Source organism: Phyllobates terribilis, unplaced genomic scaffold (assembly GCF_046119375.1).
Source record: "Phyllobates terribilis strain yellow unplaced genomic scaffold, ASM4611937v1 Scaffold_140__1_contigs__length_4765195, whole genome shotgun sequence".
NCBI lineage: Eukaryota > Metazoa > Chordata > Amphibia > Anura > Dendrobatidae > Phyllobates > Phyllobates terribilis.
Window position 1 is genome coordinate 2,306,369 of NW_027362900.1, and position 144,179 is coordinate 2,450,547.

General features: G+C 45.1%; 2 protein-coding genes and 1 pseudogene across 2 annotated transcripts in view; 1 reads left to right on the top strand and 2 right to left on the bottom strand.

Annotated features, from left to right (window-relative positions):
* Positions 1-504: 504 nt before the first annotated feature.
* On the bottom strand, positions 505-61,481 carry LOC141205535 (oocyte zinc finger protein XlCOF8.4-like). Its single transcript, XM_073664103.1, has 8 exons — positions 61,260-61,481; positions 61,053-61,176; positions 60,876-60,973; positions 60,587-60,677; positions 19,186-19,345; positions 18,845-18,926; positions 2,618-2,716; positions 505-567 (listed from the first exon to the last, which is right to left on the bottom strand). The coding sequence occupies exons 1-8, from the start codon at positions 61,479-61,481 to the stop codon at positions 505-507; spliced, it is 939 nt and encodes a 312-aa protein (XP_073520204.1).
* A 22,269-nt stretch (positions 61,482-83,750) lies between these two features.
* Positions 83,751-113,432, top strand: LOC141205561 (uncharacterized; annotated as a pseudogene).
* Positions 113,433-133,714: 20,282 nt separating this feature from the next.
* The window catches only part of LOC141205536 (uncharacterized), a 20,444-nt gene continuing 9,979 nt past the window's right edge, over positions 133,715-144,179 (bottom strand). Inside the window, exons 2-7 of the mRNA XM_073664104.1 lie at positions 139,446-139,565; positions 139,137-139,316; positions 138,932-139,055; positions 138,751-138,848; positions 138,462-138,552; positions 133,715-135,392 (exon numbers count right to left, since the gene is read on the bottom strand). Of these exons, the coding sequence (XP_073520205.1) occupies positions 134,386-135,392; positions 138,462-138,552; positions 138,751-138,848; positions 138,932-139,055; positions 139,137-139,316; positions 139,446-139,523 (1,578 nt within the window). The 5' untranslated portion in view covers positions 139,524-139,565 and the 3' untranslated portion in view covers positions 133,715-134,385. The remainder of the gene's footprint in view (positions 135,393-138,461; positions 138,553-138,750; positions 138,849-138,931; positions 139,056-139,136; positions 139,317-139,445; positions 139,566-144,179) is intronic.

Sequence of the window (144,179 nt, forward strand, 5' to 3'; positions counted from 1 at the left end):
CCAGACGATTAGATTTGTTAATCCAAGACAAATACATTATTGTGTTTTATTAGAGATTGCTGGCTGTGTTTTACTAATGTTCTGCTTGCTCGTCCATTTATGTACACTAATTTAACTTGTAAAGTGTCCAGCATTCCACTAATCTCATTAGTATCTCAGGAGCCTCTAACCATTGTTCAAGAAATTGTCTAGGCCCATTGTGTAAGTGTTGAAAGGAGAATCCGGCAGAGCCTTCACCACAGGGAGTCTCACATGTAGACCCAGGTGATGAGGTCACCTGAGAAAGATACCTCCACTAATACACACTTAGCTTTGGGGGAGGAGGGTGAGAGCAGTTCTGCCATTCAGGGGGCTGAGCCCAGAGAAGCAGAAGGGACATGTGTTTCTGTAGCAGTCACACTTGAAACAGAGATTGGAGAAAGACTTTACAAAGAGAATGAGAGACATCCTTCAGGACAGCAGATGGATTGCATGGCATTATCCAAAGAGGCACAGATTTCTATTCTAAATGATTCTATTGTAAGGGTATCGGCCCTGACTGGAAAGATACAGATCTTCTTCATTTGACTATCAGAGAGACCATGGATACATTTTGGGGAGACCAAGAGAGGACAAAGAAGTCACCTGGCCCCATGGATATATTGTTTGGGGATGGCAGGAGGGACCCACCAGTCCCCTCCAACCCACGGAGACATTCGGAGAAGCCAGATTGGGACCCGCCAGTCATCTGGCCCCATGGAAACTCTTGGAAAGGCCAGGTTGGGACCCTCGGGTCTCGTGGTCTTGTACCTCGATGGACTGCTAGCTTCCTAAGCTTGCCGCTACCTCCTCTTTGTGGGGCCCTGCCAGAAGCGGGGAGCCACTGGTTGTGGTAGTCGGGCCTGGAAGTTTCCAAAGTCGCAGTTGTTCTATCCCAGGCAGGTGGAGAAGGATGGGTGAGACTGTGTAATGTTGTACCATCTTTGGTATTTGCTAGGACTGTTTTGTGTGTTTATTGTCCTATTTTGTGGTTTAATAATGTATTGCCACGCTGTTTTACCATCACCCTGTGTTGTCTGAGTAGTATTATGCCCACGGAAGACCCAGTGTCTTCGCAATTTTTTTTTAGTCTCCCATGATGCTGATCTCAGAGAGAGGATTTTTGTGAGATGGAATGCAATCCAATACCATATGTGCTCCGGCGTGGAACGCAGACATCCGGCCATACGCAATCGCAGACAATGATCCTAGATATGTTCTGGCGTAGAACGCATAACTATGGGAATGTTCAGTCATGGGTACCAGTGGGGCGGTCTCAATCAGTTTATTTGGTGTTTCAGTGTAAAGCACGTCACTTCCGGACATGCACACTATGGTATGGAAATTATCGAACTGCTAGTGCATGAGAATTCGCGCAGGTTCAGTACATTATTGTAGACAGACTCCATTCTATATATCCTATGACAATTCACATCTAGGAATGGGAATGGGTCTCCTAGTCTGAGGAGGGGTTTTGGATGAAGTGGGATATTTAAACATGGACACCTGGCTATTAGACACACTATGCTGAACATCATGAATTATCATCCCTGTATCAAGCCTCCTGATGAAGCTGTTGGGGAAACGCGTTGAGGCGGATTATTGAAACATTCTGAGTACCATACCCTTTCCTTTATATATACCTTGATACGTATCTGGTTCTATTTAATGTATCAGTGTATTATATACAGTTGAAACCACAAGTTTACATACACTATATAAAAAGACACACTGGAATGTTTTTCTCAATATCTGACATGAAATCAGAAAAAACCTTTCCCGTTTTAGGTCAATTAGGATTATCATAATTTTTAATATTTGCCAAATGCCAGAATAATGAGAGAGCGAATGTTTTAAGGCATTTTTATTACTTACTGCAAAGTCAAAAGTCAAAGTCGCGGAGATCGCATTAAATCTCCGGTGCCATCTTACTTCAGGGTAGATGGCGCCGCCTTCCCCCACACCCACGATCGCTGTGATTGGCTGTTCAATTCTGAACAGCCAGTCACAGCATTTCTCACTGTTTCTGGCAATCAGATTGCCGGAAACAGTGATGTGCAGCCTGGGATCGGTGCTCATAAGAGCATCGATCCTAGGCTGTTGCTAAGAGACCCAAGCCCTCACCCCAACCCGCTATGATCGGTGTGATTGCCAATCACATCGATCTCACCGATCATAGCGCGACCGCGCGGTGACTGGGCAGTCATGGGGCAGTGACCGACTGGTGACCTACCTGTCACCGCCCCATGACTCCTTGTGATGTCAGCAGAGGCCCCAGACAGCTCTGATTGGAGCGATCGATGATGACATCGGTCACTCCAATCAGAGTACCTGAACACCTCCCTGTGACCCTCTGTGATGCTGCCCAGGCCCCAGCCATCTCTGATTGGTGCGATCGATGATGACAATAAGAGTGCCTGACCGGGAGGTGACCAGCCTGTGACCTACCTGTCACCACCCTATCACCCCCCCCTGTGACCGCCCTGCAGATCCTCACACTTGGTGAGGATATCTATAGAGCGGTCATATTTGATCACCTCTGTGCTGGGCCTTGTGTTGCCACAGAAGCACCTGTGACACCACAACACCTTCTTCTCACGTGCTCCAGTCGCTGCTGCTCCGGCGTCCTGCGGTCTCCTGGATCCTGGGTCTCCTGCTCCGTGTCTTGCTGCTGCAGGTCTTGCTCCTGAACCTGCTGCTGAAAGAAGAACAGATAAGACTTTGGTAAGTCCATCCCTTTTCTCCCCTCATCCACCCCAACCCCCTCCTTTTTACCCACCCTGCCCCCAGTTTTTTTTTTTTTTTTTGTGCGTCCTGCAGCGGCCGAGGGCTGACCAGTGACTACGTCGCTGATCAACGTCCAAGCTCGCTGCTTTTCAGGACTTTTTTTCATCATCTCTGTCAATTATTTCTCCCCTCCCCCGCCCCCCCCCCACTTTGCACCACCTCCGTGCGTGCATCCAGCAGCCGCCGAGAATTGATTGGTGACGCAAATCACCGATCAGCACTCGTGCTCGCTACTTTACCTTTTTTTTCAACTAACCTTTTTTCTTTTCTAGAGGGCAGTCACGCTGTCCGATTGTGCGCCTTGCTGGGCCACAGAAGCCTGTGACACCACAATCGCAGCTCCTGCTCCAGAAGACATCTTACAGATGACATCTGAAAGACAACAACTGTAAGTAGGATTTTTTGATCCCTCCTCATCCACCCCAATCCCCCTCTCACCCTTCCCATCCCCCTTTCTGCCACCAAGTGCTGATCATCACATCATCGCTCGACTGTTGTCCTTTTCTTTTTTTTTTTGTGCTTCCTGCAGCGGCCGAGCGCTGATCAGTGACCACAGATCTTATTCCTATCGCATACCTTTTTGCAGTCCAGTGAGCGTCAGTAACAAATAGCCAGGGATCGCTAATCAGCAGGTGCTCTGCCCAAAGAAAGATTTTTCCTTCGAAATCCTGTTAACAGATAGAAGGTGGCACTCCAGCAAGCGATTGAATATGAAGATCCTTTATTCTTTACACACAATTTTAAAACATACAGCCGGGAAAGCGGGAGTCCTTCAAGTGCTACTAAACCGCCACTCAGACGCCCCAGGAGAAAAGATGAATCAGCGCCCCCCCCACTACTGACCCCGTGTGGACCTCGCCCCCCCAAAAATTATTACCACTGATTCCTGATTTTGTGGCGGAATCAGGAATCAAGTTTGACACCACCGGCCTCACAGAACTAGACTTTTTCAAAGTCTTTTTCTCTGAGGATCTTGTAAACCTCATGGTGGGCCAAACTAATTTATACGCTCATCAATTTTTGGAACAAAACCCCTCTTCATCATTTTCTAACTGGTCTCCTGTAGACGCAGTAGAAATAATGAAGTTTTGGGGCCTGGTCCTTCATATGGGAACCTGAAGAAGCCAGAACTTTGGCAATATTGGAGTGTTGACATTTTGTATAACACTCCAGTGTTCCAAATGGTCATGACCCGGAAACGTTTTCAGGCCATCCACAAGTTCTTGCATTACAACGATAATGCAAGGTGTCCTGCACGCGATGACCCGAACTTTGATCATCTTTTCAAAGTTCGGCTGGTCATCGACCACTTCAACAACAAGTTTGCTGAAGTGTTCGTGCCCCAAAGGGACATCTGCGTGGATGAGTCCTTAATGGCTTTTATGGAGCGGCTTGGATTCCGGAAGTACCTGCCCATTAAGAAGGCCAGGTACGGAATCAAGCTGTATAAACTTTGTGAGAGTACCTCAGGGTACACTCACAAGTTTAGAGTTTATGAAGGGAAGGACTCCCCGATTGAATGCCCCCCTGTTCTGGGAGTGAGTGGGAAAATTGTGAAACTTGATGCACCCACTGCTGGATAAAGGTTATCACTTGCATGTGGATAACTTTTATACCAGTGTCTCTCTCTTCAAGTCCCTCTCTGTGCGACGTACCGCAGCCTGCGATACTGTCCGCAAAAATACAGAGGCCTCCCAAAGACGCTAATTGGGCAGCTGCTCAGAAGGGGTGAGAGCAGAGCCCAATGTAGCGACCACCTTCTGGTGGTCAAGTACAAGGACAAGAGGGATGTCCTTTTCTTGACCACCATACAAGGTGATGGCAGCACCCTCAGCACTGTACAAGGTTCCACTACACAGGTCGTCAAACCAGACTTTGTAGTGGGGTACAACAAGTACATGGGGGGAGTTGATCTCTCTGATGAAGTTCTCCAGCCTTACAGTGCTTTGAGAAAGGCCAAGGTGTGGTACAAGAAGTTGGCCGTGCACATTGTACAGATGGCAATGCACAACGACGCTTTACTTCTGTCACAATGTGCAGGCTAGACTTCTACGTTGTACCTTCAGTTCCAGGAGGTAGTTATCAAGGCCCTGATATTTTGCAGTGGTGACTGAGCGGGCCCCAGTACTTCCAGAACTGAAGGTCCTTGAATTGTACCAGACCAGCATTTCCCAAGGCAAATGCCTCACAGCGAAAAAAAAGGTAAGTCACAAAAGAAGTGCCGAGTTTGTTTGATAAATGGTGTCCTTGCGTATTCACCTTTTATAATGTGACACCTGCCCCGACAAACCTGGACTGTGCATGAAAGAATGCTTCAAAAGATACCATACTTCCATGGACTACTAAATTAATTTCTGACGTATGACAACCTGACGGAACACTACACAACTGACGTAGTGTTCGTCAGGTTGTCATACGTCAGTTGTGTAATATTCGACAGGTTATCCTACACAACTGACGTATGACACTACATTATAAGATTCACAAATCGGGTATCCGTTCCAAAAAGGGGGCACTTATTGGCCATTTCCACTGTTTAGGCACATCAGGGGCTCTGAGAACGTGACATGACGCCCGCAGACCATTCCATCAAAGTCTGCATTCTAAAACGTCACTCCTTCCCTTCCGAGCCCTGACGTGCGCCCAAACAGTAGTTTTCTCCAACACATGGGGTATCGGCGTACTCAGGAGGAATTGGACAACAGATTTTGAGGTCCACTTTCTCCTGGTACCCTCGTGAAAATAAAAACATTTAGGCTAAAAGATCCTTTTTGTGGAAAGAAAAAAGATTTTTTTTCATGACTCTACGTCATAAACTTTTGCGAAACACTTGGGGGTAAAAAGTGCTCACCACACTTCTAAATAAGTTTCTTAAGGGTCTAGTTTCCAAAATGGGGTTACTTGTGGGGGGTTTCCACTGTTTAGGCACATGGGGTCCGCTGTCAATTCCAGCGAATTTTGCATTGAAAACCTCAAATGGCGCTCCTTCCCTTCCAAGCCCTGCCGTGCGCCCAAACAATGGCTTTTCCCCACATATGTGGTATCAGCATACTCAGGAGAAATTGCACAACAACTTTTGGTTTCCAATTTCTCCTGGTACGCTTGTGAAAATAAAAAAAATTGGGGGTTAAAGTAAAATTTTAGTGAAAAAAAAGTTAAATGTTCATTTTTTCCTTTCACGTTCTATTAATTGCTGTGAAAGGTTAATAAACTTATTGAATGTGGTTTTGAGCACCTTGAGGGGTGCAGTTTTTAGAATGGTGTCACTTTTGGATATTTTCTGTCACAAAGACCCCTCAAAGTGACTTCAAATGTGACGGCGACCCCAAAGAAATGGTTTTGTAAATTTTGTTGTAAAAATGAGAAATCTCTGGTCAACTTTTAACCCTTATAGCTCCCTAAAAAAAAAAAAAAAATGTTTTCCAAAATTGTGCTGATGTAGAGTACTCATATGGGAAATGTTATTTATTAACTATTTTGTGTGACATATCTCTCTGATGTAAGGGCATGAAAATTCAAAGTTTGAAAATTGTGAAATTTTCAAAACTTTCCCCAAATTTCCATTTTTTTTCACAAACGCAAGTGATATCAAAGAAATTTTACCACTATCATGAAGTACAATATGTCCCGAATAAACAGTCTCGGAATCAGGGGGATCCTTTGAAGCGTTCCAGAGTTCTTACCTCATAAAGTGACAGTGGTCAGAATTGTAAAAATTGGCCTGGTCATTAACGTGCAAACCACCCTGGGGGGTAAAGGGGTTAAGCTGAATGATTTGGGTCAAGCATTTGGGATATCCTTCCACAAGCTTCTCACAATAGTTTGGTCGGAATTTGGGCCCATTCCTCCTGACAAAACTGTTGTAACTGACCCAGGTTTGTAGGTCACCTTGCTCGCACCTGCCTTTTCATCTTTGCCCATAAATTTTCAATAGGATTGAGAACAGGGCTTTGTGATGGCTACTCCAAAACATTGACTTTGTTATCCCTAAGCCACTTTGTTACTATTTTGGCTGTATGCTTCAGATCATTGTCCATTTGAAAGACCCTTTTTCGTTCAAGCTTTAACTTCCTCGCTAATGTCTTGAGATGTTGCATCAGTATTGCCAAATAATATTCTTTTCTCTTGATGCCATCTATTTTGTGAAGTGCATAAGTCCCTCCTGCAGCAAAACAACTCCACAACATGATGCTGTTACCCCCATGTTTCACAGTTGGGATGATGTTCTTAGGCTTCCAAGCTTCTCCCTTTTTCCTCCAAATGTAACAATTGTAATTATGCCCAAAATTTTAGTTTAATCAAACCACAGGACATGCCTCCAAAAATTAAGGTCTTTGTTCCTGTGTGCATTTGCCAACATTAATCTGGCTTTTTTATGTTTCTTTTGGAGTAATATCTTCTTCCTGGCAGAGTGGCCTTTCAGCCCATGTTGATACAGCACTCATTTCACTGTGGATATTGACACAGTCTTACCAGCTTCCGCCATCATCTTCACATGGTCTCTTGCTTTTGTCCTTGGGTTGATATGCACGTCGGATCAAAAGCACGTTCATCTCTGGGACACAACTCGCCTACTTCCTGAGCGGTATGATGGCTGGACATTCCCATCTTGTTTGTACTTGCGTATAATTGTTTGTACAGATGAATGAGGCACCTTCAGGTATCTTGAAATTGTACGGAAGGATGAGCTGGACTTGTGCAAGTCCACAATTCTCTTCCTGATATCTTGGCTGATTTCTTTAGACTTTCTCATGATGCTACACAAAGAAGCAGTGTGTTTCAGGTGTGCATTAAAATACATCCACAGGTGTGTCTCTAAATAACTAAGATGTTGCCAAAAAACTATCGGAAGCTTCCAAACACATATGTGTAGTGTCGGCCCCCACTACTTCCTCTGGTCTCACCGCAGCATCTTCCCAGGGTGCGTGCACAGATCCCCGGGCACTGTACTCTTAAAGAGGCCGCGCGCGCCGTCCTAAAAAGTCCCCGGCCAGCCCCTATTTAAAGCACCTCCTCCAAAATGGAGGTGCCTGTGCAAAGTTGTGGTTTGTGTTCTAAACACTCTCTCCAGCCCTCAGGTCCCAGTGCTGCCTGTCTATCAGCTGTGTCCACCTGTCAGTCTGCCAGCCAAGCCTGCCTGTTTACCTGCATTGTCTATCAGCCGTGCTCATCTATCGTGCCTGTTTGCTTTGGCCATCAGTCCTGTGGGAGTCGTCTGCTCTCACTAGAGGTCGGTCCCGGTGTGGCACCTGGTCCACCTTCCCGGTCCCTCCTTGGTTCACGGAGTCGATTAAGCCCCCGTGTTAGGCACTTAGTTACGCCCCTCTGGTCCCTCCTCGTATCTCAGCACAGAGGTTCCACCACCCGGACCCGTAACAATATGATCATATGCGCAGTCCTCAATTGTTTAAAGGCATAGTAATCTTAGTGTATGTAAACTTTTGACTTTGCAGTAAGTAATAAATATGCCTTAAAACATTCTCTCACTCTCATTATTCTGGCATTTGACAAATATTAAAAACTATGGTCATCCTAATTGACTTAAAACAGAATAAACCTTTCCAGATTTCATTTCAGATATTGAGAAAAACATGCATACAGTGAAGGAAATAATTATTTGATCCCGTGCTGTTTTTGTAAGTTTGCCCACTGACAAAGACATGAACAGTCTGTAATTTTAAGGGTAGGTTAATTTTAACATTGAGAGATAGAATAGATAGAAAAAAATCAAGAAAATCACATTGTATAAATTAGATAAATTTATTTTCATTTTGCAGTGACAAATACGTATTTGATTCTTCTGGCAAACAACACTTAATGGCTTGGTGGCAAAACCCTTGTTGGCAAGCACAGCAGTCAGACGTTTCTTGTAGTTGATGATGAGGTTTGCGCACATATCAGGAGGAATTTTGGTCCACTCATCTTTGCAGATTATCTCTAAATCATTCAGATTTTGAGGCTGTCGCTTGGCAACTCGGAGCTTCAACTCCCTCCATAAGTTCTCTATGAGATTAACATCTGGAGACTGGATGTGCCACTCCATGACCTTAATGTGCTTGTTTTTGAGCCACTCCTTTGTTGCCTTGGCTGTATGTTTTGGGTCATTGTCTTGATGGAAGACCCAGCCACGACCCATTTTTAATGTCCTTGCAGAGGGAAAGAGGTTGTCACTCAGGATTTTATGACACATGGCTCCATAATTCTCCCATTGATGTGGTGAAGTAGTCCTGTGCCCTTAGCAGAGAAACACCACCAAAACATGTTTCCACCTCCATGCTTGACAGTGGGGATGGTGTTCTTTGGGTCATAGGCAGCATTTCTCTTCCTCCAAACACAGCGAGTTGAGTTAATGCCAAAGAGCTCAATTTTTGTCTCATCTGACCACAGCACCTTCTCCCAATAACTCACAGAATCATCCAGGTGTTCATTGTGCAGGCCCGTCTGAAGTTTGCCATGTGCCTTCTTGAGCAGGGGGACCTTACGGGCACTGCTGGATTTTAAACCTTTAAGGCATAATGTGTTACCAATGGTTTTCTTGGTGACTTTGGTCCCAGCTGCCTTGAGATCATTAACAAGTTCCCCTGTGTAGTTTTAGGCTGATCTCTCACCTTCCTCATGATCAAGGATACCCCACGAGGTGAGATTTTGAATGGTGCCCCAGATAGATGTCGATTGACAGTCATTTTGTATTTCTTCCATTTTCTTACTATTGCACCAACAGTTGTCTCCTTCTTACCCAGAGTCTTACTTATGGTTTTGTAGCCCATTCCAGCTTTGTGCAGGTCTATGATCTTGTCCCTGACATCCTTAGAAAGCTTGTTGGTCTTGCCCATGTTGTAGAGGTTAGAGTCTGACTGATTAATTGAGTCTGTGGAAAGGAGTATTTTATACAGGTGACTATGTAAGACAGCTGTCTTTAATGCAGGTAACGAGTTGATTAGGAGCGTCTAACTGGTCTGTAGGAGCCAGAACTCATAATGGTTTGTAGGGGATCAAATACTTATTTCTTACTGCAAAATGCAAATAAATTTATTTAATTTATACAATGTGATTTTCTTGACTTTTTTTTTTGGGGGGGGGGGATATTCTATCTCTCAATGTTAACATTAACCTACCCTTAAAATTATAGACTGTTCATGTCTTTGTCAGTGGGCAAACTTACAAAGACAGCAAGGGATCACAATGGGGGGCACCATTGTAGAGGGTGCCAACCTCGTCGGCTAGGCAGTATCAGCTTTGTTTAGGTACAGGATAGGGTAAGGTAGTGACTGTATCAATTATTCAGCAGCATCATTGTTTACATCTGTTTATATACATCCACAACAAGCCATTCAGCTTGTAATTTTGCTAGTTTTAAGAACATATGTGTTGTTAGTCCAGTTTTTAATGCATATATTTAATAAATGTTTAAGATTTTACTTTAGGGAGGTTTTCCCACAGTACTGCCCCCTACACCGACAATATGGTTTCATCCACTCCACCGACTACCCCAGTGCTGATTCATAAATACTCACTTAGCCCCATTCTTGGTGCAGATACTAATGAATCCAGAACCTATGAGATTTTTACCACATCATAGTTGGATAGTTAGGGGTGTATCATCCATAGCAGCAGCCCACCCGGCCACTATTGTGCCCATGAGAAAAACAAGAATTTGAGCTTGGTTTAAATTGGTATACATGCAGCACATAAATGCATGTTTACAATGGCCATTAATCAGAAAAAAACTACAAGAAGAAAACTGATCATAAACCCTGCTGTAAATAAATAAATAAAAACCAAAAGTGATTTTAAATAAAATAGAGTTCTTAGTAACACTGTTCTTGATCAAAAATAGCATGAAAGCTATCCCACCATGGCAAGATGAACGTATTCAGGATAGTCCTACTCTGTCTAATATTAAAAACTTTACAATGTGTCAAAGCCTCAAACTTCTGTGTGTTAATCAGACATGAGATCTAACGTGATACAAGATTACAGTTCAGGGAATACGGGAAACATTCATATAGACGGCCAGTGGTGATGTAGTCAGTGACGGACTCTGGCCAAATATGTTTCTAGAGCCGTAGTAGAAGATGAAGATGTCGTCCTCATGATGAAGTAGTTATTCCTCATGTTACGTGTAATGAATATCTCCTGCAGTACTGATAATGTCCATTCCAGTGTTGGTAAATGAGATGAGAATTAGCAATAAGGAAGATGAGTCTTTGAAAAACGTGTTCAGCTGCTGACTCCAAGGAAGAAACTGCTTGTTGTCTGTGGCCTAAAATATATAGGTTTTATTAGTAGATGTAGAGAAGAAAACTAAATACCGTATGTTTCGGACTATAAGACCACTTTTTTCCTCAAATTTTGGAGGAAAATGGGTGTGCGTCTTATAGTCCGAATGTTGGGGGATGGGGGTGTATATATATGATGTGTGGGGGGAGCGGTAGCGGCGGAGGAGCGGGGCACAGGAGGCAGCCGCCGCCTGCTGCAGCCTACACTGTCCCCGCTGCTAAAGAAAATGAATATTCACTGCTCCCCACGCCCATGGACATACCAGGACAGGGATGTAGGGTGCCATGCATACCAGGACAGGGATGTAGGGTGCCATGCATACCAGGACAAGGATGTAGGGTGCCATGCATACCAGGACAAGGATGTAGGGTGCCATGCATACCAGACAGGGATGAGGGGTGCCATGCATACCAGGACAGGGATTGGGGGTGCCATGCATACCAGTATAGGTATGAGGAGTGTCATGCAGGATAAGCATGAGGGGTGCCATTCATACCAGGATGGAGGGATGCCAGGCATACCAGGACAGGGATGGGGGCCACGTATAAAAGGAAGGGGGGGGGCACATATACCAGGTTGGGGGATATTGTCAGAATTGGGGGACATTACCCCTATGCCAGTGTCAGCAATGTCAACACATTTTTTGCTTACATTTTTTTTTTCTATTTTCCTCCTCTAAAACCTAGGTGCATCTTATAGTCCGAAAAATACGGTACTGTAAAATAATATATCTCCTCATATGTTTCTGTGGCATCCCGGTACCCGTTCTACTGCTGCTAAATGAGACAGTTGTAGTGTGATAGTAGACTTGTTCCAGTGTGGGCACTGTGAGTTAGGAGATATAATACATTGCATTGTAAATTGGACTTTCCTGCCATCTACTGGCCGATGTGTGTATATGAAAGGTAAGTGATTCTCCTCACAATAAGCTGCCATAGAAATGGCTGTGAGGAGTCTCCCAGCTCAGGGCTCGCACACTGACTGAGCACTGGTACAAATCAGTAGTGGGGGGTTCAGCCTAATGAAGATATAGGAGACAGACACTATTTCTCACAGAAGAGTTTCCATGCCAGTCCACGCTGGGGGGACATTTTTCTCCACATAATCTCCTTCACAAAAGACAAGCCTCTTCCAGTCAGGAGAGATAACGCTGTTTGTGTGCTCTCTCTCCTGCACGCTGGTTATCCTGTTTGCTTCTAGCCAGACCAGATCCACGTGGCTGCCACACCACCGACTTTTTGTTTAAACCTACCCCCTGCGAAAGGGAACGGTGGGCTAAAAACTGTGAGCACACCCACACTTTAGTGTGTTTCCACGGAGAGCTAATCTGTGAAGGTCCCTCCATCAGTGTAATATTTCTTGGACTACACATAGCATTTCCTCTACTAGCAAGTGAAGAGAACTCTGCTCCAGCCGCCCTGAGAGGCCATAACCTCGCTTGTCTCATGAGGAGAGAACCATTACTTTCATATGCACAAAATACTGTAAACTTTGCCTTCAAGAGAGACTGTACCCCGTTACCTCCTTCAGTAAAATTGTTATGTTTACAAGTTCACCTGCGTGTCTGGCTGCTTGTGATTGCACAAACACCACGGGCACTCCAAACTTGCACCCAGACACCACAACTACAGGAGTGCCCCCCGCCCGGGAGGTCCTATACCATCCACAAGTGCCACCTTCCGCTTTTGACAATTGTTGTGGACACTAGGGAAGTGTTTAGGGGTCCAGCGACCCACTTCAACTACTGTGACATCATTATCTGCTGCCTTTGAGACTACATACCCCAGCTGGCCCTTCTGCAACATCTGACGCCTCCCCAGTGGCCCACCACATTTCCCCTTATTATCTCCAGTAATTGTATTATTACACAGGATATTTATGATGCTACATCGGCTCATCATCTTCTCATTCAGGTCCCTACAATATCCGATCCTCTGAGTGAAGATCTTCTATATAAGAGAATTATCCTTATTGACCCATCAAAGATGGATATGGACAGAAACAAGATGGTGGAGAGGATATTACACCTCACCGTAGATATCCTCTTCCAGCTTACTGGAGAGGTGAGAGATTCTGATGACATCACATTACATCATTCTTATCTATGGGAATAACAGATGGACAGAACTGGAGAGGTGAGGACTCTGGAAATGTCTGTAGTGAGATTTATTAATGTGTCTCTCCATAACCAGGATTATACAGTAGCGAAGAAGACCTCTAGTGAGCGCTGTCAGGACCCTGTGTCTGAGGGATGGGGAAGACCCCTGAGCCCTCCACCTCACCCCCTGATACATGAGGACATCAATGACCAGAAGATCCTAGAACTCGCCTACAAGATGATTGAGCTGCTGACTGGAGAGGTGACACTGCTGGGAATGCTGGGACATTATATAGTAACACTATGAAGGGATCGGAGGAATGACTGTATAATTTTATGTGTCAGGTTGCTATAAGATGTCAGGATGTCGCTGTCTATTTCTCCATGGAGGAGTGGGAGTATTTAGAAGGACATAAAGATCTGTACAAGGACGTCATGATGGAGGTTCCCCAGCCCCTCATATCACCAGGTAACAGACAGGACTAAATACACACGGCCTATAATTATCTGTATGTAAAGAATGAATCCAGTCCCTGTATGTGTTTTCTCCAGATCTATCCAGTAAGAAGACAACACCAGAGAGATGTCCCCGTCCTCTTCTTCTACAGGGCTGTAAACAAGAAGATCCCAGTGTTCCTCAGGATCATCAGGTAGATGGAGAGAAGGTGTCATGAGATCTATAATGTGTAGACAGCTGTGAAGGTCTTGTGCTCAGTCTTGTTTTATCCACCAGTATTATATGTTTTATTCTAGCTATTGAACCCATTCTACGCCCAGGTGGCGAGCATTTTTATTGGTATATGGTCTCCCATGCTGGTATGTGCTGCCCCCCTCCTGGTATTTGTGCTGCCCCCATCCTGTCCCCACCCTCAAATCCTGGTATGCATGGCACCCCTCACCCCCAATCCTGGGGTGCATGTCACCCCTCACCCCCACATCCTGGTATGCATGGCACCCCTCACCCCCAAACCTGGTATGCATGGTACCCCCTCAACCCCCAATCCTGGTATGCGTGGTACCCCTCACCCCCCAATCCTGGTATGCATGGTCCCCTCACCCCGCAATCCTGGTATGTGTGGTACCCCTCATCCTGGTATGCATGATCCCCTCATCCCACAATCCTGGTATGCATGGTCCCCTCACCCCCCAATCATGGTATGTGTGGCCCCCTCATTCCTTTCACACTGTACACACATACAAAAAAAAAAAAACAGTTATACTCACCTTTCTTCTCTGTGCTCCAGCGCTTCTGCACCCTGTTCTGCCGGAGGCCAGGGGAGGAATGTGTCGCCGGAGCACTGCGCTGTCCGGCGCCATTTTGCTGAACACACACTGTAAATGTGTCTTCAGTAAAATGGCGCTGGATAGCGCTATGCGCATGCGCCGATCCGACGCCTCACTCCTGCCCCATCTCCGACGAAGAGAGGTGCCGCGGCAACGCTCCTCCCGATCAGGTAAGTATGACGCCGGAGATTGCGGTATGCGTTCAGTACCTACGCATACAGCGATCTCCGGAGCCATACACACCCCTCTTACCTGTAATGGCTGGATGCCTGATTCTTTCTGGAGCCAGACTGCGCATCGCGCATGCGCAGTCTATCGAGGCTTCAGACAGAGACACGCATACCCGGTTATATTATAGACTATTGTAATGAGAACGGTGGAGATGGCAGGATTAGAGCTGATCATAGATGGGACTTCTCCATCTGTCTGTGACTTTTACAATATTTGTTTCAGGGTGAAGATCTGACCCATATTAATACTACAGAGACATATGTGAGGGGTGATGAGCGGTGTAATGAGGAGATTCCTACATATGACTACCCAGGTGAGTAGTAACCACTAAATGCAGAGAAGTCACAGATTCTTCTGTCACCGGCTGTGGCTGCTTTATCGGTGGTGTAGTCCGGCCATATCACAATCGTGTGATCACCATTTTGCCTCTAGACCAAAATATTCTCCTCCATCCAAAACTGTTCAAACGATTTTGGGCATTGAAAGCCCTTTTCTATAGAACTTACAACCTGCAGGATCCACCTACCCCCTGTTGTCTTCCTAGATCCCTGATATCTTATTGGATGAATCTACCTTCTCTCCCTTCTGTGCTGCTGAATGTGCTCATATGGTCCCTACAAGACCAGGTCCAGTCTTTCTGGCCAAACTTCACTTTTATGATTGACAACATTAAATGTGCAGTGAGGGCCAAGTGTGAATTTCTGTATAATAACAGCAGAGTTTCCCTTTATCCTGACTTTTCAATTTCTTCTAAAACCGACTAACTTCAAACCAGATTGTGATAAACTAAACAGAAAACATTACACCTGTGCCATGATATATCTCTAAGCTGTGCGTGGCTGATGGCTGTAATATACATTCACGCCTGCAGGAGATGTGTTGGCTCCAGCCCTGGTTTCATGGATTCACGCCACGTCAAAAATTCCATTATGTTTTCAATCCTAAGGAATTCAGATTACTGCACAATCTCTCCTGAAATGGGGGCGCTAATACTTTCTCTACTCTTCTGGTCAGGACTCATAGTAGCTCCAATGGTCCACAACAAATGAGTGCAACTCCTATTTAGTTTGTAGTTCTCCTCTCATACATACATTGTTGTTGAGGATGTAACATAGAATAAAAAAATAAGTTATTTTTTCCAGGTTCATTCTGTATGATAGTTTGATTTTGTTTGGATCGGCCGGCCTCACTTATGTCAGTCTGTAACTCCCTGGTAGTCTTTAAAAAAAAGGTCTCCATTGACTCTCCCAGATGCCCGAGATCTAAAATTAAGACATTTTCAGCTCTGCACTATTATAAATAGTTCTCTTTAATAAAAGTATATTTTTTCTTGAATCTCATGTGATAGAAAATATTTATTAGACCTTACAATAATTTAGATGGCCAAGAGCCACCAAGCCGTATACTATAATTACCCCAGAGATGTTTCACCACTAGTTACTCACAACTTACTGATGGAGACTGTTGAGTTTGATCATTTCAGGGGATGTGTTATTGTCTATAGTCACCGTTTTGCTCATCATCCTTTAACCCCCTCTACATGGATCTGGACTTACACAGAGACCTCTAGGCTAGGGCCACTGTGTTACCTGCTGTTCTGTGGAGTGAGATGGGAAGAAGAATAGTCAGGTAGCCAGGTCAGAACCAGGAGGGCAGAGAAAATACAAAATCAGAAGACGCAAGAGTAGTCCGTAAATGGGCCGAGGTCACAACAGGACACAAATACACAAGCCGGGAGCTGAGTACATAGGACTGACCCAGAGGAGAACAAGGCTGTATCTGGCAGCTTCTGGCAATACGCTTCCAGCTTTAGTAGGGTACGGTGCTTTCCAGTTGGCTGAAGCTGGGAGCAGATTACTCCAGCTGGACAGCACACACACCCATACTGCCAGACTGGATGGTACTACTGGTCCCAGCAACCCTAATCTTAGTGGCTGGACAGAGCCTGCGCCGCCCAGAGCTTCTGGTCCTGACGTCTCCTCCATCACCAGCGCCGCCTGCAGGATGAATAAGGCGGCTCCTGGTGACTGAAGCAGACGTTGCAGGAGCAGATCCCAGAGGAGATGGGACACACCATTTGCAGAAGCCTTAATATGACAAAATGTCAGAAAACCAGAGCAGTAATAATTTTTATTTTCTTTATATATATATATATATATATATATATATATATAGCTAGCGCCAACATATTCCTCAGCGCTTTACATACATTATCATCGCTGTCCCCATTGGGGCTCACAATCTAAATTCCCTATCAGTAGTATGTCTTTGAAGTGTGGGAGGAAACCAGAGAAACACGGGGAGAACATACAAACTCCTTGCAGATGTTGTCCTTGGTGGGATTTGAGCCCAGGACCCCAGCGCTGCAAGGCTGCAGTACGAACCACTAAGCTATCGTGCTGCCCTAAGCAGGGCAGCACGGTGAAATCCACATAAAGTGACTCCATTGCTCCATTGTGTAATTTTTAACCCTCAGGGAATTAATCTAAAGGGGTAGTGACTATTTTGATTCTAGCTGCACTTTCCGGATATTCGCATTCAGTTGATGTTGGAGAGTGAAAATTGCAATTATTCCATTTTATTGCCCAACACATAGTGCCCAGATTGTGCTCCAGGAGACACACACCGTAAATTAAGTGGGTTCTTGTCGCTATATTAATGTCAAATACATAGATGCTAAATGTGGTTTGGGAACACTGCAAGGCTCAGAAGCTGAGGGGAGATTTGGCTTTGGGAGATCGGATATTGCTGGATTGGGTTATGGAAGCCATGTTGCTTTTCAAGAGCCTTTATGGAAACCTCTGTTTTTTTCCCTTCTTCCATGACAGCACCACCTGAGAGAGGGTATCCGCTCACCATGGGTACACGCGGGAGTGCAGTGGTATTATGCACCCCGTGGCTAAGCGCGCTGGCAAGTGGGACTTCCGGGGCTGTGCACATGCAGGGCACGTGTCAAGAGCTTGCGATGCACCCTGCTGACGTAGCGTGCTGGAATGCCGGGACCAGGACTACACACGCGCAGGGCGCATGTCAGTTTCTGGTGCACCCTGCTGACGTTGCGCACCGGAATGCTGGGCCATGGGGCTGAGCACACGCACGGCGCGTGTCAGGAAGTGACGCTCCCTGCGTCAAGAGCTGTATTCACCAGAGTAGCAGCAGCAGAAGTCACCAGAGCAGCAGCAACAGCAGCTCCTTCAAGGCCGCAGCAGTGGCAGTCGGACAAGCGGCAGCAAGACCAGCCGGAGGAGCAGGGCAGGTCGCGAGTCCACCACCTCCAGCCGGGAGCGATCATATGAATTGATCCAGCCTCAGTCTCCGGTACCCTGAACGGCAGAGTAGTGAGTGATCTACGTGAAAGTTCACCATAGTAGATGGGTCAATTTTTTCTATGTATTTTATTTTTTAAACTAGGAAAAACCCAAAAAGTGTAGTGCCAAGAGGAATAACAAGGAGTGTGCGCTGTGCGGGGTTAATTTTCCCAGCACTTATACTAAAAAGCTTAGCCAGAGTTGTATCCAAGAAACCATATCAGAGGAAACACCTAATTTTGTTATGGATTTAAAATCTTTAATCCAGACGGAGGTTAGGGACTCCCTAAAGACGTTGGCTACACGTAAAAAGAGTAGGAAGCTGAAACGTCATACATCAGACTCAGAAGAATCTGTAGTATTCCAGGGCAAGGGGAAGTCTTATTTCCTCTCCTAACTACTCGTCATTCTTATCATCATCATCTTCCTCAGATAGCGATACAGGAGGTAGGCCGTGTTTTCCAGTGCAAAACACGGATAAGCTGATTAAAGCCATCAGAACAACTATGGGCATAGCCGATACCAAGACCCCTAGGACTGTTCAGGACATCATGTTTGGGGGTCTGGATCAGAAGAAGAGGTGCACATTGTCCGTCAATGAGAGGATTGTTCATCGACATGGAATGGAAAAGACCTGATAGGAGAGGGCAGTTACCATCAACTTCAAAGAGAAGATACCCGTTTGAGGAAGAAGAATCAACCAGGTGAGATAAAACCCCCAAAATTGACGTGACAGTATCAAAATTCTCTAAAAAAAAAAATCCACCCTGCTGTCTGAGGATTTAGGAGCTTTCAAGGATCCTCTTGATAAAAAAGCGGAAACCTTATTAAAACGAACCTGGGAGTGACCAGCGGGAGCATTGAAACCGGCAGTCGCAGCCACTTGCACAGCCAGGTCAATGATGGTCTGGTTGCAGCAGCTAGAAGACCAGATTAAAGGGGACATTCCAAGGGAAAATATCCTGGCCAGTCTTCCGCTAATGCAGGGGGCGGCTGCCTTCCTCGCGGACGCGTCGGCAGATTCAGTAAGGCTGGCCGCCAGATCAGCGAATTTATCCAATGCAGCTCGCAGAGCTCTGTGGCTCAAGAGCTGGTCAGGTGATGTACAGTCTAAGATGAAACTGTGTTCAATCCCGTGTGAAGGGGAGTTTCTTTTTGGCAAAGCTCTGGATGACATACTGCTTAAAGCCGCAGATAAGAAACACTGGTTTTCCAGTGTGTTGATGCCTCAGTACAAGACTTCCTTTCGTAAAAGGAAGTATAGCATAGGTACATTTTCCAGAGACCAGGTCAGATGGAAGGACGAGGAGTGGAGGCTTCATGTTCGGAGGTCCTTCCTCTGAGAACAGAAAATCCCCTAAGTGATGGGCCTCCCCAGGTAGGAGGAAGACTGTCCCACTTCCTGCCTACCTGGGAAAAAATTACATCCAGTGCCTGGATATTAGGAATTATAAAGACAGGACTGAGACTGGAATTCAGATCCATTCCCCTGCAGACCTTCAGGATTTCGTCTCCCAGGAGGCCCAGAGCGCAAACAGCCCTGGAGCAAGAGGTATTAAACCTAGTGGAAAAGAAGGTTCTGAGAGAGACTAATAAGCGAGCAGGGGAAAGGATTCTATTCGCCCCTGTTTCTGATAAAGAAGCCAGAAGGCTCCTTTAGAACCATAATCAACTTGAAGAGCCTAAACAACTTTCTAATCTACAGACCCTTCAAGATGGAATCTATAATATCAGCCATAAAGGTGTTGTTCCTGGGTTGTTATATGAGTGTCCTTGACCTGAAGGACGCCTATTACCACGTCCCAATCCATACAGGATACCAGCGGTATCGGAGAGTAGCTGTGTATATCATCAATCATGTGAGGCAATTTCAGTTCACAGCTCTGTCCTTTGGCCTCTCCATGGCTCCAAGAATCTTTACGAAGATCATTCTGGAGGTCATGGCGCATTTGAGAGAACAAGATACTCTAGTTGTCCCTTACCTGGACGACTTCCTGGTAGTAGGCAGGTCAATGCGAGTTTTCAATGCTCTCTTGATAAGAGTCAGAGCCAGCCTGATCAATCCTGGATGGATACTGAATCTAGAGAAGTCAAGCCTGGAGCCTCGGAAGGTTCCGTCTTTTTTAGGGCTTATCTTGGACTCAGAGGGATAGACTTGTCTGTTATCAGAAGACAAGAAAAACAGAATTACGTCCCTAGCCTCAGGAGTAGTCAGGAATCCATCCAAGCAATGTCTCTTTTAGGTACAATGACATCATGTATCCCAGCAGTTCAGTGGGCTCCGATACACTCCTGATATCTGCAGCAAGATATCCTAGCAGCAGAGAAACAACTCAGGGGACACTTAGACAGGAAGATGACACTTTCCAATACAGCCATCAGCTCAATCGCATGGTGGCTGGATCGGGAGAACCTGTCACAGCGAGTTCCTTGGTCGTATCAGGTCAGGGACATAATTACAGCGGACTCAAGCTCAGATGGCTGGGAGCACATCTGGGAGATCGTGTAATACAAGGAATCTGGTCGGACAGCAAGAAAGCCTTCTCCTCAAAACATGAAGGAGCCGTCGGCGGTAAAGAATGCTGTGATGAAGTTCAGTTCCCAACTACAGGGACAACACATCCGAATTATGTCCGACAACAGGACAACAGTTGCCTATGTCAATCATCAGGGGGGCACGAGATCCTGACCTCTCATGTTAGTGAAAGATCAGATTCTACAGTTTGCAGAACAACATGAATTTATGCTCTCGGCTCTGCAAATAAGAGGCAAAGAAAACTAAAGATCAGATTCTCTGAGTCAGAATATACTGAATCAGGGCGAATGGGAGCTGAATCCAACAGTATTCCAGCAAATTGTGGATTGCTGGGGTCAATCAGAAATAGATCTTTTCGCAAACAAACGAAACAGAAAAACAATGATCTTCTGCTCCTTAAATCCAAAAGAAAGACCCTATGCATTAGATGCATTAAAAATACCCTGGAGCTTTGGCCTAGCCTATGCTTTCCCCCCACTAATGTTAATGCCAACGATTTTGAGGAAGATCCGAGAGGAGCAGGCAAGGGTCATACTAATCGCCCCATTCTGGTCCAAGAGACCCTGGTTCACCTGGATAAAGAGGATGTCCCAGTCAGATCCATGGGTCCTTCCAGATGCTCCAGATCTCCTTAAGCAAGGCCCAGGCTTCCATCTTCAGAGGTTGGGAATTTGATGGCCTGGAGTTTGAAAGGTCGTTACTAATCCAGGAAGGGTTTTCCCCAGGTCTAGTCACTACTCTGCTCAAAAGCAGTGTGACGACTAAGATCTATGGTAGGAATTTTGACCATGTCCTATCTCTTTCGGCGCAGTCAGCTAAGGTTAAAATTCCTATAAAGCTATTCTGGAATTTCTTCAAAGGGTCTTAGATATGGGGTTGGCTACCAGTACCCTTTAGGTACAGGTATCAGCGCTTGGAGCTTTATATAACTATAATTTGGCAGCAGATAGATGGGTTATCAGGTTTAAAAAGGCGTGCAATAGATCCAGACCTATTGCTACCCCGAGAATGCCTCCCTGGGATCTAAACCTGGTCCTGGAAGCCCTGACTAAGTCTCCTATTTGAGCACTTAGGAAGCGTGACAGAAAGAACTCTCACTCTGAACACAGTGATACTGATAGCGCTAACATCAGCCCGTAGAGGTAGTGACTTACAAGCTCTGTCAGTAAATCATCCTTTTACACAGGTCACTGTAGATGGAGTTACATTAAGACCAGACCCGGCCTATTTTCCGAAGGTGGCCTCCACAGAACACAGGAGATCATTCTCCCCTCATTGTATCCTAACCCAAAAGATTTAGAGGAGCAGAGGCTTTATACTCTAGATGTTAGACTGTTTTGGTTCAGTATTTGGAGGTAACAAGGCCTTGGAGGAGAAGTGATGCTGTATTTGTCTCCTTTCAGCGAGCTAGTAAGGGACTTAAAGTTACAAGGGGAACTATAGTTAGATGGATCAGGGACGCCGTTAGCTTAGCATATTTCCCTAGTAATGTGCCGGTTTCAGAGAACCTGAAGGGCCATTCCACAGAGCTGGTGCAGCCTCCTGGGCTGAGAAGGCGGAAGTGTCCATTGATAACATATGTAAGGCAGCAACATGGTAATCTCCTTCTACCTTCTATAACCATTACCGGCTTGATCTTTCTTCATCTGCTGATCTATCCTTTGGGAGAAAGGTGTTGCAAGCGGTGATCCATCCCTAAGGTGTCTGTTCTATATAAATCTCTCAGGTGGTGCTATCGTAGGAGAAGGGGAAAAAAATCATAGTTACCTAACGGGATTTTACAGAGCCCATGACAGCACCCTTATATTCCCCCCCTTTTTTGATCACTTATGGTGTTCTCCATATATGGATGTATAGTGAGAAATGTTTTATTGGTGGTAGTTGTGTACTAACATACTGTCTGAAGGTCCTCTCATGCTCTAAAACAAAACTGATGTGGAGGAGAGGTACCGCCTTTTTTATGCAGCAGGTTTCCTGTCCTGGGTGGGCGGATACCATCTCTCAGGTGGTGCTGTCATGGGCTCTGTAAAATCCTGTTACCGGTAACTATGATTTTTTCCATTTACAGACGATGGACCTGAGTGGGGCTTGTTGTTTGTGAGATGAGTAGAAGTTTTTATTGGTATTATTGATGCCTACATAATTTGGTGGCTTTTTATTCCATATTTGAGAGGCAGAATGAACAAACAGTTGAAAACCACGCTCTACTGGTTCATCCTATGAGGTTTTCTATTAGATTTTGAAATGTCAGTGTCTTGGTGAATAATTAATTCAATGTATTTACCGTATTTTTCGGACTATAAGACGCACTTTTTTCCTCCTTTTTTTTCTCCTATGCCCTCTGTTAAAGGGCTTGAATATTCAACCTCTCTCCACGCCCATGGGCATGGGGAGGGGGTGAATATTCATGCCCTTTAATGAGCGGGCACAGGAGATAGCCAGCAGCCGCAGCGCGGCTCCGCTATGTGCCGGCTATGAAGTAGAGTGAAGTCACTGCTCCCCGCGCACACAGTCCCGGCGTGGGAAGCAGTGACTTCCAGCAGCTAATCTCTCCTTGTGAGCCGCGCATGGCAGTGACGTCATGCACGGCTCACATGGAGAGATCAGTGCAGGCAGACAGGATGCAGCGCTGGAGGAGAGAGAAGAAAGGTGAGTAGGAGTGTTTATTTTTTTTTAATGTGCAGCATGATGGGGATTAGGGGTGCCATGCATATTAGGATAGGGATTAGGGGTGCCATGCATACCAGGACAGGGATTAGGGGTTCCATGCATACCAGGACAGGGATTAGGGGTGCCAAGCATACCAGGACAGGGATTAGGGGTGCCAAGCATACCAGGACAGGGATGAGGGGTGCCATGCATACCAGGACAGGGATGAGGGGTGCCATGCATACCAGGATAGGGATTAGGGGTGCCATGCATACCAGGACAGGGATGAGGGGTACCATGCATACTAGGACAGAGATAAGGGGTGCCATGCATACCAGGACATGGATTAGGGGTGCCATGCATACCAGGACAGGGATGAGGGGTGCCATGCATACCAGGACAGGGATGAGGGGTGCCATGCATACCAGGACAGGGATGAGGGGTGCCATGCATACCAGGACAGGGATGAGGGGTGCCATGCATACCAGGATAGGGATGAGGGGTACCATGCATACTAGGACAGGGATGAGGGGTGCCATGCATATCAGGATAGGTATGAGGGGTGCCATGCATACCAGGATAAGGATGAGGGGTGCCATGCATACCAGGATGGAGGGATGCCAGGCATACCAGGATGGGGATGGGGACCACGTATAAAAGGAAGGGGGCGGCATATATACCAGGATGGGGGATATTTTCAGAATTGGGGGACATTACCCCTATACCAGTGTCAGCAGAAGACCCCCCTCCCCCTTAAAAGTGCATCATGACCACATTTTTTGCTCAAATTTTTATTTTTTTATTTTCCTCTAAAACCTAGGTGCGTCTTATGGTCCGGTGTGTCTTATAGTCCGAAAAATATGGTACATAGCTTGCCATTATTATAGACAGTTTAAGTAGAAATTTAAAAAAATAAAATCCAAGGATATTTTATTGAAAAATAATAGATTTTTATCTTAGCAGATGACTGTACCTGGAGATCAGAAGGACAGCTGACATCTTCAATTTTTAAATCAGAAGATCTTGAGATCCCACAGGATACAATTGAAGTGAATGCCATTACTCCAGATATACCATCATCCCTTCACAGCAAAGATTTGTCATCTGATTCTTTGAAACAGGTCCTGTCTTCTGATTCATTACCAACTACTAAGGAAAATCATAGTCACAAATTAAGCATTAAAAAACAAACTGATCCTAAAGCAAAGAAGACATTTTTAGAATATGGAAATAGTTTTCCTCTCGAAAAATCTTTTCCTAAACATCAAAAAATTCACACAGCCGAGAATAGATTTTCTTGTTCCAAGTGTGGGAAATATTTTAACAAGAAATCAGATCTTGTTAAACACCAGGGAACTCACACAGGGGAGAAGCCTTTTTCATGTTCAGAATGTGGGAAATGTTTTACAAAAAAATCCAATGTTGTTAAGCACCAGAAAACTCACACAGGGGAGAAGCCATTTTCATGTTCAGAATGTGAGAAATGTTTTTACCAGAAATCATATTTAGTTAGTCACCAGAGAATTCACACAGGGGAGAAGCCTTTTTCCTGTTCAGAATGTGAGAAATGTTTTTACCAGAAATCAGATTTAGTTATTCACCAGAGAATTCACACTGAGAAGAAGCCTTTTTCATGTTCAGAATGTGAGAAATGTTTTAACCACAAATCAAATTTTGTTAGGCACCAGAGAACTCACACAGGGGAGAAGCCTTTTTCATGTTCAGAATGTGGGAAACGGTTTAACCAGAAATCAAGTCTTGTTAAACACCACAGAACTCACACAGGGGTGAAGCCTTTTTCATGTTCAGAATGTGGTAAACATTTTGAACAGAAATGCAATCTTGTTAAACACCACAGAACTCACACAGGGGAGAAGCCTTTTTCATGTTCAGAATGTGGTAAACATTTTAAACAGAAATACAGTCTTGTTATACACCAGATAACTCATACAGAGGAGAAGCCTTTTTCATGTTCAGAATGTGGGAAATATTTTACACGAAAAGCAGCTCTTAATAAACATCAGAGAAGTCACACAAGGGAGAAGCCTTTTTCATGTTCAGAATGTGGTAAACATTTTAAACAGAAATACGGTCTTGTTATACACCAGATAACTCATACAGAGGAGAAGCCTTTTTCATGTTCAGAATGTGGAAAATATTTTACACGAAAAGCAGCTCTTAATAAACATCAGAGAAGTCACACAGGGGAGAAGCCTTTTTCATGTTCAGAATGTGGTAAACATTTTAAACAGAAATACGGTCTTGTTATACACCAGAGAACTCATACAGAGGAGAAGCCTTTTTCATGTTCAGAATGTGGGAAATATTTTAAACCGAAATACAGTCTTGTTATACACCAGAGAACTCATACAGAGGAGAAGCCTTTTTCAAGTTCAGAATGTGGGAAATATTTTACGCGGAAAGCAACTCTTAATAAACATCAGGGAAGTCACACAGGGGAGAAGCCTTTTTCAAAATTAAATTTTTATTGAAAGATTAAATAATTTTCAATTACAAAAATGCAAAAAACAAACAAAAAAAAAACGATTAACCAGGACAATATCAGCATCAGTATATCATAGAATATACAGTTATGTCCATATATATTTGGACAGAGACAACATTTTTCTAATTTTGGTTCTAGACATTACCACAATGAATTTTAAACAAAACAATTCAGATGCAGTTGAAGTTCAGACTTTCAGCTTTCATTTGAGGGTATCCACATTAAAATTGGATGAAGGGTTTAGGAGTTTCAGCTCCTTAACATGTGCCACCCTGTTTTTAAAGGGACCAAAAGTAATTGGACAGATTAAATAATTGTAAATAAAATGTTCATTTCTAGTACTTGGTTGAAAACCCTTTGTTGGCAATGACTGCCTGAAGTCTTGAACTCATGGACATCACCAGACGCTGTGTTTCCTCCTTTTTGATGCTCTGCCAGGCCTTCACTGCGGTGGTTTTCAGTTGCTGTTTGTTTGTGGGCCTTTCTATCTGAAGTTTAGTCTTTAACAAGTGAAATGCATGCTCAATTGGGTTGAGATCAGGTGACTGACTTGGCCATTCAAGAATATTCCACTTCTTTGCTTTAATAAACTCCTAGGTTGCTTTGGCTTTATGTTTTGGGTCATTGTCCATCTGTAGTATGAAACAACAACCAATCAGTTTGGCTGCATTTGGCTGATCTGAGCACACAGTATGGCTCTGACTACATCAGAATTCATTCGGCTGCTTCTGTCCTGTGTCACATCATCAATAAACACTAGTGACCCAGTGCCACTGGCAGCCATGCATGCCCGCGCCATCACACTGCCTCCGCCGTGTTTTACTGATGATGTGGTATGCTTTGGATCATGAGCTGTACCACGCCTTCGCCATACTTTTCTCTTTCCATCATTCTGGTAGAGGTTGATCTTGGTTTCATCTGTCCAAAGAATGTACTTCCAGAACTGTGCTGGCTTTTTTAGATGATTTTTAGCAAAGTCCAGTCTAGGCTTTTTATTCTTGATGCTTATGAGTAGCTTGCACCGTGCAGTGAACCCTCTGTATTTACTTTCATGCAGTCTTCTCTTTATGGTAGATTTGGATATTGATACGCCTACCTCCTGGAGAGTGTTGTTCACTTGGTTGGTTGTTGTGAAGGGGTTTCTCTTCACCATGGAGATTATTCTGCGATCATCCACCACTGTTGTCTTCCGTGGGCGCCCAGGTCTTTTTCCATTGATGAGTTCACCAGTGCTTTCTTTCTTTCTCAGGATGTACCAAACTGTAGATTTTGCCACTCCTAATATTGTAGCAATTTCTCGGATGGGTTTTTTCTGCTTTTGCAGCTTAAGGATGGCTTGTTTCACCTGCATGGAGAGTTCCTTTGACCGCATGTTTACTTCACAGTAAAAGCTTCCAAATGCAAGCACCACACCTCAAATCAACTCCAGGCCTTTTATCTGCTTAATTGAGAATGACATAACGAAGGGATTGCCCACACTTGTCCATGAAATAGCCTTGGAGTCAATTGTCCAATTATTTTTGGTCCCTTTAAAAACAGGGTGGCACATGTTAAGGAGCTGAAACTCCTAAACCCTTCATCCAATTTTAATGTGGATACCCTCAAATGAAAGCTGAAAGTCTGAACGTCAACTGCATCTGAATTGTTTTGTTTAAAATTCATTGTGGTAATGTCTAGAACCAAAATTAGAAAAATGTTGTCTCTGTCCAAATATATATGGACCTAACTGTAAGTATAACGTCATGCTGGCAACCCATGACCTAGAACGCAAACCCAGCTTTCTGACACTAGGCACTAGATTGCCACACAAAATCCTTTGGTAATCTTCAGATTTCATGATGCCTTGCACACAGTGAAGGCACCCAATGTCAGAGGCAGCAAAACGACTCCAAAACATCTTTGAACCTCCACCATATTCCACTGTAGTTACTGTGATCTTTTCTTTGTAGGCTTCATTCTGTTTAAACAGTAGAACGAAGTGTTTTTTACCGAAAAGCTCTATACTGGTCTCCTCTGTCCACAAGACTTTTCCCCAGAAGGGTTTCAGCTTACTCATGTACATTTTGGCAAACTACAGTGTAGCTTTTTTATGCCTCAGTGTCAGCAGTGGGGTCCGCCTTATTCTCCTGCCATAGCGTTTCATTTAATTCAAATGTTAATGGTTAGTTCACGCTGGCACTGATGCACCCTGAGCATGCAAGACAGCTTGAATTTCTTTGGAACTTTGGTGGGGCTACTTATTCACCATCTGGACTATCTTGCGTTGCAACCTTTCGTCAATTTTTCTCTTCTGTCCACATCCAGGGAGATTAGCTACAGTGACATGGGTTGTAAATGTATTGATTATGTTGTGCACCATGGACAAAGGAACATCCGGATCTCTGGAGATGGACTTGAAAAATATCAAGAATTTCAAGATTAGAACAATTTTGGTTCTCAAGTCCTCAAACAGTTCTCTTGTTCTCTTTCTGTTCTCCATGCTTAGTGTGGCACACGCATGCACACTATGCAAAGATTGAATCAACTTCTCCCTTTTTATCTGGTTTCAGGTGTGATTTTCATGTTGCCCACACCTGTTACTTGCCACAATTGAGTATGAACGAGTTTCACATGCTTGAAACGAAGTTGTTTACCCACACCCCACAATTTTGACAAAAGGTGGCAGCAATTTTGACCGGCCCATTTTTGGTGGTTTTGTGTGAAATTATGTTCACTTTGCCTTTTTTTAATCTGTTTTTTTTTGTTCTTCCTATACACATAAAGGAAATAAACATGTATAGCAAAATGTGTAATTGCAGTAATTTTCTGGGAGAATTACTTCATTTTTTGGAACAATTTTAAGGAAGCCAACACTTTGACCATGACTTTTTTTTGTTGCAGCATTTCATCCTCTACATGTTCAGCTATATTAGAAGGCTTGTAGCAAACTCCAATTAGCAGCGTTCCATTATTGGCATTTCCATGTACATTTACCCATACTGACTCTACATTGTCGAAGCTCCACTCCAATGTCGTCATTTAGCACAGGTCTTAAGTTGGATTTAATGAAAATACCCACCCCTCCACCTTTTTTTCTTTCCTAACCTTTTGAATGTAGTGTAACCCTCTATGTTTGTCACTCAGTCATGGCTTTCTAGCCAGGTTCCTGTAATGCCCACCACATCGTAATCTGTGGCTGACATTAGGTTTGTTTGCAAGACCTCTTGCATTTGCCAGCAGACATTTACTATTAACTATTTATTACTCCTTCTTGCCTCCTTACTTTCCTTGAATGTCCCAGCCCCCTAAATCCTCATTGACCCCTACTGTCTCTCTCTCTCTCTGTCTACTCTATGCCCTTATTTGCACAAAAAAACCTCCCTCCTCACAGATCCTAGTTTAAAAGCTCCTCCATCCATCTGACCATTTTTCACTGCAGCACATCTGCACCCTCCCAGTTGAGGTGCAGTTTGTCCTTATCGTAGAGCCTGTAGCCGACAGAAGCAGGCCCAGTTCTCCATGAACCCAAACCCTTTATCCTGCAACTTATTTATCTCCTTAAGTTCCCTCTAACTTTCTAGTGACGCTAGTGGAATCGGCTGTATTTCTGCAAACACTACCTTGGATGTCCTGTACTTCAGCTTCTCTCCTAATTCCCTGTGATCATTTTTAAAGACCTTCCACCTTCCTCTAACTTTGTCATTGGTACCAATGTGTACTGCTGCACAATCTTTCCACTTAACGAGATGGTGCAGACAGCGCCTGACCCACCTGGAACTAAGAACTCGCTCTACCTCATACTCCCAACACCCTTCCAAATCCACCTTATTTATGTCTTGAGGTCCCCTCAAATTTTTTTAAAAGAGAAGAATGGAAAGAATTATGATTTTCCAGGTAATAAGAAGTTGCAACTTAACTGTCACATGATTTAAATTTGTAATAATTTTATAAGGACCTACAAATTTAGGTGCAAACTTTCTATATGTGACCTTTAAGCGCAGATATTTTGAGGACAACCACACAATATCCCCCACCCTAAAGACAGAAGCTTTCCTACGTCTGCAGTTAGCACCACTTTTGGCCTGGTCACTAGCTACCAAAAAGACCCTTTTGTCCTCCCTCCGGACCTTAATTAGTTGGGGACAAAATCTCTCCTCCACTGGCAGGGATGATTGTAATCCTGAAATATTCCCAAACTCTGGATTAAAACTACAGCAGCTAAAAAAAAGCAAGGTCCCGGTAGCCTTTGAGGAACGGTTATTTAGAGCACACTCGATAAGGGGCAGAAATTCCACCCGGTCTTCCTGATTTGAGGAGACAAAACATCACTAATACTGCTCTATTTCCTGGTTCATCCTTCTGGTTGACCATTAGTCTCGGTATGATAGACTGAGAGAAAAAAGCAGCTTATTACCCAATCTGGAGCAAAAACTAGCCAGAAATTGAACCCCTGAATGAAAAATTATATTTTTGGGAACACCATGAAATTTAATCTATGAGAAATGAACAAAGTTGCTAAGATCCTAGCTGTTGGCAACTTTTGAAGCAGGACCAAAAGAACCTTTTTGCTCAAACGGTCCACCACCACCCACACGACAGTAATACCACCAGAGTTAAGCAAATCATTGACAAAGTCCATGGACAAGTGGGTCCAGGGCTGCAACGAAACATCGTTAGGGAAGAGATAACCCACTGAGCTTGATGAGAGGCTTTAGCCCTGGCACAGACTTTGCATTTCCAAACATACTCTCCAATATCCTTAAGAGCATTCTGCCACCAAAAGGACCTAGAAAGAGATCTCCAAGTGGCAGACGAACCCGCGTGCCCAGCTAAAACGGAATCATGTTCTTCATTAAGAAGATGTACATGTAAAGAGGGCAATACATAAAGCTTGTTCATAGGTAAACCTTCCTGAGCATCCTGAATGCGCTGCCTAAGATCTTCACCCACTCCTCTGTGACTGGAGAGGTGGATGGCCGTATATGACCCTTAGGGCTCATACCCATATGTGTGAAAAACGTTTCGATATCTGGACCGGAAAATCGGATGAGTGTCATGCGATTTTCATGAGGACAATGCGATTTTTCACATCTAGCATCCATATGACATCCGTATGCAATGCATTTTGCTTTCTCTGCAACTATTATTCGATAATCATTTACAGTGTTATATGCTACAGAATGGTAATGTATCCGTAAAAATTGGATGCCATATGGATGGTCCTTGTGCCATCCGTTTTTTTTTTCTCGCACCCATTGACTTGCATTGGCGAGTCTTGTCCGATATATGTGGCAAATTGCAGCATGCTTCGATTTTTTGTGCAGATGAGCAGGGACTCATAGATTAACATTGATCAGAGTGCAATCCAATTTTTTATCGGATTGCACTCATCCGTTTTTCACGCAGATGAGTATGAGCCCTATGCAAGAAAAACAGACTAGAGCAATCCGATAAATCGGATTGCACTCTGATCAATGTTAATCTATGAGGTACAGTACAGACCAAAAGTTTGGACACACCTTCTCATTTAAAGATTTTTCTGTATTTTCATGACTGTGAAAATTGTACATTCACACTGAAGGCATCAAAACTATGAATTAACACACGTGGAATTATATACTTAACAAAAAAGTGTGAAACAATTGAAAATATGTCTTATATTCTAGGTTCTTCAAAGTAGCCACCTTTTGCTTTGATGACTGCTTTGCACACTCTTGGCATTCTCTTGATGAGCTTCAAGAGGTAGTCACTGGAAATGGTCTTGCAACAATCTTGAAGGAGTTCCCAGAGATGCTTAGTACTTGTTGGCCCTTTTACCTTCACTCTGCGGTCCAGCTCACCCCTAACCATCTCGATTGGGTTCAGGTCTGGTGACTGTGGAGGCCAGGTCATCTGGCGTAGCACCCCATCACTCTCCTTCTTGGTCAAATAGCACTTACACAGCTTGGAGGTGTGTTTGAGGTCATTGTCCTGATGAAAAATAAATGATGGTCCAACTAAACGCAAACCGGATGGAATAGCATGCCGCTGCAAGATGCTGTGGTAGCCATGCTGGTTCAGTATGCCTTCAATTTTGAATAAATCCCCAACAGTGTCACCAGCAAAGCACCCCCACACCATCACACCTCCTCCTCCATGCTTCACGGTGGAACCAGGCATGTAGAGTCCATCCTTTCACCTTTTCTGCATCGCACAAAGACACGGTGGTTGGAACCAAAGATCTCAAATTGGACTCATCAGACCAAAGCACAGATTTCCACTTGTCTAATGTCCATTCCTTGTGTTCATTAGCCAAAACTTGTCTCTTCTGCTTGTTGCCTGTCCTTAGCAGTGGTTTCCTAGCAGCTATTTTACCATGAAGGCCTGCTGCACAAAGTCTCCTCTTAACAGTTGTTGTAGAGATGTGTCTGCTGCTAGAACTCTGTGTGGCATTGACTTGGTCTCTAATCTGAGCTGCTGTTAACCTGCGATTTCTGAGGCTGGTGACTCGGATAAACTTATCCTCAGAAGCAGAGGTGACTCTTCGTCTTCCTTTCCTGGGGCGGTCCTCATGTGAGCCAGTTTCTTTGTAGCACTTGATGGTTTTTGCAACTGCACATGGGGACACTTTCAAAGTTTTCCCAATTTTTTGCACTGACTGACCTTCATTTCTTAAAGTAATGATGGCCACTCGTTTTTCTTTACTTAGCTGCTTTTTTCTTGCCATAATACAAATTCTAACAGTCTATTCAGTAGGACTATCAGCTGTGTATCCACCAGACTTCTGCACAACACAACTGATGATCCCAACCCCATTTATAAGGCAAGAAATCCCACTTATTAAACCTGACAGGGCACACCTGTGAAGTGAAAACCATTTCCGGTGACTACCTCTTGAAGCTCATCAAGAGAATACCAAGAGTGTGCAAAGCAGTCATCAAAGCAAAAGGTGGCTACTTTGAAGAATCTAGAATATAAGACATATTTTCAGTTGTTTCACACTTTTTTGTTAAGTATATAATTCCACATGTGTTAATTCATAGTTTTGATGCCTTCAGTGTGAATGTACAATTTTCACAGTCATGAAAATACAGAAAAATCTTTAAATGAGAAGGTGTGTCCAAACTTTTGGTCTGTACTGTACATCTCATCTGTGATTTTTTTTCTCAGTTGAAATTGGACTGAGAAAAAAATCGCAGCATACTGCGTATATCGGACGAGACTCGCCAATGCAAGTCAATGGGACCAGCCGTATGCCATCCGATTTTTATGGATACATTATCATTCTGTAGCACAGAACACTGTAAATGGTCTTGTAAATGATGGCAGAATAATAGTTGCAGAGAAAAAAAACCCATACGGATGTTAGGTGCGAAAAATCACATTTTCCTCTCATGAAAATCGCATGGAACTCTATCGTTTTTTCGGTCCAGAATACGGAATTTTTTTTTCACACGTATGGGTATGAGCGCTTAGCTGGACTCTTCTGAATATAGTTTTTCAAGGCCGCCCTCCCTGGAAGGGGTTAAACATACGAGATTTCTGCATTTTAGCTCCTGGTATGAAGTGGATAGCACAATCATATGCCGCCATATAGTAGACATCCAGTAACTGGTAATAATCACCTCATGTGTCGTCTATTTGTCTCCAAGCAGGAAAATCCCATGTTGCATCCACACATAAAACTGTAGAAAAGGCGGCGCGGGGTAATTGTGCCAGTAGTGAGGGGCAAATAATGCCGGAAATGTCACTGACTGCGGAGAAGTTTCTCCACCGGCTCTGCAGGTGGAGGTATCTGGAGATCCCCCTTTACTGGGCGCTGGGGGGGCATTAACCCCTTCAGCACGGAGACTCTTTTGGGGTCTCTGTGTGGTGTGAACAGTGAGGTAACAGCTGTGGACAGAATGCGGCTTAGTTGGTTCCCGTCCACATTAGATCCATTCAGACGACTGCAGGATGAAGGACAGAAGCCCAGAGAAGTCCTCACACAACGCCATTAATCATCTCCTAGTTCTATCACAGAATACTGTATGTGGCAGGTACTTAATGGATCTTCTGCTTTCTGGACCGGTTCCTCCTGTAAGTCCTATTAACCCTTTCTCCCCAGAGCCTGTTTGTTCACCTTCCTGAGCAGTATCACTTTATGAGGTAATAACTCTGGAGCTTCAGCGGATCCCATTGATTCTGAGATTGAGTTTTCTTGACAAATTGTTCTTCATGTTAGTGGTAAATTTAGGACGATATTTTTTGCTTTTATTTGTGAAAATATCAGAAATTTGGAGAAAGTTTCACAATTTTCAAACTTTTAATTTTTATGCCTTTGAACCTGAGTTCTGCGACACAAAATAGTTAATAAATAACAACATATCCCACATGCCTACTTTCCATCAACACCATTATTGAAACATAATTTTTTATGTTAGGAAGTTAGAAGGGTTAAAAGTTTATCATCAATTTCTCATTTTTCCAATGTGTGGTGAGCACTTTGAACCCCAATGTGCTTTATGAGGCGTGATAAAAAAAAAAACTAATTTTCCCCACAAAAATGTTTTTAGCCCCAATTTTTTTATTTTCACAAAAGTTACAGGAGAAAATTGACTCCAAAATTGATTGTGCAATTTCTCCTGAGTAAGCTGTTAACCCATATGTGGTGGAAAACTAATGCATTGGCTCGGAAGGGAAGGGACGCCATTTTGGCTGGAATAGGTAGTGGACGCCATGTCTCATTTAAAGAACCGCTGACATTCCAAAACAGCAGAAACCCCCTCAGGTGACCCCATTTTGGAAACTACACCTCTAGAGGAATTCATCTAAGGGAGTAGTGAGCATTTTTAACCCTCAGGCGATTAATAATATAATAATAATAATAGTTTATTTTTATAGCGCCAACATATTCCGCAGCACTTTACAAATTTTAGGGGGGACTTATACAGACAATACAGAATAAGCATATCTCATATCGAACGGAGTGAGGGCCCTGCTCGCGAGCGTACAGTCTATGAGGAAGTGGGGGAGACACAAAAGGTAAAAAGTACATATATTGTATAATGCAGCCTTGATATACTGAATAGGATAAATAATAATACATGGACTGGTCGCCAGCCAGTATGTGTGCAGTCCTGACAGAGGCTTTTATGTGCATGGTTGGTTTGAACCCGAAGTTGAAGAAGATTTTAATATGGGGGAAAGCTGGGATGGACAGAGTGTGTTTAGGTGATACGCCAGTCTAAAGAAATGTGTTTTTAGGGTTCGCTTGAAACTGTGGGTATTGGGAATTAATCGAACTGTCCTGGGTAGTGCATTCCAGAGAATTGGCGCAGCACGCGAGAAATCTTGGAGACGGGAGTGGGAAGTTCGGATTATGGAGGATTTTAGTTTCAAGTCATTTGCAGAACGGAGGGCACGTGTAGGGTGGTAGACTGAGACAAGGGAGGAGATGTAGGGGGGTACTGAAGCATGGAGCGCTTTGTGGGTAAGCGTGATAAGTTTAAAACGAACTCTATATTGGATGGGCAACCAATGCAATGACTGGCACAGGGAAGAGGCATCTGAGTAGCGGTTGACGAGGAATATGATCCTGGCTGCTGCGTTCAGGACGGATTGGAGAGGGGAGAGTTTAGTAAGAGGGAGACCGATTAGTAGAGCGTTGCAATAGTCAAGACGAGAATGAATAAGAGCGACAGTAAGAGTTTTTGCCGAGTCAAAGGTGAGAAAAGTCCTGATTCTTGAGATGTTTTTGAGGTGTAGATGACATGAACGAGCGAGTGATTTGATGTGCGGAGTGAAAGAAAGATCTGAATCAAAAATGACCCCAAGACAGCGGGCTTGTAGCTGGGGAGTAATGGTTGAGCCACAAACGGAGATGGCAATATCGGGCACAGGTAGATTAATGGAGGGAGGAAAGACGAGTAGTTCAGTTTTTGACAGATTCAGTTTTAGGTAGAGGGAGGACATAATGTTAGACACAGCAGAAAGACAATCACTGGTCTTTTGTAGTAATGCAGGGGTGATGTCCGGAGCAGAGGTGTATAATTGGGTGTCATCAGCATAGAGATGGTACTGAAAACCGAATCTACTGATTGTTTGTCCAAAAGGAGCGGTGTATAAGGAGAAAAGAAGGGGGCCTAGGACTGATCCTTGAGGAACCCCGACAGTAAGAGGAAGTAGGGAGGAGGAGGAGCCGGCAAAAGACACAGAGAAGGAGCGGTCAGAGAGATAAGAGGAGAACCAGGAGAGAACCGTGTCCTTGAGGCCAATAGTGCGGAGCATAGTGAGGAGGAGCTGGTGATCCACAGTGTCAAATGCTGCAGAGAGATCCAGGAGAATCAGCAGGGAGTAGTGACCATTAGATTTAGCTGTTAGTAGATCATTAGAGACTTTAGTGAGGGCAGTTTCAGTAGAATGTAAAGAGCGGAAACCAGATTGTAAAGGGTCAAGAAGAGAGTTGTCTGAGAGATAGCGGATTAGACGGGAGTGGACCAGGCGTTCCAGGAGTTTAGAGATAAAGGGAAGATTGGAAACAGGTCTGTAGTTGGCCGTGCAGTTCTGGTCGAGGGATGGTTTTTTAAGTAATGGTTGTATGCTGGCGTGTTTAAAAGAAGAGGGAAAGATACCAGATGAGAGGGAAAGGTTGAAAATTTTAGTTAGGTGAGAGGTGACAGCTGGAGCAAGGGACTGAAGGAGATGTGAGGGAATAGGGTCGCTGGTGCAGGTGGTAGGGCGAGAAGATGCAAGGAGCCTGATCACTTCATCTTCCGTGACTGGTTCGAAGTCTGAAAATGAGCAAGATACAATGTGGCGGGGGGGAACATGCATAACATTTGGGGATTGGGAGAAAATTTCCTGTCGGATATGGTCAATTTTTTCTTTGAAATAGTTAGCCAGATCGTCAGCGCTGAGGTCGGTGGTCGGGGCCTGTGCTGTTTGATTGAGGAGAGAATGAAACGTGTCAAAGAGTCGTTTAGGATTATTGGAAAGTGAGATGATGAGGTTGTTAAAGTAGGTTTGTTTGGAGAGGTGAAGGGCAGAGTTATATGTTTTCAGCATAAATTTATAGTGGAGGAAATCTTCGGGCAGATTTGATTTTCTCCACAGCCGTTCAGCGCACCTGGAGTACCTCTGGAGAAGACGTGTTTGAGGCGTGTGCCAGGGTTGTCGCCGTCTATGCCGAATTGTTCTTTGTGTAGGAGGTGCGGCTTCATCCAGGGCGCATAGCATTATTTTGTTATAATGCTTCAATGCAGATTCGGGACATGAGAGGGAGGAGATTGGGGCCAATGATGATTGCAACCTTTTTATAAATTTCTGGGTGTTAATGGCGCGTAAATTTCTATAAGTGTGGACGGTGGGAGTGTCTTGAGTAGAGTCACAGTTCTTGACAGAGAGTGAAAGAAGATTATGGTCAGAGAGTGGAAGGGGAGAGTTAGTAAAGTCATGTACTGAGCAAAGCCGGGAGAAGATCAGGTCCAATGTGTTCCCGTCCTCATGTGTAGGAGAATTAGCAAGCTGTGAAAGGCCGAAGGAGGAGGTTAATGATAAAAGATGCGTGGCAGATGGGGAAAGAGGATCGCCAATTGGGATGTTAAAGTCTCCCATGATTATCGTGGGGATGTCGCAGGATAGAAAATTTGTAAGCTAGGCAGCAAAGTGATCCAGGAATTGACGGGGGGGACCTGGGGGGCGATAGACAACCGCCACTCGCAGGGAGAAGGGCCGGTAGAGTCTGACTGTGTGGGCCTCAAAGGACGGGAAGATAAGGGAGGGTACAGGGGGGATAACCTGAAAAGTACATTTTGTTGAAAGAAGCAGACCAACACCTCCACCTGATCTGTTGTCAGGTCGCGGGGTATGAGAGAAATGTAGGCCACCATAGGAGAGAGCTGCAGCGGCGGTGGTGTCCGACTGCTGGATCCAGGTTTCAGTGAGAGCCAGAAGGTTGAGGGAATTAGAGAGGAAAAAGTCATGGATGTAAGAGAGTTTATTACAAGCTGAGCGTGCATTCCAAAGGGCACAGTTGAATGAGACAGAAGATATGCAGGGAATATTAATGAGATTAGCAGGGTTTCTGAATGTAACAGGGAAAGAGTTAGTGTTATTATTACTGGAGGGTCCTGGGTTGGGAGAAATATCACCTGCGACTAATAGAAGGAAGATACAGAGAGTGAGCAGATGATTGAGTGATTTGTGAGAGCGTTTCCTGCGTTGTATGGTGGGAATGAATGGATCTGCGTGGTATAACATTGTGAAGAGAGCATGACAACTGTACATAGGAGAAGAGAGGAGTGAGGGATTAATATGGATGAAGTGTGCCGCATTTGTGGGTGAACGGTGAATGTGGATGATCGTAGCAACCAGAGTATAAATGGCACAGATACAAATGGTGAATACTGTTTGCCAAAAAGATGACCTGGAAGCAAGTTTGTTTAATTGTCTTGCATGTCTTACCTGTCTCCTGCCCTGTCCAACTGCCATTTTCTAACTGCCAGGGCACTTTGCTAAATTATGGCACTTCGATAAAGTATGCATAAATGCTATATGCATAAATGCCCCCGCATTCACAGAATTGTATAACATTGAGCTGAGCAAAAGAAATATTATCATTTTTTCCACCAAAATGTTACTTTGGCCCTACGTTTGTAATTGAAGAAAACAAACAATAAAATTTATTATGCAATTTCTCCTGAATACGTCAATACCCCATACGTGGTCGAAAACTACTTTTGCGGCACAGTGCATAGCTCAGAAGGGAAGGAACGCCATTTCACAGTGCAGATTTTTCTGTTATGCTTTGTGGGTGCCATGTCACATTGGCAGAGCCCCTGAGGTCCCAGAACAGAAGAATCCCCCTTAAGTGAATAGAAGAATGGTAGCACTCACCATAAGTATGCGGGATCTGCAGTCTTTATTTGGATAAAGACATAAAGGAACAGCAGTGCAGGAGGAGTGCGGGAGAGAACGTTACTGGACTATGGCCGTTTCACGCTTGATTTAGCTTCTACGGGTCTACATCCGTATAATGTACAGTGGACCTGTAGAAGCGCAATCAAACGTGAAATGGCCGCAGTCCAGTAACGTTCTTCCCCGCACTCCTCCTGCACCGCTTCTCCTTTATGTCTATCCAAATAAAGATTGCAGATCCCACATACCTATGGTGAGTGCTACCATTCTTCTATTCACTTACTGCATATACATGGACTCTGGGTATTAGCACCGCTGACCCTAGGCTGATCCTGCAGCAAATCTCTCCTGAGGACGTCTGCTCTGGATGAACAAGTCCTGGTGCTAGCTTAACTTTTTCATAGACCCCCCCCTTAAGTGATCCCATTTATAAACGACACCTCTCAATGAAGACATCTATGGGTGCAGTGATCATATTGACACCAGAGGTGTGTCACAGAATTTTATGCACCATCACTGCAATGCATCACACCAGTGTTACACTGACATAAGCCTCTTAGACCATGCTACTGGCATCTTACAAAAAAATGAAGGTTCTTGGCAAATTTATGTATGCCCATCAACCACTGCAAAGTGACCTCCGCATGATGGGTAACTATCCTCCTAAACATGCTTCTTTTGGGCTATAAGCCTAAGAACCTTAATTTTTTGCAAGTATATTTTATTTAGCAATAATGCAGTTTAGCTCTTCTGTTCTCAGTGTTTGCATGTCTTGGCCCTTACAGTGTGCTGCTGTGCTTTCTTATTATATGTTATGCAGTCATTGCAGCATGCACCTGTTCACACTATATGGAGGTGCTGGTCAGGTTCTTTGTTTTCTTGCAGTTTACCATGGAGTTTTGACTGCCTCCTTTTCTGACTCTGCACTCCACCCATCAGTCCAAGGGTGCTTTTAATTAGTATTGGTTTCTACTTGCCCACTTAAAATTGTAGGCTTATAGCCCAAGAGAGGCACGTTTAGGAGGATAGTTACCCATGCTACTGGCATGATCCAAGCAGACCACTGTTGCTGGCAGACTGGATGTCATCATGACGACCTCGGGTTGATTTGATAACCATAGGGCCCTCTCGATGACATTCTGGGGGCAATGGTTGGACAGGAGAGGGAATCCCTTACCTCTCCTAGCCTACTAAATATTGCGATTGATATCGATCGCAGCATTTAGTGGGTTAAACCACTAGGTGCAGGCACTGCACCTGGCTATGAGAATTGTGGCTTGGCTATCATGTAGCCAAGACCCCGGCAGCGATCACGCTGTCACAGCTTCTGTGCCACGCATGATACCCATGTCGTACCTATACAACATCAGTCGGGAACCCCATTCGACCATGATGTATAGGTACGTCAAATGTCATGACGGGGTTAAGGATTAGGTGATAACTAATCGCAGCCTTCAAACTAGTTCTTTGTTCTCCTTTTAATGCATGGGGTGATACAGCATTCAAATATTCCAAAACAATAAAACTGTTCTCCAGGGGTTCTCCAGCAATATGATAAAGATGGCCTTTGTCACATATTTCAGAGTGCAGTCTGTCCTAGTCACGTGTCAGGATGGGTTGCAGAATGAAGAAACACAGCTTGAGAAGTGTCTCAACTTTCAGAGAAGCAGCGTCATGAACAAACAAATCTCCGACAGCCAAAGAGCAGGGCTGTGACATGAGAAAAAATAAATCCCCCCGCTGACTGAGCACAACAGGGGTTTTTCTTCTGCTTCATCCTCCTCTATGCTTAACTGTATACCCGTTCTGCTCTGTCTGCCTGACGGCGTTACAACAGGGAATGGCGACGGACTGAGCATGTAGAACTGAGTCTGGAGAGAAAAAAAACCCTGTTGTGCTCAGTCAGCGGGGAGGTTATATTTGTTCTCATGTCACAGCCCTGCCCAGTGGCTGAGTGACGTATGGTTGTTCAACAATTACCCCACGCTGCTCCTCTGACAATTGTTGCATTTCTTGAGCTGTTTCTTAAGTCTGCAACCCATCCTGACACATGAAAAGGATGGGTTGCAGTTTGAAATATTTGCTGAGGACCATTTGTAAGCTTTGTTTATGCGATAGTTTCCCTTAATAGTGAGATCTTAGTATTATGTATACCTATCCATGTACTATAGATTTGAGTTACTGCAAATCATGTTGGCTAAACATACTCATCAAAATTGCTAAGAGGAGTATTTTTACCCCTCTGTAAAATATGTAGCATGACCTCTTCCAGAGCCTGTCCTATGGAACAGTGGGGGTACCACCAGTCAGACCCTCAGCCAAAAGAAACTTATGTCACTTTACAATAAAACTGTAAAAAATGTTTTGTCCCTTATGATCTCTGCAATTAATCAGGCTGCATGGGGCATATGGAAGGCCGGAATACACCGAGGACTGGGAGGACCTAACACCGTGGTTGTATAAGCGAATATCATGGATGTTTTTGTTGTTGTTTTTAACAGGTACTGCTGAAGAGAGAACAATTGTCAGCAAGATCTGAACGACTTAGTGCAGGTCTACTGGTGAGGACTTTGCTGCAGATAGTTTCTGCAACAAATCACACTGTGTGAACGCACCCTGATAATGATCCAACTGGCAGTTACTGTTCTTTAACCCCTTTCCAACGACGTCAGTAATAGTACGTAGCTGCGCCCTGGGACTTATGGACCAGCTACGTACTAATACGCATAATGCGATCGCGCCCGCACTCAAGCGCTGCGGGGCGATCGCCGCCGGGTGTCAGCTGATTGTCACAGCTGACACCCGGTGCTATGTGCCAGGAGCGGTCAAACACCACTGCTGGCACGTTAACCCCCGAAATGCAGCAATCAAAGTCGATCAAGAAACAAAATACTAGAGCTCCAAATCATGTCTCTATTAAAATGAGGCATAAATAAATTGTTTAAATTGTAATTTTATTAGGAATAAATATAAAACATACATAAAATAAGCAAAGGTATCAGAACATGTAGCAATCAAATAGCAAAGCATATGACGGAATAGATTTTAAGTATATAGTGTTTTATAATCATCCCTAGAGGAGTATAAATGCCAATAAATATAAAGGAGCAGGATGTAAAAAAGTATTAGAAAGTGCTAGTGCATAGATATCAGTACTCAATATATATGATAGCAGCAAAATTAAACAAAGTGCCAATGTGTGTCAGAACATAAATAAGTAATGAATAAATAAGATGCAAGCGCCTAAATTCATTTACATTTAACACATACTATCAGCTAGTCAAGATATTGCACATAGGGAAGTCTGAAAAAAAGAGCAAATTTATCAAGTCAAGCATAATGCCACTTACATATTGTAGTTGAGGAGCCTTGCTATCCGGCCACCACCCCCGAGGGTGGTGGCCGGATAGCAATCAATCAATCAACATTGATTTGATTTCTTCCTCAGGTCATCATGTGATAAATAAATGTTCACTGTTTTTCTACACCTTCTCATCTTGGTTGTAATCGTGACAGCACCCACCACAATGCCTTATTTTCTGATTTTTTGCCTCGCAACAGCTTCTATAAAGGGAATTTTGAGGAGAAGTTGCCTAAGAAGCTCAAAGGGAGGCTATTGGAGAGCAATAAAAAAAAAAAGGTCCCAAAGTTCCACCAATTGAATGTAAGGAGGGTGCAATGAGCCACCTCCTGTAGGAAGGTCTTAACCTGTTTGTGAAATGCTAGTATATCATGAAAAAGTATGGAAAGGGCAGAAACCTGTCCCTTCAAGTAGGAAAACTTTAGCGTAATATAAGATCTTCGTATAGTGGAGGATCTGGAAGTGGAGGGCTTTGTGGCCTTAAAATGGGTGTGTGAGGACAGTCTAGGTTTGAATGAGGGCTGCCTGGAGTTAGAGGGTCGAGAGGAGTTTGTCGTCTCTGTAGGAATAGGAGTCACGAGAGGAGAAAAACCTCTGGGAGCACCTATATGGCAGTGAGCATAGAGGGAGCCGGGCTAAACACATGGGAGGTATTTGTCACAGCGCAAACAAAGACAATAAGTAACTAGAGCCACAGGAGGCTGCATGTGGGCTCCTAGGAAGAGGACATGGTGCCTGGAAAATTGAAAATAGGCCCAAAATGGCACCTATTGCTAACCAGTAAAGGTGCAGGCATGAAAGCATGCTACTGTGTCCTCAAATGGCAAAGGTGACAGATGGCACCTGGGTCTTCTGTTTGGATGCTTACTTAGGAAAGGAAGAGTGTGAGAACAGGAGAAGAGAGTCAGCAAGAGAGTCTGCAGCAGAAAACCCAGGAAAATAAGGCTCTCCCCAAGTAAACCCAGTGAAAACTGCTTGAAGGGAGAAAAATGCCAGTCTCTTATTCCACCCCCCACCCTCCCTTCGCCTCCGTCATACCACTCTACCACTGCACCCAACCCAGGTGGGGGAGGTTGGAGTGGTATCATGCCACCCTATAGGCGGAACAAGATTTCAGACCTAGCCGCAAGAAAATAAACAGCACAGCCAAAGCAATGAAAGGGACTTTAAAAATTCCCCGAATACTTCATTTAGAAACAAAGCAAAAATGCAATGGTATTGATCAGCCAAGATCGCAAGGAAAATGCACACAAAGGATGCAGCAGACCCCCTTACTAGAAGAGGTAACACAGGTGCAGAATACTGATGAACAACCACTCTCAGCCTCTTCATCCATTGAGGGGGGCGATCGCCTTGCATTAGAACTGCACATAGATGAACTTGCAATATTGTGCAAGTCACACACATGTAGTACAGTGCCTAGCCAGCAGCCAGGAACTGGGTGGGCCCCGTACCACCGATAACACTTCCTCGAACTTCACAAAAAATCACATGAACCCCCGAAAAAAGCCGCAGAGAAGCATCAAGAAAGTACAGAAAGGGAGAAAAGAATGGCCCAATGGGAATAGAAAGTTGGGAGACCCTCAATGGACAGACTCAAGCAAGCCAATAGTAATAAAGAGAAGGGGAGGGGGAGTTTGAAGGGATTATACTCATCTACTGTATCTGATGTCATTGGATGCTCACAGGGTCGCCGCTTCCGTGACCTCACATATATTGTGGGGACACGAGCACTCCACTGCGGTAGCTGTCATGGTGGACAATGGCCAGTGATGAAATGTAATTCGCAGGGAGATACACTACAGTGAAGTGAAAGGGATGGTGAAAAAAAGATGGAGGAAATCCGCACCACCTGGGAAAAAAATTGTGTAGAAGATTCAATGCAATTTGTGCCTAACTACTATGGACACTGGGCTAAAATTGAGCTGCAGTGTCTGAGTAGGGAATGTTATGTGGAGCCAACATTTTTTTAAATGCAGTTTTGAGCCTCCAGGTGACACTGTGTGTACCCACGGTTCTGTGTCCCCCAATACTATTAACAAGAAAAAACGTTTTATGTTCAAAACATGACTCACTCCTCACCTCTCAGCCCCTTCAGGCAGATATCCATGTAAATAACATTAATCCCTTACTTCAGATAACCAACATCACCCCCTTTCCTGTGACGTCCCCACCCCGCCACGTAAGTAACCTCACCCCTTCCCTTCACATAAACACCACCTACCTGCAGCCTCATGCAAGTAACATCCCCTTTCCTGCGAAGCCCCCAGCATGCAGCACCATGCAAGAAACAGCCAGCAGCCGCTGCCCTGTACAGTCTCCAACATGCAGCCCTATGCAAGCAACATCACCCCTTCCTGTGCAAGCCACCCAACATGCAGCATTGTGCATGCAGTATCAGCACAATCCCTGTGCAAGACCACCGACATGTAACATCACCCCCTTCCCTGTGCAAGCTCCAAATTTGCAGCTCTTTACAGGCAGAATTGCCCCACTGCCTGTGCAAGCCCTCCCATATGCAACATTAGCCTTTCCCTGTGCAGCCCAGTCAACATGCAGCCCCGTGCTTACATCCTCCTCCTCCCTGTGCAAGCCCCCCAACATGCAGCATCAGAATATCCCTTATAAAAGTCCACTGACTTGAAGCCCCATGCAAGAAATATTAACCACTTTTCTGTGCTCTCAAAATACAGTCTCGGACGACTCACACATAGGACGCAGTCAGACAGCCGTATAAATCATGCATAGTGTAGCGTCGGCGTCCCTGCCTCCTGCTAGGCAGGGACGCTGTTCCCCTCACCTCTCCGCTCCGTGCCCGGCGTCTTCCTCCCGCTCTACTGGCAGCGCGCGCTCCTCCCCGGTCACTGTGCTTAGGGCGCTCGCGCGCGCGCTCCCCCTCTCTCAAAGGGGCCGCGCGCGCCGCCCTAAGGAGTCCCCGGCCAATGGCCGGAGGACCTCTCCATATATAAGGCACCTCCTCCAAGATGGAGGTGCCCGATCAATGTTGTTGCAAAGCCTTCACTCTGCTTCAGCCCTCAGGTCCCGTTACCAGTTACCTGCCAGTCACCTGCCAGATTCCTGCTTGTTATCTGCCAGTCACCTGCAAGATTCCTGCTTGTTACCTGCCAGATTCCTGCCTGTTACCTGCCAGTCACCTGCCAGGTTCCTGCCTGTTACCTGCCAGTCACCTGCCAGATTCCTGCTTGTTACCTGCCAGATTCCTGCTTGATACCTGCCTGATATCCGCTTACCTGCTTGCAAGCCTGCGGTCCGACGGTCTGCCTTCCGACACCTGTCAGTCTGTCTATGGACCAGCCTGCCCGCTCACCTGGGAGCGTCCACCTGCTACCTGCCTGCTAGCCTACCTTGAGGCTCTGCCGTCACTTGCCGTGACCACCTGCCTGTCCAGAGACTCTTGCCTGCTCACCTGGGAGCGATCACCTGCTACCTGCCTGCTAGCCTACCTGGAGGCTCTGCCGTCACTTGCCGTGACCACCTGCCAGTCCAGAGACTTTTGCCCGCTCTCCTGGGAGCGTCCACCTGCTACCTGTCTGCTAGTCTACCTGGAGGCTCTGCCGTCACTTGCCGTGACCACCTGCCTGTCCAGAGACTCTCGCCCGCTCACCTGGGAGCGCTCACCAGCCACCTGCCTGCTGTCCTTCTACCCAGAGACTGTCCCTGTCACTTGCCGTGACTACCCGTCCTTCTACCCAGAGACTGTCCCTGTCACTTGCCGTGACTACCTGCCCGTCTTCCCTGGGAGCCACCCGCTTCCTTACAAGGACTGCCCCCTTGTATAGTTGCTCAGAGGTTCCGCCTCCCAGACCTGTTACAGTTTGCTCGGGCCATGGAACCCGGTGGCACCCAAGCTCCCTCTCTCTCGGACCTATGTCTTGAACTGTCCCGTAAGAGGTCCCAACAGGAGTCCATCCTGAGTCACCTGCGGAATGTCAACTCTCGCCTGGACACTCTGACTGCTCCACCAGCAACCACCGCTAGTGTCTTGACTCGCAACCCGGCAGTGCCGCTGCCCACCAATACCATGGTATCCTGCCCCGGACCCCGGCTTTCTGCACCTCCTCGCTTCGGAGGTGACCCCGCTCAAGCTCGGGGCTTCATAAACCAGTGCACCCTGCACTTTGAACTCTTGTCCCACCAGTTTATCTCCGACCGGTCCAAAGTAGCCTTTATCATGTCCCACCTCACGGGGGAGGCTCTGGCTTGGCTAAATCCTCTATGGGAGAGAGGAGACCCCCTGGTGTCCGACCTGCCAGCCTTTCTCACGGCTTTCCGGAAAGTCTTCGACGAACCCGGACGGAGGACCTCATCCGCATCGTCTCTGCTACGCCTCCATCAAGGAAATCTCACCGTGGGCCAATATGCCATACAGTTCCGTACCCTTGCTTCGGAGCTGGCCTGGGATAACGACGCCCTGGTGTATGTCTTCTGGGAGGGTCTGTCCGGCCGTATTAAAGATGAACTCGCCGGTCGGGACATTCCTACCACTCTCGACGACTTAATAACACTTGCCACTCGGATTGACATCCGGTTCCAGGAGCGCGCCAAAGAGGTCACCCGTGAGAGGAGTTTTCCACGTCTAGCCCCTACCTTCCAGAAACCCGTCACTCCCTCCGTTACTCCCCAGGCACACTCACCTGAGCCTATGCAGGTCGACCAGACCAAGATGGTCAAAACCCGTCAAGACTTACGCCGTGCCGAGGGGAGCTGCTTCTACTGTGGCAGTAAGGAGCACCGGATCCGTTCCTGCCCAGAGAGGTCGGGAAACGCCTGTGTCTAGGATCGCTCAGAGAGGTCGCCCTAGACAAAAGTAAACCCTCTCCATCCCTGATGCTGTCAGTCTCTATCATCTGCGGAGAGAACCGCTATTTTGAACTGGCTCAACTTGACTCAGGAGTTGCTGGAAATCTCATCTCTCAATCCCTGGTAGAAAAATACCACATTCCCACCAAACCTCTGGCCGTACCTTTATCTGTCGCCGCCGTGGATGGGGGTCTCTTACCACATCCCATCCAACTCATCACCGAATCTCTAACTCTACAGGTGGGAATGCTGCATTCTGAGAGCATCTCCTTTCATGTTCTGCCTGGACTCTCTCACACACTCTTGCTAGGCCTACCTTGGCTCCAGAAACATCCACCCGTGCTTGACTGGCAGACCGGAGAAGTCCTTCGCTGGGGACAGGACTGCCATAAGACTTGTCTAGTTCCCGTTCATCCTGCTCGTCCTTCTCCTACCCCAGTCAATCTACCCGGTCTACCGGTTCCCTATTGGTCTTATGCGGATGTCTTCAATAAAAAAGAATCAGAGACATTACCCCCTCATAGACCATACGACTGCCCAATCGACCTGATACCCGGCTCTACTCCTCACCGTGGGCGTATCTACCCTTTGTCCGCTGCAGAGACCCGGTCCATGTCAGAATATATTGAGGAGAATCTGGCCCGGGGATTTATCCGGAAATCTACCTCCCCGGCGGGAGCAGGCTTCTTCTTCGTCAAAAAGAAGGACGGCTCACTCCGTCCATGTATAGATTATAGAGGTCTTAACCAGATTACAGTCAAGAATAAATACCCCCTCCCGCTCATTCCTGAATTATTTGACCGTCTGAGGGGGGCTAGAATCTTCACCAAACTGGATCTTCGTGGGGCTTATAACCTGGTCCGTATCCGTCAGGGGGATGAGTGGAAGACGGCATTCAACACCCGGGACGGCCACTATGAGTACCTTGTAATGCCCTTCGGTCTCTGTAATGCTCCTGCCGTCTTTCAAGAGTTGGTCAATGACATCTTCCGTGACCTTCTCAACTCCTGCGTGGTGGTGTACCTGGACGACATCTTGGTCTTCTCTCCAGACCTTCCTACTTACCGGAGGGATGTTCATCAGGTCCTGCTCAGGCTCAGGCAGAACCACCTCTACGCTAAATATGAGAAGTGCATCTTTGAGCAGACCTCTCTTCCATTTCTGGGCTACATAATCTCTCAGACCGGCCTACAAATGGATCTTGAAAAACTGTCTGCCATCCAGAAGTGGCCCCGACCAGAGGGGTTGAAGGCTATTCAGCGGTTCCTGGGCTTCGCCAACTATTACCGCCTCTTCATACCGCACTTCTCTTCCCGGACTGCCCCTATTTCTGCGCTCACCCGTAAGGGTACTAATCCAAGAGAATGGCCGCCCGAAGCTGAGGAGGCCTTTCTTTCCTTAAAACAGGCTTTCTCCTCCGCCCCGGTGCTGCATCGTCCGGACGGCAACAAACAATTCTTCCTAGAAGTTGACGCTTCCTCCTCCGGAGCCGGGGCAGTACTTACCCAAAAGTCATCTTCCGGAAGAATGGTAACCTGCGGTATTTTCTCCAAACTCTTCTCCTCTTCTGAGCGCAATTATTCTATTGGAGACCGAGAATTATTGGCCATTAAGCTGGCACTGGAGGAGTGGCGTTACCTGCTCGAGGGGGCTCTTCACCCGGTAATAATTTACACAGACCACAAGAACTTGGCCTATCTCCAGAACGCCCAGAGACTTAACCCACACCAAGCCCGGTGGTCCTTGTTTTTTGCCCGCTTTGATTTCGTTCTTCATTTTCGCCCGGCTGACAAAAACATCAAAGCTGACGCCTTGTCCTGATCCTTCCTGGTGTCTGATCTTGAGGAGGAGCCTAAACACATCATCGATCCCACCAGAGTAATGCAGGTGGCTCCCATGAGTCTAAATCGTCTCCCTCCCGGTAAGACTTTCGTAACGGTACCTGATCGGGAGAAGATCCTACACTGGGGTCACTCGTCTAAGCTAGCTGGCCACGCCGGTCAGAAAAAGACCCTCCAGCTTATTACCCGGCACTACTGGTGGCCTACCCTGCACAAGGACGTTATAGACTTTGTTTCTGCCTGTGTGTCCTGCGCCCACAACAAGGTTCCGAGACACCTGCCAGCCGGTCGCCTCCTTCCTCTTCCAGTACCTACTGCCCCCTGGCAGCATATAGCTATGGACTTCATAACTGATCTCCCTGTCTCTGCCGGTTGTACGGTCATTTGGGTGGTTGCTGACCGTTTTTCCAAAATGGCTCATTTCATTCCCCTGCCAGGCCTCCCGTCTGCACCCGAGCTGGCTAAAGACTTTATCCGCCACATCTACCGTCTCCATGGCCTGCCACTCCACATCGTGTCGGATCGTGGGGTTCAGTTCACCTCACGCTTCTGGAGAGCCACATGTAAGCTGCTAGACGTCACCCTGGACTTCTCCTCCGCTTACCACCCACAGTCCAATGGTCAAGTGGAGCGGATCAATCAGATCCTGACCAGTTACCTCCGGCACTTCGTTAATGCCCACCATTCAGACTGGGTGGATCTCCTACCTTGGGCCGAATTCTCTTACAATAATCACGAGAGCGAATCTTCCTCCAAATGCCCGTTTTTTGTAGTCTTCGGTCAGCATCCTCGGATCCCATTTCCCGTCTCCACCTCGGTGGACAATCCGGCTGCGGAATCTCTCGTTAGCAAATTTTCCTCCATTTGGGAGAGTACCCGATCCGCACTCCTTCAGTCGTCCGAGCGGATGAAAAAACACGCTGACAAAAGGCACCTGGATCCTCCACAATTCCGTCCTGGAGATAAAGTCTGGCTCTGGTCCAAGTATGTCCGGCTCAAGATTCCTTCCTACAAGTTAGGGCCTCGGTTCATCGGCCCACTGGAGGTTATCAAACAGATCAACCCGGTGGCCTATAAATTGAAACTCCCGGCCAACTTGCGGATCCCTAACTCCTTCCATGTATATCTCCTCAAACCCGTGGTACTTAACTCTTTTTCCAAGTCTACAGGTACGCCTCCTGCTCCGGTTTCCGCTGAAAACGAGTTTGAGGTAGAGAACATTCTGGCCACCAAAAGGGTAAGAGGAAAGACCTTTTTTCTAGTAGATTGGAAGGGGTTTGGTCCTGAGGAGAGAACGTGGGAGCCCCGGGAGAACATCCATGCCCCTCTCATCCTTGGTAAATTTCTGTCTGGCCTAAAAAAGGGGGGGCCTAAAGGGGGGGTACTGTAGCGTCGGCGTCCCTGCCTCCTGCTAGGCAGGGACGCTGTTCCCCTCACCTCTCCGCTCCGTGCCCGGCGTCTTCCTCCCGCTCTGCTGGCAGCGCGCGCTCCTCCCCGGTCACTGTGCTTAGGGCGCGCGCGCGCGCGCACTCCCCCTCTCTTGTCTGTATTGTCTTTTCCTTCCTCCCCCTCCCAGGAGTTGTGGTATGCTCCGTACACGGTCAGACACAGACAATTTTTAAATGAACTTTTGTTCGTGGGAAAACCCCTTTAAGTGATATAAGGGATTTCATATAGCATGCACAAACAGTAAAAGGTAAAAAACTGCAGTATCGCTGCTGCTATAGTGCGATCAAATAGGCAACGAGCCGCAATCTCAAAGCACCGTATGCCCGGGTGCAAATAATAATGATAAAAAGAAAAGAGATGCGCTGCAAACCACTCATAAAATACCAAGAGAGTGATTCCTACCTGTCTAAGAGAAAATGGTAGTCCAAATGAAGATATACGCGTGCAGCTTCCAGGGGTCCTGTGAAGAAGTCACAACTGCAACTAGAGGTGATAGACACGTGCCGGAGTCTGTAGAACAAGCCGTGAGTGTTGCAGAAAATGGGTTCAAACGGTGTATTAACGCCAGAGATAGAGGGCTGCAGAGACTCTCAGAGACTCGGGCTTTCAGGTACATGCAGCCGTTGCACTAGGTGGATACAGGGATGAAGATCATGGGTGAGAAGGACTGCAGACAGCTTGGTAGGTGTGCCGGCCGGTCACACCTGCAGGACCGCTGATAATCAAGGATGTGAGCGCTTGGTATCTGAGTGACGTCACAACAGCTTTTGGATTCCACTGAGGGGAAAAAAGTCCAGCCCTTATCCGACGCGTTTCCGATGTCACGGCCTCCTTCGTCAGGGATTTCACCCATGACTTTCATCCCTGTATCCACCTAGTGCAACAGCTGCATGTACTTAAAAGCCCGAGTCTCTGAGAGTCTCTGCAGCCCTCTATCTCTGGCGTTAATACGCCGTTTGAACCCATTTTCTGCAGCACTCACGGCTTGTTCTACCGACTCCGGCACGTGTCTATCACCTCTAATTGCAGTTGTGACTTCTTCAAAGGACCCCTGGAAGCAGCACGCGTATATCTTCATTTGGACTACCATTTTCTCTTAGACAGGTAGGAATCACTCTTTTGGTATTTTGAGTGGTTTGCAGCGCATCTCTTTTCTTTTTAGCATGCACAAAGTTATCTTCACATGAGTATGATCAAGTCACTTACCAAGGGACCCGACACGTGTTTCACCACAGACGAAGCTGTGGTGAAACACGTGTCGGGTCCTTAGGTGGGTGAGCTGATCATTCTCATGTGAAGACAACTGTTTGTGTGCATGCTATATGAAATCCCTTATATTACTTAGCAATTGAAAGACACTTAGTAGGAACATTCAATATCCCATCTTCCTTTTATTCATACAACATCTTGAACCTCAACAAACAAAATCTGTATATCACCGAAGGTAGATGCAGCATTAGAAGTATGGGGTGTACTGACTAACAAAATAAGTTCTATGCTAACTGCGCTGTATAAAAGCACCTATAGAAACTTTAGAGCAATGCAATCCAGATCTTGAACTTAAAAATTGGTAACTTTTGGGTATTACATCAATTGGAGATTTGTATAAAAAGGAGGAATCAACCTCCTTCTCTTCATGTACAATTAAATATAATCTACCATATAAAGACTTCTATACAGTGGCATGCAAAAGTTTGTGCACCCCTGGTCAAAATGACTATTATTCTAATCTCTTAAAGGGCTAAAGTTAAAGATGACACATTTCCTTTGTGTTTTAGGCAAAAATATATATACTGTATATAGTCCATTTTTTTTTCAATTTAGCAATTACAAAAATGAAAATGGGTTGATGCAAAAGTTTGGGCACCCTTGAAAATTTGTGTACTCAGATAACTTTGACCAAGGTTTCAGACCTTAATTAGACTGTCAGGGTTATAGCTTGTTCCCTATCGCCATTAGGAAAGGCCAGGAGACGCAAATTTCGCAGCTTTATAAAAACCCAGCCTTTTCTAACCTTATGCTAAAAAACAGCAGCCATGGGAACTTCTAAGCACCTGCCTAGTACACCAAAAATGAAAATGGTGGAGGCGCACAAAGCAGGAAACTTTAAGAAGATAGCATAGTGTTTTCAAGTTGCCCTTTCCTCAGTTAAGAAATGACAGTTAACAGGAACAGTGGAGGTCAAGATAAAGTCTGGAAGACCAAGCAACATTACAGTAAGAACTACTAGTAGTATTGCTAGAGAGGCAAATCAGAACCCCTGCTTGACTGCAAAAGACCTTCAGAAAGATTTAGCAGGGTCAGGAGTTGTGGTTCATTGTTCTACTGTTCAGAGACGCATGCACAAATATCACCTTCATGGAACATTTATCAGAAGATAACCTGTCCTGCATCCTCACCATAAAATTCAGCATCAGAAGTATGCAAAAGAACATATAAAACAAGCCTGATGCATTTTGGAAACAATTCCTGTGGAATGATGAGGTTAAAATAGAACTCAAAATCTACAATAGACTACTCCTCAAAAGGCGCAAGATAAAGGTTTCACAACTGCCCTCAGTCCCCTGATATGAACACCATTGAACATATGTGGCTAGACCTCACAATCGCAGTGCATGCAAGACGACCCAGGAATCTCACAGAACTGGAAGAATTTTCCAAGGAAAAATGGATGAAAATCCCTCAACCAAGAATTGAAAGACTCTTGGCTGGCTACTAGGTAGTAACCATGCACAGTGCCCAAACTTTTGCATGGGCCCAGTTTACTTTTTGTAATTTTTAAAAAGTAAAAGATGACATCACTGTACCCAACTTCGGGCAAATCAAACATTAAGAGGGAATCGGAGAGCAGTCAAACCCCTGGCTTCCTGTTGATGTTCAATACATCCAAGGTGGGGACAGTGAAGCTGGCGCTGACTGGGTGCGCGGCTCGTGTGATGTAACAACCTCACGAACCCCGGGAACACGAGTACAGACACCGCTGCAACGGCGCTCGCAAGGAAGGTGAGTATGAATGTTTTTATGTTAACGAGGTCAAACATGAGGAATGACAAGAGGTTGTCCTAGTAGTGGGCAACCCCTTTAAGAAGATACATTTTTATGCTAACACATATCCAACATTCTGATCATGAAAAAGCCTTCTCCCCTGTGTGACTTCTCCAATGTTTATTAAGAGTTGATTTCTGTGTAAACCATTTCCCACATTGAGAACATGAAAAAGGCTTCTCCCCTGTGTGAATTCTCTGGTGTTTAACAAAATCTGAGTTATTGTTAAAACATTTCCCACATTTTGAACATGAAAAAGGCTTCTCTCCGGGGTGGGTTCTCTGGTGCTTAATAAAATTTGATTTATGGTTAAAACATTTTCCACATTCTGAACATGAAAAAGGCTTCTCCCCTGTGTGGGTTCTCTGGTGGCAATTAAGATTCGATTTATGGTTAAAACATTTCCCACATTCTGAACATGAAAAAGGCTTCTCCCCTGTGTGAGTTCTCTGGTGGCAATTAAGATTAGATTTTTGGTTAAAACATTTCCCACATTCTGAACATGAAAATGGCTTCTCCCCTGTGTGACTTCTCTGGTGTCTTACAAGATCTGATTTCTGGTTATAACATTTCTCACACTTGGAACAAAAAAATCTATTCTCTGCTGTGTGAAATTGTTCAAGTTTAAGAAAGGACGTTTCGAAGGGAAAACTATTTCCATATTCTGAACTTGAAAATGACTTATTTGCTTTACGATTAGTTTGTTTTTTAATGCTTATTTTGTGACTTTGATTTTCCTTAGTAGTTGGTAATGAATCAGAAGACAGGACCTGTTTCATAGGATCAGATGACAGATCTTTGCTGTGAAGGGATGATGGTATATCTGGAGTAATGTCATTCACTTCATTTTTATATTGTGGGATCTTAAGATCATCTGATTTAAAAATTGAAGATGTCGGCTGTCCCTCTGATCTCCTGGTGCAGTCATCTGCCAAGAATAAAAACAATTATTATTTTAGAATAAAATATCTTTGAATTTTATATATTTGAAACCCTTTACCCCCGAGGGTGGTTTGCACATTAATGACCAGGCCAATTTTTACTATTCTGACTACTGTCACTTTATGAGGTAATTACTCTGGAACGCTTCAACGGATCTCCCTGATTCTGAGAATGTTTTTTCGTGACATATTGTACTTCATGATAGTGGTAAAATTTCTTCGATATCACTTGCGTTTATTTGTGAAATAAACGGAAATTTGGCAAAAATTTTGAAAATTATGCAATTTTAAACATTTGAATTTTTATGCCCTTAAATCAGAGAGATACAGTACAGACCAAAAGTTTGGACACACCTTCTCATTTAAAGATTTTTCTGTATTTTCATGACTATGAAAATTGTACATTCACACTGAAGGCATCAAAACTATGAATTAACACATGTGGAATTATATACTTAACAAAAAAGTGTGAAACAACTGAAAATATGTCTTATATTATAAGTTCTTCAAAGTAGCCACCTTTTGCTTTGATGACTACTTTGCACACTCTTGGCATTCTCTTGATGAGCTTCAAGAGGTAGTCACCGGAAATGGTCTTCCAACAATCTTGAAGGAGTTCCCAGAGATGCTTAGCACTAGTTGGCCATTTTGCCTTCACTCTGCGGTCCAGCTCACCCCAAACCATCTCGATTGGGTTCAGGTCTGGTGACTGTGGAGGCCAGGTCTTCTGGCGTAGCACCCCATCACTCTCCTTCTTGGTCAAATAGCCCTTACACAGCCTGGAGGTGTGTTTGGGGTCATTGTCCTGTTGAAAAATAAATGATGGTCCAACTAAACGCAAACCGGATGGAATAGCACGCTGCTGCAAGATGCTGAGGTAGCCATGCTGGTTCAGTATGCCTTCAATTTTAAATAAATCCCCAACAGTGTCACCAGCAAAGCACCCCCACACCATCACACCTCCTCCTCCATACTTCACGGTGAGAACCAGGCATGTAGAGTCCATCCGTTAACCTTTTCTGCGTCGCACAAAGACACGGTGGTTGGAACCAAGATCTCAAATTTGGACTCATCAGACCAAAGCCCAGATTTCCACTGGTCTAATGTCCATTCCTTGTGTTCTTTAGCCCAAACAAGTCTCTTCTGCTTGTTGACTGTCTTTAGCTGTGGTTTCCTAGCAGCTATTTTACCATGAAGGCCTGCTGCACAAAGTCTCCTCTTAACAGTTGTTGAAGAGATGTGTCTGCTGCTAGAACTCTGTGTGGCATTGACCTGTCTCTGAGCTGCTGTTAACCTGCGATTTCTGAGGCTGGTGACTCGGATAAACTTATCCTCAGAAGCAGAGGTGACTCTTGGTCTTCCTTTCCTGGGGTGGTCCTCATGTGAGCCAGTTTCTTTGTAGCGCTTGATGGTTTTTGCAACTGCACTTGGGGACACTTTCAAAGTTTTCCCAATTTTTCGCACTGACTGACCTTCATTTCTTAAAGTAATGATGGCCACTCGTTTTTCTTTACTTAGCTGCTTTTTTCTTTAAATAATACAAATTCTAACAGTCTATTCAATAGGAATATCAGCTGTGTATCCACCAGACTTCTGCACAACACAACTAATGGTCCCCACCCCATTTATAAGGCAAGAAATCCCACTTATTAAACCTGACAGGGCACACCTGCGAAGTGAAAACTATTTCCGGTGACTACCTCTTGAAGCTCATCAAGAGAATGCCAAGAGTGTGCAAAGCAGTCAAAGCAAAAGGTGGCTACTTTGAAGAACCTAGAGTATAAGACATATTTTCAGTTGTTTCACACTTTTTTGTTAAGTATATAATTCCACATGTGTTAATTCATAGTTTTGATGCCTTCAGTGTGAATGTACAATTTTCATAGTCATGAAAAGACAGAAAAATCTTTAAATGAGAAGGTGTGTCCAAACTTTTGGTCTGTACTGTATGTCACACAAAATAGTTAATAAATAACATTTCCAACATGTCTACTTTATATCAGCACAATTTTGGAACCAAAATTTTTTTTCATTAGGGAGCTATAAGGGTTACAAGTTGACCAGCGATTTCTCATTTTTACAACAAAATTTACAAAACCATTTTTTTTAGGGACCACTTCACATTTGAAGTCACTTTGATGGGTCGTTATGACAGAAAATACCCAAAAGTGACACCATTCTAAAAATTGCACCCCTCAAGGTGCTCAAAACCACAATCAAGAACTTTATTAACCCTTCAGGTGCTTCACAGGAATTTTTGGAATGCGGAAGAAAAAAATTAACATTTAACTTTTTTCACAAAAATGTTACTTTAGACCCAATTTTTTTATTTTTGCAGGGCTAACAGGAAAAAGTGGACCCCAAAATTTGTTGTGCAATTTCCCCTGAGCATGCAGATACCCCATACATGGGGAAAAACCACTGTTTGGGCACACGGCAGAGCTCGGAAGAGAAGGAGCGCCATTTGACTTTTTGAATGTAAAATTTGCTTGAATAATTAGCGGACGCCATGTTGCGTTTGGAAAGCCCCTGATGTGCCTAAACAGTGGAAACCCCCCACAAGTGACACCATTTTGGAAACTAGACCCCTCAGGGAACTTATCTAGATGTGTGGTGAGCACCTTGAACCCCCAGGTGCTTCACAGAAATTTAGAACATTGAGACGTAAAAATAAAATTTTCAAATTTTTCCCACAAAAATGTTTTTCAGTCCCCAATTTTGCATTTTCATAAGGCTAACAGGAGAAATTGCACCATGCAGTTTGTTGTGCTATTTCTCCTGAGTAAGCAGATACCCCATATGTGGGGGATAACCACTTTTTGGGCACACGGCAGGGTTCGGAAGGGAAGGAGCGCCATTTGACTTTTTGTTTGTAAAATTTGCTTGAAAAATTAGCGGATGCCATGTTGCGTTTGGAGAGCCCCTGATGTGCCTAAACAGTGGAACCCCCCCCCCACAAGTGACCCCATTTTGGAAACTACCACCCTCAAGGATTTTATCAAGGGGTATAGTGAACATTTTGAATCCAGAGGTATGACACAGAATTTGATAACATTTGGTCATCATATTGAATAAGTTGTCATTAGTCTTGAGGGCGAGTACTTGCTACTTGAGTTTGCATCAGGTACACGGGTATGCACCATGTATCATGGTTATTAGACACCCCCAAAAAAAACATGCGGGGATCGCTTGTGCATGGCAGGCAATCTCCGCGAGGTTTTTTTTGGCCATGAAGCATATGGGGAAGAGACTCGAGCATGTCACTTGAGCACCTGCGATAGTCCGTGCATACCCGAGCACCCGATGCAAACTCAAGTAGCGAGCACTTGCGCTCAATACTAGTCGCCATATCATCATCTTTTTTTTTTTTACTTTTGAAAAAAATCCCAACCCCATCACAACCCTAACCCTAGCCCAACCCTAAGCCAAGAGTTTATTTTTTACGCCGTTCCTCGTGCAGTATAAGTGATTAGACGACTTTATTCTACGGGTCGGTGCGATTGCAGCGATACTAGAATCATATCGAGTTGCATTTTTTTGCAAAACCTAGTTTTTGCATCACCATACTTTGAGAGCTATAATTTTTCTATATTTTGGCCTACAGAGTCATATGAGGGCTTGTTTTTTGCGGGATGAGTTGAAATTTTTATTGGTGACATTTTCAGGCACGTGACATTTTTTGATCGCTTTCTATTCCAATTTTTGGGAGGCAGAATAAACAAAAACCAGCAATTCCAGAATTGTTTATTTTTTTATTCAGTTCCGCGTGTGGTAAAATTGATAAGTCAGCTTTATTCTTCGGGTCAGTACGTTTACAGCGGTACCACATTTATATCGTATTTCTATGTTTTGGCGCTTTTACACAATAAAAGCTATTTTATAGAAAAAAATATTTTTTTGCATCGCTTTATTCTGAGAGCTATAACTTTTTTATTTTTCGGCTGATGGAGCTGTATGGTGGCTTGTTTTTTGCAGGACAAGATGACGTTTTCAGCAGTAACATTTTTATTTATATTCGTGTTTTTGATCGCGTGTTATTTCATTTTTTGTTTGACAGTATGATGATAAAGCATTGTTTTTTGCTTCGTTTTTTTTTTACCATGTTCACTGAAGGGGCTAGCGAGTGGGACAGTTTTATAGGTCAGGTCGTTCTGGACGCAGCGATACCAAATATGCGTACTTCTATTGTTTTTTTTTCATAATATATATTGATGGGTACATTATTTTTATTTTTGGTGGATTATTTTTTTTATTTTTTTTAAATATTTTTACAATTTTTCTAAATTTTTTTTAACACTTTGTGGACTTTTATTCTATGTCCCACTCTGGGACTTTCACTTTTTTTATTCTGATCGCCTGTATAGCACAGGAATGCAGCACCATCCCTGTGCTATGCAGGCTGTCAGTGCTGCACAGGGAGAACATTCTTTGGTGATGCACTGCGCATGCCCAAAGAATCTTCCTGCTGTCTGGTGACCCGGATGTTGTCATGACGACATCGAGTCGTCATGGCAACATCCAGGAAGCCGCGGCAGACAGCGCTGGAGGGCGGAAGAGGAGGTGAGTATCGCGATCACCTCCCCTTGCCACTGCAATGTTGCGATCGACTTCGATCGCAGCATTGAGGGGGTTAATGTGCCGGGAGCGGTTCAGGACCGCTCCCTGCACATAGTACCGGGTGTCAGCTGTGACTATCAGCTGATACCCGGCGGCGATCGCCTCCCACCGCTTGTGTACCTAATAGTACGTCATTGGTCAAATCGGCCCAGGTCACCATGACGTACTATTAGGTCATACGTCAGAAAGGGGTTAACATTTCTACTTAAGCTATCCGTAAAAACGGCAAGTTATGCAAAAATATGGAATTATTCACTAAGACACTGACAGATCACAGTCTAATAGAAAACCTCATAGGATGAACCAGTAGACCGTGGTGTTCAACTATTTGTTCATTCTGCCTCCAAAATATGGAATAAAAAGCCACCAATATTACGTAGGCAAAAATAATACCAATAAAAACTTCTACTCATCTCATAAAAAACAAGTCTCCACTCAGGTCCATCATCTGACAGTGGAAAAACAGAGGTTTCCACATCATTAGTGGCTCAAAGGCTCTTGAGAATCAACATGGCTTCCATAAACCAATCCAGCAATATCAGCCCTCCCAAAGTCAAATCTCCCCCCTCGCTTCCGAGCCTTGCAGTGCGCCCAAACCACATTTAGCATCCATGTACAGTATATGATATTACTATAGTGAGAAGAACCCACTTACTTTACGGTGTGTGTCTCCTGGAGCACAATCTGGGCACTATGTGTTTGGTAATAACATGGCAAATGTACAAGATTCATTCTCCAACATCCACTGAGTGCTAATTTCCGGAAAGTGTATGTGGAGTCAAAATAGTCACTACTCCTATAGATTATTTCACTGAGGGTTATAATTTCCAAAATGGAGTCACTTTATGGGGCTTTCTACTGTTCTGGTTTTCTGCCATTTTGTCATATTAGAGATTCTGCAAATGGTGTGTCCCATCTTCTCTGGGATCTGTTCCCGTGAAGTCTGCTTCTGTCACCAGACGCCTTATTCATTCTGCAGGCGTCGCTGGTAATGGAGAAGTCAGAACCAAAAGTTCTGGGTGACGCAGGATCTATCCAGCCACTAAGATTAGGGCGTAAGAAAACACTAAGAACATGGAGTAGATAGCGCCAAGCCTGTTCGTGGTGGCCGTCTTTTGAGCTGCCAGGTGACCATGAACAGTGACCCCAATACATTGTGTCTGCAAACTATTCCAGCAAGATCTGCATACAAATAGCTAAATGTCGCTTCTTCCCTTCTTAACCTGCCATGTGCCCAGACAGTAGTGTACAACCGTATATAGGGTATTGTCGGATTCAAGAGAAGTTGGAAAATAATCTGTAAGGTCCATTTGTTTCCTATTATCCTTTGTGAAGAATTCCAAAGTTATCACCACATAAAGTGACACACGTCAGATTCGAAAAATGAGCCCTGATTAGGAACACAAAACTGGCTGCAGGAAGGGGTTCAATCAGAGTACTTTGGGCACAAAATACTGTAGTCAAAAACTGTGAAGAAAAAGGTTAGTTTGGTCATAAAGACTGGACCTGGTCTTGTAGGGACCATATGAGCACATTCCGCAGCACAGAAGGGGGAGAAGGTAGATTCATCCAATAAGATATCAGGGATCTAGGAAGGAACACCATCATTACCCTCCACTTTCTCTTACAGGCCCATCATAATATTTTTCTTCAACTGATTTTCTAACTTGTCAGCACATTCTACGTACACTGTCATTTGGCTTTGTAGTTTACAGATCTGGGCAGGTAACGGTCAGCATCATCTAGTCCCAGGGGGTAAGTGGATCTTCTTCTATAGAAAAGGGCTTTCAATGCCCAAAGTCATTTGAACAGTTTTGGATGGAGGAGAATGTTGTGGTCTAGAGGCAAAATGGTGATTACACGATTGTGATACGTCCGGACTACATCACCAATAAAGCAGCGACAGCCGGTGACTGAGAAGAATCTGTGACTTCTCTGCATTTAGTGGTTACTACTCACCTGGGTGGTCATATGTAGGAATCTCCTCTTTACACCGCTCATCACCCCTCACATATGTCTCTGTAGTATTAATATGGGTCAGATCTTCACCCTGAAACAAATATTGTAAAAGTCACAGACAGATGGAGAAGTCACATCTATGATCAGCTCTAATCCTGCCATCTCCACCGTTCTCATTACACAAGTATAAAACATATAATACTGGTGGATAAAACAAGACTGAGCACAAGACCTTCACAGCCGTCTACACATCATAGGGGAGATCTCATGACACCTTCTCTCCATCTACCTGATGATCCTGAGGAACATTGGGATCTTCTTGTTTACAGTCCTGTGGAAGAAGATGACGGGGACATCTCTCTGGTGTCGTCCTCTTACTGGATAGATCTGGAGGAAACACATACAGAGACTGAATTCATTCTTGACATACAGATAATTATAGGCCGTTTGTATTTAGTCCTATTACCTGGTGATGTGAGGGGCTGGGGAACCTCCATCATGACGTCCTTGTACAGATCTTTGTGTCCTTCTAAATACTCCCACTCCTCCATGGAGAAATAGACAGCGACATCCTGACATTTTATAGGAACCTGACACATACAAGGATACTGTTATCTCCCCGATCCCTCCATAGTGTTACTGTATAATATCCCAGCATTCCCAGCAGTGTCACCTCTCCAGTCAGCAGCTCAATCATCTTGTAGGTGAGATCTAGGATCTTCTGGTCATTGATGTCCTCATGTATCAGGGGTTGAGATGGAGGCCATGTGATTGGGTTCAGGGGTCTTTCCCATCCCTCAGACACAGGGTCCTGACAGCGCTCACTAGAGGTCTTCTTCACTACTGTGTAATCCTGGTTATGGAGAGACACATTAATAAATCTCACTACAGACATTTCCAGAGTCCTCACCTCTCCAGTTCTGTCCATCTGTTATTCCCATAGATAAGAATGATGTAATGTGACGTCATCAGAATCTCTCACCTCTCCAGTAATACGGAAGAGGATCTCTAGGGTGAGGTGTAATATCCTCTCCGCCATCTTGTCTCTGTCCATATCCATTCTTGATGGGTGTTTCAGAAAAATTTTGTTATACAGAAGATCTTCACTGAGAGGATCAGATATTGCAGGGACCTGAATGAGAAGATGATGAGCCAATGTAACATCATAAAGATCCAGTGTAATAATACAATTACTGAAGACCATGGGGGAAAACATATCAGGAGATAGAGGTGTAGATGTTGTATTCTCTAGTCTTGTATGGATGGAACACAAGTTGAATTGCTGACTATGACATCTCCTTCATGCACTTTTCTGTGTTTGTCATGTCAGAACTGTTGGAGGATTATTAAAGGTGATAGTTTTCCCACCAATTAGAGGGGACACCTGTGGATATCAGTGTTTTTTAACCAGCTACATTTCTGGTGGGATTTACTCCTTAAAGTGCTCTTGTGGTAAAGTGGACATTGGACAAACATCACGATCAATTACAATCAGACTGAAGGAACATCGTTCTATTCGGCTCTATGAATCTAGGATCTCCACATACCTCCAGCAGAGCCGCCACCACATATATGGCTGCTCTGTGCCCACAGGAGCTGTGATGAGGTCACAGGAGGGGAGGAGTCAGGGGTCACATGATCAGGGGCCTCAGTGGATGCAGGACTCTGCTGTGCTGGTTGTCATGGTGCTGGATGAGCTGAAGTTTATGTGTGGGGTCAGGAGGGGTTTACAGTGTGGATGTAGCAGAGCCGCGTGTGTACGAGGCGTACGGAGCGGAGCCGCGCGTATACGAGGCGTACGGAGCGGAGCCGCGCGTGTACGAGGCGTACGGAGCGGAGCCGCGCGTGTACGAGGCGTACGGAGCGGAGCCGTGTGTGCGAGGCGTACGGAGCGGAGCCGCGTGTGTACGAGGTGTACGGAGCAGAGCCGCGCGTGTACGAGGTGTAGGGAGTGGAGCCGCGTGTGTACGAGGTGTACGGAGCGGAGCCGTGTGCGTACGAGGTGTACGGAGCGGAGCCGCGTGTGGACGAGGTGTACGGAGCAGAGCCGCGCGTGTACGAGGTGTACGGAGCGGAGCCGCGCGTGTATGAGGTGTACGGAGCGGAGCCGCTTGTGTACGAGGTGTACGGAGCGGAGCCGTGTGCGTACGAGGTGTACGGAGAGGAGCCGCGCGTGTACGAGGTGTACGGAGCAGAGCCGCGCGTGTACGAGGTGTACGGAGCAGAGCCGCGTGTGTACGAGGTGTACGGAGAGGAGCCGCGCGTGTACGAGGTGTACGGAGTGGAGCCGCGTGTGTACGAGGTGTACGGAGCGGAGCCGCGTGCGTACGAGGTGTACGGAGCGGAGCCGCGTGCGTACGAGGTGTACGGAGCGGAGCCGCGTGCGTACGAGGTGTACGGAGCGGAGCCGCGTGCGTACGAGGTGTACGGAGCGGAGCCGCGTGCGGACGAGGTGTACGGAGCGGAGCCGCGCGCGTATGAGGTGTACGGAGCAGAGCCACGCGTGTACGAGGTGTACGGAGCAGAGCCACGCGTGTACGAGGTGTACGGAGCAGAGCCGCGTGTGTATGAGGTGTACGGAGCGGAGCCGTGTGTGGTCGGAGCGGAGCTCTGTGTGTATGGAGCGGAGCCTTGTGTGTACAGAGCCGTGTGTGTACGCTGTATACAGCTGTATACTCCCAGGTTCGGTTGCAGTCCCCGCGGCTCTTTATCAGACTGTAGAAGAACTGACACTGGACACTCGGTAAAACTGCGCTCGGACGTCTCTTGTTTCTCGCACAGATATTGATAACATAAGATGGAGTCAGACGAACCCTCCTACAAAACCTGAAAACAAAGTCATTACTACAGGACTGGATGAGAAAGGGATTTATTCTACAAGAAACGCTGGGGCCACAAATGAGAGAATCCAGGCCCCGTGGCTGGATACTCCGGGCCCCCGGCGTGTTAGGAGCAGACGGGGTCTTTGTCCCTGGAGCTTCTCTGCTCGGTATAATGAGACTCTGATCTTGTTCTTATAAAGAGGGTTGGAGTAAAATAGAAGCTGCCTGAATATGAGGACCTTGTCTGATCTCTATGTCCTTGTGTACAGAGCTATGGAGATAGCGCTATTCTCTGTATAATAGATGTGATGTCGCTGGAGCCCTAATATTCCTGTACAGGGGTCTCTGTAGAGATAATCTTACCCCAGCATTATGGAATGGGAGACGGAGAAAAAGGGATTAGGGGCATTTTATTGTAATTTCCCTTAAAAAAAAAACTAATAAGTAACTGATTATAGAAAGTGTTTCGTTTTCTCACCATGTTGTTTGTAAGAGAAGTAAAGAGCCGAGGCTGAAGATGCTTTATCTCCAGAAGTCTACAGAAGAGGGGGATTGGCAACTCCGAATGTCCTTGTCTGTTTTGGGATTGGGAGTTAGGAAAAGGGGCAGGAGAATATTTTATGGTTTTTTGGGGAGCAGGAGATGCAATATTTGTTCATATAGTGTAAATTTATGAATACGGTTAGGTCCAGAAATATTTGGACAGTAACTGAATCTTTGTGATTTCAGCTCTGCAGGCCACTAATTTGGATTTAAAATAAAACAACTGAGATGTACTTGAAGTGGAGACTTTGAGGTTTATTAATAATAATAATAATAATAATTAAAGGGGTCGAACAACAATATCCTGTAAAACGTTTAGGAATTGCAACTATTTTTCTACAAAGCCTCCTCATTTGAAGGACTCAAAAGTAATTGGATAAATTAACTTTACTGTAAATAAAATGTTCATGTTTAATACTTTGTAGTGAATTGTTATCTGTATCTGACAGAAGGCAACTGAACAGGATTCAGATCAGGAGAGAAACTAAACACAGGTCAGATAAACTCCCTGAACGAACAGTGCTGAGTATTATGGGCAGGAAGATAAGGACTGGAAGGAATTGTGTCACAGGGATTATCTCCCTCATCAAACCCTCCCCCCCTCCATCTCCATGCAGGATAAAGAATGCTGTGTACTATTGTGTCCTTGTGAAGGAAAAGCCTGTGGTTGTGTATGCATAGAAGTGTGCTTCTAAGAGATCTAATCTATACTGAACTGTGCTACTGAAGAGACTGCCATTACTGTACCTGCTTTAATAGACTGTACTGTGGTGAAGCCTGTTTCTTCAAAGAGTTAAATGGTACTGGTCATACTTGATTAAACTCCACTGTTCAACTGTTTATGAAGACTCTTGTCAGATGTGTTTAGTCAGCAATTGAATCTATTGTTTGCCTGAGAGAAGCTTCAGCCTATGGTCACCCTGGGTAATGGTTCCCCCAGGATTCAAACTAATTCATGAAACCCGTCTCGCCCCCTCTGAACCTAGTGACATGCGTTTAACATTGGTGGCCCGTACGGGGAATCCTGAGCGGGAATTAGCGTGTAGAGGGAGAAGAGCAAAAGTGTCTGGAAAAACACAGCAGCATAGCACCTCAATTCAACTTTGCTACACCAGTTAAAGGGGACCAGCCCTAAAGAAAACTCATTAGCAGCAATGGATGTCGAATTACAAATGGACAGAATTAGTGAGCTGTTTATTCAGTTAACCTGTGAAGAATTGAAAACAGTAGCAGAACATATAAAGATGTCAGAAGTACAGATTTCTAAAGCACACAACCGCAGGCAACTGTTAGCGGCCATTAATGCAAAAATGGATGAGGTGGGGGAGAAAGAAGCTGAAGACGTCCTCCAGGAGCTAACAGTTTCTAACTGGGTTGAAGTTGGAGGATGGAGGGGCGGCACCAAATACCAAAAGCATGAATCTCCATCAGCAGACAGAACTACAGGAATTGAAAGAACAGCTCAAAGCCCTAACAACAGCCCTGCTGGAATCGACCAAAACCTCTGAACGGGTGACAGACTCAGACAGAACCTTTAGCCTGCTCAGGTTAGATAAACCAGGAAGACAGTCCTCTCTAACACCACAAATCACCATAAGGAAAGAATTCAAGATCCTGGGACAGATTGGAGAGTGTAAACAGAAAGAGAAACTGTGTTATGTGAACTTGTTGCACCAGATCGATGCAGGATTACAGAAAGGCTACCAGCCGGATGAGATCATTGATGGAGTGGTGAAAGCGATCAGCCCAGGACTGAACCTCCGTAATATGCTAGAAATGAAGAGTCAATTGACCTTGCCACAGCTGAAGATGATTTTAAAAGAGCACTATAAAGAAGAGAGTACTTCAGAATAGTTCCACCGACTCATTAACATCTCACAAGAAAATAATGAATCACCCCAAAGTTTCTTGTTCAGAACAATTGAACTTAAGGATAGACTGTTGTTTGCATCCAGAGATTTAGAAGCGGAGGAGAAGTTTGATGCTGGACTAGTTCAGAAGAAATTCTTGAGATCATTGGGAACTGGGTTAATCAGCAAAGACATCAAGTTGAAGCTGAAACAGTATCTAGAAGATGCTGGCATTCTGGACGAAGTCCTAATTGAAAAAATGAATGAGGCAGCTAGTTTGGAGTCAGAGAGTAAACAGAAGTTAAAGAAAGGCTCTGCTCCTAAAATTAGTCAGCTGAAGTTGGAGACCCCTGGTGGCCAGTCCGAAGATCATCACAGAAACCCTCCAGTGCCACCTCCAAGAGGGAACCTTAAATCACCAACAAAAGAGAAGACTGCCAATGCTGACTGGGAGGAAGTAATAGGAGAACTGCGAATCGAGTTGATTGAGGTGAAAAAGTTGATTCGTTCCAGGCCAGTACCTGTATCCCTCAGACCCAGGAGTGGGTTCTAAAACAGAAGATACCCGGCTTGTGAAGCGTACCGTTCATCAAATCAGAGTATGGTATGTGTTCACTGTCTAAGATGTGGTGAGGAAGGACATTATGCCAAGGTATGCCAATGTTCTAGGTCGTTTGGGTTAAAAGACAGGAGGTTGCCAGTGCGGGGCGACTGGTAACTGCGACACGGATGAGGCCCCAGAAGCAAATCCAAATCTCACCAAACCCCAGAATGGCGCATGAGGTAAAACGGCTGCGTAAATACTATCCCCAAGTGTGTTCCCATCTACAACAGCTGCAAGAGAGACAGGAGCATCAGTTACTTAATGCCCAGTGCGGAGGTCAAGCGATGTACTCCTGGGAGGAGGATTCCTCGGTCAGTAAAGATAGCCTCATCAGCCCGATTGGTGAAAGGTGCTTTATACAATGCCAGCTAGATGGATTCCTGGTAAAAGCACTGTGGGACACAGGAGCCCAAGCGAGTCTTTTAAATGAAGAATGGAGAAGGCGCTACCTGCCACATACCTACCTTCAGTTGCTAAAAGAACTCTTAGGACCAGTGGAACTTCACGGCAAAACTGTCAATCAGACCGAAATCCCTTTCATAGGCTGGGTGGAAGTGGCTTTCCAACTGAGAGCCACGAAGAACAGCAACATCATTGAGCTTTTGGTAACTTTTCTCGTGACCAGTTATCAGAACATGGCAAAGGATCCTATCCTGGGTTATAATGTAATCAGTGAGGTCATCATGAAACACAAGTTAGAGACGCTCGTGGTGGATTGCCACATCGCTTGCCATACCCAACGCCGTGGCTTAAAATGTGATTCACAGAGTAAAGAAAGCACAGAATACAATGGACCTAAAAGAAGTCAAGGTAGGTTGACGCCGAAACATCATCCTTGCAAACCAAATGGTGGGGGTGAGGTGTGGCATTCGGGTAGAAGCGGGAAATAAAATCCAGAAAAGACTGTTAGTGCCAAAAGACTTCTCAGAACTTTCGGAAGGCCTAGTTCAAGGTGAGACTGTGCTTACGATTCCTACTGGTTGGTTTGCTCGAGTGACAGTATCAGTGATGAATACTACGAAACAAATTAGACTGGATCCAAAGACTGTGTTAGGTCACATTGAAACCGTTAAAACGGTATATCCAGCCAGTGTGAGACCAGCCCAGGGGTCTACCGTGAATTCAGTCTCTCCACCAAGGAACAGGAGTTGCCCAGGGGAGGAAACTGCACGACCCACCTCGGGGTCCTGGGATCCCCCAGGGCCCCTGGAACACTTGTGTGCTGAAGATCGAGCGGTAGTAAAACATATGCTGAGAGAGGAGTGTCATGCATTCACCAAAGATTACTCTGATATAGGCTGTATCCCGTCGCTGCAGTTGAAAATCAATCAATTTGTAAAACACGACCCCAGTAACCAGAAGTTACATGTCTGTGCCGAAACCATTACACCGTGAAGTGAAAGAGTATTTACAAGACCTAATCATCAGAGGTTGGGTCCAAAAGTCAAAGTTGTCTTATTCCTCTTCTATTGTCTGTGTTAGGAAGAAGGACGGTACGTTGAGACTCTGCTGTGATTACAGGGAACTAAACCGAAAGTCAGTACCTGATCGGCACTCGACACCAAAGATTCAAGACATGCTAGATAGCCTATCAGGAAGTACCTGGTTCTCTGCCCTCGATCAGGGTAACACATACCATCAAGGGTTTGTTGAAGAGTCCAGCCAGTAGACCTTTGACAGCATTCAGCACACCGTGGGGGTTATATCAGTGGATCCGCATACCGTTTGGGCTCAGTTTGGCTCCAGCAGAATTTCAGAGAAGCATGGAGACCTGTTTAGAAGGATTGAGGGACGAAATCTGCCAGCCGAACTTGGATGACAATGTGGTACACAGCAAAACCTTCCGGGAGCATGTTGAACACGTGAGGACCATATTACAGCAGTGTCAACAACACAAAATTAAGTTGACCCCAAAGAAGTGTGAACTGTTCAAAAGGCAAGTCCGATTTCTAGGGAAAATTGTGTGAAGGATATACCTTGGACCCAGCAGAAATCGCTCCGGTACTGGCCTTAAAAGACAAGGGGCCCTCTACTGTCGGGGAGTTGAGGCAGATCTTAGGATTCTTCTCCTACTATCGTACTTACGTTCGGAACTTCTCTAGGATTGCCGCCTCACTATACCTCCACTAGGGGGACCAACAGAGCCAACAACACCCATGGAAAAAAAGAAGAACGCGGGTAGGACCAGGCTTAAAAGAAACAACACTGTTTTGTCCCAAAAGCCCATTCCCTGGACAGCAGACCACCAGGAGGTATTCGAAGAACTAGTAGACTACGTGGTAAACCATCCATCTTCCGATATCCTGATTTCAACTTACCCTTTGTTCTTCATTGTGACGCTTATCCTGTTGGACTGGGAGCTGCCCTGTATCAGCATCAAGATGGAAAATTGAGAGTTATTTGTTGCGGTTCTAGGACGTTGACAGACGCCGAGTTGAATCACCATCTACATTCCGGAAAATTGAAGTTCCTGGCATTGAAATGGGCTGACTGTGAACGATTTAGAGATTATCTCTACTACAGCAAAGAGTTTGAGGTATACACTGACAACAACCCTTTGACCTATGTTCTCACTACAGCCAAACTGAATGCAATGGGTCAGAGATGGGTCACTGAATTAGCTGACTTCAATTTCAACATCAAGTACAGTCATGGCCAAAAGTTTTGAGAATGACACCAAAATTATATTTTCACATGATCTGCTGGCCTCTGTTTTTTATTAGTGTTTGTCTGATGTTTATATCACATACAGAAATATAATTGCAATCATATTATGAGTACCATTAGGTTATATTGACAGAATGAGTTAATGCAGCAAGTCAATATTTGCAGTGTTGCCCCTTCTTCTTCAAGACCTCTGTAATTCTCCCTGGCATGCTCTCAATCAACTTTTGGACCAAATCCTGACTGACAGCAGTCCATTCTTGCATAATCAATGCTTGCATTTTGCCAGAATTTGTTGGTTTTTGTTTGTCCCCCCGTCTCTTGATGATTGACCACAAGTTCTCAATGGGATTAAGATCTGGGGAGTTTCCATGCCATGGACCCAAAATCTCTATGTTTTGTTCCATGTGCCATTTAGTTATCACCTTTGCTTTATGGCAAGGTGCTCCATCATGCTGGAAAAGGCATTGTTGGGCGCCAAACTGCTCTTGGACGGTTGGGAGAAGTTGGCTGTGTTTTTAGGCAAGACTGTGAGTGAGCCGATTCCCTTGGCTGAGAAGCAACCCCACACATGAATGGTTTCAGGATGCTTTACAGTTGGCATGAGACAAGACTGGTGGTAGCGCTCACCTCTTCTTCTCCGAATAAGCTGTTTTCCAGATGTCCCTAACAATCGAAAAGGGGATTCATCAGAGAAAATGACTTTGCCCCAGTCCTCAGCAGTCCACTCCCTGTACCTTTTGCAGAATATCAGTCGGTCCCTGATGTTTTTTTCTGGAGAGAAGTGGCTTCTTTGCTGCCCTCCTTGAAACCAGCCCTTGCTCAAAGAGTCTCTGCCTCATAGTGCGTGCAGAAGCACTCACACCAGCCTGCTGCCATTCCTGAGCAAGCTCGGCACTGTTGGTAGTCCGATCCCGAAGCTGAAACAGTTTTAAGATACGGTCCTGGCGCTTGCTGGTCTTTCTTGGGCGCCCTGGAGCCTTTTTGACAACAATGGAAGCTCTCTCCTTGAAGTTCTTGATGATGCGATAGATTGTTGACTGAGGTGCAATCTTTGTAGCTGCGATACTCTTCCCTGTTAGGCCATTTTTGTGCAGTGCAATGATGGCTGCACGTGTTTCTTTAGAGATAACCATGGTTAACTGAAGAGAAACAATGATACCAAGAACCAGCCTCCTTTTAAAGTGTCCAGTGATGTCATTCTTACTTAATCATGACTGATTGATCACCAGCCCTGTCCTCATCAACACCCACACCTGTGTTAATGGATCAATCACTAAAACGATGTTAACTACTCCTTTTAAGGCAGGACTGCAATGATGTTGAAATGTGTTTTGGGGGTTAAAGTTCATTTTCTGGGCAAATATTGACTTTGCAAGTACAGTAATTTCTGTTAAGCTGATCACTCTTTGACATTCAGGAGTATATGCAAATTGCCATTACAAAAAATGAAGCAGTAAACTTTGGAAAAATTACTATTTGTCTCATTCTCAATACTTTTGGTCATGACTGTACAGGCCTGGAAAATGCAATGTCGATCCTGACGGATTGTCGAGAATGCCATAGAGCCTGAGGAGTTCTTGCAAGAATGCTTGAAGGAAGTCAGTCTGAAAGCAATTGAGAGCACTACCCAAGCAGTACAAGTTTATCAAGAGGAAGACACACCATTGTGGTGTCTGTTGACGGTGGAAACCACTATAAAAGCGAGAGAGCAAGATCAACCCCTGTCTATTCAACAACTACCAAAAGAAAAAATCCGTAGATCACAAAGGGAAGATCAGATAATTGGTAGAATACTACTTTATGTGGACCAAAATCGGATTCCAAGTAAACAGGAGAGAGATGATGAGTAGTGATGTGCTCGTTGCTCGGGTCGAGCACATTGGAATACTCGGGTGCTCGACCCGAGCAACAAGCCCAATGTAAGTCTATGGGAAACTCGAGCATTTTTCAGGCGGCTCCCCCCCGCAGTCTGCAGAAGGCCCAAAAATTGCCCAAAACGATGGGAACAGTGCTCAAATGGCATGGGAACAGCATGGGGAAGACCCCTGGAAGCATTTCTGACTCCCAGGTCACTGCTGTCAACAATGTTGTCAGAGGTATTACGCCACTTTTACGGACTCACAATAAAACATACAAAAACAAAACCAAAATGGACTTTCCTGGGAAATATGTTAAAGAACATCCTTTCCAGGGTAATGACTTGTATATAAGGCAAAATAAATAACCAAAAACAAAAATACTCCTCCACACCTTGGGCTATGTTCACAAGTAGCATTTTTTATGCGTTTTTGCACTTTTGCATTGCTTTCAACCGGGACAAATGCATTCAGCGGGAAATGTCATTTTAACATTTTACAACCTTATTTGGCCATGTGGTGTGTGAAACATGATCAGACACATTCTGTTTCACTTATGAAGTAGGGACTCTGAAAGTCACAAAGCCTATTTTTATAGGGCCATCAGGCGGCCTTTACTATTCTTAAAGAGCCAGCAGTCAGCCCTCACTATTCTTAGAGAGACATCAGCCGGCTATACTTTGTTGTACCCATTACTAAAGAGTGGGTTTCCTATACTGTTATTGCGTATTCAGTGAGTGGCAGGGCTGCCCAAAATTTGGATGCAACCCAATACCCCTTTGAAAATTTGGACGCACCCCAATACCCCTTTGAAGAGACTCAGAGAAGGGCCTCCTGAAAACAATGTTCCCATTATTAGGAATTGGGTCTCCCATACTGTTTGCCTATGCAGTGAATGCAAGGGCTGCCAAAAATTTAGACCTACTCCAATGCCCCTTGGAAGAGACATAGAGGGCCTCATGAAAAAATGTTCCCTTTATTAAGAAGTGTTGGCCTATGCAGTGAATGCAAGGGCTGCCAAAAATTAGGAGGCACTCCAATGCCTCTTGGAAGAGACTTAGAGGACCTCATAAAAAAATGTTCTTATTAGAAAGGAACGGGTCTCCTATACTTGTAATGCCCATGCACTAAGTGTATGGGCTGACAAACATTTACCCCTGGGGGGTATACATGAACATACTGTATAAAAAAAATTTTTTACGGGCATCATAAACACCCTTTAAAAAAATTATGTGGGTGTTGCATCACGGACCACGGTCACCCAGGTGATATGTGGTGGAGGATAAGGAGAAGGAGGAGGACAAGAGCAAATAGCCAAAATCAGGAAGCATATACCCATGTGTGGGTGTGAAAAGGTGCATGGGAATACACCTCCCAAAAAAAGACACTGGATTTGAGTTTATGTTACGCTGCTATCATTCGGTGGTGTTGAGAAGTCTGGCCCAATCCAGCCCTTGTTCATTTTTATAAGTGTCAGCCTGTCAACATTTTCAGTTGACAGGTGGATGTGCTTATCAGTTATAATTCCACCAGCGACACTAAAAATCCGCTTTGATAAAATGCTAGCGGCAGGGCAGGCCAAGACCTCCAAGGCATAGAAAGCCAGTTCATTCCACGTATCCAGCTTGGATATCCAATAATTATAAGGTACAGAGGAATCACGGAGGACGTTGGTATGGTCGGCAAGGTACTCCCTCAGCATCGTCCCAAACTTTGCACTCCTTGTGAGAGTACCCCGCACCTCAGGGCCTGTGCGATGGGAGAGGCTGAGAAAATTCTCCCAGAACTTTGATAGAGTTCCCCTGCCTCTGCTGGATTGGAGTGTCTCTCTTGCCTGTAGTCCTTAGTTGTCCAATGAACTGTGACCTCTGCCCCCAGCGTTTTCAGATGGGAATTTTTTTAATAGTTCCGCAACAAGGGCCTTCTGGTACTGCCCCATTTTTGCAGACCTGTCCGCCTCAGGAATAAGAGATATAAAGTTCTCCTTGTAGCGTGGGTCTAGAAGTGTCACCAACCAGTAATGACTGTCACCCAAAATTTTGAGAACGCGAGGGACATGGGAAAGGCAGCGTAACATAACCTCAGCCATGCGTGCCAGACTGATAACATGCAAGAGTTCCCTGTCCTCACCAAGAGGACGACTGACCATGCTCTCCTCCTCCTCTTCCTCTCTGTCCTCAGGCCATCCACACTGAACAGACGGTATGACAGTTGTGCAGGTAGTACCATCTATACCACATGAAACTAGCTCCTGTTCTTCCTCCTCCTCTTCTTCCTAATTGTTACCCAATCCACGTTGGGATGAAATGAGGCTGGGCTGTGTGTAATCACCCTGTATGGTTCCTTGCTTCATCTCATCGTGCTCCGCCGGCAATGCATCCTCTTTGATTGTGAGCGGAGAACATTTCAGAAGGCAGAGAAATGGGATGGTGATGCTAATTATGGTTTCATCGCCGCTCACCATCTTGGTGGAGTCCTCAAAGTTTTGGAGGATGGTACATATGTCTGACATTCATGTTCACTCCTGAGGTCTTATGTGTGGAGTCTGAACTGAATACCGACGGCCTTGTTGATGCTAGTACTCAACAACTGCTCTCTTCTGCTCACAAATCCTTCCCAACATCTGCAGTGTAGAGTTCCAATGCGTGGTGACATCACACACCAGTCTGTGAGCCGGAAGCTGCAAACACTGCTGAAACACGGCATGGGCGGCGGAAGCAGTAGGTGACTTTCTAAAATGGGCACACAGGCGGCGTACTTTAGCAAGCAGATCCGGCAACTCGGGGTAGGATTTGAGAAACTGCTGAACCACGATGTTAAGCACATGGGCCAGGCATGGTACGTGTGTGAGCTTGCTTCGCCTCAGAGCTGCCACCAGGTTCTGGCCATTGTCACACACGACCATGCCTGGCTGTAGGTTCAGCGGTGTGAGCCTCAGATCTGCCTGCTCTTTCAGAGCTGTCCACAACTCTTCAGACTTGTGCGGTTTGTCAACTAAGCATATTAGCTTCAGCTCAATCTGTTGCCGCTTGGCCGAGGCAGTGCTGCATTGCTTCCAGCTTGTGACTGATGTGGTCATTTCGGAGATGGAGGCTGAGGAGGCTGAGGTGCAGGAGCTGTAAACTGTGGGGGCAACCCTGATTGACCTAGGGCCCGCAATCCTTGGTGTCAGGAAGATGTGTTCTGTCCCAAGGTCCGACTGGGTCCCGGCTTCCACTATGTTAACCCAGTGTGTTGTCAGCGAGATGTACCGTTCCTGCCCACAAGCACTTGTCCACGTGTCCGAGGTTAGGAGGTCTTTCCCGGTAACTGCGTTGCTGAGGGCATGGCTAATGTTTTGGAACATGTGCTTCTGTAATGCGGGGACTGCACACCGGGAGAAATAGTGGCGGCTGGGGACCAAGTACCGAAGGACGGCCGCCACCATCAGGTTGCGGAATGCTTCCGTCTCCACGAGCCTAAAAGGCAACATTTCGAGCGCAAGCAGTCGCAAAATGTGGGAATTTAGTAGTGTGGCCTGTGGGGCGTTGGCTGCGTATTTGTGCTTGCATTCCAAAGACTGGGGTATGGACAACTGAAGGCTGCGCTAGGACAAGGACGTGGATGTGCTTCTTGATGCTGCTACTTGAGAGTGTGCAATGACAGGTGCAGGGCAGGAGGCGTCTTCGCATGCACCATGGACAGGGGATTGGCTTGCATGCACAACAGTGAAAGAAGCAGTGGTGCCACCCGCAGACACTGTTCCTGGACCCTGGGGTTTGGCCCACAAAGTCGGGTGCTTTGCTGCCATGTGCCTGATCAACGTCCCTCCTGTTGGTGTTACGGGGAACGGTTGCCTGCCTTCTGTCTGCAGCCACCACACTGCTTCTTCCTGCCTGTTGGGGTGCTCTGCCTCCCTCCCCCTGTGTGCTGCTGTCTTCGCTCTACATGTCCTCCTACCAGGTTGGGTCATTTACTATATCATCCACCACCTCGTCTTCCACTTCCACACCCTGGTCCTCCTCCTGACTTTCTGACAAATATGTCTCATCATCGTCCACCTCTTGAGACACTTTCCCACCGTCGCCTTTGTGTGACTGTGGCTGCTCAAATATTTGGGCATCGCTACATGCAATATTCTCTTGCCCCGCTTCAAGTGGACCGGGCGAGAGGCCCAAATCTATCAATGGAAAAGTGAACAGCTCTTCGGAGTGTCCAAGTGTGGGATCAGTTGTCTCCGGGCACTCGGCTTGGTGGGAGGAAGGAGCATCAGGGTGAGGAATATGCTGTCTACTGAGACTTGACCATGTGGAAGACAGGGTGGTGGTGGTGGTGGCAAAGTGACTGGAAGCATTATCCGCTATCCAACCAACAATCTTTTCACACTGCTCTGGGTTCAATAGTGGTGTGCTGCGGTCCCCTAGGAAGTGGGACAGGAAGTTCGGTCGAGAAGATATGGGTGTTTGTTGTGGCACAATTTCAGCTTGCCCACGGCCTCGGCCTCTGCATGCACCATCAAGTCCAGTTCCCCATCCCTTGCCACGCGCCTTGCCCATTTTAAATTGAGGACAATATCTTCCACGCTCACTACAAATGGCTGTATTTGGAGCGAACTTATATGTGATTCTTGTGACGTAGAAACCACAGTTTTAAATAGCTGGCCTGTAGGAAACCGGTGTCAAAAGCTTCACTGACAGACTGAAACAAATTTTTAATGGAGGCCAGAAATGGCAGTATTTTCTGAAAACGTACAGTATATGTGATCTGTGTGACGGAGAAAACAGTTTGAAATACCTGGCCTGTAGGTAACTATTTTGAACAGCAAATCGGTGTCAAAAACTTCGCTGACACACTGAAACAAATTTTTAATGGAGGCCAGAAATGGCAGTATTTTCAGCGCAATTATATGTGATCCGTGTGACAGACAAACCACAGTTTTAAATAGCTGTATATTTAACACTATAATATGGAAAGGACCTGGCTGTATTCTGCAGCGCCAACAAGCAAATGGCGCAGAAAAACGGTATTCTCTGGATTGCTTTTTAAGCGAATAATGAGGATTAAGATCCCCAAAAAATTATTCCTGGCCCCTGAGACCTGGGCCTATTTCTAGAAATGTCTAACAGCTGCAGCAGCAGACTGAACGGGAATAGAGCCTCTTGTGCTATGTTCACTGCAGTCTGCTATATACCCTGCCTGCCTGTATACACTGCCTGCCTCATATTTCTGCAGATGGATTAGTCCTCAGAAGGACTGTTTGCTGAGATGGATACGTGTAATATGCTTCTGTTCTCCCTACACTACCTAATAAACAAGCAAATCTCTCCCTAGCTCAGCAGCACCTCTCCCTACACTGCCTGATTGCGGAATAGACTGACGAGTACAGCGGCGCCAGGTCTGATATAGACCTGATGACGCTGTGCGGCCAGCCAATCACTGTAATGCCACAACCAACATGGTTTTAAGTCCTCTGTATCTGTGTCAATAAAGTCCTCTGTATCTGTGTGAATAAAGTCCTCTGTATCTGTGTGGATACAGTCCTCTGTATCTGTGTAGATACAGTCCTCTGTATCTGTGTGGATACAGTCCTCTGTATCTGTGTGGATAAAGTCCTCTGTATCTGTGTGGATAAAGTCCTCTGTATCTGTGTGGATACAGTCCTCTGTATCTGTGTGAATAAAGTCCTCTGTATCTGTGTGAATATAGTCCTCTGTATCTGTGTGAATACAGTCCTATGTATCTGTGTGAATACAGTCTTCTGTATCCTTGTGAATACAGTCCTCTGTATCTGTGTGAATAAAGGCCTCTGTAAGTTTCCCTAGGGGCCACATGAGAGACCATGACTGTTGTGGAGGCCAAACCAATAGGCTGAAATTAATTCAACTCAATATTAATATTAACATATTAATTATAATAATGATATTATTAATAATGATATTGATATTAATTGTATCACTTAATATTGAGCAGAATTAAGTGTGCAGACATCCCTCTATATACCATTTGAGCCCGCATACAGCCCCTGCTATATATCATTTGAGCCCCCACACAGCCTCCTTATATAAAGCATAAACCCCCCATAGCCTCCCTATAAACAGCATGAACCCCCCATAGCCTCCCTATATACAGTATGAACCCCCCATAGCTTCCCCATGTCCAGCATGAGACCCCATAGCCTCCCTATGTTCAGCATGAGACCCCTATAGCCTCCCCATGTCCAGAATGAGACTCCCACAGCCTCCCTATATACAGTATGAACCCCCATAGCTCCCCCATGTTCATCATGAGACCCCCATAGCTTCCCCATGTCCAGAATGAAACCCCCATAGCCTCCATATATACAGTATGAACCCCTCATAACTTCCCCATGTCCAGCAGGAGATCCCCATAGCCTCCCCATGTCCAGCATGAAATCCCCATAGCCGTCCCATGTTCAACATGAGACCCCATAGCCTCCCTATATCTATGAGATCCCAATAGCCTCTGCTTTTCCAGCATGAGACCCCCATAGCCTCCGCATGTCCAGCACGAGACCCCCATAGCCTCTGTATTTCCAGCATGAGACCCCCATAGCCTTCCCATGTCAAGCACGAGACCCCATTGCCTCACCATGTCCAGCATGAGACCCCCATATCCTCTGCTCTTGTCTCCGATGCATTAACTCTCCGCAATGCACAGCTGACGCGATGAAATGACGTCATTATGTCAGCTGTTTCTCACGCTGATCTGTGGAAGAAGGGGCCGGCGGCCCCTCCTCCACCAGTGCATTCACCGCGGATGGAGATTCACCGCGGATGGAGACGGCGATTGGGTGGAAGAGGGCAAGTTGCGGCCCGTGGATAAATAATTGATTGAGAGATAATAGATAAATAGATATATAGATAATATGGGATAGATAGATAGAAAGATAGATAATAGATAGATAATAGATATATAATAGATAGATGATAGATAATAGAAAGATAATACATTTATGATAAATACATAGATGATAGATAGATGATAGATAAATAGATAGATGATAGATTTAGATAATAGATAGATGATAGGTAATAGATAGATGATAAATAGATGATAGATAATAAATAAATGATATATAATAGATAGATTATAGATAGATAGATGATACATAGATAGATATATGGATATATATATATATATATATATATATACAGTGCTGTGCAAATTAATTGGGACAAATAAAAAAAAACATATTTTTGAATATTTAATAATAAAATGTTATAATGCACTGTTACATACTAATTTTAGTAAGAAATATGTCCACCTTTAGCAGATATGAGATTTTCAATGCGTTTTGGCATTGATTCTACCAAGTTTTTGCATAAATTCTTCAATTCTTCATCATGGAACCACACTTGTATGGCACTGTTTATCATGCGTTCTTTGGTTGTATAGTCCATTTTGCCAAGACGTCTCTTCACAATGCTCCTCAAATTTTCTATAGGATTTAAGTCTGGTGAATTGCCAGGCCAGTCCAGCACTTTTACGTTATTTTCTTACAGGAATTTCTGCACACACTTAGAATTGTGGCATGGAGAAAAAGTACACTAAACCACTCCTCACAGAAACAAGCTCTCAACTGAAGCTGAGGGGGCAGCTAGCTGTTATTTTCTGACTAAAACCAGTCAAACCACATTTTGTTACTCACGGTTGTACACTCACACCTGTTCAAAAAAGTTAAAACTGGTTTGAATCACTGACTGGTAACCAACTTACGATTTTACTTAAAAAATGCTTTTTCCCAATTAATTTGCACAGCACTGTATATAGATAGATATATGATAGATAGATAATACATATATGATAGATAATAGATAATAGATGATATATAATAGATAGATTATAGATTATAGACAGATAGATAGATAGATGATACATAGATAGATGTATATATATATATATATATATATATACAGTTATATGAAAAAGTTTGGGCACCCCTATTAATCTTAAGCTTAATGTTTTATAAAAATTGGTGTTTTTGCAACAGCTATTTCAGTTTGATATATGTAATAACTGTTGGACACAGTAATGTTTCTGCCTTGAAATGAGGCTTATTGTACTAACAGAAAATGTGCAATCTGCATTCAAACAAAATTTGACAGGTGCATAAGTATGGGCACCCTTATCATTTTCTTGTTTTAAATACTCCTACCTACTTTTTACTGACTTACTAAAGCACTTTTTTTGGTTTTGTAACCTCATTGAGCTTTGAACTTCATAGCCAGGTGTATGCAATCATGAGAAAAGCTACTTAAAGTGGCCACTTGCAAGTTGTTCTCCTGTTTGAATCTCCTCTGAAGAGTGGCATCATGGGCTCCTCAAAACAACTGTCAAATGATCTGAAAACAAAGATTATTCAACATAGTTGTTCAGGGGAAGGATACAAAAAGCTGTCTCAGAGATTTAACCTGTCAGTTTCCACTGTGAGGAACATAGTAAGGAAATGGAAGAACACAGGGACAGTTCTTGTTAAGGCCAGAAGTGGCAGGCCAAGATAAACATCAGAAAGGCAGAGAAGAAGAATGGTGAGATCAGTCAAGGACAATCCTCAGACCACCTCCAGAGAGCTTCAGCATCAACTTGCTGCAGATGGTGTCACTGTGCATCGGTCAACTATACAATGCACTTTGCACAAGGAGAAGCTGTATGGGAGAGTGATGCGAAAGAAGCCGTTTCTGCAAGCACGCCACAAACAGAGTCGGCTGAGGTATGCAAAAGCACATTTGGAGAAGCCAATTTCTTTTTGGAAGAAGGTCCTGTGGACTGATGAAACCATGATTGAGTTGTTTGGTCATACAAAAAGGCGTTCTGCATGGCGGCAAAAAAACACAGCATTCCAAGAAAAACACTTGCTACCCACAGTAAAATTTGGTGGAGGTTCCATCATGCTTTGGGGCTGTGTGGCCAATGCCGGCACCGGGAATCTTGTTAAAGTTGAGGGACGCATGGATTCCACTCAGTATCAGCAGATTCTTGACAATAATGTTCAAGAATCAGTTGCAAAGTTGAAGTTACGCAGGGGATGGATCTTTCAGCAAGACAATGATCCAAAACACCGCTCCAAATCTACTCAGGCATTCATGCAGAGGAACAATTACAATGTTCTGGAATGGCCATCCCAGTCCCCAGACCTGAATATCACTGAACATCTGTGGGATCATTTGAAGAGGGCTGTCCATGCTCGGCGACCATCGAACTTAACTGAACTGGAATTGTTTTGTAAAGTGGAATGGTCAAAAATACCTTCATCCAGGATCCAGAAAATCATTAAAAGCTACAGGAAGCGACTAGAGGCTGTTATTTTTGCAAAAGGAGGATCTACTAAATATTAATATCACTTTTCTGGTGAGGTGCCCATACTTATGCACCTGTCAAATTTTGTTTGAATGCAGATTGCACATTTTCTGTTAGTACAATAAACCTCATTTCAAGGCAGAAACATTACTGTGTCCAACAGTTATTACATATATCAAACTGAAATAGCTGTTGCAAAAACACCAATTTTTATAAAACATTAAGCTTAAGATTAATAGGGGTGCCCAAACTTTTTCATATAACTGTATATATAGGTAGGTATATGATAGATAGATAATACATATATGATAGATAATAGATAGATAAATGATAGATGATAGATAATAGATAGATGATATATAATAGATACATGGATAGATAGATGATAGATAGATGATAGATAAATGGATAGATGATAGATATTTAATAGATAGATAATAGATAGATGATATAGATAGATAATAGATAGACGATAGATGTTAGATAGATAATAGATAGATAATAGATAGGTAATAGATAGACGATAGATATTAGATAGATAGACAATAGATATATAATATATAGATGATAGATAATAGATATATGATAAATACATAGATGATAGATAGATAATAGATCGAGGATAGGTAATAGATAGATAGATGATAAATAGATAGATGATAGATATAGATAATAGATAGCTGATAGGTAGTGATGAGCGAGCACTAAAATGCTCGGGTGCTCGAAGTTCGGGTCGAGCACATTGGAATACTCGGGTGCTCTACCCGAGCAACAAGCCCAATGTAAGTCTATGGGAAACTCAAGAATTTTTCTGGCGGTCCCCCCCCCCGGCGGTCTGCAGAAGGTCAAAAATTGCCCAAATCGATGGGAACAGTGCTCAATTAAACGTCAGGCAGGCAGAATATATAGGCGGACAGGCAGGCAGTGTATATAGGAGGGTGCATGAAAAACACAGCAGGGCACTCAGAACACACTAGTGCCCTCTGATTTTCATTCATCCGTCTCTTTAAAAAAGCCGGCCGGCAATTCATCAGCGGCATACACCGGTACCCGACAATTTAGAACAGAAAGAATAGAGCATCACACATAGATTAGATAGATAGAAACATGTCAGTCACATATATAAGAAGTACAGTGAAAGTGTTGGTTACTGTACTTGTCATTTAGTGTTAAAATAAAGGATTTATTAAAAAAAAAATTGGCGTGGGGTTCCCCGTAATTTTAGTCTCTAGCGGAGGTTAAGCAGACAGCTGGGGTAGATGTTTGAAGCCTGGGAAGGGGGTAATACCCACGGAGCTTCCCAGGCTACTAATATCAGCCCCCAGCTGAATACCTAGCCTTTACTAGCTATTAAAATAGGGGACCCAAAAAAAAAAATGATGTGAGGTCCCCCCTATTTTAATAGCTAGCAAAGGCTAGGCAGACAGATGGGGGCTGATATTAATAGCCCAGGAAGGGTGCCATGAATATTGGCCCCCTCCCAGGCTAGAAACACCAGCCGTCAGCCGCCTCAGAAATGGCGCATCCATAGGATGCGCCAATTCTGGCACTTAGCCTCGCTCTTCCACGCTGCCCTGTAAGGGTGGCAGTGGGGTAATAGAGCTGGGGTTGATGTCAGCTTATAATGCCAGCTGACATCAAGCCCAGCTTAGTAATGGAGAGGCGTCTATAAGACACCCCCACTACTAACCCCATAGTGAAAGTTATAAAAAACACAAACACCCAGAATAAAGTCTTTTAATTGAAATAATTGCTTTGCTAGCTATTAAAATAGGGGGGACCCCACATCATTTTTTTGGGGGGTCTCCCATTTTAATAGCTAGTAAAGGCTAGGTATTCAGCTGGGGGCTGATATTAGTAGCCTGGGGAGCTCCGTGGGTATTACCCCCTTCCCAGGCTTCAAACATCTGCCCCAGCCATCTGCTTTACCTCTGCTAGAGACTAAAATTACGGGGAACCCCACGCCAATTTTTTTTTAATAAATCCTTTATTTTAACACTAAATGACAAGTACAGTAACCAACACTGTCAATGTACTTATTATATATGTGACTGACATGTTTCTATCTATCTAATCTATACGTGATGCTCTATTCTTTCTGTTCTAAATTGTCGGGTACCGGTCTATGCCGCTGCTGAATTGCCGGCCGGCTTTTTTAAAGTGACGGTGCATGAAAACACTATTATTTTTTAAATAAATCCTTTAACACTAAATGACAAGTACAGTAACCAACACTGTCACTGTACTTATTATATATGTGACTGACATGTTTCTATCTATCTAATCTATGTGTGATGCTCTATTCTTTCTGTTCTAAATTGTCGGGTACCGGTGTATGCCGCTGATGAATTGCCGGCTTTTCATTTTTCACTGTGAGCACTGTTCTCATCAATTTGGGCAATCGCTGTAATGCCACAACCACCATGGCTGTGGCATTACGGTGAGTGGCAGACAATCCCTGCATGATTGGTGCTCTAAATAGCGCCAAACATGCAGGACGGGGACCCCAGCTTCTCCCCGAGCATCTCGAAAGTACTCGGCGAGCTCCGAGCATCTCGAGTACTGAGATGGTCGGGCGAGTACCGAGCAGTGGCGAGCATGCTCGCTCATCACTAATGATAGGTAATAGATAGATGATAAATAGATAGATGATAAATTATAGATAGATATATGGATAGATAGATGATAGATAATAGTTGATAAATAGATAGATAATAGATGATAGATAGATAATTGATAGATAGATAATATGTATAATAGATAATAGATATTAGATAGATAATAGATAGATACATAGATAAATCATGATAGATATTAGATAGATAATAGATAGATAGATTATAGATAATAGATAGATGATAGATAAATGGATAGATGATAGATATTAGATAGATAATATATAGATGATAGATACTAGATAGATAGATGAAAGATAATAGCTAGATAATAGATAGATAATAGATAGATAGATGATAGATAATAGATAGATAATAGACAGATGATAGATAGATGATAGATACTAGATAGATGATAGATAATTGATAGATAATAGATAGATAATAGATAGATGATAGATAATTGATAGATAATAGATAGATGATAGATAAATAATAGATAGATAATAGATAGATGATAGATAGATCCCAGTAGAATAGAGGCCTTTGTTACGGTCTTCTCCAGTTGGAAATAGATTGCTGTCAGTGGGAAAGAAGATGATCCTGGAGTTCTGAAGCCTTTAATGGCTGACGGAGATAATGATGTTACCAGCGAGCTGCTGTCAGACATCTCCGGTCTCTTCCTCAGGGACTGGTGACACCTAAGATGTCTGACAGCAGCTCGCTGGTGACATCATTATTTATCTTCGTCAGCCATTAAAGACATCAGAACTCCAGGATCATCTTCTTTCCCACTGACAGCAATCTCTAATTATCTCCAAACTGTAGGGACACAGACACCACCGTCCTGCACCCGCTGACCTGTGACCATGTGACCCCTGACTCCTCCCCTCCTGTGACCTCATCACAGGTCCTGTGCGCACAGAACAGCCATATATGTGGTCGCGGCTCTGCAGGTGGAGGTATGTGGAGATACCTCATTTCTCTCTATCAGGATATTCCTCTTCCTGCTATATCGCCTCTATACTCCGCTGCACTGTACACACATTAGTATCACTGATGAGCTTGAGGAAGCAAGAGGAGAAGGAGGAGGATATGGCTGATGGACTCTCCGTGACTCTGGACAGCAGAGAGGTGACGTCTGAGCCAGAGAGGTAGATCTGGGTGTCATCAGCGTACAGATGGTGCTGGAAGCCATGGGGATTTATGAACTGTCCCAGGCCAAGGGTATAGATGGAGAAGAGTAGGGGTCCTAGGACAGAGCCTTGGGGGACTCCATCAGAGAGGTGGTGGGCTGAGGAGGTAGTGTGGGAGACGCTGAATGTGCAGTTGGAAAGGTATGAGGGGATCCAGGATGGGGCGAGGTTTTTGACTCCAAAGGAAGAGAGGATCTGTAGTAGGAGGCAGTGGTCAACTGTGTCGAAGGCAGAGGACAGGTCTAGAAGGAGGGGTATGGAGAATTGTCTGTTAGCTTTGGCTGTAAGTAGGTCATTAGTAATTTTGGTCAGGGCAGTTTCAGTGGAATGGTGGGGGCGGAAGCCGGATTGTAGGCTGTCAAAGAGCAAGTTAGATGAGAGATGGGGAGAAAGTTTAGTGTGAACATGTTGCTGAAGGAGTTTGGAAGCGATTGGTAGCAATGATATGGGGCGATAGCTTGACATAGCGGGCGGGTCGAGGGATGGCTTTTTGAGGATAGGTGTGATTGTGGCATGTTTGAAAGCAGAAGGGAAGGTACCAGAGGTTAGTGATAGGTTGAAGAGGTGGGTTAGGGCCGGCATAAGTGGAGTAGTGGGGTTGGGGAGGAGGTGGGATGGGATGGGGTCGAGTGTACGAGTGGTGAGTTGTGATTTGGAGAGGAGGCGAGTAAGCTCTCCTTCAGTGATGTTCGAGAGGGAGGTAATAGGGGAAGGAAATTGGTCTGGTACACAAAGGGGTTGTGGTGGGGGAAAATAAAGACTTTCCTTGATTGGTAGATCTTTTTTTTGAAGTGTGTGGCAAAGTCCTCAGCATGATGTGGCCATCTCATCATTATTCCTGTCTGACGTTCATTATAACTTTGAACACCACAATGTGCCCTGGACTAACAGCAGATAGGAGTATCATAGAAGAGGTTTCCCCTTTCAGTGTTCTGTATACAATCTACGAGCCTGTGTAACTGACGCGCCCCTGGGCCTGTGTCGCGCTGCGTTGCGCACGCGGGAGCTTACCCGGAGCCGGATCTCTTGAGGGTTGTAGTCTCGTGGCGGTGACCCGGTCCGTGCCCAGGGAGTCAAACTGAGCGGCGACGTATCAGCGGTAGATGTTGTACGACTACGCCACCCGTTGAATGCAGCTATGGAGCTGCCGCTGCAGGACAGTCCGCTGAGGCCGGTGGATGGATGGTGCAGCGTAGATGGTATAACCCCCAACGGGAGGGGTATGGCCTCAGGGCAGCAGATGTGGATGATGGGGGTAGCAGGAACCACTCAGAGACGATGCGGTGTAGTTCAGGGTCTTTACTGGTGACAACGATAGACCCTCCCGGAGTACTGGCTAGCGATTGGGGCCTGGTCAGTCCTTGAGCAGATGGGATCTCCCCTGGCCAGGCGGAGTTGTAGGCTTCCCAAACTAACTGTACTCTTCTGGCTACCTTGCTAGAAGCGGGTATAAGTAGCCCACGTCCCTGAGTGTACCGTGTGGTGCTCACCCGTATGGCCGGTGACTCGGGGCCTTCTAGTGGCTTCCGCTCCACGATGGCGGTGCTGGTCCCACGCGTGTGACCGTGCCTTCGGGCTTCTTGGCCAGAGGACCTGAAATCCCCTGCCTGACGGATTCTGCTGCTGGGTAGGAGTTAGTCCCCACAGCCTCGGACTCCGGGTCCGGTAAGAAATCTTCTCAGTCAGGGCGAGCTCTGCAGCTGCCAGCCCCTGACTCGTAGTGGTATTGCTCCACTGAGCTTCTGCTGTTTCCTCCTATGCTGCTTCTCTGTCTCTACTCTCCTTGACTCCAGGCTCAGGCCCCTGGACAGGGCCTGCCTGTGGAGCAGAGCCCATAGAGCAGCTCTGCTCCCTGTCTTCTCCTCTCAGAACTCCCTAACCCTGCCTCAGCCCCAGGTCTATATAGGGGAAGTTCTTCCCCTCCCAAGACTGGGCAGGAGGTGTGGCATGCACAGGATCCCTGACCAAAGGACCTCAAACCTGCTCTCAGACATAACATTACATTACTGTGGAAACCAGACCCCTGGGGTGCCACATTCCCCCCTAGTGAAATTTAGTACTCCGGGACTAAACATATTTTAGAAAAACATAACAAGATATAAACAATAATAATACAATAAGAAACACATAAAGGTGGTCACGGCATGTCCGTAACCGGGTGCAGTTTTTGAAGAAAGCAAGGTGTCCATTTCACCAAAACAGGGAGACGTAACCAGGTAGGGGTCTGTCCTGCCCCGAGTCCTTAACAGTCTTTTAGTCCATCCTGGGTTACGCTCCACTAACTGTACAAAGGATTCCCGGTAAATCCACCAAGGACTCCTATAAATTACTAGAAACATATAATTATACACAAGATATGGCCGCTCTCAGTCCTCGGCCAGGTAGAGGGAAAGAACGACCGCTCTCAGTCCTCGGTCAGTGGGAATAAGGGATGGCTGCTCACAGTCCTCAGCCTGTGGGGAGATGGGACACACTGGAACAGTTCACTGGTCCCAACGGGGACTATATTTAAATTAGCAGCATGGCATATACCCTTACGGGTAACTATTTACAGCTCTTTATTCACGCTACTTCCCTTCAGTAGCTATGTCCTCTTTGTGCTCTCTCCTGAGGGTAGTCCTCAGACCCGTCCGGGTCCTCTTGGCTTTCCTCGTATTGGTAGTACTGCAGCTCTTCCTCGGTTAGCTGGGTTAGTATCTCTGCGACAGTCCTCCTCCCAGGTGGCCAGGACTTTACCTCCCTTTGGGCTGCCCCGGTTAATTGGGCCACCAGGATGCTCACTTTTTGCTCTTCTGTGAGGGGGTACACCTGGAAGAGGCTATCCAGCTTTTCTCTAAAGTCATGCAGGGTATGTGACTCCCCCGAGTACTGGGGTAGCCAGGCTGCCCCCGGGATATAGGGCATGGTGAAAGGCATGATCGCCACAGTGGTGGCGCTGGCGGGGGTTGAAGCGGTGAAGCTCTCCTCCGTATCCGACATCCTTCTCCCCCCTAGTGGACCGTGGCCTACCTTGCGATGATCCTCTTCCGTAGGCCGCAGCTCCGCAGTGGATCGTCAGGGTTGAGGACCTTCCGTCGCGCTCCTGTGACGTCGGCGTCTGCTGGGCTCCTTCCAGGACCTTACGCAACGTCCGGACGTGAGGCGGGGCTTCAGTTCTCGCGCGTTTTCGGAGTCCACGCCCCTCTTCTTCCCGCGCGGCGTCCCCAAGATGGCGTCCAACGGCGGGAAAACTCCACGGATGGCGGGAAGAAGGCAGAAGATGGCGCCGGATGGCGGGAAACTTCACCGATGGCGGGAAGAAGGCTTAAGATGGCGCCGGATGGCGGGAAACTTCACCGATGGCGGGAAGAAGGCTGAAGATGGCGCCGGATGGCGGGAATCTTCACCACAGGTAAGTTTGAAAAGTCTCTTTTTCAGGCACGCAGTACCCGGTGGTTGCGGGCACGAAATCCTGCCGACTACGCCAAAGTTGACGCGCCCCTGGGCCTGTGTCGCGCTGCGTTGCGCACGCGGGAGCTTACCCGGAGCCGGATCTCTTGAGGGTTGTAGTCTCGTGGCGGTGACCCGGTCCGTGCCCAGGGAGTCAAACTGAGCGGCGACGTATCAGCGGTAGATGTTGTACGACTACGCCACCCGTTGAATGCAGCTATGGAGCTGCCGCTGCAGGACAGTCCGCTGAGGCCGGTGGATGGATGGTGCAGCGTAGATGGTATAACCCCCAACGGGAGGGGTATGGCCTCAGGGCAGCAGATGTGGATGATGGGGGTAGCAGGAACCACTCAGAGACGATGCGGTGTAGTTCAGGGTCTTTACTGGTGACAACGATAGACCCTCCCGGAGTACTGGCTAGCGATTGGGGCCTGGTCAGTCCTTGAGCAGATGGGATCTCCCCTGGCCAGGCGGAGTTGTAGGCTTCCCAAACTAACTGTACTCTTCTGGCTACCTTGCTAGAAGCGGGTATAAGTAGCCCACGTCCCTGAGTGTACCGTGTGGTGCTCACCCGTATGGCCGGTGACTCGGGGCCTTCTAGTGGCTTCCGCTCCACGATGGCGGTGCTGGTCCCACGCGTGTGACCGTGCCTTCGGGCTTCTTGGCCAGAGGACCTGAAATCCCCTGCCTGACGGATTCTGCTGCTGGGTAGGAGTTAGTCCCCACAGCCTCGGACTCCGGGTCCGGTAAGAAATCTTCTCAGTCAGGGCGAGCTCTGCAGCTGCCAGCCCCTGACTCGTAGTGGTATTGCTCCACTGAGCTTCTGCTGTTTCCTCCTATGCTGCTTCTCTGTCTCTACTCTCCTTGACTCCAGGCTCAGGCCCCTGGACAGGGCCTGCCTGTGGAGCAGAGCCCATAGAGCAGCTCTGCTCCCTGTCTTCTCCTCTCAGAACTCCCTAACCCTGCCTCAGCCCCAGGTCTATATAGGGGAAGTTCTTCCCTTCCCAAGACTGGGCAGGAGGTGTGGCATGCACAGGATCCCTGACCAAAGGACCTCCCACCTGCTCTCAGACATAACATTACATTACTGTGGAAACCAGACCCCTGGGGTGCCACATAACAAATACTATAATCAGCATTACTCACCTTCCCCTGCTCCAGTGCCGGCTCTCTGCTGCTGCTCGGGTCTTCTTTATAGGTTGCAGTGGTGATGTCATGTCTTTAGCGTGTGTGACAGCCAATCACTGAGCTCAACGGTTCATACTGAATAAATTGGCATCAGTTCTGAGATCAGTGGTTGACTGCAGCGGTCTAATGCGCTACATCTATGATGTCACCAGGGCTGAAAATTTAGTATCTAACAATTATTCCGTGTCGCCATTTTCTGAGACCTGTAACTATTTTCATTCTTCCATCGATGGACCGGTTTCAATGATTATTTCTTGTTTTCTTAATTTTTTCTGATACAATTTTGGAGGAAATATGACATTTTAGTAGCTTTTTATTACATTTTTATGTGGAATTGTGGTGATCAAAAACATTATTCCTAGTGATTCGATTTATACCACATGGGAAAAAATATTTAAATATTGTATTAATTCAAGCAGTTACGTGCATGGCAATACCGAATAATTATTTCAATGTATTACATTTTGCTATTTACTTTGGGGGGAGGGGAATGATATAAACATTTATTGTTTGTGTGTTTTTTAATATTTTGTCTTTTTTATATATATATTTTTCATTACTCTCCTTGTCCTGCCCATTTTTCCCCAATTGTACATAGTGCCCTATAAAGTATTAGCCCCCCCCTCTCATTGCCATATACAGTAGTAATGATCATCATCTTTGTTACCCCCATAGTTTTAGTGCCCCACACCACTAATAGGGTTCTTCTCCTCTTTTGCTGTAATCTACAGGATATGGCTGTAATCATTTATTTTTTGTAACACCTGAGCGTGCACTGCACCCTGCTAGGTGCCACCATGACAGTGTTTCTTTTTGTATTACCATATAAATCAGTACACCCCTAATACACACTGAAATAACTGAGAGATTTAAACTTGCTTATAACATATCATAATCACAATGGAGACAAGCCTCAGAATCTTGTCCAACTATTTTCACTTTTTGGCTTTGTCAGGGGTGAGATGTGGAGTCCACGTTCTATGGATTGAGGGATGATTCCTGGACATTGCACCCATAGCTTATAGCAGTTGAGAATAAAAATAGTTTTCTTGATCACTTTGAAACATACACTGTGCGCGCAATTATTAGGCAAGTGAATATTTTGACCATATGATCATTTTTATGCAAATTTTACAAATGCAAGTTATATAAACGTTTGTTATTGGATGAAGTACAGTATTTTTCGGACTATAAGACGCACCTTTTTCTTCCAAAATTTTGGAGGAAAGTGGGGATGCGTCTTATAGTACGATATACATAAATGCTGTGGGTGGTGGGGGATGTGGGGGAAGCGACAGTGACAGTGGCGAAGTAGCGGGGCACAGGAGGCAGCTGCCGCCTGCTGCAGCCTACACTGTGCCCGCTACTAAAGAAAATTAATATTCACTGCTCCCCACTCCCAGTGAATATCCCATGGGTGTGGTGAATATTCATGGACTTTAATAGCAGGCACGCTGACAGCCGAGCGCAGCAGGAGCCGCGCTACGGCTACAGAGTGCGCACTATTAGGGAGAATGAATGGTCACTGCTCCCCACGCACGCAGTCCCGGCGTGGGGAGCAGTGACTATTCTGGCACAGAGCTGGACACAGCGCTGGAGTAGAGAGGAGGTGAGTATGATTGTTTATTTTTTTTCTGTGCAGTGTGACGGGGATCAGGGGGTGCCAATCATATCTGGATGAGGGAGCCATGCATACAAGGATAAGGGGGGACATGCATACAGTGATGAGGCATGAGGGGGTCCATACATACTGGGATGAAGGGAACCATGCATACAGGGAAGAAGGGGGCCATACATACCAGGAAGAGGAATGAAGGTACCATACATACGAAGAAGAGGGATGAAGGTGCCATACATACCAGGATGGGTGTGAGGGGGGCCATACATACCAGGATGAAGGGTGCCATACATACCAGGAAGAGGGATGAAGGGGCCATGCATATCAGGATGGGGATGAGAGCCACATATAACAGGAAAAAGGGGGCCATATATACCAGGATGGGGGATATTTACAGAATTGGGGGACATTACCCCTATAACAGTGTCAGCAGTAGACCCCCTCCCCCTTAACAGGGCATCATGACCACATTTTTGTCTTAATTTTTTTTTCTATTTCCCCCCTCTAAAACCTAGGTGCGTCTTATGGTCCGGTGCGTCTTATAGTCCGAAAAATACGGTAGATCAGGAGATGTGTATTTGTATAATGAGGGGTGTGTGGCCTATGGATATTGACACCCTTTATCCTGGGGAGGGCAGCTTCTTGTCCTCAGACAAAATGGGCCAAAAAGAGTTTTAACTGACTCTAAAAAGTAAAAAATGGTTAAAAGTCTTAGAGTGACCACAGAAACTTCAAAAGTCTACAGGGTTGCAAAAGAAATAAACAATAACATTAAATGCAAAAGATTTCAGAAGACTCAAACGTGAAGCGACCAGGAAGATATTATCCTCCAGTGCTGTCGTATTCCAGAATTGCAGACTCCCTGAAGGCCCAGAAGAACTAGGTGTTCAGTGCTCAGAGACAAGGCCGAGGCTGCATATCAATCTCCACTGAACAAGACACAAGTGCAAACATCAAGACTTAACCAAAAGATAGCTGAAGACAGATTTTTTTAAAAGGTTTTATGGACTGTTGACAGTGACTCTTGACAGACCAGATGGATGGGCTCGTGGCTGGATCATTAATGGGCACAGACCTCGTCTTCAACTCAGACGCCAGCGAGATGGAGTTGGGCAATGCTATGGCCTGGTATTACTACAGATGAGCTAGTTGGACTTTTTTGAGTTGAATGTGGACTCAAAATCAAATTCCAAACCTACTCCCAGTTTTTAGATGACACTTTCTTTAAAACAGAGGTACAGAAAAAATCTACATCTTTTAAAAAAAAATCAGGAATGTTCTGCGGGAGAATGCTCAATCGCAGCATCGAAGTCTTCACTGCTCAGTACCCGGAAAGGCCTTAAAGATGAAAGAACAATGTTATGGCCTTTTCCTCACTGGACCTAAACCTCGCTGAGATCTTTTGGGCTTTTCTTAAACTCGAGATTTATGGTGAAGGAGAACAGTCCCCTCTCTGATCAGTGTCTGGGACTATGGTTAGTGCTGCTGACGCGCCCCCTGGGCCATGTGTGGGGAAATACCCGGAGCCGGGTCTCTGTGTAATGCTGGGGGTGGTAGACTCCGTGGCGGCGACCTGGTCCCATGGCTCAGGGTGGTCAAACCAGTGGCAGATCTGTTTATTTGGTTTTGCAATGTTTAAATGTCCGACTACGCCACCCGTGGATTGCGGTCACTGAGAACCACCGCTGCAGGGCAGACCACTGAGGCTGATGTTGTGTGCGCAGCAGAGAGTAGTATAACTCCCCACGGGAGGAGTATAGCCTCAGGGCAGCGTCTATAGATGGTGAGGGTTGTGGTGCATGGGCGCAGCAGAAATGACTCAGAGTCCTTGCAGTGCAGTTCAGGGTCTTTACTGTTGGTAATGAAGAAGGCCCTGCCGGGAGTACTGGCTAACATTAGAGGCCTGGTCAGTCTGTGAGCAAACAAGAGTTCCCCTGACCAGGTGGAGGTATAGGCCTTCCCGTCTGACTGCACTCTTCCTGGCTGCCCTGCTGTAGTCGTGTAGTAGCCCACGTCCCTGAGTGCTCACCCGTATGGCTGGTGACTTGGGGCCTTTGGTTCCTTCCGCTCCTCGATGGCGGTGCCGGTCCCTTGCGTGTGACTGAGCCTCCGGGCTTTCTATGGACAGAGGACCTGAAATCCCCTGCCAGGTGGTTTCTGATGCTGGATGTAGATATCCCCACAGCCTCGGACTCTGGTGTCCGGTTCTCTGCGTCTTCTACCAGGATGAGCTCTGCTGCTCCAGTCCCTGGTCTTCAGCTCCTGGCTCCAACAGAGCTCCTTGCTGCTGCTCTGTCCCTTCCTCTGGAACTAGACTCACTAACCCCGCCCCAGATCCAGTTTATAAAGGGCAGGTTCCTCCCCTCCCTGGACTGGGGCAGGAGGCGTTGCATGCAAATGTGCTCCTGACCAGGAAAACCCATGCTCGCTCTCAGGCATGGTATTTCTACCACTGTGGCAACCAGACCCCCTGGAGTGCCACATTCTCCCCTAGTAAATTTTAGTACTCCGGGACTAAACACATATTATGAAAACATGCATAACAGGGTATAAACAATAACACAACAACATATGTACAAGGAATTCAGTTTTTATAGGTCACGGCGCTTCCGTAACCAGGTGTCCATGTCACCCAAGATGTATTTTGAGGGACTCGTCCCAAACCCTCCACGTAGGCCCTGGGGTGGCTACAGGGCATCGATGATCTGGCGTTGGACCACGTCTTCAGCCACCTCCACGGGTTTTTGTTCTGTGGTCTGGCACAGGTGCAACTATTTACAAGGCACAGTTCCGGTTATTCATTGTCCATAACCTGTTAGTCCATAAACCCTGTCGGGTAACTTAAAAAACATAATTATTATTCATGCAACAAACATAAAACATTTCAACATTTGCAATATACAGGTATATATATCACATTTAAATTCTCCAGCGAGCGGGCATTTGACCCCTAGTGCCCCTGGTGGACCTACGTAACACACTATCTGGTGGTGTTCTTTCTGAGTCCCCTGTTTCCACCCCTTGTGTAGTGGGCTCGCTAGTGTCTGCACTACAGGTGTTTGGAGATGTTATGGGCAGGCTGGGCAGCTTTCTGCGTACTCTTTGGCTTACCACAGGCACAGCAGGCTCACTACTAGCAGAGAGTTGATTCTCCTGGGCTGCTGGTATGGAATCTTCTGCCTCTGGGGCCGGTTGCTCTCCCAACACTACTTGCTCTTCTGTAGGCCCTTGAGGGGTTGGCTGGAGAAAGGTAAGGACGGGTACCACAATAGCGTTGTTAATTTGTGTCCAGGACCGGGGAAATTCTCCGAGTACTGTACTGACCATTTCTTCCCTTTCCCCTGCGGGTTGAGGGCTATCTTGGTCTTCATCAGTGCTTTGCAGCTGCTCGGGACACTTCTTCAGGTGGTCTCTGGAGACAGTGGCTATGGTCTCTCCTTCATCCTTACTGATAATACATACTTTCGGATTGTCATGACTTGAGGGCAGTACTGTGTACGGGTCTTTCTCCCACTGGTCATCCAACTTATGGAGCCGCCTCTTCCTCTTCAAGTCCTGCTCTCCAGGTGCCAGGGGAGCAGCGGGAGCATGCTGGTTGTAAGTCCTCTCTTGCCTTTCTCTTGCTTGAGACAGACTTCTCTCAACACTCTCCTGCACTTTCCGGTACTGCTGCTGCCGTTCTGTATCCCAGTTTGCCTCGGGCGAGTTGTCCTCGGGTATCAGGACTCCCATATCCAGGTCAATAGGCAGCTTACCAGGTCTTGCTCTCATTAGGTAAGCCGGGGTGCAGTTGGTGGCATTTACTGGGATGTGGTTATACAAGTCCACCAGGTCAGGCAGTTTTTCATGCCACAGACTGCGTTCTTCCAGGGGCAACGTTTTTAGCAAGTCTATCACCACCTGGTTCATCTTCTCGCATAATCCGTTGGTTTGGGGGTGATAGGGCGTTGTCCTTATCTTCTTGCAGCCATACAGGTTGCAGAACTCCTGGAAGACCTCTGCTTCGAAGGCTGGACCTTGGTCAGTCCACACTTGCTCCGGATACCCGTGTGGACGGCAGAAGTGCTGCTGGAAGGCTCTAGCTGCTGTCTGAGCTGTTAAGTCCTTGACAGGGACCACCACCAGGAACCGGGAGTAGTGGTCTACGATGGTGAGGGCGTAGACTTACCCGGACCTACTTGGAGCCAGCTTCACATGGTCCAGGGCTACCAGTTCTAGTGGCTGCTTGGTGATGATGGACTGCAGGGGAGTCTTCTGGCTGGCACGGTCCTTTCTTCTCAGGTTGCACGGGCCACAGTCTCTGCACCATCTCTCAATGGCCCCTCTCATGCCTACCCAGAAGAACCGTTCACGCAACAGGAACTCCAACTTCTTACATCCAAAGTGCCCTGCTCCGTCGTGGTATGCCTCCAGGACCATAGCCGCATCTCGTCTCGGGACCACTACCTGCCAGGTCATCTCATGTGTCCAGGAGTTGACAATTCTCCGGCACAGCTTCCCCTTGTAGAGAAACAGTTTACTCTTCTCCTTCCACAGCTGTTTAGTTTCTTCCGGAGCGTCTGGGTCAAGGCGGGCATCAGCCTGTGTCAGCATCTCTTTTACCAGGTGGACGGCTGGGTCACTGTCTTGCGTCTCCGCCCAGCTGTGGTGGGGTAAGGGATTGAAGTGGCAGAGTGCCTGTCCCTTACACGGTGGGAACACTGGGTAATCCCACGACGGTGGAACGCAGGGAGTTCAATCTCTTCCAGTTCTTCTGGATCTTCCCATCCGTCCGGCAAGTTCGGCATCCTGGACAGGGCGTCTGCGTTGGCATTTGTGCATCCAGCCCGGTATTTGAAGGTGAACTCATAGTTAGATAGGCGGGCCAGGGCACCAAGTTTTGCACTGTCCAGGTGTGTCAACGGGTTGTTGTCCGTGTACACGGTGAGCTTGGAAGAGGCAAGGTAATGTTTAAAGCGCTCTGTCACTGCCCATACCACCGCGAGGAACTCTAGCTTGAAGGAGAGAGAATTTTCAGGACTCCTTTCTGTGGGCCGGAGCTTCCTGCTGGCATAAGCGATTACCCATTCTCTGCCCTGTTGGATCTGGGACAGCACCGCCCCTAGCCCGATGTTGCTCGCGTCTGTGTGGAGAATAAAAGGCTGGCGTTAATCAGGGTACGCCAGGATTTCATCCTCCGTGAGGGCCATCTTCAGCTGGCGGAAAGACTCATCCTCCAGCTTGTCCCATTTGAAGGGCGGCTTCTGATTTTTGGCCTTCCTGGACTGGCCTATCAGGAGGTCCTGCATAGGAGCTGCCATTTTGGTGAAACCGGGGATGAATCTTCGGTAGTAGCCTACGAACCTGAGGAACTGCCGCACTTCCTTTATGCTGGAGGGTCTTGGCCAGTCCTTAACCCCTTAACAACATCTGACGTACTAATATGCGTCTGTGCCCTGGGACTTAAGAGCCAGACCCGTATTAGTACGTCATGGCGATCGCGCGTGCACACAGGCTGTGCGGGCGCGATCGCCGCCGGGTGTCAGCTGATTGTCACAGCTGACACCCGGTACTATGTGCAGGGAGCGGTCCTGCACCGCTCCCAGCACATTAACCCCCGCGATGCTGCGATCGAAGCCGATCGCGGCATTGCGGGGGCAAGGGGAGGTGATCGGCGATACTCACCTCCTCTTCCGGCTTCCAGCGCAGTCTGAAAAGGCTTCCCGGGTGTTGCCATGACGACCTGATGTCGTCATGACAACATCCGGGTCACCAGAGAGCAGGAAGATTGCTTGGACATGCGCAGTGCATCTCCAAGCAATCTTCACACCGCTGACAGCCTGCATGGCATAGGGATGGTGCTGCATTCCTGTGCCATGCAGGCGATCAGAAAAAAAAAAAGTGAAAGTCCCAGAGTGGGACAAAGTAATAAAGTGTATAAACTGTGTGAAAGTGGAAAAAAAAAAAAAATTTGCAAAAATAAAAAAATAAAAATAAAAAAAAGAATCCACCAAAAATAAAAAATATAATGTACCCATCAATAAATATTATTATAAAAAAAAAAAAACAATAAAAGTACACATATTTGGTATCGCCGTGTCCGGAACAACCTGACCTATAAAACTGTCCCACTAGTTAACCCCTTCAGTGAACACGGTAAAAAAAAAGAAAAAAAAAAGAAGCAAAAAACAATGCTTTATCAACATACTGCCAAACAAAAAGTGGAATAACACGCGATCAAAAAGACGCATATAAATAAAAATGGTACCGCTGAAAACGTCATCTCGTCCCGCAAAAAACAAGCTGCCATACAGCTCCATCAGCCGAAAAATAAAAAAGTTATAGCTCTCAGAATAAAGCGATGCTAAAAAATATTTTTTTCTATAAAATAGCTTTTATTGTGTATAAGCGCCAAAACATAGAAAAATGATACAAATGTGGTACCGCTGTAAACGTACTGACCCGAAGAATAAAGCTACCTCATCAATTTTACCACACGCGGAACAGAATAAAAGAAAAGAAAAAAACAATTCCTGAATTGTTGGTTTTTGTTTATTCTGCCTCCCAAAAATCGGAATAGAAAGCGATCAAAAAATGTCACGTGCCTGAAAAAGGCACCAATAACAACGTCAAGTCATCCCGCAAGAAACGAGCCGTCACATGACTGTCTGCCAAAATCTGGAAAAATTATAGCTCTCAAAATATGGCGATGCAAAAACTAGATTTTACAAAAAATGCGTCTTTTAGTGTGTGACCGCTGTCAGTCATAAAAACCCCATATGATTCTGGCATTGCTGTAATCACACCGACCCAAAGAATAAAGTCGTCTAATCACTTATACCGCACAAGGAACGGCGTCAAAAATAAACTCTTGGGTTAGGATTGGGCTGGGGTTAGGGCTGGGTTTGGGGCTAGGGTTGTGCTGGGGCTAGGGTTGTGCTAAGGCTAGGGTTGTGCTAGGGCTAGGTTTGTGCTAGGGCTAGGGTTGTGCTACGGTTAGGGTTGTGCTAGGGTTAGGGCTGGGGTTGGGAATTTTTTCAAAAGTAAGAAAAAAAGATGACGATATGGCGACTAGTGTTGAGCGCAAGTGCTCGCTACTTGAGTTTGCATCGGGTGCTCTGGTATGCATTGAGTATCGTGGGTATTTGAGTGACATGCTCGAGTCTCTGCCCCATATGCTTCGCGGCCAAAAAACTTTACGGGGATTGCCTGCCATGCACGAGCGATCCCCGCATGTTTTTTTTTGGGTGTCTAATAACCGTGAAACATGCAGAGCAGGGACTCGAGCATGTCACTCGAGCACACGCTGTACATGGTGCATACCTGAGTACCCGATGCAAACTCAAGTAGCGAGCACTTGCGCTCAAGAATAATGACAACTTATTCAATATGATGACCTAATGTAAACAAATTCTGTGCCGTACCTCTGGGTTCAAAATGTTCACTATACACCTTAATAAAATCCTTGAGGGGTATAGATTCCAAAATGGGGACACTTGTGGGGGAACTCCACTGTTTAGGCACATCAAGGGCTCTCCAAACGCGACATGGTGTCCGCTAACAAATTGAATGGAAAATCGGCTCAAATTGTTAGCGGATGCCATGTTGTGTTTGGAGAGCCCCTGTGTGCCCAAACATTGGAGCTCCCCCACAAGTGACCCCATTTTGGAAACTAGACCCCCCAAGGCACCTATCTAGATTCATAGTGAGCACTTGGAACCCCCAGGTGCTTCACAAATTGATTCGTAAAAATGAAAAAGTGAAAAAAAAACGCTTTTTCATTTTTATGAATCAATTTGTGAAGCACCTGGGGTTCCAAGTGCTCACTATGAATCTAGATAGGTGCCTTGGGGGGTCTAGTTTCCAAAATGGGGTCACTTGTGGGGGAGCTCCAATGTTTGGGCACACAGGGACTCTCCAAATGCAACATGATATCCGCTAACAAATTGTCGGCTCAAATTGTTAGCGGACACCATGTTACGTTTGGAGGGCCCCTGTGTGCCCAAACTTTGGAGCTCCCCCACAAGTGACCCCATTTTGGAAACTAGACCCCCCAAGGCACCTATCTAGATGCATAGTGAGCACTTGGAACCCCCAGGTGCTTCACAAATTGATTCGTAAAAATGAAAAAGTGAAAAAAAAAACACTTTTTCATTTTTATGAATCAATTTGTGAAGCACCTGGGGGTTCCAAGTGCTCACTATGAATCTAGATAGGTGCCTTGGGGGGTCTAGTTTCCAAAATGGGGTCACTTGTGGGGGAGCTTCAATGTTTGGGCACACAGGGACTCCCCAAATGCAACATGATATCCGCTAACAAATTGTCGGCTCAATTTGTTAGCGGATATCATGTTGCATTTGGAGAGTCCCTGTGTGCCCAAACATTGGAGCTCCCCCACAAGTGACCCCATTTTGGAAACTAGACCCCCCAAGGCACCTATCTAGATTCATAGTGAGCACTTGGAACCCCAGGTGCTTCACAAATTGATTCATAAAAATGAAAAAGTGTTTTTTTTTTCACTTTTTCATTTTTACAAATCAATTTGTGAAGCACCTGGGGGTTCCAAGTGCTCACTATGCATCTAGAAAGGTGCCTTGGGGGGTCTAGTTTCCAAAATGGGGTCAGTTGTTGGGGAGCTCCAAAGTTTGGGCACAGAGGGGCTCTCCAAACGCAACGTGGTGTCCGCTAACAATTTGAGCCGATTTTTCATTCAATTTGTTAGCGGATACAATGTTGCATTTGGAGAGTCCCTGTGTGCCCAAACATTGGAGCTCCCCCACAAGTGACCCCATTTTGGAAACTAGACCCCCCAAGGCACCTATCTAGATGCATAGTGAGCACTTGGAACCCCTAGGTGCTTCACAAATTGATTCGTAAAAATGAAAAAGTGTTTTTTTTTTCACTTTTTCATTTTTACGAATCAATTTGTGAAGCACCTGGGGGTTCCAAGTGCTCACTATGCATCTAGAAAGGTGCCTTGGGGGGTCTAGTTTCCAAAATGGGGTCAGTTGTGGGGGAGCTCCAAAGTTTGGGCACAGAGGGGCTCTCCAAATGCAACGTGGTGTCCGCTAACAATTTGAGCCGATTTTCCATTCAATTTGTTAGCGGATACCATGTTGCATTTGGAGAGTCCCTGTGTGCCCAAACATTGGAGCTCCCCCACAAGTGACCCCATTTTGGAAACTAGACCCCCCAAGGCACCTATCTAGATGCATAGTGAGCACTTGGAACCCCTAGGTGCTTCACAAATTGATTCGTAAAAATAAAAAAGTGTTGTTTTTTTCACTTTTTCATTTTTACGAATCAATTTGTGAAGCACCTGGGGGTTCCAAGTGCTCACTATGCATCTAGAAAGGTGCCTTGGGGGGTCTAGTTTCCAAAATGGGGTTAGTTGTGGGGGAGCTCCAAAGTTTGGGCACAGAGGGGCTCTCCAAATGCAACGTGGTGTCCGCTAACAATTTGAGCCGATTTTCCATTCAATTTGTTAGCGGATACCATGTTGCATTTGGAGAGTCCCTGTGTGCCCAAACATTGGAGCTCCCCCACAAGTGACCCCATTTTGGAAACTAGACCCCCCAAGGCACCTATCTAGATGCATAGTGAGCACTTGGAACCCCTAGGTGCTTCACAAATTGATTCGTAAAAATAAAAAGTGTTGTTTTTTTCACTTTTTCATTTTTACGAATCAATTTGTGAAGCACCTGGGGGTTCCAAGTGCTCACTATGCATCTAGAAAGGTGCCTTGGGGGGTCTAGTTTCCAAAATGGGGTCACTTGTGGGGGAGCTCCAAAGTTTGGGCACACAGGGGCTCTCCAAACACAACATGGCATGCGCTAATTATTCAAGCAAATTTTACAATCAAAAAGTCAAATGGCGCTCCTTCCCTTCCGAGCCCTGCCGTGCGCCCAAACAGTGTTTTTTCCCCAAATATTGGGTATCTGCGTGCCCAGGGGAAATTGCACAACAAATTTTGGGGTCCATTTTTTCTTGTTACCCCTGTGAAAATAAAAAAAATTGGGTCTAAAGTAACATTTTTGTGAAAAAAGTTAAATGTTCATTTTTTTCTTCCACATTCAAAAAATTCCTGTGAAGCACCTGAAGGGTTAATAAAGTTCTTGAATGTGGTTTTGAGCACCTTGAGGGGTGCAGTTTTTAGAATGGTGTCACTTTTGGGTATTTTCTGTCATAAAGACCTCTCAAAGTGACTTCAAATGTGATGTGGTCCCTAAAAAAATGGTTTTGTAAATTTCGTTGGAAAAATGAGAAATCGCTGGTCAACTTTTAACCCTTATAGCTCCCTAACAAAAAAAAATTTTGGTTCCAAAATTGTGCTGATGTAAAGTAGACATGTGGGAAATGTTATTTATTAACTATTTTGTGTGACATATCGCTCTGATTTCAGGGCTTAAAAATTAAAATTTTGAAAATTGCTAAATTCTCGCCAAATTTCCGTTTTTTTCACAAATAAACGCAAGTGATATCGAAGAAATTTTTCCACAATCATGAAGTACAATATGTCACGAAAAAACAGTCTCAGAATCAGGGGGATCCGTTGAAGCGTTCCAGAGTAATTACCTCATAAAGTGACAGTGGTCAGAATTGTAAAAATTGGCCTGGTCATTAACGTGCAAACCACCCGCGGGGCTTAAGGGGTTAATCACTGTGATCTTATCAGGGTCTGGAACTACTCCGTCAGCACTCACCACGTGTCCCAGGTACTGTACCCTTGGTTTCAGTAGATGACACTTGGAGGGTTTCACCTTTAGGCCGTAGCCTGCCAGGGCGTCAAACACCTCTGCCAGGTGTTTCAGATGGTCCTCGTATGTTTTGGAATACACGATGACATCGTCCAGGTATAGCAGGACCGTCTCGAAATTCCTGTGCCCCAGGCAGCACTCCATCAACCGCTGGAAGGTTCCTGGCGCGTTGCAGAGCCCGAATGGCATACAGTTGAATTCGCTGAGACCCATCGGGGTGGTGAACGCGGTCCTCTCCTTGTCTGCCTCTGCTACAGGAACCTGCCAGTACCCGCTAGTAAGATCCAAAGTGGAGAAGAAGTTAGCAGACTTTAATGCAGCTAAAGATTCCTCTATCCTAGGTAATGGGTACGCATCTTTGTGTGTGATACGGTTGACCTTTCTGTAATCTACACACATTCTCATAGTGCCATCTTTCTTTTTCACATGAACTAGTAGAGCTGCCCAGGGGCTACAGCTATCCCTGATTACCCCAGCTTCCTTCATTTCTCGCAACATTCCCTTGGCATTCTGAGGGGGGACCGTTCGGTATCTTTCCTTTATGGGTGGATGGTCTCCCGTGGGGATGTGGTGTTCTACCCCCTTTACTTGCCCAAAGTCTAGCGGGTGTTTGCTAAAGACTCTTTCGTACTCCTGCACCACCCGGTAGACTCCCTGTTTTTGGTGTGAGGGAGTGGAGTCGGTGCCCACATGCAGCTTCTGACACCAGTCCTCCATTTGTTTCTTGGAGCCGTTACCCTCCTATGGTTGAGATGGAGGCAAGGGTTCCACGACCTTTACAGAGTTTTGGTTAACGGTGAACAATTTGGCTAGAGTGGCATACCCGGGCAAGGATACTTCTCTTTCCCCAGTGTTTAGGATGCGGACGGGTACACTCCCATGGCGTACATCGACCACCCCCCGTGCTGTCAAAATGGTGGGCCTACTGTCTGAGTAGACGGGTTCTACCATGGCTTGGTAGTCTCTTCCTCTCAATCCAATTGCAGTCCAGCACCAGATCATCATCTCAATTTTTGGGGGCATGGCGATAGGGAACGGGTCACTCATCCTAACGCTACCAATCTTACCACCAGACAGTTCTACCTGTTGCCTTTTCATCAGGGCCCTGATCTCTTTTTGTAGGACACGCTGCTGGCTGGAGCTGGCATTCACCGCAAGCTGCTGTAATATGACAATTATCTCTGCAAGACAATTTTCAATAACATTAGTACCCAAGGTTATCTTAGGGTGGCTTTCACGACGGTCAATGTCCACAATAATCAGTCCTTGTCCTGGCAGTTCAACTTTACCAATTTTGATGGTCACCTCCTTGAATCCCACCTGCGGTACGGGCTGACCATTGTTGGCGATGATGCTCAAATCTTCATCTGGGTAGCGGGTAATATCTGAGTCATTCCAGTACCGCTTAAAAAGCACATAGGGGATGGTGGTTACCTGTGACCCGGTGTCCAGCAGTGCACTCATAGGGATGCCATCCAGCACCACAGGCAAGACCGGTCGTCCCCCTACGTACTTACCACGCCAGCTCGATGGGCCTTATGATCTTATGCCTGGGGGTCGGCCCTCTGCCCCAGGTTGGGCCCGCTTAAATGACAGTACCTTGCCATATGTCCTGGTTGGTTGCAGCGGCGGCAGATGGGTTGTCCGTCCTGGTCATAGCGGTTGCTGGGCCTTCCTCTGGACAATGGGATCCTCCTCCGTTGGCTCCAAGGGACATCCTCAGGGCTGGAAGCCAGCTGGATCTTTCCTGGGGAAGACACCTGTAAAGACTGCACAGTTCTGGTTAGCGCGGCAACGCTTTTGGTCAGTTCTTGGACCTGATGGTGCAGGTCTACAGCCGGGTCTTTGTCCAAAGCCTGTGCATCAGCTCCCACAGGCTCTGCAGACAAGGGCGCCGCCTCCTGGTGATAGGTAATAGCAGAGCGCCTGTGGGTTACAGCGCCACCCGGTGCCGGTTCTCGGAGCACCCGGATGGCCCTGTCTTTGAACTGCACAAAGTCCAAATCAGGGTTCTGCAAGGCCATTACACGCAACAGGGTTCGGTGGGCGCTGGACTGTAGACCCTCAATGAACTGTTCAGTCAACAGCTTATCCTCATTCCGCACGCTGTCAGGGTCTGCCTGCTTAATGTCTCTCAGGGCCTCCTGCAAATTCAAAGCATAGTCCCGTATACTGTCTTGGGCCTGCTGTTTGCATCCAGAAAATTTTAGTTTGATCTCTGCTGAGGTGCGGGTATCAAAAGTGTCCTTTAGACGGGCCAGTATTTCCTTTACAGTCCCCTTTTCCCTGGCTGACCAGGACTTCACTTCTCTTTGGGCTGCCCCGATTAACTGGCCTGTAAGGATGCTCACTTTTTGTTCCTCGGACATGGGGTATACTTTGAATAGGCTATACAGTCTTTCTTTAAAGTCGCTCAGGGTATGCGACTCCCCTGAGTACTGGGGTAACCATGCCACTCCGGGGATATACGGCATCGTGAACGGCATCACTGCGGCAGCACCCGTGCTGGCAGTTGGAGCTCCCTCCATTCCTGTTGTCTTACTCCCCCCTAGTTAACCGTGGCCTACCTTCCGTTGCTTCTTCTCCGTAGGCCGCGGCTCCGCAGGTGATGGTCGGGGTTGAGGACCTTGTGTCGCGCACTGGTGACGTCGGCGTCCGCTGGGCTCCTTCCAGGACCTTGCGCAGCGTCAGTGCGTAAGGTGGGGCTTCAGCTCTCGTGCGCTTTTGGAGTCCACGCCCCTCTTCTTCCCGCGCGGCGTCACAGAAATGGCGCCCAATGGCGTGAAAATGGCGGCGGATGGTGGGAAATGGCTGCGGATGGCGGGAAACTTCACCACAATAAATATCACAGTCTTTCTTTCAGGCATGCAGTACCCGGTAATTGCGGGCACGAAATCCTGCCGACTACGCCAAAGTTGATGCACCCCTGGGCCTTGTGTGGGGAAATACCCGGAGCCGGGTCTCTGTGTAATGCTGGGGGTTGTAGTCTCCGTGGCGGCGACTCGGTCCCGTGGCTCAGGGTGGTCAAACCAGTGGCGGATCTGTTTATTTGGTTTTGCAATGTTTAAATGTCCGACTACGCCACCCGTGGATTGCGGTCACTGAGAACCGCCGCTGCGGGGCAGACCGCTGAGGCTGATGTTGTGTGCGCAGCAGAGGGTAATATAACTCCCCACGGGAGGAGTATAGCCTCAGGGTAGCGTCTATAGATGGTGAGGGTTGTGGTGCATGGGCGCAGCAGAAATGACTCAGAGTCCGTGCAGTGCAGTTCAGGGTCTTTACTGTTGGTAATGAAGAAGGCCCTGCCGGGAGTACTGGCTAACATTAGAGGTCTGGTCAGTCTGTGAGCAAACAAGAGTCCCCCTGACCAGATGGAGGTATAGGCCTTCCCGTCTGACTGCACTCTTCCTGGCTACCCTGCTGTAGTCGTGTAGTAGCCCACGTCCCTGAGTGTACCGTGTGGTGCTCACCCGTATGGCTGGTGACTTGGGGCCTTTGGTTCCTTCCGCTCCTCGATGGCGGTGCCGGTCCCTTGCGTGTGACTGAGCCTCCGGGCTTTCTATGGACAGAGGACCTGAAATCACCTGCCAGGTAGTTTCTGCTACTGGATGTAGATATCCCCACAGCCTCCGTCTCCGGTTCTCTGCGTCTTCTGCCAGGACGAGCTCTGCTGCTCCAGTCCCTGGTCTTCAGCTCCTGGCTCCTACAGAGCCCCTTGCTGCTGCTCTGTCCCTTCCTCTGGAACTAGACTCACTAACCCCGCCCCAGGTCCAGTTTATAAAGGGCAGGTTCCTCCCCTCCCTGGACTGGGGCAGGAGCGTGGCGTGCAAATGTGCTCCCCACCTTGAAAACCCATGCTCACTCTCAGACATGGTATTTCTACCACTGTGGCAACCAGACCCCCTGGGGTGCCACACTGCCCACAAAGATGATCGTCAGCAGATTAAGAAACTAATGGACTCCATGGATGGATGGCTTATCACTGGTGTTGAGAAGAATGGTGGCTATATTGGTCACTGATAAATTTTTATTAAATGTCAGAAATGTATTTTTGGACATTGAGATGTTTGGTTCTTATTCTCACTATACCAGATGAAAATAAACAATTAAGATGGAAAATTTACATTTTTCATATAGTTGCATAATAATTCTGGACACAGAGATATTCTCCTAAAACAACACCTCACTTTTACTTTCTTAAATATTCAGACTTATTACCCTTTGGATTGACCAACAGCACTGGAGATGTTAAATAATAAAAGTAATCATCAAAAATACAAATTGCCTAATAATCGTGCACACAGTGTAGAGTAGGTGGTGGAGATAGAAGACCTCTTCTTTCCAGAACTTATCATGGAGTGGTGAGATGTGCACAAATAAACCATTAACATATTTTATTGGCTGTACAAAGACTGCTGTTTCTTTATATTGTTAAATTACTTGAATTATTTTATAACTTCCGTAATCCCAACTGATAGCACATAGGTATCTCTCTGTGACCTGAAGATATATGAAGTGCTCTACCACATTATTGCTTTATACCGGCATCACAATGCCATTAATTTTTTTTGGTGATACACACAGATGCCGCTCTGCCGCAGACTGGGACCCACTAGACACCAGATACCTTGAGAAAGGCCTATGATAGGCCGAAACGTTGGAAATATCTGAGTTCATTAGGGGTCTATCAAAATTAAGAAAACTTTCTTTGCGTCATTGCATAATAAAAAATCATTTTCATGATAATTTGTGTGCCAGAGTATATATATATATATATATATATATATATATATATATATATATATATATATATATTTGGACTGTTTCACTATTTTACTCCTGAGCACCACAAGCAGTGAGCGCCCATTATTCACTTACTATTAATTTTTTTATTACACAGAATTTTATATATTTTACACCAACTCATCTTCAATCCACTCAGATTCCCACAATATGAGATACTAATAATTTATCTATATAATTTTCCTAGAGAAGAATGGATAGAGACAGAAAGAAGATGGCGGAGAGGATATTACACCTCACCCTAGAGATCCTCTTCCGGCTTACTGGAGAGGTGAGAGATTCTGATGACGTCACATTACATCATTCTTATCTATGGGAATAACAGATGGACAGAACTGGAGAGGTGAGGACTCTGGAGATGTCTGGAGTGAGATTTATTAATGTCTCTCTCCATAACCAGGATTACACAGTAGTGAAGAAAACCTCTAGTGAGCGCTGTCAGGACCCTGTGTCTGAGGGATGGGGAAGACCCCTGAGCCCAATCACAGGGCCTCCATCTCACCCCCTGATACATGAGGACATCAATGAGCAGAAGATCCTAGAACTCACCTACAAGATGATTGAGCTGCTGACTGGAGAGGTGACACTGCTGGGAATGCTGGGACTTTATACGGTAACGCTATGAAGGGATCGGGGGGATGACTGTATCATTATATGTGTCAGGTTCCTATAAGGTGTCAGGATGTCACTGTCTATTTCTCCATGGAGGAGTGGGAGTATTTAGAAGGACACAAAGATTTGTACAAAGACGTCATGATGGAGGTTCCCCAGCCCGTCACATCACCAGGTAATAGACCGGACTAAATACACACGGCCTATAATTATCTGTATGTAAAGAATGAATTCCGACCCTTATGTGTTTCCTCCAGATCTATCCAGTAAGAGGACAACACCAGAGAGATGTCCTCATCCTCTTCTTCCACAGGACTGTAAACAAGAAGACCCCAATGTTCCTCAGGATCATCAGGTAGATGGAGAAAAGGTGTCATGAGATCTCCCCTATGATGTGTAGACGGCTGAGAAGGTCTTGCTGCTCAGTCTTGTTTTATCCACCAGTATTATATGTTTTATACTTGTGTAATGAGAACGGTGGAGATGGCAGGATTAGAGCTGATCGTAGATGGGACTTCTCCATCTGTTTGTGACTTTTACAATATTTGTTTCAGGGTGAAGATCTGACCCATATTAATAGTACTAAGACATATGTGACGGGTGATGAGCGGTGTAAAGAGGAGATTCCTACCTATGACTACCCAGGTGAGTAGTAACCACGAAATGAAGAGAAGTCACAGATTTTTCTCAGTCACCGGCTGTGGCTTCTTGATCAGTGGTGTAGTCCGGCCGTATCACAATCGTGTGATCACCATTTTACCTCTAGACCACATTTTCCTCCATCCAAAAATGTTCACATTACTTTCTGTAATTGTGAAAGTCCTTTTCTATAGAACTTACAACCTGGAGGATCCACCTACCCCCTGGGATTAGATGACGCTGACCGTTACCTGCACAGATCTGTAAACTACAAAGCCAAATGACAGCGTACGTAGAATGTGCTGACAAGTGAGAAAATCACTTGAAGAATAATATTATGATGGGCCTGTAAGAGAAAGTGGAGGGTAATGATGGTGTTGGCTTCCTAGAACCCTGATATCTTATTGGATGAATCTACCTTCTCTGCCTTCTGTACTGCTGAATGTGCTCATATGGTCCCTACAAGACCAGGTCCAGTCTTTCTGACCAAACTTCACTTTTATGATCAACAACATTAAATGTGCAGTGAGGGACAAGTGTGAATTTCTGTACAATAACAACAGAGTTTCCCTTTATCCTGACTTTACAATTTCTTTTAAAACCGACTAACTTCAAACAGGATTGTGATAAACTATACAGAAAACATTACACCTGTGCCATGATATATCTCTAAGCTGTGCGTGGCTGATGGCTGTAATATACATTTATTCACGCCTGCAGGAGATGTGTTGGCTCCAGCCCTGGTTTCATGGATTCACTCCACGTCATAAATTACATTACGATTTCAATCCTAAGGAATTCAGATTACTGCACAATCTCTCCTGAAATGGGGGCGCTAATACTTTCTCTACTCTCCTGGTCAGGACTCATAGTAGCTCCAATGGTTTATCATAAATGAGTGCGGCTCTGGTTTAGGTTTGAAGTTCTCTCCCCTGATACATATGTTATTGTTGAGGATGTAACTTATCTTTTATTCTGTATTTTTTTCCAGGTTCATTTTGTATGATATCTTTATTGTGGTGGGATCAGCCTGACTCACTTATGTGACTCTGTAACTTTCTGGTAGTCTTTAAAAGAAGGTCTCCATTACCTCTTGCAAATGCCCGAGATCTAAATTTAAGACACCTCAGCTCTGCAGTATTAGAAAAAGTTCTCCTTCAATGTCTAATATTTCATCTTGAAACTCATCTCACAGAAAATATTGGCCCTTATCATAGTTTAGACCTCAGAGAGGTTTCACCACTAGTTACTCATTTATTACTGATGAAGACTTTTTGAAGAGTTTGATCATTTCAGTAGATGTGTTATTGACTATAGTCACAGTTTTTGACTACAGTAGTTAGTGCCCAAAATACTCTGATTTAACCCCTTCCCGCAGCCAGTTTTGTGTTCCTAATTAGGCCCCATTTTTTAAATCTGACATGTGTCACTTTATATGGTGATTACTTTGGAATTCTTCACAAAGGATAATAGGAAACAAATGGACCTTACAAATTATTTTCCAACTTCTCTTGAACCCGACAATACCCTATATACGGTTGTACCCTACTGTCTGGGCACATGGCAGGTTAAGAAGGGAAGGAGCGCCATTTAGCTATTTGAATGCAGATCTTGCTGGAATAGTTTGCAGGCACAATGTATTGGGGGCACTGTTCATGGTCACCTGGAAGATCAAAAGATGGCTACCACGAACAGGCTTGGCGCTATCTACTCCAGATCCCAGGGACTGCCTTGCTCATCGCCCTTTATCGTCAAGAAGAATAGTCAGGTAACCGGGTCATAAGCAGGAGGGCAGAGAAAATACAAAATCAGAAGACACAAGAGTAGTCAGTAAACGGGCCGAGGTCACAACAGGAAGAAAATACACAAGTCGGGAGCTGAGCACAGAGGACTGAACCAGAGGAGAACAAGGCTGTATCTGGCAGCTTCCGGCAATATGCTTCCAGCTTTAGTAGGGTGCGGTGCTTTCCAATTGACTGAAGCAGGGAGCAGATTACTCCAGCTGGACAGCACACACCCATACTGCTAGACTGGATGATACTACAGGTACCAGGCACCCTAATCTTAGTGGCTGGACAGGGCCTGCTCCGCCCAGAGCTTCTGGTTCTGATGTCTCCTCCATCACCAGCGTGCCTGCAGGATGAATAAGGAAGCTCCTGGTGACAGAAGCAGACGTCGCAGGAGCAGATCCCAAAGGATATGGGACACACCATTTACAGAAACCCTAATGTGGCCAAATTGCAGAAAACCAGAGCAGTAGAAATCCCCATAAAGTGACTCAGTTTTAGAAATTATAACCCTCAGTGAAATAATCTATAGGAGTAGTGACTATTTTGTCTCCACAGGCACTTTCCGGATATTAGCACGCAGTGGATGTTGGAGAGAGAAAATAACAAATATATAATTTTATTACATAACACATAGTGCCCAGATTGTGCTCCAGGAGACACACACTATAAATTAAGTGGGTTCTTCTCACTATAGTAATGCCAAATACATGGATGCTAAATGTGGTTTGGGCGCACTGCAAGGCTCAGAAGTGAGGGGGAGATCTGACTTTGGGAGAGCGGATATTGCTGGATTGGAAGCCATGTTGCTTTTCAAGAGCCTTTGAGCCACTAATAACGTGGAAACCTCTGTTTTTCCATTGACAGATGATGGACCTGAGTGGGGACTTGTTTTTAACTGGATGAGTAGAAGTTTTTATTAGTATAATTTTTGCCTACATAACATTTTTTGATGGCTTCTTATTCCATATTTTGGAGGCAGAATGAACAAACAGTAGGACACCACGATCTATTGGTTCATCATATGAGATTTTCTGTTACGGATCCGGGTGGTGGAACCTCTGTGCTGCGGTGCAAGGAGGGACCAGAGGGGTGTGACTAAGTATCAACACGGACCAAGGTCGCACGGTGGCTCAATCGACTCCGTGAACCAGGGAGGGACCGAGCAGAGGGACCAGGTGCCACTCTGGGACCAACCTTGTATGAGAGCAGGTTACTGCCATGGGTCAGATGGCAAGGACTGACCGGTACAGCAGATGAGCACGGCAGGCAGGCTGTCGGGTGGTCCGGGTAGATGGACTGGAGGACACCACGGGTAACTGGCAGGAGCCTCCAGGTAGGCAGACTGGTAGGCATTGCAGATAACAGGCAGGAGCCTCCAGGTAGGCAGGCTGGTAGGCATGACAGGTAACAGGCAGGAGCCTCCAGGTAGGTGGACTGGTAGGTATGGAAGGTAACAGACAGGGACCTCCAGGTAGGCTGGCTGACAGGCACCACAGGTTACTGGTAAGTTCTCCAGGTAGGCAGACTGGCCAAGCCCATAGACAGACTGGCAGGTTGGTCCGTAGGCAGACCGTCTGGCTGGCGGAGACAGGTGGCAGGTAAAGGCTCAGGATAAGCGGACTGGCCAAGCCCATAGACAGACTGGCGGACTGGGCTGTAAGCAAACTGTAAGGCTGGACTGGTAGTCAGGCTGGCGGACTGAACTGGTAGTCAGGCTGGCGGATTGGACTGGTAGTCAGACTGGCAGCGGGACCTGAGGGCGGAAGCAGAGTTTAGTACACAGAGCAACAAACTTGCACGGGCACCTCCATTTTGGAGGAGGTGCCTTATATATGAGAAGTCCGCTGGTCATTGGCCGGGGACTCTTTAGGACCGCGCGCGGCCTCTTTAAGAGGGAGGGAGCGCGCCCTAAGCACAGTGCCCGGGAAGCTGCGCACGCCGGCAGCAGCAGCAGGGGAGCAGGAAGACGCCAGGCCAGGAGCACGGCGGTAATGGGGGCGGCGTCTCTGCCTGACAGGGGGCAGAGACGCCGATGCTACATTTTCTATTAGACTGTGAACTGTCATTCTGTCAATAACTTGCCATTTCTACAGACATTTTAAGTACAATTATCACAAGAATCTCATAGAAAAATAAAGATTGCATAACACTTCTAAATCAATCTAAGAACAAACACATCCCTGGGCTACATGCTAGTCCAGGAAAATGAAGAGATATATACTCAAGTTTAAATATTCCTTTATTTTTTAGATTTGTGTCTAATAAAATTGATTTTTAAACTTGAGCATGTATCTCTTCATTTTCCTGGATTAGCATGTAGCCCAGGGATGTGTTTGTTTAGATATTTTAAGTATAAATGTTCAAAAATATAAATTTCAAGGATATTTTATTCAAAATTAATAATTGTCTTTTTTTCTTGGCAGATGACTGTACCAGAAGATCAGAGGGACAGGAGAGTTTTAAATCTGACGATCTTGAGATCCCACAGGATACAATTGAAGTGAATGCCATTACTCCAGATATACCATCATACCTTCACAGCAAACATCAATCATCTGATCCTATGAAACAGGTCCTGTCTTCTGATTCATTACCGACTACTAAGGAAAATCAAAATAAAATAAGCATTACAAAACAAACTTCTCCTAAAGGAAAGAAATCATTTTCACTTTCAGAAAGTGGAAATAGTTTTACCCTCGAAAAGTCTATTCTTAAACATCAAAAAATACACACAGCGGACAATAGATTTTTTTGTTCCAAATGTGGAAAATGTTTTAATCAGAAATCAGTTTTTGTTAATCACCAGAGAACCCACACAGGAGAGAAGCCTTTCTCATGTTCAGAATGTGGGAAATGTTTTAACCATAAAGCTCATCTTAATAACCACCAGAGAACTCACACAGGGGAGAAGCCTTTTTTCTGTTCAGAATGTGGGAAATGTTTTAACCAGAAATCAGATCTTTTTAGACATAAGAGAACTCACACAGGGGAGAAGCCCTTTTCATGCTCAGAATGTGGGACACGTTTTAATCGTAAAATGATTCTTGATAGCCACAAGAGAACCCATACAGGGGAGAAGCCTTTTTCTTGTTCAGAATGTGGGAAATGTTTTAATCGTAAAGCGCATCTTGATAGCCACCAGAGAACCCACACAGGGGAGAAGCCCTTTTCCTGCTCAGAATGTGGGAAATGTTTTAACCAGAAAGCACATCTTAATAGCCACCAGAGAACCCACACAGGGAAGAAGCCTTTTTCATGTTCAGAATGTGGGAAATGTTTTAACCATAAAGTGCATCTTAATAACCACCAGAGAATTCACACAGGAGAGAAGCCTTTTTTATGTTCAGAATGTGGGAAATGTTTTAACCAGAAATCAGATCTTTTTAGACACAAGAGAACTCACACAGGGGAGAAGCCCTTTTCATGCTCAGAATGTGGGAAATGTTTTAATCATAAAGCACATCTTAATAACCACCAGAGAATTCACACAGGGGAGAAGCCCTTTTCATGTTCAGAATGTGGGAAATGTTTTAACCATAAAGCGCATCTTAATAACCACCAGAGAATTCACACAGGGGAGAAGCCCTTTTCCTGTTCAGAATGCGGGAAATGTTTTAACCAAAAATCAGTTTTGGTTACGCACCAGAGAACTCACTGAGGGGAGAAACCTTTTTCATGTTCAGAATGTGGGAAATGTTTTACCCATAAATCAGCTTTGGTTAAGCACCAGAGAACTCACACAGGGGAGAAGCCTTCTTGCTATTCTTTTTTTTTTTAATCCAATAAATTTTTAATGAGATTTTTTCATTAGTTTTTTTCTTTTTGACAAAACAAGAAACCAGTACATACAATAATAAAATAACATACCATATGAATCACATACATGCATCTCTCCTATATATCCTTTCAGATTCTCCATTACCATCTGATAACTTACAGTCACTATATCCTACAATTAACATTCCACATTCTTTAAATCTCTTATATAACCATAATATTGTAATAAACATTATAATCCTATACACATATAGGTGTGCTATATTACCCATACCACATGTTAAGGAATTCCAATATACATTACAATGAAACATTAGACCTCGCCAATACCCCCTCCCCCCTTTCAGTCATTGTCTCCAACAATAACCCCCTTGATAGCATTCCAGGTGTATCCAACCATAAGCCCCTCATCCCAATCCTGGTATACATGGCACCCCATCCCTCATCCTGGTATGCATGGCTGACTCATCCCCAATCCTGGTATGTATGGCCCCATCAGCCTTATCCCGGTATGCATGGGCCCCTCACCCCCGTCCTTTTATGCATGGCACCCCTTCCCTCATCCTGGTATGCATGGTACCCCTTATCCCAATCCTGGTATGCATAGCCCCTCATCCCTATCCTGGTATGCATAGCCCCTCATCCCTATCCTGGTAAGCATGGCACCTCATCAATATCCTGGTTTGCATGGCACCCCAATCCTCATCCTGGTATGCATTGTACCCCTCATCCCTATCCTGGTATGCATGGGCCCTCATCCCTATCCTGGTATGTATGGTCCCTCATCCCTATCTTGGTATGTATGATAACCCCTCATCCCTATCCTGGTATGCATGGCCCCTCATCCCTATCCTGGTATACATGGTTCCCCTCATCCCTATCCTGGTATGTATGGCCCCTCATTCCTATCCTGGTATGTATGGCCCCTCATCCCTATCTTGGTATGTATGATAACCCCTCATCCCTATCCTGGTATGCATGGCCCCTCATCCCTATCCTGGTATACATGGTTCCCCTCATCCCTATCCTGGTATGTATGGCCCCTCATTCCTATCCTGGTATGTATGGCCCCTCATCCCTATCTTGGTATGTATGATAACCCCTCATCCCTATCCTGGTATGCATGGCCCCTCATCCCTATCCTGGTATACATGGTTCCCCTCATCCCTATCCTGGTATACATGGTTCCCCTCATCCCTATCCTGGTATGCATAGCCCCTCATCCCTATCCTGGTAAGCATGGCACCTCATCAATATCCTGGTTTGCATGGCACCCCAATCCTCATCCTGGTACGCATTGTACCCCTCATCCCTATCCTGGTATGCATGGGCCCTCATCCCTATCCTGGTATGTATGGTCCCTCATCCCTATCTTGGTATGTATGATAACCCCTCATCCCTATCCTGGTATGCATGGCCCCTCATCCCTATCCTGGTATACATGGTTCCCCTCATCCCTATCCTGGTATGTATGGCCCCTCATTCCTATCCTGGTATGTATGGCCCCTCATCCCTATCTTGGTATGTATGATAACCCCTCATCCCTATCCTGGTATGCATGGCCCCTCATCCCTATCCTGGTATACATGGTTCCCCTCATCCCTATCCTGGTATGTATGGCCCCTCATTCCTATCCTGGTATGTATGGCCCCTCATCCCTATCTTGGTATGTATGATAATCCCTCATCCCTATCCTGGTATACATGGTTCCCCTCATCCCTATCCTGGTATACATGGTTCCCCTCATCCCTATCCTGGTATGCATGGCCCCTCATCCTTATCCTGGTATGTATGCCCCCTCATCCCTATCTTGGTATGTATGATAACCCCTCATCCCTATCCTGGTATGTATGGCCCCTCATTCCTATCCTGGTATGTATGGCCCCTCATCCCTATCTTGGTATGTATGATAACCCCTCATCCCTATCCTGGTATGCATGGCCCCTCATCCCTATCCTGGTATACATGGTTCCCCTCATCCCTATCCTGGTATGTATGGCCCCTCATTCCTATCCTGGTATGTATGGCCCCTCATCCCTATCTTGGTATGTATGATAACCCCTCATCCCTATCCTGGTATGCATGGCCCCTCATCCCTATCCTGGTATACATGGTTCCCCTCATCCCTATCCTGGTATACATGGTTCCCCTCATCCCTATCCTGGTATGCATAGCCCCTCATCCCTATCCTGGTAAGCATGGCACCTCATCAATATCCTGGTTTGCATGGCACCCCAATCCTCATCCTGGTACGCATTGTACCCCTCATCCCTATCCTGGTATGCATGGGCCCTCATCCCTATCCTGGTATGTATGGTCCCTCATCCCTATCTTGGTATGTATGATAACCCCTCATCCCTATCCTGGTATTCATGGCCCCTCATCCCTATCCTGGTATACATGGTTCCCCTCATCCCTATCCTGGTATGTATGGCCCCTCATTCCTATCCTGGTATGTATGGCCCCTCATCCCTATCTTGGTATGTATGATAACCCCTCATCCCTATCCTGGTATGCATGGCCCCTCATCCCTATCCTGGTATACATGGTTCCCCTCATCCCTATCCTGGTATGTATGGCCCCTCATTCCTATCCTGGTATGTATGGCCCCTCATCCCTATCTTGGTATGTATGATAATCCCTCATCCCTATCCTGGTATGCGTGGCCCCTCATCCCTATCCTGGTATACATGGTTCCCCTCATCCCTATCCTGGTATACATGGTTCCCCTCATCCCTATCCTGGTATGCATGGCCCCTCATCCTTATCCTGGTATGTATGCCCCCTCATCCCTATCTTGGTATGTATGATAACCCCTCATCCCTATCCTGGTATGCATGGCCCCTCATCCCTATCCTGGTATGTATGGACCATCATCCCGATCTTGGTATGCATGATAACCCGTCATCCCTTTCCTGCTATGCTTGGCCCTTCATCTGTATCCTGGTATGCAAGGCCCCCACATCCCTATCCTGTTATGCATGGCACCCCTCATCCCCAATCCTGGTGTATGGCATCCCATCCCTCATCCTGGTATGTATGGTACCCCTTATCCTCCCTATCCTGGTATGCATGGCACCCCACATCCCCCAATCCTGGTATGCATGGCACCCCATCACTCATCCTGGTATGTTTGGTACCCCTCATCCCTATCATGATATGTATGGTACCTCTCATTCTGGTATGCATGGCACCCGATCCCTCATTCTGGTATGCATTGCACCCCATCCCTCATCCTGGTGTGCATGGTACCCTGCATCCCTGTCCTGGTATGCATGGTACCCCTCATCCCTATCCTGGTATGTATGGCCCCCTCAACCCCATCCTGGTATGTATGGCCGTCCCCTCATCCCTATCCTGTTATGCATGGCCCCTCATTCCCAATCCTGATATGCATGGCACTCCTTATCCCAATCCTGGTATGTATGGCCCCTTCATCCCTATCCTGATATGCATGGTACCCCCTCATTCCTATCCTTGTACGTATGACTCCTCATCCCTATCCTGGTATGTATGGCCCACTCAGCCTTATCCTGGTATGCATGGGCCCCTCACCCCCATCCTGGTATACATGGCACTCCTCATCCCTATCCTGGCATGCATGGTACCCCATCCCTCATCCCTATCCTGGTATGTATGGTACCCTTCATCCTGGTATGCATGGCACCCCAATCCTCATCCTGGTACGCATTGTACCCCTCATCCCTATCCTGGTATGCATGGCCCCTCATCCCTATCCTGGTATACATGGTTCCCCTCATCCCTATCCTGGTATGCATGGCCCCTCATCCCTATCCTGGTATGTATGGCCCCTTATCCCTATCTTGGTATGTATGATAACCCCTCATCCCTATCCTGGTATGCATGGCCCCTCATCCCTATCCTGGTATGCATGGCCCCTCATTCCTATCCTGGTATGCATGGTTCCCCTCATCCCTATCCTGGTATGTATGGCCCTCTCAACCCCATCCTGGTATGTATGGCCCCTCATCTCTATCCTGTTATGCATGGCCCCTCATTCCCAATCCTGATATGCATGGCACCCCTTATCCCAATCCTGGTATGTATGGCCCCTTCATACCTATCCTGGTATGCATGGTACCCCCTCATCCCTATCCTTGTACGTATGGCTCCTCATCCCTATCCTGGCATGTATGGAACGCCTCATCCCTATCCTGGTATGTATGGCCCCTTCAGCCTTATCCTGGTATGCATGGGGCCCTCAACTCCATCCTGGTATTCATGGCACTCCTCATCCTTATCCTGGTATGCATGGTACCCCATCCCTCATCCCTATTCTGGTATGTATAGTACCCCTCATCCTGGTGTGCATGGCACCCCATCCCTATCCTGGTATGCATGGCCCCTCATCCCTATCCTGGTATGTATGACACTCACTGATCCCTATCCTGGTATGCATGGCTCCTCATCCCTATCTTGGTATGTATGGTACCCCTCATCCCCATCCTGGTATGTATGGCCCCTTCAGCCTTATCCTGGTATGCATGGGCCCCTCAACTCCATCCTGGTATGCATGGCACTCCTCATCCTTGTCCTGGTATGCATGGTACCCCATCCCTCATCCCTATTCTGGTTTGCATGGTACCCCTCATCCCTATCCTGGTATGCATGGCCCCTCATCCCTATCCTGGTATGTATGACACCCCCTGATCCCTATCCTGGTATGCATGGCCCCTCATCCGTATCCTGGTATGCATGCCCCACCCCCACATCCCTATCCTGTTATGCGTGGTACCTCCTCATCCCTATTCGGGTATGTATGGCACCCCTTATCCCTAATCCTGGTATGCAGGGCACCCCATCCCTCATCCTGGTATGCATGGCCCCCTCATCCCTATCTTGGTATGTGTGATACCCCCTCATCCATATCTTGGTATGCATGGCACCCCTCATCCCTATCCTGGTATGCATGGCCCCTCATCCATATCTTGGTATGCATGGCCCCCCCACATCCCTATCCTGTTATGCATGGTACCCGCTCATCCCTATTCTGGTATGCATTTCACGCCTCATCCCAATCCTAGTATGCATGGCACCCCATCTCTCATCCTGGTATGCTTGGCCCCCTCATCCACAATCCTGGTATACAGTTATATGAAAAAGTTTGGGCACCCCTATTAATCTTAAGCTTAATGTTTTATAAAAATTGGTGTTTTTGCAACAGCTATTTCGGTTTGATATATGTAATAACTGTTGGACACAGTAATGTTTCTGCCTTGAAATGAGGTTTATTGTACTAACAGAAAATGTGCAATCTGCATTCAAACAAAATTTGACAGGTGCATAAGTATGGGCACCCTTATCATTTTCTTGTTTTAAATACTCCTACCTACTTTTTACTGACATACTAAAGCACTTTTTTTGGTTTTGCAACCTCATTGAGCTTTGAACTTCATAGCCAGGTGTATGCAATCATGAGAAAAGCTACTTAAAGCGGCCACTTGCAAGTTGTTCTCCTGTTTGAATCTCCTCTGAAGAGTGGCATCATGGGCTCCTCAAAACAACTGTCAAACGATCTGAAAACAAAGATTATTCAACATAGTTGTTCAGGGGAAGGATACAAAAAGCTGTCTAAGAGATTTAACCTGTCAGTTTCCACTGTGAGGAACATAGTAAGGAAATGGAAGAACACAGGGACAGTTCTTGTTAAGGCCAGAAGTGGCAGGCCAAGAAAAACATCAGAAAGGCAGAGAAGAAGAATGGTGAGATCAGTCAAGGACAATCCTCAGACCACCTCCAGAGAGCTGCAGCATCAACTTGCTGGAGATGGTGTCACTGTGCATCGGTCAACTATACAACGCACTTTGCACAAGGAGAAGCTGTATGGGAGAGTGATGCGAAAGAAGCCGTTAATGCAAGCACGCCACAAACAGAGTCGGCTGAGGTATGCAAAAGCACATTTGGAGAAGCCAATTTCTTTTTGGAAGAAGGTCCTGTGGACTGATGAAACCAAGATTGAGTTGTTTGGTCATACAAAAAGGCGTTATGCATGGCGGCAAAAAAACACAGCATTCCAAGAAAAACACTTGCTACCCACAGTAAATTTTGGTGGAGGTTCCATCATGCTTTGGTGCTGTGTGGCCAATGCCGGCACCGGGAATCTTGTTAAAGTTGAGGGACGCATGGATTCCACTCAGTATCAGCAGATTCTTGACAATAATGTTCAAGAATCAGTGATAAAGTTGAAGTTACGCAGGGGATGGATCTTTCAGCAAGACAATGATCCAAAACACCACTCCAAATCTACTCAGGCATTCATGCAGAGGAACAATTACAATGTTCTGGAATGGCCATCCTAGTCCCCAGACCTGAATATCATTGAACATCTGTGGGATCATTTGAAGAGGGCTGTCCATGCTCGGCGACCATCAAACTTAACTGAACTGGAATTGTTTTGTAAAGAGGAATGGTCAAAAATACCTTCATCCAGGATCTAGGAACTCATTAAAAGCTACAGGAAGCGACTAGAGGCTGTTATTTTTGCAAAAGGAGGATCTACTAAATATTAATGTCACTTTTCTGGTGAGGTGCCCATACTTATGCACCTGTCAAATTTTGTTTGAATGCAGATTGCACATTTTCTGTTAGTACAATAAACCTCATTTCAAGGAAGAAACATTACTGTGTCCAACAGTTATTACATATATCAAACTGAAATAGCTGTTGCAAAAACACCAATTTTTACAAAACATTAAGCTTAAGATTAATAGGGGTGCCCAAACTTTTTCATATAACTGTACATGGCACCCCTCATCCCCAATCCTGGTATGTATGGCACCCCATCCCTCATTCCTATCCTGGTATGTATGGTACCCCTCATCCTGGTATGCATGGCACCCCATCCCTCATCCTGGTTTGCATGGTACCCCTCATCCCTATCCTGGTATGCATGGCCCCTCATCCCTATCCTGTTATGCATGGCACCCCCACATCCCTATCCTTTTATACATGGTACCCCTTCAGACTGTGTCTCAGTTAACAATGGGGTACCACAGGGGTCAGCATTGGGCCCGCTTCTTTTTAACATATTTATTAATGACCTTGTAGAGGGCATACAAAGTAGTATTTCAATATTTGCAGATAACACTAAACTCTGCAGGGTAATCAATACAGAGGAGGACAATTTTATATTACAGGAGGATCTATGTAAACTAGAAGCTTGGGCTGATAAATGGCAAATGAGCTTTAATGGGGATAAATGTAAGGTAATGCACTTGGGTAGAGGAAATAAAATGTATAATTATATGCTTAAGTGTAAAACACTGGGCAAAACTGTAACTGAAAAAGACCTGGGTGTATTGGTGGACGACAAGCTCACGTGTGGTGGCCAGTGTCAGGCAGCTGCTGCAAAGGCAAATAAAATAATGGGATGCATTAAAAGAGGCATAGATGCTCATGAGGAGAACATAATTTTACCTCTATACAAGTCACTAGTGCGACCACACTTAGAATACTGTGTACAGTTCTGGTCTCCGGTGTATAAGAAAGACATAGCTGAACTAGAGCGGGTGCAGAGAAAAGCGACCAAGGTTATTAGAGGACTGGGGGGTCTGCAATACCAAGACAGGTTATTACACTTGGGGTTCTTTACTTTGGAAAAACGAAGGCTTAGGGGTGATCTTATTACTATGTACAAGTATATGAGGGGACAGTACAAAGACCTTTCTACTGATCTTTTTCCTCTGAGGCCTGAGACGGGGACAAGGGGGCATCTTCTACGTCTGGAGGAAGAAGGTTTAATCATAATCACAGACGGGGATTCTTTACTGTAAGAGCAGTGAGACTATGGAGCTCTCTGCCGCATGATGTTGTAATGATTGATTCACTATTAAAGTTAAGGGCATGGATGCCTTTCTTGAAAAGTATAATATTACAGGTTATATATACTAGATTCCTTGATAGGGCATTGATCCAGGGAACTAGTCTGATTGTCGTATGGAGTCGGGAAGGAATTTTTTTCCCCCAAGGTCGAGCTTAGTGTTTGCCACATGGGTTTTTTTTTGCTTTCCTCTGGATCAACATTTTAGGCTATGGGGTGAACTAGATGGATTTAGTCTTCCTTCAACCTTAAAAAGCTATGTTACTATGTAAACTGTCAGCTCTCATGCAATACATGTCTATTGCAATGCATGAGACCAGTGATCAGACAAATAAAAACTGAAGTCCCATACAGGGACAAAGTAAAAATGTAAAAAAAATGTCTAAAAATGTTTTCAAACTGTTAAAAAAAAACCTCACAAAATAAAAAAATATATTAAAACATTAAATCCGTATATTTATGCAAAAACAAAAAAAGTACACATATTTGGTATCGCCGCGTCCAGAACTACCCGATCTATAAAACTGTCAAACTAATTAACCCCTTCTGTGGACACTGTAAAAAAAAATGGAGCAAAAAACTATGCTTTTTCATTATATTGCCAAACAAAAAGTAAAATAAAATGTGATCAAAAAGCCAAATGGAAATAAAAATGGTACCGCTGAAATCGTCATCTTGTCCCGCAAAAAAAAAAAGCCGCCATACAGCTCCATCAGCCGAAAAAGAAAAAAGTTAAAACTCTCAGAATAAAACAATACGAAAAATAATTTTTTTTTATTAAATAGTTTTAATGTGTAAAAGCGCCAAAATATAAAAAAAGATATGTGTAGTATCGCTGTAAAATTGCTAACCTGAAAAATAATGCTGCCTTATGACTTTTACCACACACGGAACAGCATAAACAAAACTCAAAAAACAATTCCTGAGTTGTTTGTTTTTGTTCAATTTACCTCCCAAAAAAACGGAATAGAAAGCGATCAAAAAATGTCACGTACCCAAAAATGGTACCAATAAAAACGTCAACTCGTCCAGCAAAAAACAAGCCCTTATATGACTCTGTCGGCTGAAATATGCAAAAATGATAGCTCTAAAAATATGGCGGTGCAAAAAAATAGATTTTGCAAAAAAAAAAAAGTTTTTTTTAATGTGTCACAGCTGTCATTCATAAAAACCCCGATATAAATCTGGTATCACTGTAATCGCACCAACCCGAAGAATAAAATCGTCTAATCACTTATACTGCACGAGGAACAGTGTAATTAATAACTAAAACGGATTCTTCACCTGCTGCTGATTTGTTCATTCTGCCTCCCAAAGATCGCAGGATGCCTTGGCTCACATTTATTCTACACTCTGTGCTGAGTGCTTACATAGGGGTTTCAGTGTAAATCTCTGAAATAAGTGATTCAGACAGAACCCCCGGCAGAAGATTCCCTGTAATGAGGCAGATGGAGGCACTATGGATGCCGTCTGGCCTATGATCCCATGTTGTGAGTTTTTTTAGGCGTGCATAGAAGTTGCACAGTTTTGCGCACTTCTGAAAAAAAGGACACGCTAAACAGAGGCCAGACTAAGTCCAGAGTAACTCTGCTGCCTCATTATAGTGAATGGATCCCTTGGGGGTTTCATCTGAATTATATCACTTGGAGATTTAAATGGAAACCCCGATGTAGGTGCTCAGCCTAAAGCGCCGGATAAACGCTATGTAAAATGTTCCCAATAAAAGCTTCAACTCAATCCACAAAAAAAGCAAGTCCCCACTCAGGTCGGTCATCTGTTAAAGAAAATATAAGGGACTTCCAAGTTACTGGTAGCACAAAGACTCTGGAATAGTGAAATGGCCCTTGCCCCCCAAAAGAAATTGAGAAAATTCTGTACTCCCAAATCCAAATGCCCCTTTCCTTCTGAGCTCCACAGTGTGCCTAAACTACATTTCAGGTGCACATATTTGGCATTCATGTAGCGATGAGAGCCCGCCTAATTTACAGGTGCATGTCCCCAGAAGCTTAAGCTGGGCACAATGTACTGGACACTACAACGTAGTGGTCACTTCAACGGCAGTTTGAAATTTTCACTCAGCAATATCCAATGCTGCTTGTTTCTGGAAAACACCCATTTGTCCCTACACCTGTAGGTAAATTCCCAAAGGGGTATAGTTTCCAAAATGGGGTCACGTGAGGGTGGATTCTGCTTTTCTAGCACTTAGGGGCTCTGTATAGAAGAAATTGTGTGACACATTGCGACACCATTTTTTCCCATTGCCCTGTGTGAAAATGTAAAATCTGAGGCTTAAACAATTTTTTTGGTGGTAAAAATATAATTCTTTTTTCTTCACTGCCAATGGTATGAATTTAAAAATGTAAAAATACTTACTACTTTCCTAGATAAATTCCTTGAGAGGTATAGTTTACAAAATGGGGTCACTTGTGGGGGTTCCTGCTGTTTCGGCATGTCAGCGACTCTTCAAATGTGACACGGTGTCTGCAACCTATCCCAGCCAACATAGCACTCCTTTCTCTTCCAAGCCCTGCCGTGCGCCAAAGCAGTAGTTTTCCACCACATTTGGGGTATCGGCGTACTCAGGAGAAATTGCACAACAGATTTTGGGGTCCATTTTTCCTGCTATCCATGCGAAAATAAAAAAAATTGCGTCTAAAGTAACATTTGTGTGGAAAAAAGTTAAATGTTCATTGTTTTCTTCCACATTCCAAAAATTCCCGTGAAGCATCTAAATGGTTAATTAACTTCTTGAATGTGGTTTTGAGCACCTTGAGGGGTGAAGTTGTTAGAATGGTGTCAACTTTTGGGTATTTTCTGTCATAAAGGCCTCTCAAAGTCACTTCAAATAAGATGTGGTCCCTGAAAAAATGGTTTCGTATATTTTGTTGGAAAAATGAGAAATCAATTGTTAACTTTTAATCCTTATAACTTCCTAATAAAAAAAATTGGTGCTGATGTAAAGTAGACATGTGGTAAATGTTATTTATTAACTATTTTGTGTGACATATCTCTCTGATTTAAGGGCATGAAAATTCAAAATTTGAAAATTGCTAAATTTTCGCCAAATTTCAGATTTTTTCACAAATAAACAAGTCATATTGAAGAAATTTTGCCACTATCATGAAGTACAAGATGTCACGAAAAAACAGAATCAGTGGGATCCGTTGAAGCGTTCCAGAGCTATTACCTCATAAAGTGACAGTGGTCAGAATTGAAAAAATTGGCCTGGTCACGAAGGCGAAAACAGGCTCTGGCGCGAAAGGGTTAAACTTTTCCAGAATTAGATACAGATTCAGTACAATGTAATCCGGAGTTCTTTTTGTTATTCTTGTACCCGGTATTTGAATTTCTCAACCGTTTGTATTCGTGTATGTTCTAAAATGCTCAAATTAGGGATATCATCAAATGGTAGAATAACCGACTTACCTCAATTAATGGACAGTCCTGACCAGGTGTGCACCTACTGCTGGTGCAGCCGATGCAACTGCACCGGGGCCCGACGGTGCAGGGGGGCCCTTGCCAGGTGGCTGATAATCTGGCCTGCTTCTCAGAGCCCCATGGCCAGATTGCCCTCATCATATGTGGTGGGCATGGAGAGATCCCTGCAGCTCCGCTGCTGACAGGAGGAAAATGGCAGCAGAGCTGCAGAGATCCGTTTTCTGCTTCCTGCCCTGTGCTTCCTCCCTGACACAGGCCCGCGCTGCTTGATGACGTCATCATGCGGTGCGAGCCTGTGTGTCAGGGAGGAAGTTACCGGAGACGAGGAGGTGCAGGGGAGCGAGCTGAGGTAAGTTTTGTTTTTTATTTTTTTAACAAACTGGGGAAACTGGGGAGAGCAATGAGAGGAGGCTGGGGAGAGCAATGAGAGAAGGCTGGGGAGACCAATGAGAGGAGGCTGGGGAGAGCAATGAGAGGAGGCTGGGGAGAGCAATGAGAGGAGGCTGGGGAGAGCAATGAAAGGGGGCTGGGGAGAGCAATGAGAGAAGGCTGGGGAAAGCAATGAGGGGCTGGAAAGAGCAATGAGAGAAGGCTGGGGAGAGAAATGAGGAGGCTGGGGAGAGCAATGAGAGAGGGCTGTGGAGAGCAATGAGAGAGGGCTGTGGAGAGCAATGGGAAGAGGCTGGGGAGAGCAATGGGAAGAGGCTGGGGAGAGCAATGGGAAGAGGCTGGGGAGAGCAATGGGAAGAGGCTGGGGAGAGCAATGCTGGGGCTGGGGAGAGCAATGCTGGGTATGGAGGGAGAGAGCAATGACGGGGGTGCTGGGAGAGAGCAATGATGGGGGTGCTGGGAGAGAGCAATGACAGGGGTTTCACTTTGCTTGTACTTTAAAGTCCTGTATATTTTCCATGTACACATAGCCTTACAGTTAATTGGGGAGAGTCACAGAGACTGAATAATTTATATTATTGGCCGGTGGAGATTATAGTTAATGGGGGGGCACAGTGCTGCTTATCACTTTATATTTTGATTACTAAGTGGCTAATAGTATATTAATGGGGGGGGGTACATATCTGTATTCAGGAGCGCAGTGCGGGGGAGACATGTATGTATACAATATATGTGACCTTGTTATTTTCTAGGCTGGAGAGCATCATGACAAGACTAATCGTGGCTGGGAGATGTCGACATGAAGGTCTGACCAGATGGAGAAGAAGCAGCAGAAACCGACTCTGATCACGTCAGCGGTAAGTGCCTGGATGTAAATATTATTCTGTATCTGCACTGTGTGACTAGGCGTGATCTTAAAATCCCTTAGGCTGCATTTTCACATTTGTGTGAAAGGTCCGTGTGCTGCCAGATTTTTTTTATCGGATGGTCCATGGACTCGTACAGTTTTATAGATACATTCACACATCCATGAAAATCACGTATCTGAGAATGAGATCTGTGAGGGTCAGAGAATGTCCTGTTTTGAGGATTAGAATAGGACATGCTTAATGCATCTGTAATCATTGCTCTGGAGGGAGGGAGGGCTTGGCTTCTATCTGTGTACATATGCTTTTGCATGGGCAGCCATTTTAGGGGGTCTCGTGTGCACACGGTAGTGTGGTTCAAACAGTATTTTTTTCTTTTTTTCAAATGTTCCATGTATGCTCACTGTATGCTATTTTTTTATTTCAGATGTCTTACAATAGCGAGGAATTTGTCCGTGAACTAATCGAGATGTATCGGTCCCTGCCCTGCCTTTGGCAGATTAAGTCTGCCAAGTACAGTAACCGAAAAAAAAAAAGGGAGGCATATGGGAAACTAGTTGCTCTCTTTAAGCAGCATAATCCCTGCGAGAAGGTCGATGAGACTGTTGTTCGGGAAAAGATCCAGGGTCTTCGCACAGTCTATAAAAAAGAGCTGGACAAGGTGGAGAAGTCAATGAAGTCTGGTGCCGGCACAGATGAGGTTTATGTGCCCTCGTTATGGTACTATGACTTGCTTGGCTTCACCCGTGATCAGGAGCTGCTGCGCACAATGGTATCTTCGATGCGGCAGACCCTGGATCAAGACCCTGTGATCCCGACTGACACCCGTTGGAGATGTAAGTACCTTCTTTGCTTGCTTCCCTGTAAATAGCATTTAAACTTGGTATGTACATGCCATAGTTGAATAGAAAATATTAACTAAATGTTTTACCTGCTTAATTCTTCAGTTTACAAAAGTTATCCCTTCCAGTTCAGATAAGTACACTCCTTTACTATTTTCACCCCACTCACTTCTCATATTGTTGAATGCCATTTCATATCCTGTACTGCTAGTGCCTCCCCACACATTTGTTTCCAGTGCACGTTTACCCATGCTGGTCATGATATATCCAATGCCAACACATTTCTGTGGTGTGGTGCTGAATGTTGTAAAATAATTTTTGGGTTTAACTTTAACATTTAATTTTCTGTTCCCGCAGCAACATCAGCACGATATGTTAACCACAAGTGACGACATCCTGGGTGATGAACCTAGCCTGGCGGAGGCTGCTGAGGGGTCAAGACCCTGCACCCTCAACACTCAATTCAGCTACTGTGCCTCGGCGAATAATCAATGCACATAAGAGAAAGGCCACCTTGTCACCATCAACAGAGCTAGTCTCTTTGGCAAAGCAAATTTTAAGCCAGCAGAGCAACTCAGGCATGGACAGCTTTGCCAACTTCACCGCTGATCGACTTCAGAAGCTGGATGACACACAGAGGATCCATGCAGAAAGGGTCATTTTCGAGACTTTAAATAAAGCGGCAGCCGGTCAACTGAGTGAAACATCAACTGTACATACTAGGATTGACCGTGATCCCTGTGCAAGTCAGTCATGGACCCAAATGCCGGAACCACTGCGTAGCACACCAGTGTGACGGTTTGTACCTCAACGAAACCTGCCGCTTGCCCCCCCCCCACCAATATCCCAGGTTTTCTAATTCCTTTCTTGAAGAACTATCTTCTCCGCCCAGGCAAGGATTTTTGAATCCAGAAAACCAGTATCAAGAGCTTTAGTGATGTTTTCCTTGTAGGGTTTAAGTTAAATGTTTAAATTGTTAAGTTATTGTTTATTTAATAGTTAATTTAATTGTTTATTTATTAAAATATTTGTTCATAATAAAAATGTTTTTTGAATTAAGACTTGCAGCCTGCTTTACTGAATTCAGCATATAGTTATTAGCAGGTCTACTAGGCGGGGTAATGGACTGGGTGCATCTACACAGATGCATAGATATAATGGGTGTGAGTGATGAAACATGTTATTTGTTTGTAACAAAGCTTACACAACAGCGGATATAAACTTTAACGTTTTTTTTATAACAACAAAATAAATATAACAGCAAAAAACAAAAAAGTTAGTGGCTGCCGCGCCGCCACAAACCTTGCCAGCATCACTCCGTGCTGTTGGACTGCTTCTCCTAGTGTCCGCTGTGACGCCAGGAGTGTCCGCTGTGATGCCAGGAGGTCGTCTAATGTAGGGATTTCGACGGAGGTAATGGTTAAACTTAAGACGAATGATTCTGTACATTCATCTAATTAAGGCTATGTGCCCACAATGCAGAAATGCTCAGGATTTTTTCCTGAACGTTTCTGCATCTCCCTGGCAGGAAAAAACACATGAGGATTGTACATGCGTTCTTCCTGCCAGGGACATGCGGAAATGAAGCGGTCTTCACTTGCATTTCCGCATTCGGGTTGACAAGCACTTTCCAAGCGATTAGCATCACTTGGAAAGTGCTTGTCAACTTGGTCACACTATATAAATCCATGCAAACGGCATGGATTTATATACTGTGACCCCCAAAGAATGTAAAAAAAATAAAAAATTATCTATACTTACCTTCCGATGGCCCCCGCAGTCTTGATACCCTCCGTCCCGGCTGCCGGCAGCGGTAAACTGAAGGACCTGCCGACGTCAGCGTCGTGTGACCCGTCACATGACTCGGACGTCAGCGTAGGTCCTTCATTCAACCGCGAAGTGCCGGGAAGCAAGGAGGAGCGCAGCGCGGGCCGCCAGAAGGTAAGTATATATATATTTTTTATTTTATTCTTTTTTTTTTTTAATGGTACCTGGGTCTGGATGAGAGTCCTCTCATCCACAACCGGGTACCATCCGCACATTATAACGCGCCAATTACGCAAGTACAGATGCAGTCTTGCGGAATTGGCGCGTTCTAATGCAAGTCAATGGCGGCGCAAAAAGAAGCGCTTCCGCAAAATAATTGGTAGTGCTGCGATTTTTTTACACAATGATAATCCCCAGCGGTAATTTCCGCAGCATGTGCACAGCACATGCGGATTATCATAGGGGAACATTGCAGCCCTTCTACCCATGCGTTTTTAAGGCATTTTTAATGCGTTTCCGCAGCTGCAGAAACGCATTAAAAACGCATCGTGGGCACACAGCCTAACAGGTACATGTTTGTTATTTAACACTTACGGTTTTCGGTTTGCTCGGGTGATGATGAGCTGATGGACCACCCGGATCCTCTGGCATCACCGGCTAGGCAAAGACACAACACTTCATAGTACATGACAGCCCTATACTTTCCAAGTTGTATGGACCGTATTTTATGTGAAAGCATTACCGTAAGACAAAGCTACACCCATATCATGGAGTGATGCTGGCGAGCCTGTAAATGACTCTTGCTGGGGCTCTGGGTCAGCAGGTGACTCCTGCTGGGGCTCCGGGTCTGCAGGTGCTGGAGAACAAATAACATTACATACCTGAGGTACTGAACTGTAATTGTAATTGTAACCAATGTGCTGCCATATACTGTGCTAACCTATTTTAAAACCACTCACCGCGATGGGGCAGGGTCTGTGACCGGATGCTTCTTTCGGATCTGGGTAGTGGAGCTCTGAACCCCAAATCTTCGGGGTAAGCCCCGACTTATGGAGCACTGGATGTCCTGGATGCTCATGGCACTCATAGTCCCTGGCATCCAGCTCTGCTATGAGGTAGCGGACCTCTGCATCCCCCCATGGAGTTGCCCGTCTCCTGGCCGCCATGTTACCGCCTCTCCTGACAAGCTAGGCCGCAACAACATCATAAAACCCGCCCACGACGAATCAACGCCGTAAACCACGCCCATGACGCATTAACGTCGCCCATAGTCGGGGGCACGCCCTATTAGAGGACGCTACTGCGTGCGCAAAGGAAGCGGCCTGAATTCAAAGTATGTACGTCACACTGGAGACGCTGCTGCGTTCGAAAAATGACGCATTATTAATACAGCGTCTCTGGTCACACAGGAAGACTGGTGTGTTGGTGGTTTTATGTATGGATAAAGATCTATATTTTTAGATAGGTAAGCATACTTGTATGTCTGTGACTATGTATGTGTATATGTAGGTATCTGTATATATGTGTGTATATTTTTATGTATCTGAATATGTATGTGTAGCATGGGGATCGCCCCAGGAAGCATTTCTGACCCCCAGGTCACAGATGTCAACAACGTGGTCAGAGGTATTAAGCCACATTTACGGGCTCACAATAAAACGTTCAAAAATGAAACTGAAACTGCTTTCCTGTGAAATATGTTAAGGAACTTCCTTTCTAGGGTAAAGACTTGTGTATAAGGTAAAATAACTAACCCCAAAAAATACTCCTCCACACCTTGGGCTATGTTCACAAGTAGCATTTTTTATGTGTTTTTGCACTTTTATATTGCTTTCAACCGTGACAAATGCATTCACCGGGAAATGTCATTTTAACATTTTACAACCTTAGCTGGCCATGTGCTGTGACACATGCATACAGTGCTGAAAAGACAATTTTAAATATATATATTTGCGGCTGAACAGTGATCAACACACTCAAACAGTTTTTTATTTTTAGATACAAATGGCCCAAAAGTGGATAATAAAGAGGTTTGAACCGTGGAACTGCAAAACCACACTTCTGTTTCTCGGGCCTACACCAGATTATTTTCAACAGATATATTTGTGTCTGAAAAATCAGAGACACACTTTTTTTTTTTGGGGGGGGGGGGGGCACCAAAAGGTTCATAAGACGGGTATTTGTACAGTGTGAAGGAGGAGAAAAAAAAGAGGATTTAGATGAAAAAAAAAAAAGGATTTGTCCTGGCCCCCGAGACCTGGAGCTAAGTCCAGCAATTTCAGAAACACAGGACTGTAATGCAGGGTTTGCTGGTATAACCACTGCGTCTCCTATACAGCCGGCCTGCCTGATATCTGGGATGCATATTAGTCCTGAGAAGGACTGTTTGTTTGATCTGGCAGCCTTTACAGACCCTACACTAACCATTTTGCAGTTTATATCTCTCCCTAAATCAGCAGCGCTGTCCCTACACGTCTGATCCGGAGTGACTGTGTCCAAGATGGCGGTGCACGGTATTAAATACTCGAGGTGACGCTGTGCGGCCAGGCATTCACTGCAATGCCCACAACCAACATGGCTGCGGCATTACAGTGACTGGCTGGCAATCCCTACATGTTCATTGGCTCTGTAAAGAGAACCAAACATGCAGGGCGGAGACCCGAGCTCCTGCCCGAGTAACCCGGAAATGCTCGGTGCTCGCCGAACATCACGAGTAGCGTGATGCTCGGGCAAGTACCGAGCAGTGTCGAGCATGTTTGCGCAACACTAGAGTACACGTATGTATCTGCGGGCCCTTACTACTGAAAGAATGAGAAACAAAGCTTTTGCAAAGTAAAACACATAGTTTATTAGACAAATCAGTACAAATATGAAAGTAGTGTATAAATGTCAGTAGTAGCCCACTATAAGTTCTGATGCTGCCAAGTAACAGCACCAGGACCGTTAAAATATTGGCAGTAGTTGTCTCGGCACGTCTTTGCATCGTGGGTGTTTCTGCCGGGTCCCAATGGTTGAAGGCCTGCAATTGCGGGATCGTTTGCACGCCATTGACCGAGCTGTACTTCCCCATTTGTTAGGCCCACAGAGTCCATGAAGCCAGGTGGACAGTACGCCAAGGCATCGCGCCGGTGAAGGAAGTTGTGAAGCGTGCAACAAGCCAAAACAACTGAGTCTATTGATTCAAGCTTCATGTTTATAGGCATGTGGAAAACTCTGAAGCGATTGGCCATGATACCGAAGGCATTTTCTACAACCCGACGTGCCCTTGACAAGCGGTAATTGAAAATTCTTCTTTCCTCTGTCAGACTTTTTTGTGGGAACGGTTTGATAAGATTGGGATGAAGCGGGAAGGCCTCATCACCGACAAAAACAAAATTAAGGTTGCCTCTAGTGTCAGAGTTGGGAGGCAAGTGAAGGTCACGGTTGTTCAAACGCTCTCCAAAGAGTGTGTGCTCTAAAACACCACCATCGGAAACCCTTCCGTTCATGCCAACATCTACATTTATAAATTCGTAATTGGTGTTCACAAGGATGATGATGAAATAGCCCTTATAATTAAAGAAATATGATCCGCTGTTTGGTGGTTGAGTGATCCGGACATGTTTCCCGTCCAAAGCCCCACCACAGTTAGGAAACTGCCAAAGCTGCTCAAAATCGGAGGCAATCTTTTTCCATTCCTCCTCCGTGTTGGGAAACTGCATGTAGCTACGTAGACTGTGGAAAATGGCATTACATGTCTCCGGAATTAGAATGCTGAGCAGGGACCTTGAAATGGCTGAAGAAAAATGCAAGTCTTGCAGTGAGCGTCCGGTGGCCAGGAATCGCAGCGTGACTGCCAATCTTTCATCTACTGGGATGGCAGCACGCATCGCTGTATCCTTCCGTTGAATCAGTGGAGTAATTCTTTCCAGTAAATGTATGAAGGATTCTTCTGACATCCGCAGATCGTTGCGGAAATCATGAGGATTCTTCTCCTGAAGCTCTCTTACAAGTTGCATGTGGGACAAATCGGACCTCTTCTGCAGCCACTCTCTGGTCCACATGTGACGCTTTCGTTTGGAACGCCTCTCAAGCATCCGTGCCTCATCTAGACACTTTGCTTCCTCAACCAGCAATGCAGCAAACACAACAGCATGCTGCGCATTGTTCATGATGCTGCAAACTGAAAAATATAAAATGAAAACATGAGAAAAGGTTTTAAAAAAATAAAGCAATAAATGCATTCCATTCCATTAGCGCGCATGCCAGAAAACATGCTGTACGGGTGTGCGAACACGAGACCCCCTAAAATGGCTGCCCATGCAAAAGCATATGTACACAGATAGAAGCCAAGCCCTCCCTCCCTTCCTCCAGAGCAATGATAGCTGATAATTAGTAGGTGTCCTATAAATTAAGGAGGCAATGGGAATGCATTTGAGACCCCAAACGATACGTACCGTGCACAGAGATAGGTCAAAAGAACCGTTGAAGAATCGAAGAAGAGTCGCAGTCTAGAAAACTGTACTATGATCTGTAACAAGCACGCGGTCACGAACAATGGACGGAAGCGCTACTATGTCGCCTCATAAGGCTAGGCCGCCACCCAATCAGAACGCAGTAGCGACCACCAATCGGAGCTGAGGGGTGCGGAAAAGGCAACGCAAATGCATGCCTATGTGTCTCAATTCTGAGTCGCTTACTGGGTCGTTGGTAAGGTGTCAAACGCTCCGATGCATGCTACCCAGCGGGATTTCAACGATACAAAAAAGGTCCAGACATTTCCGACACGACCAGCGATTTCACAGCAGGGGCCTGGTCGCTGCTACGTGTCACACTTAACGAGATCGCTACTGAGATCGTTGTTGCGTCACAGAACTTGTGACTCAGCAGCGATCTCGCTAGCAATCTCGTTTAGTGTGACGGTGCCTTTAGTCATAAACTTTATCAGTGACCCGAGACATCTCTTCCCTGAGTGCCTCATTTTCATCTACCAAGGCATTGATCATTCTGGCATATTCTTCCATCTTGTTTTCAATGTGGGAAGTGCGATCCCCAATGGAAGTAATCTCCCCTTTCATCTCCTGCAACATTGCCTGCATATACTCCCTCATGGAGGAGCGAATTGCAGCCAGAAAATCTTGCATATCTGCCCTTGTCATTGGAGCTGTGGGCTTATTATCCCTGCTGCTGTGTCTCAGTCTCTGCTTCCCTTCCCCCCGAGCTTCTAGAGGAGTGTGAATAGGCTGAAGGGGAAGCCGGCGCCATCTTACTCACTGTTCTTGTTGTTTGTCCCCTCTGGAAGAAAGCCTCCAATCTCGCCGGGGATCCTCTTTTCTGGGACCTTGTCATCATGGGCCCTGGGTGTTCCGCCGCCACCGGGTGTTAGGTAAGAGGCTGTAGGACAATGCTGTGTGCTGCTTTGTGCTGGTTTAATCCTGGCTGGCTGGAGCTATGCAATTAAGCTGCTGCCACCTTGTCTTGCAGGCCACACCCACTTGACAAACAATTCTATAAGTATTTACAGTTTCGGCATTAATTTAATGCACAATCAAGATGGACTCCCTTTTGGGTAGAAAATAATACTTTTGTTAAGTTGGTATTAGAGAAGGGAAATCCTAAGGGTCGTATTTCTGATATTCACTGAGTCCTTCTTGATAATTATTTAAAAATATTTCCTTCTCCAGCTAGACAAAAATGGATGGAGATATAGGTCCAATTTCTGAGGATCAATGGGGAGAGGTATTAGAACTGGTACCCCAATTATCTTTACATGAGGCTCAGAGATTTCCCCAGATCATATTAATACATAGGAAATATAAGATGCCTAGATTTCTATGTAACATAGGATACCGGACTGAATGTCCAAGATGTAACATGGATGCTGCGGGCCTATTACATCCGCTATGGGAATGCCGGAAGTTAGGTAACTACTGGAAAGGAGTTGTCTATTATAAAGAGGGTATATAAAATAGATATTCAACCAGACCCAAAAAATGCCTATTAGGTATATTAGAGGATGATATGGAATTTGACCCAATTTCAATAGGGATTTCACATATTTTATTTCAAGCTAGGAAACATATTGCATCCAAATGGATTAACCCCTCACCTCCAGAAATTAGTGAACTCAAAAATAGGATAAATAATATTATCAGATTAGAAAAAGGGTATGTAAAAAACAAAACTCAATGAATAAATTTGAGAAAATATGGGGCTTATGGTTGGATAAACCTGGAATGCCATCAAGGGGGTTATTGTAGGAAAGACAATGACTTATGGGGGGTAATAGGGTTATTGGCGAGGTCTAATGTTTCATTGTAATGTGTATTGGAATTCCTTAACATGTGGTATGGGTAATATAGCACACCTATATGTGTATAGGATTATAATGTTTATTACAATATTATGGTTATATAAGATTTCAAGAATGTGAAATGTTAATTGTAAGATATATTAACTGCAAGTTATCAGACGGTAATGGGGAAGCTGAAAGGATATATAGGAGAGATGCATATGTTATCCCTATGGTATGTTATTTTATTTTACTATTGTATGAACTGTTTTTTTGTTTTGTAAAAACAAAAAAAAACACTAATGAAAAAAATTTCAAATGTATTGGATTAAAAAGAAAAAGTTTAGGAAAAAGGCTCCTCCCCTGTGTGGATTCTCTGGTGATTAACCAAAGCTGATTTCTGGTTAAAACATTTCCCACATTCTAAACATGAAAAAGGCTTCTCCCCTGTGTGAGTTCTCTGGTGATTAACCAAAGTTGATTTATGATTAAAACATTTCCCACATTCTAAACATGAAAAAGGCTTCTCCCCTGTGTGAGTTCTCTGATGTGTAACAAGAGATGATTTACCTGTAAAACTCTTTCTACATTCTGAACATGAAAAAGGCTTCTCCCCTGTGTGAGTTCTTTGGTGATTAACAAGATTTGATTTCTGGTTAAAACATTTCCCACATTCTGAACAGGAAAAGGGCTTCTCCCCTGTGTGAATTATCTGGTGCTTAACCAAAGCTGATTTAAGGTTAAAACATTTCCCACATTCTGAACATGAAAAAGGCTTCTCCCCTGTGTGAGTTCTCTGATGCCTAGTCAAAACTGATTTTTGGTTAAAACATTTCCCACATTGTGAACATGAAAAAGGCTTCTCGCCTGTGTGAGTTCTCTGGTGACGAAGAAGATCTGATTTCTGGTTACAACATTTCCCACATAATGAACATGAAAAAGGTTTCTCCCCTGTGTGGTTTCTCTGGTGATTAACAAAAACTGATTTCTGGTTAAAATATTTTCCACTTTTGGAATAAAAAAATCTATTCTCCATTGTGTGTATTTTTTGATGTTTAAGAATAGACTTTTTGATGGTAAAACTGTTTCCATTTTCTGAATGTGAAAATGGCTTCTTTTCTTTAGGAGCAGTTTGTTTTTTAATGCTTATTTTGTGACTTTGATTTTCCTGAGTAGTCGGTAATGAATCAGAAGACAGGACCTGTTTCAAATGATCAGATGACAGATCTTTGCTGTGAAGGGATGATGGTATGTCTGGAGTAATGGTATTCACTTCAATTGTATCCTGTGGAATCTCAAGATCATTTGATTTAAAAATCTCCTGTCCATCTGATCTCCTGGTACAGTCATCTGCCAGGAAAAAAAACAATTATTAATTTTGAATAAAATATCCTTGAAATTTATATTTTTTAACATTTCTACTTAAAATGTCTAAACAAACATCCCTGGGCTACATGCTAATCCAGGAAAATGAAGGGATATATGCTCAAGTTTAAAAATCAATTTTATTAGACACAAATCGAAACAATAGAGGATTTTAAATATTCCTCTATTTTTTAGATTTGTGTCTAATAAAATTGATTTTTAAACTTGAGTATATATCCCTTCATTTCCCTGGATTAGCATGTAGCCCAGGGATGTGTTTGTTTAGATTGATTTAGAAGTGGTATGCAATCTTTATTTATTTGTCTATGGGATTCTTGTGATAATTGTACTTAAAATCTCTGTAGAAATGGGAAGTTATTGACAGAATGACAGTTCACAGTCTAATAGAAAACTTCATAGGATGAACCAGTAGAGCGTGGTGTCCAACTGTTTGTTCATTCTGCCTCAAAAAAAAGGAATAAGAAGCCATCAAAAAATGTTATGTAGGCAAAAATTATACCAATGAAAACTTCTACTCATCTCACAAAAAACAAGGCCCCACTCAAGTCAAACAGAAGTTTCCACATTATTAGATTCTCAAAGGCTCTTTAGAATCAACATGGCTTCCATAAACCAATCCAGCAAAATCCGCTCTTTCGAAGTCAAATCCCCCCCTCGCTTCTGCACCTAAACAACATTTGGCATCCATGTTTTTGGCAATACTATAGTGAGAAGATCCGACTTAATTTACAGTGCGTGTCTCCTGGAGCACAATCTGGGCACTATGTGTTTGGTAAAAAAATAGCCAATGTGCAATTTTTAATCTCCAACATCCACTGCGTGCTAATTTTCAGAAAGTGCCTATGGAGTCAAAATAATCAAAACTCCTATAGATTAATTCACTGAGGGTGATAATTTCCAAAATGGAGTCACTTTATGGGGATTTCTACTGCTCTGGTTTTCTGACATTTTGTTATATTAGGGCTTCTGCAAATGGTGTGTCCCATCTCCTCTGGGATCTGCTCCTGCGATGTCTGCTTCTGTCACCAGGAGCCGCCTTATTCATCCTGTAGGTGGCACTGGTGATGGAGGAGACGTCAGAACCAGAAGCTCTGGGCGACGCTCTGTCCAGCCACTAAGATTAGGGTGCCTGTGACCTCTAGTACCATTCTGTCTGGCAGTATGGGTCTGTGTGCTGTCCAGCTGGAGTAATCTGCTCCCTACTTCAACCAATTGGAAAGCTCCACACCCTACTAAAGCTGGAAGCATATTGCTGGAAGCTGCCAGATACAGCCTTGTTCTCCTCTGGTTCAGTCCTCTGTGCTCGGCTCCCGGCTTGTGTATTTGTTTTCTGCTGTGATCCCGGCCCGTTTACCGACTACTCTTGTGTCTTTTGATTTTGTATTTTCTCTGCCCTCCTGGTTCTGACCCGGCTACCTGACTATTCTTCCTGCAATCTCACTCCACAGAACAGCAGGTAACACCGTGGCCCAAGCCTAGGGGTCTCTGTGTAAGTCCAGATCCATGTAGTGGGGTTAAATAAGTGATGAGCAAGACAATCCCTGGGATCTAGAAAACAGAGTAGATAGCGCCAAGCCTGTTCGTGGTAGCCATCTTTTGAGCTTCCAGGTGATCATGAATAGTGCCCCCAATACATTGTGTCTGCAAACTATTCCAGCAAGATCTGCATTCAAATAGTTAAATGTCGCTCCTTCCCTTCTTAACCTGCCATGTGCCCAGACAGTAGGATACAACCGTATATAGGGTATTGTCGGATTCAAGAGAAGTTGGAAAATAATTTGTAAGGTACATTTGTTTCCCATTATCATTTGTGAAGAATTCCAAAGTTATCACCAAATAAAGTGACACGTTAGATTAGAAAAATGGGACCTGATTAACAACACAAAACTGGCTGCGGGAAGGGCTTAAATCAGAATATTTTGGGCACCAACTACTGTAGTCAAAAACTGACTATAGACAATAACACATCTACTGAAATGATCAAACTCAGCAGTCTTCATCAGTAATAAATGAGTAACTAGTGGTGAAACCTCTCTGGGGTAATTAGAGTATGGGGCTCGGTGGCTCTTGGCAATCTAAACTATCATGAGGGACAATATTTTCTGTCAGATGAGTGCCAAGAAGAAATATTAGACGTTCAAATGGAACTTTTTATAATAGTGCAGAGATGAGGGGTCTTAAATTTAGATCTCAGACATTTTGAAAAAGCAATGGAGATCTTTTTTCAAAGACTACCAGGGTGTTAGAGTCTCACATAAGTGAGACAGGCCGATCCCACCACAACCTGTAAAAAAAAAATATTTTTTTTTATTCTATGTTAGATCCCCAACAACAACATATGTTTGGGGAGAGACCTCCAACACTAAACTGGAGTTTAGAGAAAGTATTAGCGCCCCCATTTCAGGAGAGATTGTGCAGTAATCTGAATTCCTTAGGATTGAAAACATAATGGAATTTATGACGTGGAGTGAATCCATGAAACCAGGGCTGGAGCCAACACATCTCCTGCAGGCGTGAATAAATGTATATTACAGCCATCAGCCCCGCACAGCTTAGAGATATATCATGGCACAGGTGTAATGTTTTCTGTATAGTTTATCACAATCCTGTTTGAAGTTAGATTTAAAATAAAGTTGAGATAAAAGGAAACTCTGTTGTTATTGCATCATTACCCTCCGCTTTCTCTTACAGGTCCATCATAATATTTTTCTTCAAGTGATTTTCTCACTTGTCAGCACTTTCTACGTACGCTGTCATTTGGCTTTATAGTTTACAGATCTGGGCAGGTAACGGTCAGCGTCTCCTAATCCCAGGGGGTGGGTGGATCCTCCAGGTTGTAAGTTCTACAGAAAAGGGCTTTCACAATTCACAAAGTCATTTGAACATTTTCAGATGGTGGCGAATGTTATGCTCTAGCGGCAAAATGCTGATCACACGATTGTGATACGGCCGGACTACACCACCGATAAAGCAGCCACAGCCGGTGACTGAGAAGAATCTGTGACTTCTCTGCATTTAGTGGTCACTACTCACCTGGGTAGTCATATGTAGGAATCTCCTCTTTACACCGCTCATCACCCCTCACATATGTCTCTGTAGTATTAATATGGGTCAGATCTTCACCCTGAAACAAATATTGTAAAAGTCACAGACAGATGGAGAAGTCCCATCTATGATCAGCTCTAATCTTGCCATCTCCACCGTTCTCATTACACAAGTATAAAACACATAATACTGGTGGATAAAACAAGACTGAACACAAGACCTTCACAGCCGTCTACACATCATAGGGGAGATCTCATGACACCTTCCCTCCATCTACCTGATGATCCTGAGGAACATTGGGATCTTCTTGTTTACAGTCATGTGGAAGAAGAGGACGGGGACATCTCTCTGGTGTTGTCCTCTTACTGGATAGATCTGGAGGAAACACATACAAGGACTGAATTCATTCTTTACATACAGATAATTATAGGCCGTGTGTATTTAGTCCTGTCTATTACCTGATGATGTGTGGGGCTGGGGAACCTCCATCATGACGTCCTTGTACAGATCTTTGTGTCCTTCTAAATACTCCCACTCCTCCATGGAGAAATAGACAGCGACATCCTGACACCTTATAGGAACCTGACACATACAATGATACCGTCATCCCCAAATCCCTTAATAGTGTACTGTATAATGTCCCAGCATTCCCAGCAGTGTCACCTCTCCAGTCAGCAGCTCAAACATCTTGTAGGTGAGTTCTAGGATCTTCTGGTCATTGATGTCCTCATGTATGAAGGGGTGAGGTGGAGGCCCCGTGATTGGGCTCAGGGGTCTTCTCCATTCCTCAGACATAGGGTCCTGACAGCGCTCACTAGAGGTCTTCTTCACTACTGTGTAATCCTGATAATGGAGAAACACCTTAATAAATCTCAGTACAGACATTTCCAGAGTCCTCACCTCTCCAGTTCTGTCCACCTGTTATTCCCATAGATAAGAATGATGTAATGTGACGTCATCAGAATCTCTCACCTCTCCAGTAAGCCGGAAGAGGATCTCTAGGGTGAGGTGTAATATCCTCTCCGCCATCTTGTGTCTGTCCATATCCATCCTTGATGGGTAAAATCAGGAAAATTCTCTTCTATAAAAGATCTGAGAGGATCCGAAATTGTAGAGAATGAGAAGATGAGCCTATGTAACATCATAAATACCCTGTGTAATAATACAATTACTGGAGATAATAAGGGGAAACATATGAGATTTATTATTTTACAGTATTTAGTTTTCTTCTTTACATCTAGTAATAAAACATATATATTTTAGGCTACAGACAACAAGCAGTTTCTTCCTTGGAGTCTGTAGCTGAATACGTTTCTCATAGACTCATCTTCCATAACGTTAATTCTCGTCTCATTTACCGACACTGGAATCGGCATTAGCAATACTGCAGGAGATATTCATTACACGTGACATGAGAAATAACTACTTCATGATGAGGACGACATCTTCATCTTCTACTACGGCTCTACAAACATATTTGGCCAGAGTCCGTCACTGACTACATCACCACCGGTCGTCTATATGAATGTTTCCCATCTTTCCTAGTCTGTAATCTTCTATCTCGTTAGATCTCATGTCTCATTCACACATAGAAGTTTGAGGCATTTAGAAAACCTTTTTTGTTTTCACAAACACCTCGGACAGAAATTATTTGATACCAAAGTCTCCATGTACAGTGTTTTATGGAGTTTATTTCTGGCCTTAGGCTTTCCTATATTGCAAGAAAAACACCAGAAAAAAAACAGATATTAAAATGTTTCAAAAGAAAATTGGTATCAACAATTCTTGTAAAAAGAAAAAATCATGCAAAAAGACATTTTCTTATTTTTTAATACGTTAAACATTTAAGAAAAACAAAAAACCTCTTTTGGGCACCAGAACATAGATGTACACTGCAGGGATGGCACAAGTGCGGCGGAAACACAAACCCTGGCAGTTTAACCACTTGCTGCTGACAAAAACAAACATGGCATCTAAGAAGGTTTGGTAGAGTTTTGCTGAAAGTCTCTTCTCCCCCAAGGTCTTGATAATATGGGGCCGCCTAGTTACAACGATACCATGGTAGTTTAACCACTTGCTACTGTCAAAAGCAAACATGGCATCTAATAAGGTTTGACAGAGTTGGGCTAAATGCCCCTCCTTCCCCAAGTACTCGATTGTTTGGGGCTACTTAGTTACTATAATACTTAAATGCCTAATAATGGTGTCTGGGCCTGCAATGTACAAAAGTCTATTAGGTCGGGCCTTTTACAAGGTCAAACCTGGCCTAAACAAGTTAGATAACAGAGTGTCTGACAAAATGTTCTCTTGAGAAAAAGTTAGTGTGAGAGAAGTTCCATGGGAAGAGAAAGAAAGAATGTATGTTATGCAAGGAGTGATAATAACATGATTTTAAAGGAAGCAGACAAAATGGAGTTGCTCTAGCATGAGTATGAATATGTCCTTTACACTTTTAACGCCCCCATACACATTAGACTAAAGTTGCATGAAAGCACTGATTTCGGGGGTTTGGTCGACTATATAATGTATTTGGGGGCCTCCCGATAGATGATGCCAGGGCAGAGAAGGATCTGGCATCCTGAATTTTAGAGGCTAATCCGTTTGTTCTTCCTGTAGATAATCTTCCACTAGAGGAGTCTGGAGGTGACTCTCTCATACAGATCACAGGAAAGCTGGAATATTTGTATGTATGTGGGAGTCGGGAGAGATAGCTGTCTGCCAAATGACCGTTCAGCCAACACTTATCTCATGTGTACGGGGCCGTTAGTATTACACTCACAGGCAGTGATAATACACGGCACTACAGTATTACAGTGCATTATCTGAGCAATCAGAGGCTTGTATGTTGTATGATCGCACTAATGGGAGTTGTTTAAAAAAAGTTTTAAAAAAAAGTTTAACATGAAAAAAAATAGATCAGTTTTAGCAACAAGAAAAATCGGTCACTATACAGACTCACTGCACAATATTGGTTGAGTCACGTCCATAACAACTTTACTATACTCTGTTATCCTATAGACATCCTATACACAGTGGAGTAGACTGAAATCACAGATCCCAATATAAAACATAAATATAACCATATATACATAACCCGGACCAGATGGTATGGAGATGAATGAGGGAGGCCAAAGTCCAAAAATAACTTTACTTTACAAGAACTTGATATACATCAGATAGCAGGCACAACACTTCATGGATGCTTCTTCTGTATTATGCAGAGTCAAGAAGCCGTTACACGTGTCGGTACTTAACTTTTGTTACAAGCTACAAGAGTCCAGCAAATCATTATAAGTAGGCCAAACATCCCCTGTGGGGACTATACGGGTAACCTCAGCTCCCAGTTGATTTGGGAGTACCGTTCATAAGGCTGTGTGCCCACGTAGCGTTTTTCAAGCGTTTTTGATGCGGAATTTCCGCAGCGGAAACGCTTGTAAAACGCTTGGTAACCCGCACCCCATGATCCCCAATGGGATTCCGCAAGTTCTATGCACATGCTGCGGATTTTTCCGCAGCGTTTATGCTGCGTTCAAAAATCCGCAGCATGTCATTTAATTTTGCGTTTCCGCAAGCAGAATTGCCTTTGTCCAATGCATAAAAAACGCAAGGCAATTCCGCATGTGGAAAACGCATGATAAACGCGCGAAAAATGCGCGATAAACGAGTGCGGAATTCCGCATGCGTTTTTCCGGGAGAGGACTTGCAGAAATGAAGCAGAAATTTTCTGCTTCATAAATGCAACGTGGGCACATAGCCTCAGAGATATACAGTACAGACCAAAAGTTTGGACACACCTTCTCATTTAAAGATTTTTCAGTATTTTCATGACTATGAAAATTGTACGTTCACACTGAAGGCATCAAAACTATGAATTAACACATGTGGAATTATATACTTAACACAAAAGTGTGAAACAACTAAAAATATGTCTTATATTCTCGGTTCTTCAAAGTAGCCACCTTTTGCTTTGATGACTGCTTTGCACACTCTTGGCATTCTCTTCATGAGCTTCAAGAGGTAGTCAGCGGAAATGGTCTTCCAATAATCTTGAAGGAGTTTCCAGAGATGCTTAGCACTTGTTGGCCCTTTTGCCTTCACTCTGCAGTCCAGCCCACCCCAAACCATCTCAATTGGGTTTAGGTCTGGTGACTGTGGAGGCCAGGTCATCTGGCGTAGCACCCCATCACTCTCCTTCTTGGTTAAATAGCCCTTACACAGCCTGGAGGTGTGTTTGGGGTCATTGTCCTGTTGAAAAATAAATGATGGTCCAACTAAACGCAAATCGAATGGAATAGCATCCCGCTGCAAGATGCTGTGGTAGCCATGCTGGTTCAGTATGCCTTCAATTTTGAATAAATCCCCAACAGTGTCACCAGCAAAGCACCCCCACACCATCACACCTCCTCCTCCATGCTTCACGGTGGAAACCAGGCATGTAGAGTCCATCCGTTCACCTTTTCTGCGTCGCACAAAGACATGGTGGTTGGAACCAAAGATCTCAAATTTGGACTCATCAGACCAAAGCACAGATTTCCACTGGTCTAATGTCCATTCCTTGTGTTCTTTAGCCCAAACAAGTCTCTTCTGCTTGTTGGCTGTCCTTAGCAGTGGTTTCCTAGCAGCTATTTTAGCATGAAGGCCTGCTGCACAAAGTCTCCTCTTAACAGTTGTTGTAGAGATGTGTCTGCTGCTAGAACTCTGTGTGGCATTGACCTGGTTTCTAATCTAAGCTGCTGTTAACCTGCGATTTCTGAGGCTGGTCACTCGGATAAACTTATCCTCAGAAGCAGAGGTGATTCTTGGTCTTCCTTTCCTGGGGCGGCCCTCATGTGAGCCAGTTTCTTTGTAGCACTTGATGTTTTTTGCAACTGCACTTGGGGACACTTTCAAAGTTTTCCAAATTTTTCGGAGTGACTGACCTTCATTTCTTAAAGTAATGATGGCCACTCGTTTTTCTTTACTTAGTTGCTTTTTTCTTGCCATAATACAAATTCTAACAGTCTATTCAGTAGGACTATCAGCTGTGTATCCACCAGACTTCTGCACAACACAACTGATGGTCCCAACCCCATTTATAAGGCAAGAAATCCCACTTACTAAACCTGACAGGGCACACCTGTGAAGTGAAAACCATTTCCGTTGACTACCTCTTGAAGCTCATGAAGAGAATGCCAAGAGTGTGCAAAGCAGTCATCAAAGCAAAAGGTGACTACTTTGAAGAACCTAGAATATAAGACATATTTTCAGTTGTTTCACACTTTTTTGTTAAGGATATAATTCCACATGTGTTAATTCATAGTTTTGATTCCTTCAGTGTGAATGTACAATTTTCATAGTCATGAAAATACAGAAAAATCTTTAAATGAGAAGGTGTGTCCAAACTTTTGGTCTGTACTGCATATACAACACTGCGGCAAGGACAGTGCACGCACACTCAGCTCTGCTACATATGCACATTTATATGTTATATAATAATATATAATAATAATAATTTTTATTTATATAGCGCCAACATATTCCGCAGCAAACTTTTGGTCTGTACTGTATATATATATATATACATACATACATACATACATACATACACATATACATACACACATACACACACACACTGTGGCTGGTGGGGGGAGCGGCAGCGTAGCGGGGCACAGGAGGCAGGAGCCACCTACTGTAGATTACACTGTGCTCGCTGCTAAAGAAAAT

Excerpts from the sequence above, each read along its gene's own strand:
- LOC141205535 (XM_073664103.1), bottom strand. The coding sequence starts at position 61,481 with ATGTCTGTAGTGAGATTTATTAATGTGTCTCTCCATAACCAGGATTAC. Across the intron at positions 60,678-60,875 it reads ATGTTCCTCAGGATCATCAG|GGTGAAGATCTGACCCATAT; the intron begins GTAGATGGAGAG and ends TATTTGTTTCAG. Across the intron at positions 19,346-60,586 it reads TCCTACATATGACCACCCAG|AGGAAGGACCTCCGAACATG; the intron begins GTGAGTAGTAAC and ends TTCTGTTCTCAG.